Source organism: Mastacembelus armatus, chromosome 14 (genome assembly GCF_900324485.2).
Source record: "Mastacembelus armatus chromosome 14, fMasArm1.2, whole genome shotgun sequence".
Taxonomy (NCBI): domain Eukaryota; kingdom Metazoa; phylum Chordata; class Actinopteri; order Synbranchiformes; family Mastacembelidae; genus Mastacembelus; species Mastacembelus armatus.
The window spans coordinates 23,380,285-23,517,730 of NC_046646.1; the positions used below are offsets into that span (position 1 = coordinate 23,380,285).

At 43.2% G+C, this 137,446-nt stretch overlaps 1 protein-coding gene across 4 annotated transcripts; it reads left to right on the forward strand.

Moving 5' to 3' along the window:
• Positions 1 to 14,757: 14,757 nt before the first annotated feature.
• Positions 14,758 to 116,441, forward strand: sgcd (sarcoglycan, delta (dystrophin-associated glycoprotein)). 4 transcript variants are annotated; one of them, XM_026329017.2, is made up of 9 exons: positions 14,758 to 15,274; positions 25,702 to 25,767; positions 38,337 to 38,522; positions 65,898 to 65,999; positions 73,263 to 73,350; positions 75,336 to 75,455; positions 103,099 to 103,171; positions 111,240 to 111,363; positions 115,824 to 116,441. In XM_026329017.2, exons 3-9 carry the CDS (start codon positions 38,337 to 38,339, stop codon positions 116,007 to 116,009), a joined length of 879 nt encoding a protein of 292 aa, XP_026184802.1. In that variant the 5' UTR covers positions 14,758 to 15,274; positions 25,702 to 25,767; the 3' UTR covers positions 116,010 to 116,441. The 4 variants fall into 4 exon arrangements, with proteins under 4 accessions (XP_026184802.1, XP_026184801.1, XP_026184805.1 ...); XM_026329016.2 differs by lacking the exon at positions 25,702 to 25,767 and having other exon boundaries at positions 14,760 to 15,274; XM_026329020.1 differs by lacking the exons at positions 14,758 to 15,274; positions 25,702 to 25,767 and adding an exon at positions 16,177 to 16,196.
• The last annotated feature ends 21,005 nt before the right edge of the window (positions 116,442 to 137,446 follow it).

A 137,446-nucleotide genomic window follows, 5' to 3' on the forward strand; every position in this document is an offset into this window, starting at 1 on the left:
CTGCAGGGAGAAAGCCCATGGTGTTCGACGAGTTGTTGCCTGTTTATTTTCCAACTGGACCGGTCAAGTTGACATGCATTGAGCTTTGGGCAGCAAATCAATGTCAAAGCCCAATTAGTGTCATTGATCATGTTTTTAAGAATCAACATTGGAAATGATCTTTGTCGTGCACCTTTCATCCCATATTTCTCTGTCAGTCTGAAACAAACACCGTCAAATCCTTAATGTCTGAATCACCTTCATGATAAATATCAGGTGGGAATTCAGGCTATCATGTAACTCAAGTAGGATGGCACAGTGGTGCCACAGTGACGCCTCAGGGGAGGTTCTGGGTTTGAGCCCTGTTGCTCTGCATGTTCTCCCTGTGCCTATGGGTTTTTTCCTTCCACAGTCCAAGCACATGCAGGTTAGTTGACTCTAAATTGCCTGAGACCTCTGAAGAGGACTTTTAGCTAAATAAGGGACATGTGACACTAAAGAACATCAGGGAAAATCTACTGCATGTTGCTATATCTTCAAAACTGACTATGGACTTTTGTCTTTAGGTGTCTGTCCTGCACTATTCTCTGTCTCTCTTCCTCTTGCTGTGGATCGTAAACCCCAAAGTTACAAAATAACAGTGAAACAAGCTTCAACGATGCTTTTACTTTGGCCTTTCCTTCATTCTTCTCTGCAAGAAGCAATTACCACCTTAGAAATACTCTCCTTTCTCTGCAGTTGAGTGGTTGGATGTGACCTGACTTCCTGCTGTGTTTCTCCATTTTGCCTTGTCACACATTCAGGTCAATATGATTTGTGATGGTTTTTGCTGACAGGCAGAGGCTCACTTACCAGATCCCACTTCTCTCTAATCCTGGCCTTCATCCTTCCATCCCCAGTTGTTAATCTCTCATTTTGAAATCTGAATCAGAATTGGATTTATTGCCAAGTATGTTGTTGTACATTTTGACTGTGTCGTCACATAATTGTTATAAAAGCTGCTTCTGTGGGTTTGTGTAAAGTGTAATCTGCGTTGAGTATTTACAGAAATGCTTGTGACTTCACAACTATCATGGGTTAGACTGAGACAAGGCGATCTTAAGAAGATTCATACGCACATTAGGCCTTAAAAGAGATTTCTGACACTTAAATACCCAAATTACAATCAAGTGTATGTTTATGAATAATTAATCACATTAGCTCAGTCACTGATCATTGACCACCCTCTCACACATTGAGAACACAGGTGTTTTTTGTTGGGAACAGAGCTACATCCTTATCAAGTAGATTCTTTATTCTGAATAAGGCTCCTCAAAAATCCCCCAAAGTTGGCACACCAGCAAACAGGCAACTAACAAAGACAGTTTGAGAGGTTTCAGTCTGGTTCCCCTTGTTAGATCCAAACATATTGCAAGATGGAGTGCCGCAAGGCTCTGTTTTGGGTCTGCTACTGTGCTCATAGGGTAAGAGGTCCACACATATAGAGGGAGTTCAAAGTAGAGTTGAGTTGATTCTGACATCTGAAAATTATGTTTTCAAACCTCCCTCCTCAATTTTCTGGGCTGATGTAAGTAGTAGGGCAGACACAGAACATGCCGCCGAGACCATATGTCTTATCTCCCACATAATGTCTTGAGATCCGCACTGAAGGAGCTGATATGTGTCCCCGTGGAGAGGGAGATAAGCCTGCTGACACCACAATCCGACAGCCAACAAGTGGCAGAAAATTTATGGATAGATAGAAGGATAAACCCATGAGCACATTATTCATTTCCATTGTGATGCAGATGATAGTCAACTCTATATAAACTGATTTGGAGGATCCCTTGGATTCTGTCCAGATTTATCAGAAAATTAAACATTGGTCTAAGACAAGAATATATGCACTATGATGTCATTTTTTAGAAACAGTTGGCCTTGTTAAATGTATGTTTGTATTTCTGTAACGTCTTTCCAAAAGAATCGGTTACATACATACAGAAGACTGGAGAGTTTTAAGCAAATAAAAAGTGCTCACATCAGTCCTCTTCTAAAGTCCTTGTTCTGACTTCCACTGAGTCTTAGGGTAGATTTTATGATCCAAGTTCTAGTCTATAAATCGTTTAATGGACTTGTCCCTGACTTTGGTTGATGTCATGTCTAGATATATTAGTGGTATGTTCTTCAGATTCACAGACTTTTCTGCTTACTGTACCAAAAACTCAAAAGACCTTCTGCTTTATCTTCTGGACCTGAATCCTGGAGTATTGTCCCTTTGGACTTAAGGACAGAAAAAAAGCAATGAAGGGTTTCTGTAGCCTGCTAAAACTTTGTAGCTTTGCTTTTTCTTGGAATTTGTTGTTACAGATTCATGGTCTTATTAAATCAATAATTAGCCAATTTTTGAAATCAGTAAAAAAATAGTTTATTAATTCTTTAAATCATCCTCTTTTCTCTTTTCAAACCTTATTTGAACATACAAAAACTATGTTTCTTTAAATTCTGAAATTCTTATGTGATGTGTATAGATGAGGTTTATTTTTTTATTTCTACAACAATAAATTACAGGGTGGAACAGTGGGGTGGTTATTAGCACTGTCGCCTCACAGCAGAAGGTTGTGGGTTTGAACCCCGTTCGACCATGAGGCCTTTCTACATGGAATTACTATGTTCTCCCTGTGGCTGCAGGGGTTTTCTCCTACCTCAGTCCAAACACATGCAGGTTAGGTGTGAATGTGAGTGTTTGTCTGTCTCTGTGGGCCAACCCTGATCTGTCCAGGGTACAAAACAAGTCATATATTGTCTGATAGTAAAGTCGTATCATATCATATTTGGTATGGGGGGAAATCTTAACACTACAGCATACTGTACAATGATATTTCTTAGTGTGATTTAATTTGGATAAGGCAGAACAATACACTCAGTAAATAATACACATGGTGTGTGCTGGTGATATTGTTCACTCTTCCCTGGGGATTTTTATAAAGTACTGTATGGCGTTATTGTTTGGATGAGACTCTGGACTGAATTAGTCGGAACGTTTTGTTTACGTTGTTCTCTTCCGCTAAGTCCCATGTTTGATAGCGTTTACATTGTGCACTGAGTATGAAAGCACTGTATTCACACTCGACACGCAAACGCACAGACCTCGTCGTTCTCTGGCTGTGTTTGGACGCTTTGCTGCACGCACGTATAACCGAGCTCGGCTGGTTGACTGCCAGCGGTGACACGTCGCTCAGTCTGCATCTGCCAACAATCCCAACAACACTGATCAAACAGCAGATATAAGGCTTACACACATCCACGCAGCACTCTGCTTATCAGCAGCCGGCAGCACAGGTCTGTACTCCCCCTGTGTTAAGTTCATTTCAATAGGCGTCTAATTCAGTGACACTTCATTTCAAGTCAGTTCAGTTTGCTTCGGTTTGACTCAGCTAAGTGCAGTTTACTGCATCCTGTGTAAATCTCAGCTCATAAGAAACCAGTCATGAAATGTTTCTTGTGACCGTAAAAACTTTAAATCATCTACAGACATTTTGCTTCTAATTCACTAGTTGCTGGTAGTGACAGGAGGCTGAGAGATGAGACCGAACAGCATCACATCACATGTAGTTTCAAATGATAACCAAACTACTACAGTGACAAAATAGCAAAAGATATTTTTCATCATTAGCATCAAAAACATATTACTTGTCCTCCAAATTTAATAAAAAGCTGTTAACAGGTCGTTGGAATATCCTGCTACAAAAACAGCAGCTCTTTGACGCATGAAACAGTCTTTTCAATGGAAATTGTAAAAATGTTGCATCTATAACCAACATCATTACATTATGTTATCTCTGGCTAACGCTGAAAAAGAAAGCAGTCAGCTATGTCAGCAGACACAGGATGATGTTATTGGTTTTGTGATTGTGGCAGATAAGACACTTGAAACTCTTGGTGTTTCCAGTCTCTTCAATGTAAAGGTGAGAATTAGTGTTTTATCATCGTCTGGGGCTTCACCAGCAATAGATGAACTTCTTATTCAGCTTTCTTTCCAAGCAGCAGCTTCCTCTCTAAGCCGTTCAATAAGCCGTTTGTAGAACAAGGATTTCCATTTGCATTTGGAAGCAAAAAAAGATGATCCTGAGATTGGAGATTAGTCCCCTGGCTTTGCTTTTGAAGGGAAGAGTTAAGAGGAACAGTTTGGGGAGTATTACAAAGCAAATACAACTCAGAGTACTGCGTTTGTACTGCGGGTGTGTGCGTGTGTGTGTGTGTGTGTCACACCCTGTGTGTGCAGATATGTCGTTTAGATGTATGTGCATGTGAGTATGTGGAGATGAAATAAAAGCTAAAACACTGGAAACTCTCACTTGTTGAAATACATCTGTACAGCAGTTTATTGATTATGTTTCCAGCCTGCACAGAAGCAGTTTATGAATCTGCTTCCCAGTCTGGATTGTTTGTAGATCTGTGGCTGCATGCAGGAGGCACACTCATTTATCTTCCCTGACCTAGCCATCCTTGTTGTCCTGGATGTTTACGTCCATTTTTCCAAATCATTTAAACATATTCCCTAATGTTTTGTATATTTCACATACTTCACTGAACCTGATACAGAGAAACTGCAGCAGGAAATTCTTTTTTGATTGTGGAAAATAGAGAACGTGCTTTGTTCAGGACTAAAAAGTACAGGAAACACAAAACGATGACATCCTCTGCCTGAAAGAAAGTAATTTCCAGTAGAGCTCAGGAAAAAACAATAATTTGGTGGATGTGCTGGTGCTGGTTAACCTTCCCCATGTTCCCTTATTTGCCTACATTTTTTTTTACTGTGTAGCAGTAAATGCAGTTCACTGCACAGTGAACAGCAGATTTTGGACACAGCCAGTAACTTGTGCATTTATCTTTAGTTAAACTGTATTTTTCTTGCTGAGACCTGAAATGACTGAGCTGCAAGTCTGTAAATGAAAGACGTTACGGCCTCAGGTCAGAAAGGTTAATGACTGACGGAGTAAGAACAGTTTGCAGAAGCACAGATTATTGTGAGTGATAGTGATAGTGCACCCTAAATGAGTTCTTTAGTCATTAAATAATGTTATGGGTGACTAATTGGCACCTCCCACTCTGCCCTTTGCTTCTTCTTCCCCCCCAAAGTGTGAAGGAGCAGGATGTCAGAGTGACTCTACCGTTATGTTTAGATGCTGTTGAGCACCGACACACAGGCTGTGAATCTGCTTGATTTTATCACGTAGAAGCTGTTTTTCTGCATAAAGGCTCCTCACCTACTGCAGGGAAGGTGCCTTCAGTCGCTCTTAAGTAACACAACTTGGCATCAAACTGTGGGTTTGAAATTTCCTTTGCAGGGCTGATGACGTTCTTTCTCTCTGAGTGCTCATCACGTAGCTGTAGCACATCATGTCAGTCCTCATCTCCCTCCGACCTTTCCCATTACCCCCAGCCGCACTGTGTGCTGTGGAAAAGAGTAAATGTAGCTGAAAGAAATTAGAATGAACGTTCCTGTTTAACAGCCGTTTACTGCTCCCCGGCCCCGTACGGCTGTGTTGTGGAACCACAGGAGAGAGGTGGAAAAACTAGCTGAGGGCAAAATGCTCAGAAAGAGAAGCAGAAACAAGCTGCAGATTTGTTTTATGCTCCTGTTTATTTTTTTATGCTCCTGTTCATATGATTTTATCCTTGTCATTACATCATGGTTTTTTTTTTTAAACAAACATTAGCTTTGCTCTTCTTCCACATCTGCTCCCAGCTTTCTGCTGATGCAGCCTCCGTACATGTCATGACAGTAAAACCACCGATGTGTTTGGAAAGGAGGGAGAAGGTCAGAAAAAGTGGCTTTAATTTCATGTTTCTTCTGTATTTTTCTCCTTCCATGCTCTTTGTGACTTAGACAAAGTGTTAGAGTCACTTCGCTCCATGTGAAGCGTCTTCAGAGTGGCGGTTATATTCAGCGTGGCTCCTTGTGATGCCACGGTTGATTCAGACGGTGATTTTTCTGTTTAGTCTGACAGGAGCTTTTAGATTCAGAGGTTCCTCCGTTGTCCCGGTAAGTGCTCTCGTTCTCAGTTGCCCTTGGAGAAAAACACACTTGATGTGCACTGTGCTCCTCCATAAAACTCTTCTCTCCTTAATTTCAGCTTTGCTAATGGACAGTAACCCTTATTTCCCCCACTCAGCCTGAATAGGACAGAGAAAAGTTAATGTGCTGTGTATTCACAGTTTGTTAGCATGCGTATGCGCTGATTTGCCTGATGTGTGTAACGTTGCCAAGAGGAGCCTCGGTCTGGAGATCTGAATGGGCTGATAATATGTGGTGATTGGCTCTGAGCTGCTGGCTGCTTCCCCGTGATGCTCCAATGACCGGGAGAGAGGAAAATTGCTGCAGCACATGTGGGAAAGTTTAACCACTTCTCCTGTTTGTCTCACTACAAAGAAAAGCCGTCATCTTTCACAGTACGAATATAACCAGTGCACGTGTTCCACTTACGCTTTAGCCTGAGAAACAGCTGCACACAACACACTTAAAATATTTTCTTAGTAAAGCTCCAGTGATTCTCTGAAGCCAGAGAGAGTAACTGCAGCTCCATGTAGCTTCACAGCCTCTGAATGTTTTGGTTTTATAACACATTATTATTACTAATTACTAATTACATTATTATAATGTGAGCACAATTACTTGAGCACAGCCTGAATATGTGTTGTACAAAAGCTTCCTATGTAATCACACATGTAATCAGACGCAGTTGTTTTAAAAGTGACCAGTCCCTCCTGATGAATGTCCAATGAGATGAGGGAATTAGCAACGAGCAGGTAGTGTCCCAGTCTGAAAGAGCGAGTGCTGTGGAAACCAGTTTATTGACATCTTAAGGCTGAGCAGTCAGCTTGTTTCCTAAAGTGCCAAGTAGTTTCATGCCAAAGATGCAGTTTGCTCACAGATCAATACGACATTTTAAGCTCAATGTGTTCAGGGATGTGAGGGTCACACTGAGAGAATCTACAGCGTATAGTTGACATTTTCTTACAGCTTTTGTTGTGCGGCTGAATATTTCACCACAAACAGGCACTTTGTGTCACTGTGCTTTGTCTGTTTGGGAGAGTTTTATTTCATAACCATTATCTCATCCTCTATGCTTCTCTCAGAGGACCCAGAATGCAATCTGTCATCCAGCGGTGACAGTCACACCCCACAAAGACGGCCTCTTCCTTTCTGACTCAATGAACTCACGGCTGCGGTGCCAAGCTACGCTAAACGCCGCGCCGTTTTTCATCCCATTCTCCTCCAGCGGCGTGTTAGCTCATCAGAGCAGGCCTGTCTCCTGCCTGCCAAAGCCATCATCTACATCACCGCGCTCCAATGGAAACACAATCGCTGCTTTCCATGGAAAACCAAACTCCAGGGCATAATAGGAGCAATATGTTCCTCCTCTGTTCAAACAGTGTGGGTGGAACGGCCAGAGAGGATGGTGTGTGAAGAAGATGAAGTTAGTGAATGAGACAGAGATGAGTTTCAGAGCTCCTTCAGAAATCATTAGTTTGACGGATTCCCCAATAACCCCAAACATTACCACGTAGTTTGTGTAACATATTTGCAGCTGAAAACACAGAGAGCTTCGACAAAGTCGACTGAAATCATGCCGAAAGCTTCCTCACAGTTTTCTGTCTTTACCTGTTCGGTTTTATTGCAATTCCACAACCTGGAGTTGAAGCAGCGTTAATTGGCCCTAACAAAGGCCAACAAACGAGCTGCACAAACAAAACTGACATATATGCAACTCCAGGTTTTCATACCAGACATACTGGCAGTTACACGTCCAGGAGATACATCAACATTCACTTGGTCTTCACCAGCTTTTTAGCGTCTATTCCACAGACGTACAGAACATCAGTCAGCAACGACGTTAATTAAATTATCCCCTGAATGGATCAGTTTATTAGCCTAAAACAGAAAGTTCTGTTTCTCGGTGAAGACGAGTTTATATAGTGAGGGGCCTGTAACTTTTAGCTTCAGCTGTTAAACCTCAACAGACGAACAAACGGGGCATTTTAATGAGTTGCTCTCTCCCACATAACAAAGAAGTATTTTCTCACTTAGCCCTTTGTGTCATGTAGTCATGCAGCAGGGGAAATTTCTTTTGCAGTGTGGCTGAACTGACTTTTTAAAGCAATCAGCCTACATGCACCAGCTGAGCGTGACACCCTGATGAAACTGAAAGGTTATATGGAAGGTGCAGAGTGACGGTGGAAAGGCACTTTCTTTACCTTTGCCATTTTCCTTTATTGAACGGGGTGTGCACTGCAGTTACACTGACGAAGTCGAAGCTTTTGCCCAAAGACCATCAGAAACAAGTTTTATCATCTTCCTTTCATTCATTTCTCAGCAGAGGTTGAACACGCAGCACATGTCGCCTAATCTCTGGGTCCTGGTCTGTGGTTCCCTGCTCAACACATGGACTCACACCAGCTCTCAGATAGTCTGTCTGACATTCAGTGACATCCCAGAAGTGTTATTTTGTGATTCAGACTGTAATTCTGCTGCACTTCATGGAGTCCTGGTAACCATGAGGACCCGCTGTCTGTCACGCTGACAGGCTCTGCTCACTAAGGGCCAAACATGCTGCCATTTTTGTTAGCATCCCTGTCACCTGTAGCTCATATCTTAATTATCTGGGAGCAAACGCTGCACTGTACCTCATGCCCACTCTCACATTTAATCAGCATCCTGCACCAGATTCCTTTGTCATGTCCACCCTGACATCAAATTACCGCCTCCCTCCTTCGAAGCTTCATCACTATTGAACAGACGCAGCTTCTTTTACACGCAAACCACATGACGGAGCCTGGTGCTGGTTCGGTCATCATTAACCTGCTGGGCTTTGTCTCCGTATGTGCACCTTGTCTCGATTAAGTCTCCTTTCCTAACTCCCAGATGTCAAATGCAATCTTTTGAGACCCATTTGAGAATAACCATTTTATGGACTGGACTTCTTTGTATTTTGGCTGAGCTCAACTTTACGTTAACCAAAGTGTTTCTAAGTCTTGTGGACGCTGCATCGAGTGCTGCTCTGAGAATGTGCTTCTGTGTAGACAGTGTGCTTTAAGGGGGTCACAGCCACAGAGACCTGACCATTAGGCCCAATACACACTGATGTTGGCACTGTGTCAAAGAAAGGCAGCCTGAAGTGACAGCTCAGTGAAACCCTCATGGTTAAAAGCTTAACCCTGGCTAACATGCTGCCTTCACCGGCCATGCAGGGTCATGCTTGTAGCCTTGGTCTTTGCAGTCGGTCTGGTCGAGACACAGTAAGAAGACGCACTCGTGTGAATGTATCAGCCCATGTTGTGCGGCGAAATGTAAATGTGCTGAGCATCACTTTGCAGCTGATGTGAATTTAATGAGAGACGGTTCCATATTTAGGTGAAACGCACATTTGTTTCAGCTGAGTTTAACCCAAACCCTGTTTTGTTCTGTATGTTCCAAAATTTCCCAACTGCACCTAAAGGAGGTCGTCATGGTTTAACGATGGCGTCCAGCCCGTCCTCGACTCAACCCATTAAAGAGCCATTGTCAGGGTGGTTTACTGTGGGGACGGCCGCTGCCTGAGACGCCCGTGGCATAAACCTTATTACGATCACTCACTGAGCATTTCTGCCTAAATCGCACATCCAGCAGGAAGGACCTTGCTACTCATTAAAAATGCATGTGCAGGCTAAGGCACATCACTGATGCAATCCTGTACAATGCAGCGTAGTAGGGCGGGAGGTTGCACGCAGCAGCGTATTGTGGGCATACACGTGGTCTGTGCTGAAGCGTGATGCAGTGAAAATCCCCCTCAGACGTGTGGATGACTTGAGAAAACAAACACGGAGAAAGTTGAGGGTGAATGACGGGGCAGGAAAACAACCAGCGTGTCGGTGCTTTGCATCGACTCGTAGTGACTGACAGTTACATTGACTGTTACTGATTTCAGATTGCTCTCAGCGATTTCAGTGAGTTCACTTCCTCCGGTGTTGAAAGACATAGCTCATGGCCTTGAGGAAAGCTGGAGAACAGAGCACAGCGCCATGAAACTTTAGATTAGACACAGCATTCAAACATTAATAAACACTGAGAATCTACCGTCCCTGTGGCGGCTGCTGAGAAAACATTTCGTGCCGTTTGCCAATCAAGACTCTTTTCCAGCGAGGTGACTTTCAAAATGAATAATTAACAGAGAATTGAACCGAGGCCTTGAGAAGAACATGAGATTGCTGAAATGACCAGCTCAACTTTTAGAGCTGTGTCGGCAACACTGAGCAAGTTTGGAAATTAGAGAAAGACTCTCTGACAAGTCCTCATTAGTTCATTTGCTCAGGATTTGTCCTTTATTAGTCACTAAGAATCGTTTCTCGTTAAGAGCTGCTTAAACAGTAACTGGAATCACTGGTTTGCATATTTCTGACACTATATGTGGCAAACTTTCCTGGCTCTAACCATCTAGTTTTATCTCAGCCTGTTTGCATCTAAAACTGCTGCAGATGAAGTTACTCACAGTTTACAAAGTACTCCAACCTGGTCTGATGCAGTAAACTTCAACATATGCAGGAATATTCATAACAGGAAAACACTGACAGGGACCGGTTTACTGCACTATGAGTACTTTTACTTTGATACTTTAAGTACGTTTTATGTCTATACTTAAGTAGGATATTAATGCAGGACTTTTACTCATAGTGGAGTATTTTCCACAGTGTGGTACTGTTGCTGTTATTGCAGTAAAGAATCCAAACACTTCCGCTATAAAACCACCAGGGTCATTTGATGAAATAAGAAATTAGTTGTACATCATTTGATCCTTGTTGGCTGACTACAGTCATTTTATGGGACTGTTTTACTGCAGGTCTCTTTTATTTAGAAAAGGAATTTGTTGAGAATCGTCAAATATATGGAGCGAAGACTATGAGCTAATGTTTTTCATCTCAAGTGAAAAATATGGATTTACTTTAGAAATAAACAACCACTTTGTCATCCTGCTTAAATATGATTGAACAGTAAAACTAAAGGCCCCACAAGAGATTTTTAGGATGTTTAGTCAATTTTCACATAAAACCCACAGCTGATTATGATGATCAGATCTTTTTCAGCCTCTCTCCAGTGCATTTGCTTTTTTTTATGATCTCACAATATCTGATGCTTTTGATATTACAATGAGCCACTGGGGGGGAAATGAGGAAAACATGTTCTTTGTGATGAATTTGAGTTCACGGTTTAATCACAACACCTGAACTGCTTAAGCAAAGACGAATCAGCTGGATTTAGAGGACTTTGATTCAAGTGGGAGTTTGAAATAAGTGATCGTATTTATTTATGATGACATCTGTTACACGATTCACATTGAGCTCATGTTTCCATGTTTGGACCAGCTCGAAAACCCAGTCGTCAGGCCAGTCTGGACCCATAATTGGCTGTTTGTATGCACAGAGGGAAGCAGAGTGATCCAGACAGTCCGGCTGATGGGGCGGGTTGGGTTTCTGATTCAAGTAAGATCACAGTAAAACAACAACATTCATTGACGTATCACTGTGGAGATGATGCACAGAGACAGGCTGAAGCTGCCAGATTTAAGGATGATGGAGAGGGCGGGTTGCCACGTCTGACACCCCGACACAATAAGACACAGAGAAGTTGTTGTCTTCTCCGTCTGACACACAGGAATTTACACACTGACAGAAAAAACAGTGAACTGACAGACTGGCCTCTTTGTTATTCGAGCTTCTCCCACAGGCAGAAATTATATAATTGGATGAATTCAGCATCAGAAAGGTGGAGCTTTCGAAGCTGAGGGTTTCTGGCCAAGTGGCCTCAGACTGAGGCAGGATCAGGGCCATCCGGCAGCTGTCACCCTGACTGTGATCGATATATAAGGAGAAAACCAGGAGAAACTGTGTAACTGTGTTTTACTGCATGTTCTGGAGCTGCTGCCTTGGCTGGGACTCTCCCGTAACCGACACTAAATAAGGGGGTGGGTACTGTGTAACTGAACTCTAAGTACACAAAGACTTTTCTATTGTCTTTTATAGACACAGCTCTGAGTACTATTGTTGAGATGTGTTGCCCTGAACCACAGACGTCAACCTGGATCCATCCACTGGTGAACATGAATGTCTGTACCAGGATTTAAGGCAAACCAGCTGGTAGTTGTTGCATCTGGACCAAAGCGATAGATCAACCACACAATGAACAGACCAACACTGATGCGACCCTGGTCCTGCTGCAAAGGAAGCTCTAAGTTTCTGTTTTCTAAGTTTGAAATGAAAGTTTAAGTTTATCAAACAAAAAGGTGCATTAAAGGCTAAATTTGATGTCTGTCTGCTGCACCTGTAGCTCTTTTCACTCCAGAAACTCAACTATACTTTATGGACCTACGTGGTCCATCTATGTTTTAATGGATTTGGTCAGATAAACTTTAAACCTTCTGCTCAAAAATGTCAGCAGCATGCTCTGAAATCAAAACATAGCCTCGGGAGAAAAGCTGTGGAGAACATGAAGTCCATCTTTTTAAAAATAATCTGCTGTGGTATTTGTGTGTTGCGTGTATTTGATCTTTCTTTCAGATGGCATAAACAGAATACAATCGATATGACTAATTACTTGTGAAATAAACAGTGGCTGTTAATGAGACAGAAAAAAAGTTGCTATACTCGTTATTGGAAATTTTCCAGACGCTGCATGTTTTCCAGCAGAAAGCTGGAGGATGAACGCACACTGGTCAAGTTGTTTTATTTTTAAAGGGTTTATTTTACTTGCTCAGATGTTTTAACGTCACCCACAGACACTTAATAAGTGAATTATAAGATAATTCACTGCTGCATAGATGATAATTTACTACAATTCATCGTTTATGTGGTCAAACGGTAAAAGATTTTTTTAATGCCCTTTGACTGGAGAAAACAGTGAAAAAGTCTTATTCTCTTAAGCTCCCAAGGTGAAAAAATCCTACAACACCCAAGATGCATTGTGCACGGTGCATCCCAATGTCACATCCATCCATCCACGAGCTATAATGGACGAGCTTTGGATTTTTTTTCTTTTTTTCTAGCCTCATCGAGGAAGGTTTTAGTCATCGTGGTGTCCAGGTTGGAGCTCCACTGGGACTTCTGCTTTTTCCTTTGAGTTTCCAAAGACCTCCGGTCATAGGTCACACAGAGGAAAAGTGCCTGTTATTCACTGAGACACGCGGGAGTCTGGTTGGGAAACACTGAAGTCTCCATTTCAGTCAAACGATGAGTCATTTTCTGAGGCTCCACATCAGCTCTGCTCAGCTGCTGCAGCCTCATTCTCGTCTTTTACACCCCTGTTTAAAAATCTGTATGTATAGGAGATCTTCTGCCTCATCTGTATTTGCCTACACTACATCTTCATTATGAAAAGGAGCTCTGCTGTGTTCCTTCTCTCTTTACCACAAGCCTATTGGGGCTTTCCTCTTTTATGTATTGATTAATACATCATCAATTGGCGCTCCAGCAGCAGCCCAGGGAACATCCGTGAGGTTTCCCTGGCGTCTGCAGCCTTGGTCCTGGCCGCCCCCTTAAGATTCAGGACTTGCCTCGCCTGTTAAACAATGACTGCTGTTTTTTTTTTTTTTTTTCTCCTTTCCTAGACAGTGCTGCTGGTGAAGGAGTGTCTGCATTTCCATTGTGGCTCATGTGGGAGCGATAGACGAAAACAAAATGGTTCAAATTGTACAGAACTGTTGAACTTAGCAAGTACGTTTGTGAATTTGGGCCACGGACACATCTGAAGCTTCACCTGTTTCATGAGCGTCTAAAAGGATTTTTAACCTCTTTTAATAACTGAACACCTTGCTTTTCCTTATCAAAGGCGTAGCACTGTGAAGCTGCTGGATGTAACATCAAAGCATGAAGTATTCCCCTAACCTCCAAGATCAGCCTCGCCACAAACATCAGGCGAAGAGAATGGGATCAGTGTGGCTGAGAGGAGGTGCAGGAAGAGAGGAGGCAGAGAAGAGAAAAGAAAGTGGAGCTTTGTAGGAGAAGCTTTGTGAGGCTCTGCCCTCCCTCGCTGTCAGGCCATGCAACGTTAAAGTGGAGGAGAGGAATTTGCATTCTCTAAATTGCTGCTTGTTGTTTTCTGTCCTCCGTGCTCAGACCGGCCTGCACGATTCACTGAAGCTTTTCCATCGAAAACATGTTGTTGTGTATGTGGAAAAATTCATGTTGGACATAAGTGACGGGTTGTGGGGGGGCAACATTAGATACAGGCCAGAGCCAACAGTTGTCTTCTCTATTGCATTGATCCCTACAATAATCATACACAAGTGATGCACAGTTGTTTTCTACACAGCAGCCTCTGAACTTTGTCTAATCAAAATCCAAAAACAATCATGACGTCACGTTTTTAACTAAATAACTTCCCTTCCCAGAAGAAAATCTGCACTTTGACTTTTTATTAAAAGACAATAATGAATTAAAGTTAGTAAAAATTTAAAAAGCAGCTACACAAAAAACCTTTTGTCGTTCTTTCTAAATTCAGCATTAACCAACAAAACTAGAAGAACAGAAAACTATTTGAACACCCACAGGATAAAAAAATAATAATACAGGTCAAAATATAATAAAGTACAATGAAAAGCAGTCACATTAATGGATCTAAGGTGTAATTAGAAAGAAAGCTGTTCACTCACAGTCCAGTAGGCAGCTCCTGCTGGAATATATTCTGCCACACACAATACACACATGGAAAAAACATCCAAACACGCCCACACACACTTGCTGATAAAACTCAAGCGGGGCAGGGAAAAGCAGGGGTCGGCATCGCAGCACAGCGCTCTCAGACAAGCCCTGCCTCTTTAAACTTCAAACCAGAAGCCCACATGTGGCTTTGGTTCTAATTCTGGCAGGAAGGCAGGGCTGCAACTCGGAGCAACGAGACTCTCCACAGCAGAGCAGCAGCCGTCAAAAAAAACTAAAAAAAAAAAAAACTTAAAAAAAAAAAAAAGGGTCACGGGAGTCCAGCAGGCGTCCAGGAAACAGCCCACAGCTCAGGGACTGGGCCAAAAGAGGCGGGGTGCAGATTGCTATTGGAAAAGCTGACAAGACAGTAAGGCAGCGGGGAGGGGAGTGAAGAAAGAGGTGGCTGCCTGACTTGGAGTTGGACAGTGGAGGCCTCATGCAGCTTCTTAGCAACAACTCTATCCTATTTCTATCTGCCCGACACAACTCGAGCTCACCGGGAGCCCAGAAGAAGGGAAAAGGGGGAAGTAAAGAGAGGAATAAGGAGTAAAAGAAGAAGAAAGGGAGAGAAAGGAAAGAAAGCATGGTAAGTTTAGTTTCACAGCCATGTTTGGACTGCTCATTAGCTGTGGTGTTGCTGTGGCTGTGGTGGGCGGGGAGGTGGGCTGAGCTTTGACTGCTGCTCCTCTAAAATGGACCAAATCAAAGCTGCAGTTCCTCCTTTTTAGTTTGCAGTTTTTCTGTTTCTTTGCAGGAAATGCTCTTTTTTTTTTTTTTTTTTTCCTCTTTCCAACTTTGTGCTCGGCTGCACAGGAAAAAAAAAAAAAAAACAATAAATACCTTACAAATGCAGAGCCCCGAGACTGGAGCACTTAAATACATTTATTTATTGTGAACTGAAAAGTTGGGAAGAAATGAAGCTTCAGGAACTTCCTTTCCTCTTTCCTTCAAAATTGAAATGGAAAGAAATGTGATGTCCAAGGCTGTTTGTGCTAAATCTCACCTCTTTTCCACCATCTCTGCGTATGGAGAGAGGCAGACGGAGGCCGGGCGGCTGTCTGACCGCCCCACTCCCCCATATCAGTCCTGGCAACACAAGAGGTTTCAATTACTTTGTCCCTCTGGGGAACAAGTTGCTATAAATAAGTAATAAGAAGCTGTGTGAGGACTGACTGCAGCCTGCACATGCCTCCACAGTGACTGTGGGTCGGGGGGGGGGGGACCAGCCACTGGCTCAGTTGTGGTGAAGGGCTGAGAGTGTGTTGGGGAGTTTGTTTACTGTGTCTGTGTAGCTCAGAGGATAAAAGTAACTTATTAAAACTACTGGGACACGTTCAAGCGTCAACTCTGTTGGAGCCGGTCTCAAGTTAAATCTGACTCACTTTGGGGCCAAGTTCAGTTCAGGGCTGCTTGTTTTTAAAGCTAAAGCCAATGATCAACGAATGTCAGTCGTATCAGTGGGCTAGTAATCAGACTCCTGCAGTAGGATCCGTTAATGTGTTTGATCGGTATGCAATCCTAAAACCTGACAAGGTCGTTAGTGCAGGCTTTGGTTGGCGTACGTTCAAGCCACCAGCTCCGGCTCTAATAGCTTTAAAAAACATGAGGTAGAGTTCAGTTACTTTTTAAAACTGCACTAGTGCGAACTTGTTTATATCCAGACAGAACGCCAGCGAGTGCTACCGCTTCCAGAAGACTTTTCAAACTTCAGATTTCTGCCTCAGGATTTGCAAAGGTCTCATTATCCCAATTTTTTGACAAGATTTTCTGCAGACCGTCACGAGCGTGAGGAGGCAGGAGTCTGGTTATGCTTGATAACTCCTACGGAGATTCACCCTTTTCGGCTGAGGGTGGTCACGAACGAGAAAGTTACAAATGGAAACCTTAATTATCAGAGACTTAGCTCTGTGTTCAGACTGAGCTGGACTTTGCTGCCATCCTCTGGGTACTGGTAAACACTGGTTACTCAGCTGTGACTCTGGATTTCTACTAATTAACGTTTGAGTTTAAAAAGTTGCAGCAGTAGTGAAGAGGGTGTTGTCATCTTTGTATGACTGGTGTTCCGAGTTTGTATTTAGCTCTTTTGTTTCGAGGAGGGCCGTGAAAACAAGAGGCATCGGTTTATTTTCGTGCTGCAGTTTAATACACACTGCATCTTTGTACACTGTTTCAGATGTGATATTATTTGCATGATAAATGACAGGAAAGCTGTGACAAATGCTAGTAGCACTAACATCCCTGGAAGCAGACAAAAGCAAACAAATCAGGGAGATTAGCAGCTGGTGCTGCGTCCCAGAGACAGCCAGCCCCATTTTGACTCTTTAAACTTGCTCCTACATTGATGTCATTTGTCTGAAGTAGCCTCTGCCACTATCCCCTCCCACTGCGACTGACATGCAACACAGCCCACCTGCTTCGGGACACACACGGCAGCTGTCGCTCCACACACAGTTATATTAGGAACAGCAGCAGAGCTCCGGATATTCCCCCGACTCTCCGTCTCTGTCTGCCCGTCTGCTTTTTACTGTCTGTCTGCAGCTTCCAAGTGTCTCACACAGACAGACAGTCAAACCTACACTCTCTGAAATGTAATGTCGTTTTTTTCACAAGCAAGCGTTGCAGCACTGTAGTCTGCGCCTAAGGCTCAGTGTTCCAGCTTTCACAGGAAATACTGATTTTTAGATCCAGTTGGTGTTTTCTGCCGCACAGCGATGCTGGTTACCATCGTTTACATTAAACAAGCCTTAGAAAATGTTTGCGTCGCAGAACGTAAAGAGTCAAATGTGGAAACACTGGAGAAGATTGTGCAGCAGCGGAAAGGAAACAGGGACACCGCAGTGTATCTGTGCCACAGATTGTAAAATCCACTTTCTGCCTGGATGCTTGCACTATTGACATCTCCAATTAGCTTGTCATACTTCATCAGCCACAGTAGCAGCATCGTCAGACAGCTGCTCTGTCTACTGTTCCCTCACTTTGGGCCAGACTGAAATATCTCTAATGAGTGGTTCCTACATCCTATAAATCCACTGATGAACCTCTGACCTGCCCTCTCGCACCACTGTGAGGCAACTCTGACTGGCTGCTTTGAGAGGGAAAGATCCATGAAGGAATATTTATGTTTCCCTCGGAATAAGTTACGAATATGTTGGTGACCTCTCAGCTGGTGAGCAGGTGATGATTAATATTGAGGTAAATGCAGCCGAAGGTTTAACAAAAATTAATAGTAATGATTGTTATTATTATTATTTCAGTTCAAATTCAGTCTTTATGGACACAAACCACAGTTTTCCATCCAGTGTCCTCTCCCTAATCATGTAATCGCCCTAATTACTTTGGTTTTGTTTTCCATAATAAGGCTGCACTAGTTAGTTTAGATAGTTAGTTTAGTGTAATGCAGAATCATCTTCTAGTAACAGGTTTCCTCCTGCTATTTACACTTTAATTGCCGATACACACACTGTAAACACAAATTGCGGTCTGAGCCTGCTGCAACCTGCTTGACGCCTACAGCGTGTTTAGTGCAGAACGCACCACAGCCTTAACACATCCCGCCTTTAGTCCTATAATAATGAGCTCTAATTAAATATTTTTAAAAAAGCTTTAAAAGCTGCTTCAGTGTTGTTAAGGTCCTTGGTTTTTACAAAAATATGCAGTTAGCAGCTGTAACGACTCCAGGCGTCTTTCATGTAGGTTTTTTGACATGGGTTGGTGTCTGTAACCCTGGCAGTGTTTCGCCCACCGAGATCGTTCCAGCACCAGTGCTTCATAAGTCAGCAGAGTCTCTCCGAGCGCCACTGACATCTGGCTGCTGTTTGCCTAGAGTGTCTGGAGCTTGATCCCTCTGCACATCTTTGCAGCAGCAGTTTGGCACATTAGAGCCACACTTCAAAAGACGAGCCTCTTTCTCATCTGATCAATAACGGCCACCTAACCAGCGGCTCTGCAGCGAGGAAGCACAGACCGGTCAGAACGCTTTTCTGAAGTTTTCTCCCAAATCATTATTACAAAACTGTTTCTAATATTTTTATGAAAGAAACATTTTTTGTGTGAGTGTGTAAAAGACAAACATATGAAGGGGGAGATAACTAGAGGAGCCATCAGTGCATTTTTAGCATCCACGGCAGGACTAAGCACAACACAACACATATGAGTAAACCTCAGCTCACAGACATGAAGCTGTGGATGTCCCACTGAGATATAAGGTGTGGTGCTGGTGTGTATCTTCGTGGGTCGTGTGGCGCTGGTGTGTATCTTCGTGGGTCGTGTGGCGCTGGTGTGTATCTTCGTGGGTCGTGTGGCGCTGGTGTGTATCTTCGTGGGTCGTGTGGCGCTGGTGTGTATCTTCGTGGGTCGTGTGGCGCTGGTGTGTATCTTCGTGGGTCGTGTGGCGCTGGTGTGTATCTTCGTGGGCCGTGTGGCGCTGGTGTGTATCTTCGTGGGCCGTGTGGCGCTGGTGTGTATCTTCGTGGGCCGTGTGGTGCCGGTGTTCGCTGCTCTTCACATGGTTCCCTGTAACATATGGAAGACATGGCTGCCAGGAGCCCATTGTTTACTTTCACCACCAGCCCAGATGTGCTAACAAAAGCTTTTCTCAGTCGGAAAATGGCCTTTAGCTTTGATTCATTTAATTAGACCAGATCTCACCAGTAAACTCTGGATTTGTGTTCAGAAAGCTACTGGCACATTCAGTATAACCAAGTACTGTCACTTACTAATGAACGCAGATACGATGTTTGTGTAAAGGACGAAAATGAACATATGTGGTATAAGATGTAGATTTTACTGCAGTCACAGGTGAGAACCATATACAGTTTTTTGCCTGCAGACATGTCCCCAGATATATTTACCTCTAAGAGTGTCCCAGTGGCATTTGGATAAAGGACACTGTTAGTGCTCAGAAAAGCTTTTAGGCTGCTCATACACACTATATTTAACAAGAGGTATCATGCTTTCTGCTCTGTACTCATGTTTCAGTTTTCTGCAACTGTCAATCTGACGAAACACTGGAAAATTGTGAGGAATGAGTCATCAGACCTTTTGGTGTTTGTGCTACTAAAAATTGCTGAAAACAGAGCGACACTGGACAGAAACAGGAAAAAAAAAAAACATATGAATAGACACAAAACAGCTGAGTCGTGACTCCTTGAGCGCATTACTGAGCAGGTGGCCGTGGCACGTTACCAGAATCTCCAGTGATGAAGTTAAATATTCATTTTGATTCAGTCATTTTATCTGCTTTAATACCTTCGTGGTTTTATGTGCAGATCCGTTATTGTCACTAAAACCCACATGTATGTCGTGTCCTAATTTTACTGACCCTCCGTATTCGATTGCTGAAAGTTGCTAATTGGTTTGTGTGTGGTACAACAGTTTGTCCTACATGGTTGTGCATCATTGGATAAATTTGTAGTATTTGGTTTTAATAGGTTCTTCATTTGACATAAATAATTCATTAAAACCCTCATATTGGCATCCAATGAAACAACTGTGGCCTTTCAGGGATTTATTGCGCAGATAAAAGTTTCCTTCCATGCGGTGTTTCTGTTATTTTCCTGGCCCTCCTGTTGACAGATGGATGGGTAGAGCCGTGGGGGGGCTTGAGAGGAGAGATGAGAGGCAGATGAGTCTGAGAAGAGGAGGTGAAAAGTGAGGCGGTAGAGGAGAGAAGGATTTGCTGAGTGAGTGATAATTTGGGGATTAGAGTTTGGAGCGGGAATCGAGCTGAGCCCGAACCAGCCTCTTCCCACATCCACTTGGCGCCGGGCTGCAAAGTCATTTCCATGGAAATGACGCCCCCCCCCCCTCGCTGTTTGAGGCCATTTTGCTGTGAGTAAATAGCACCTGAGTGTGATTGGGTGAAGAACAATAGGTACAGAGATGCTAAAATTATATCCATGGTGACGTGTGTGTTTTTGCTCGATTTCCTTTGTGTGGGTATGTTCTTTTTATTCATTGTTCAATGAGCTGTGCCTCTAAAACCGACTGGACACCTGGGGGTCCATCCATTACAGTCTTCTTAGTGTTTATTTCCTATTGACGTGTGATCCAGCCATCAGGCAGGTCCATTAAGAGAGAAAGGTCCTATTCACCCTGATGGCTTTTTGGAGTCCGCGGTCTTTTCACAGTGTTGGAGCTTCCAAAGACCTCGGCCAAACTGAGAGACAAATATAATGAGACTCCAGGTGTCAGTCATTGTTTCTGCTGTGAAATGTGCAGAGAATAACACAGAACGCTGTGAATTGTGGGCAGCGAGCTGGGAGCTAAAAGTCTTTTCTTCAGCTCAAACCTCAGTGTTGAATGTGTGAATGATTCATGCAAAATGTTTCATTTGCTTCATTTTCTGAGAAATATATATATATATTTTTGTATTGGTTGGCTGATTGTGCTCACTGTGAGTTCTGTGATTGCAGCCACGAATTTGAAACGTTAAAATCATGTACTTAACATCTGTATAAACGTCAGCAGCGTCTCCAGTACTGAAAATTGAGGCGTACTGTACGTTTAGTATGTGCAGATTTGAATGGCTGCAATCAGCTTCTCGTGTGCTTCTGTTGTTTGGCTGCTGACATCCAGATCAATGTGTGTCTGATGGAAATAGGTTTGTTCTGCTGGTTTCACTCTGCTAATTGATGGTGTTGCTCGCGGTGCAAACATGCACCCAGGGAACAGCTCCAAGTTTGTGCAGCTTGACTTTACAAATCAATGGGTTTTATTCAGAATTCACCAAGACGGATTTACTGCTGGAAAACTCATAATGCATCACATACAGTTCTGATTATTAGTTTTAGAAAAATCACAGCTTTGTCTTTAAAGTCCCCATTTTAATTTAGATGTTTGGGCTAAATTTAGCTGAAATGTCTTACAGGGTTATAATTACATGTTATTTCCAAGCAATTTAAAAGTCCAAATAGCACGTTGTCATGTGAGTTCATTTCATCTAATTAAATCTTCTCCCTCCCAGAGGTTTTTCAGTCCTTTTGGTTCAAACTGGAACAAACTCAGCAACAACTGGACCGAGAGCCGATCGGTTCAATAACGTTAGCGATCCCTTTACCTTTCATTTGGCCAAGTCACATAGAAATTCTCCAGTAATTTGGTTCATGACTAAAACGGGTAGTTCTCTTCATCCTCGGCTGTATAGTAGTTGAACTTCATGTAAACAGGACGCCCTGTCAACAAACAGCACAGACAGGCAGCTCATTAAGCTCAAACATCAGACGCACAAACACAACACAGATCTCAGGCTGCTAACTGTGACATGCTAACATTTAGTGCAGCCTCAGCCTCACGTCGTCCTGTTATGTGTCTGTTGATGTCAGAGATAGTTAACCTATTATCTTCCTTCCTGTGGACCAAATTTAAATGTTCTGTCCCTTCTGGCTCTTGGTTTCTGTATCTTGCTATATGGTTTATCTTTAGGAGTTAGTGAGGAATCTGCACCGGTTTCTTAGGATCTGGAAGTTTAAATCCTTATTAAACTAAAGTAACAGGATGATAATCACAAATGGAAAAGTCCATGAGCAGAAGCTCTAAATAGATAGTAGGGTACAGGTAATCGGTTTGATGTAGGAAGGATGTTGTAATGGTTTTAAGAAACAAACCTCCCTGATGTCCAGTGAAGATTAAACATCTGATCCTCACACACTTTAAAAATAGCTTGTAGCTCTAGGCTTATCTTGTTGTTTGCTGTGAACTTACCTGTGTCTTCTTACTGGACAGATGTGGTTAGCATGACGTCATCCTGTACAGTCTGATGTCGGAGAACGTCTTGGTGCTCTCATATGTGGAACAACCGTTTGGCATCTCTTATCTGGGCGTTTTTGGAAACCATTAACCAAAGACTTGAATTCTCTGTTTACGTGACTTTGGGGCTCATTGCATCCGCACGTTGACATCATGAGGGATTTCAAGTAGGTTTTTAATCGTCCCTCAGCATCCTTCATAATACTCAGGGTCTGTTTACTGCCTGCTCGTCCTGCCTGTGGAGCTAATGCATTGTAAAGGTCTCCTGAAGCTCAAGGCCTGTTGGTCCCAAATGTGTTTGTTACCCAGTATATTCTCAGCAACAGTCCCACATTCAGCCACCAGGAGGTGTCCCGTCCTCTGCAGCCCAGCAAGGAAATAATGACAGAAACCTGCACCCACTTCACCATCCCCCCACAACAAGAAGGTTCCTGGTCCAACCAGGTTTGCTCTGGGTAGTCCGTCTCTGGAAAGTCCCAGTTAATCAAAAGGCGACCCTAAATTAGCAGCCAAGCTCCGACACGTGACCTCTACATCTACATCTTAGACCACGTCAGTTTGGTTCCATCAACAAAAGGTTAACGTGTCCTGTCTCAGTTTAAAGTCACTGTTTAATGAATCAACATTTCTCCAGCTTTAGTCAAGTGCCTCGTGTCACCTAAACCTAAATGTTGTTAATGCTGGAGATTTCCCAAGTTGATACTGTGAAATATGTTTCCAGTTGTTTGTTTGTTTGTTAAACTTGTTTTCTTGGTGTTTTCATAAAAACCCTCTGCAGGCAGCTTTGTGTATTTAAAAACACACAAATGTAAAGGACTTTGAGATATGTAAATAGTTTATCATGGCCAGGAGAAATGATTTGTGACCAACAGTTTCTTACAGCACAGGTAAATATTGTGTACTGTGAGATATACTTGAAAGGTTATAGTCTCTCTCTTTCTGCCCTTTAATCTGAAACACAGATGTGTTTCTCTCCTCTACCTCTATTTCTATATCTCCTTCTTTGTCTTTGTTCCGTTCGGCCTCCTGGTTTCTCCTCCCATGCTCCCTCGCTCTGTCCTCTCTTCTTCGTTTTCTTTGTTTCTGTCTTCTTCATTCTGTGATGTTCCTCTGAGGCAGTCGGCCTCTCTGTCTTTCTCGTTCTCAGTTTATCTCTCTGTCTCTTCCACTTTTGTCTCTCATTTCTCTCTCTTTTTTTTCTTTCTCTGTAGATGCATCTGCCCTTCGCTTTTTTAAAAACTCCATCACGTCCCTGAGAGAGTACAGCATGACTGATTGGCACTTACCATAAAAATTGTTGTTCTAAACAGTCCCAGACTCCCAAACAACACAGCCGTGTGCATACAAATGAACATTCAATGTGCATCGGAGAAGACGGACAGTTGCAGCTGAGCACCTATAATGATACTGAGGATAAGCTCGGTGTGCAGTAAATACAGAAGATGTTTACCGGAAACCCTGTTTGAAGTGCACAGAAGTCAAAACCTCCATCAGTCAGCTCGTACCCGGTGGGGGAGAAAATTACTGCAGAGAAGTTCAGTCCAAAATGAAACGACACAATACAGGGGCAAGGAGAGTTAGGCCCCATGGGTATTGTGCTATTTTGAGCTGGAAACAAACGTGGCGTTACATGTCCGTGTGTTCGATCAGTGACCTTGCTGTTGCTAAATGTGCTGGTGGCCTGCTGGCGTGGCTGCCTGACACAGCATTCCTGTCCCCGTTACGTAGAGCAGGGACATAAAACATGTCATTTCTAACTGCCTGCCACGAGTATAAGCCTCCATTAGCGGGACAACATGATTTTCTCAGTGCCTTGAAACTCATTATAATATATCACAGTTTCACAAACAAAACAAAGTGATGTCCTGGCACCTGGTTAGAGTCAGAAAGATGAAGACAAAGCAGTGGTTTAGGGGAAATGCGGTGCTTTGTTAAGGTTAGATGATGTTCGTTCTCATGTGGAAAAGCAGCCCAGGTCAGTTAAGGATGTGACTGAGGGTCTTGGTTTAGATGGTGGCTGAAGCAAAACACTGGAACAGGAAGCAGAACATATTTCTGTTCTCTGAGGGTTAAGGTCAGCGAAGTCCTCCCTCATCTCCCCCAGAGTGGATTTTTTTTTTAAAGCAAATTTCAGCTCCAGAGCTTCAGAGGAAGCAGACAAATCCTCACACCAGCTCACCAACCCTGTCAGGAGCATCAGAACCTTCAACCTGGTTTCATCCTGCAGTTGAAATAAACGGAGACGTCCAACAACACCCAGGGAGGCAACATCTCCAAACAGCAACGACTCAGGATCTCACTTTCATCTACACAGCTTAAGATCCTGAAGGACACCTCGCACCCCTCCCCTCTGTCCTTGAGACCCCCCTTTAAAGGGTCCTGCTTTTATTTAATGTCATGAGATTTATCCATTGACTTCCTGGCTAGTTCATTTATTATATGTTCTCTCTTCCACTGTTCCTACTTTTGTTTTTCATCTTTATAGATTCAGTCCTTTACCGCCCCCTAATGCAAAGCGTGTGTTCCCTGTATTGTCTGTGCAGCACTGGGTCAGGGAGTTCTCTGTCACCTTGAAGCACTTTGGGTAAAAGTGGTCTTGAAAAATAAATGAAATGAGCTTTCATGCAGCACTCAGGGAAAGTTCATGTTGGTCAATACTTATAGAAAGTCTCACCTCTGTCTCTTTCTTGTGTTTATGGATTGAGGGTTGTCAGCCTGTAATTATAAACGTCTTTGTTTCCATGGTTAGTGATTGCATTTGATCGGGAGTGGAAGAAGCTGCGTGTGGCGTTTCCTCTGTGTTCTCCGCTGACAGTATTTAGTCATTTACTGTTTACGGCTCAAAGGTGGAGGACACTATAACGCGTCACATGGTTAGACTGAAAGCAGATTTGAACAGTAATTGGATGCCATCTTGTTTTCCTGTGGCTAGCCCTGATGCATGATGGTAGTTGGCTCCTGGATAGTGATGAGCAGTTGTCACTTCAGGTGCTTTCAGATAATAAGCAGGTAACAGGCAGAGCAGGGGGAGGCTGACACTGTCAGGACCAGACGGGGCTGTTTCCTGCCTCGGGTCACAGTGTTTTAATATCCAGGTGCTAATTCTCTACAGCTCAGTTCCTTAAACTCGCCACCTCAAACATATGAATTTCAAAAATGATTTTCCAGTCTGGCCCAATAATTTGTTTATACACTTAGTTATCTAAACCTGCTTTATTAATCGTGTCATATCGCCATCCCATTTCCTCTGCTTTATGTTGCAAGCAGCTCCTCGGTGTGATGAGATGAGAAGAGGCAGCCTCCCTGTGCCAGCAGACACGTTGCAGTCTGAAGGTTTGTCTAGTTCGGTCGTGTAGTTCTGTGAAAAGAGACCAAAACATCTCCATAGGTGTCGTATGCTAACAGATCGATCAGAGCTTCTTGTTGGGAGGTGCCAATCTTTGTTAAACACAAATTCAGAATCAATTCTTCAATCAAACTGATTTTTGATTCATTTAATAGAAAGACTCTTACTCCAGTGGCCTGTGTATTAAATTATTTATGTCATGGTTTGAGCCCACTGAGCTGCAAATGAACCGTAACAGACAGTTTGTATAACTGGGTCTGATGAGAATAGAAGTAAAAAGCAGCCGTGTTGTTCTTAATGTTCAGCAGTGGAGAACAGCTTTAGACCCAACAGATCCAGTGTTCTCCAACCCTCTGCACAGCCACAGGCCTGCAGAACCCACTTTCTTTCTTGGTCCCACCAGAGCTGAGAGTGAGGTTCTGTGAAGTGCTGCAGTGCGTGTTCTTGAGCTGCTTTCATTTGTTAATGTCAGTTAGTCTGTTGGTCACACAGTCCTTCACACTTTCTTAAAGCTCATTATCAAATCTTTAAAATGCACCAAAAAGATTTCCTTTCCTGAAGATGAACTACGATTACCAACATTAACTCTGAGCTGTCTGTGCTGTCTGTGCTGTCTGTGCTGTCTGTGCTGTCTGTGCTGTCTGTGCTGTCTGTGCTTTTCTGTGCTTTTCTGTGCTTTTCTGTGCTGCCTGTGCTGCCTGTGCTGTCTGTGCTGTCTGTGCTGTCTGTGCTGCCTGTGCTGCCTGTGCTGCCTGTGCTGTCTGTGCTTTTCTGTGCTTTTCTGTGCTTTTCTGTGCTGCCTGTGCTGCCTGTGCTGTCTGTGCTGTCTGTGCTGCCTGTGCTGCCTGTGCTGCCTGTGCTGCCTGTGCTGTCTGTGCTGTCTGTGCTGTCTGTGCTGCCTGTGCTGCCTGTGCTGCCTGTGCTGTCTGTGCTTTTCTGTGCTTTTCTGTGCTGCCTGTGCTGCCTGTGCTGCCTGTGCTGTCTGTGCTGCCTGTGCTGTCTGTGCTTTTCTGTGCTGTCTGTGCTGTCTGTGCTGCCTGTGCTGTCTGTGCTTTTCTGTGCTTTTCTGTGCTGTCTGTGCTGCCTGTGCTGCCTGTGCTGCCTGTGCTGCCTGTGCTGCCTGTGCTGCCTGTGCTGCCTGTGCTGCCTGTGCTGTCTGTGCTGCCTGTGCTGTCTGTGCTTTTCTGTGCTGTCTGTGCTGTCTGTGCTGCCTGTGCTTTTCTGTCCGGTCCCATGTGTGAATCCATTTAGAATCACAGAAAATATCAGTCATACATTTTCATACAAGTGGAAACAGCGACACGAGAAGCATGTTCCAGTTTTTACCTCATATAAGGTCATGACCACATTAACCTGACCTGCATCACTGTGCAACAGCAGCTCAGTCACAGCTGGAGGGACACAGGTAATTATCTTTTCAATACATGCAGATGTCTGCTTTTGAGTAATGATCCCTAGACCTGCATCATCACCCACATGTCCCCGAATGCTTCTTATGAGATAGTTTGAATATGTCCGTTTGCAAATGTGTTCCTCACTGTGGGGTTATGGATCTACAGAGCCCTGATTTAGCCAGAGATTGTTTGTGGGGAGTAGAGAGCCCCGCAGAGCTCAGATGTAGTGTAGAAGCCCACAGCAAACACCACAGTCACGCTTCCAGGGATCTGTTTCCAGAAAGCAGTCTTTGGCTGTGAGATTAAAATTTATTTACTGAGGTTTGGGAAAGAGAAGTTGTGTGCCATCTGGTAGAGCCACAGAAAATCCACAAGCTTCCTCTGAAAAATTCCCCACAGACTGTCCAGTAGGCAGAGAGTTGCTGCTGATGGGTAGCCAACAAAACCAGGAGAAGGTGCCTGATATTTTCTGGATCTCAGTCAATCCCTGTGTAATACCAGGGAAACACTAAGAAAGGAGTCTTTGTCTTTGTGCCAGTGGTACTTTAATCTGACGGCGCAGAAAAGAACTTTCATCCTGCGAATGCGTCACTGTTGTGTGCAGCAGGGTTGAAAATAAACAGCCTGTATCTGCAGAATAAGGTGGATGAATCAAAGATCCAGCGAGAGCTGAAGTTGCACCTCAAACACATTCCTTTCAAAATAAAATGTCACAATCCTGAACTTCTGTTGAAATTTAAATACAAGCACAGACATTAAGGAGAGCAGCTAAATTGACAAATATCAATAAGTTATTTATTAAAGATCTTGTCTAGGTCTCGTTACATCAATATTTACCTGATATTATTGCCTGTGTGTTCATACTGTTGAACTGTAGATTTACTGGATTTGAAGTGTAAGAGTCGGATGAGGAGTCGGATCGTACAGATTGTGCCTCTGTGAGTTCAGCTAAAGTTCTTAACTTAAACGTTTTCTTTTACTTATTGATTGTTTCTCCTCTAAATTAGATTTTCTAACAACTGTCAGCAAACCATTAGTTATCGGCTGTCCGCTGACCACCAAGAGTCGCGCAGCCTCATTATCATATTTATTAGGCCGGGCAGTAACACCAACCTCTCCTCTACCTTTTATTATTGCAAACAGGAGCGAGTCCTGCGTGTTTGGTTGTAGAACTGGGGCATCCATTCTAATTTCCACAGGCTGGAAGGTGAATGAAATTACAGCTTTCTTTGACAGTTTCTCCGGAGAGTGTGCAGCATTAGAAAGACTCTGGACTCTGTATCTGTCCACTGTCACACACACTCTCCTGTGGTCTTCTGAAGGGTCTGCAACAAAATGCAGCACTTCATAAAAAGTAGAAAAGTCTATACTGAACGTTTCTGACACTGTTTCTGACCTTGAAGGAGAATTTAAACTCAAAATACTACACCGGCATCCAGCTACTGCAGTTTTTCTGTTAAGAGCTTTTCTAGTTCTTTTTTTTTTTATCTTGCATTTCGATCATGGTGCATTAAATCTTCTTGCTGAGTGATGTTCTCTGAAGTGACATTTAGACTGTGACAGTAAAAATCACTTCTGAAGCCAGTGCTCATGTTTTTCGGTGACTCAAACTAAAATGTTCATGTTACATGATCTTTTGTGAGAAGCTTTAATTTCCAAGAAGACGCCGGCGACGTTTGTGAAAGGATCTGCATAATCTTTGCTGAGATTGAATTTTATTCTAGTGTAGGTGCTGTCTCATTGTTTGCGTCACGTTAACACAAATCTGCAGTGAAAAGTTCTTAGAGAAATGCTTGGCAAATAAAGTTATTGTTATTATTCAAGACCATTACTTCCCCTGAGGCTGCTTCCACCACCGAGCGTATGAGTGTTTATGGTTCATGACACAGCTATGATTAAGATGTTAGCCTCTCACAGGGAGAGTGGGGTGGGGGCAGAAAGAGTGAGAGCGCAGGGGAAAGAGACAGGCAATCTAGCATCAGTATCTCTTCCCTGGAATAAAGGCGAGCTGAACAACATTGACCTGTCACTGTGCTGGGTCTGATCTAAGACGACTCCACATCTCTCTCACTCAGACCCACAGTCTTTTTCTGCCTCCTTCCCATCTTAAATCCCCGTCTCGTTGCTACAAGCATATTTTCATTTTTGACCTTTATTGTCCAGTTCAGGGGCAGCGCGGTGGGTTAGTGGTCAGCACTGTTGCCTCACAGCAAGAAGGTTCCTGGTTTGAAACCCATCAGGGGCCTTTCTGTGTGGAGTCTGCATGTTCTCCCTGTGCTTGTGTGGGTTTTCTCCAGGTACTCTGGTTTCCTCCCACAGTCCAAAAACATGTATGTCAGGTTGATTGGTGACTCTAAATTGCCCATAGGAGTGAGTGTGAGTGTGTGAGGTTGTTTGTCTCTATGTGGCCCTGTGATGGACTGGGGACCTGTCCAGGGTGGACCCCTGCCTTTCACCCAAAGAGAGCTGGGATAGGCTCCAGCAGGTCCCTGTGACCCTGGTTAGGACTAAGGGGGTATAGTTGATGGATGGATAGATTGTCCGATTCATAATTCAATCAGTTTTACTGTACGTAGTTTAATGAGACAAAGGATTAGCTCGTCTGCATCAATTGATTGATTGAAGTGTCCTTTATCCTATGGTGCAGACACATGGGAGCTTCTTAAACACAGGACACTGAAGTTAGACGTCTTACAATCCAGTCCTACTCTGCTCTGTGAGCTCAGAAGAGGCAACAGTGGTTGAGGGTTTTGTTTGTTTTTTTATTTCTGGTGCTCAGCATTAAAAAAGAAAAACAATACAGAAAGATGTGGTGGCAGAAGTGGCCAGATACAGCAAATGATCCATGAGATCAACTTTTCTTATAAAACCTGCAAAACCAAAACCATGAACTAGAGTGAGGCATTATGAATCCTTCAGGGTCATTCAAGTGCTGTTAAAGTAGTCTTCACTATTGTTCAGTATCAATAAATCAAGGTGAGTTTCTCACCTTGAGTTTATTTTCTAATGTTGTCTTGTCTAATATCAGTCTTATTAGTCCTTTATCTTTGTCTTGCCATAGATGCCTGTTGTACTCAGATGACAGATGTGTCTCATATGGCACATAGTGATTTATCCATCTTGTTGTCCTTTAGTACCTGATGTTGGGATTTAATAGAAAAACACAAACTAAACAGAAAATTCCTTGTTAGAATCAGACTTTAAAATAAAGTATAACTTCACATTTCTCTCACTGGTTTAATTTGATAACATGAAAACATAAAGATGAGTCAGAACGTTCACTCTTGGTCTGTTTCCATTAGAACATGAGTTTCCTTCTACAAGGACATCTAGATCTTCTTTTAAAGCCGCCATCAGACATCTGCTTTAACTTGGACATCCAGGGAGAAATGATATGATTTTAGGGTCTTTTGTTATTTTTCTTTCCCATCTTCACTTCCTGCATTACAGTCTCTGTGACTTAAATTCGTCTGAAAACCTCAGATCCCTCCCAACTACCTCTCCTTCAAGTCTTTCCCACCCTTTGGAGGGTTTTGCCTTATGTCTGGTGGAAGTCCAACAAATCTTAATCACCACAGGGTGCTGATCCAGACTCTTGAGCTTGGTGGTGTCACTCCCACTCCTGGCTGGTACTTGTGTCTCTCCCTCTGAAAGTGATGTCCTTGGGTGTATTATGTTCAGCTTTGCTGTGATGACATCCTCTCTGGGCCTGTCTGCTTTAAATCCAGCCTGATTAAACCTTTTAGAGAGATAATGAAGCCATGCTAACACAGAGCCTGTTAGCTCTGGTGACATTACAGATCAAGTTAAATATTCTTGTGAAGTATCGCCTCAGGGTTCACAGCTTAGCACTGAAGCAGTTAGACCTGTGATGAGATGTTCTGTGTGGCCTGAATGAAGCCTGTCACAGGACACTTTGCTGTGATGTTCTGACAGTTTAGTGTTTTTTTATAAGACTCTAAATCCCTGAAATGCTCCAAAAAGGGATTTATAAAGCAGGACTGGCCTGCGACTCCTTAATGTGCACGATCCTTATCACATGTTTGTGTTTACTGAGAACCGCACAGCTGACGTGCTAACATATATGGACATAAAAGAAAATATAATTGTTGAGGTATGTCACCATCGTTGTCACCGGCTGCTAACGTGACTAGGAGGTAAAATTTCTGACTGTTGCACAGCAGAAATAAAAATCCCTGCACTGGTGTGAATAGAAAGAGCTGATCCCATTTGCAAAAGGTGACTCAAAGTTTTCTTTTCCTTCTAAACTGCGTTTTTGTAACAGCTTTTCATTAAACACGTTGATTATTTCACTTTGTCTTTTAATTACTGCGTTTAGGGAAATTTGGTTCCACAAGGGCAGTTCTAATTATTCTGAGGTGCATTTTTGGGTCTGCATCCTGGACTACAGTGCCTCCTTGCTCTGCGTACAGGAACAAAGATGTATATTTCTCAATTGTATTGCCACATAAATCGAGGTTTAATAACCCCTGGGCAGGGAAATTGCACAGACAGTGGTACAGTGAGCAACTAAAACTGTCAGTGTGGGCTTGTGATGGTAGAGTCAGGACTCCTGGACTTTAAGTATCCATTAAGGATGTGTGTAGTAAAATACTAAAATTTGAACCACTTGGAATAAGAAATAAAACAAACTAATCAGGTATGTGTGTTTACATATTTCCCAATATATTAACTAAGAGACTAAGAGAAATAAAAGCAGAATTGCCCTTTAAACTAAAAAATAGAGCAGCTCATTATTCTTGACCCCCCAGTTTGGGATTGGCTGCTTCTTGAACCTCCAGGCTCCTCCCATGTCAGCAAATATAAAAAAGAGTGTTATAAATAAATAAGAAACAGCAACAAGTGTGTGTCACGTTATCCTGACGATGAGCCTGAAGCTGCTTCGGTACGTCTGTGTTGACAAGTAAACCGAAGCCACTTGCACAACAAAAGAAGAGCAACGATCTTTTCCACATTCGTAGCAGATGAGGAAGAAGAAGAAAGAGCCCAAAGTTACTGGGCTGTTTAAGTATTCATTATACCCTCCAGTCAAGCTTGGCCCCACGTCTGTGCTGCAGAGTTAACCAGTAAAAGTGGTTCCTTTCTTTCATTTTTGTGTTAAATCGCTGAAACGCAGCTTTATCAAATCCTGAGGTGGTTGGACCACTCATTACACTGTTTACTGTTATTCTTTTACGTTCCCAGTATCTGTAAGTATAAACTGCACTTGTCTCATCAGTAATGGGCCAGTAAGTAGCCGCAGCCAGAGGAGCACTGGGCTGCGAATGTGGCTTCAGTGTTAATAAGGAGCAATAAAGAGAGCCGCTGGTGCACTTCAAAATAAGGGTCTGAAAACCCTTTATTAGTAAGTATGATAAATACACAAGCATTTATCTCAGTGACACTCGTGCAGACGCAGTAACGGATCATTCTGATCCTATTTCAGTAGCAACAAAAGATGTAATTTATCACTGCCAAAACAATACGTGGCCATTTTCTAATCTGCCACCACTAGAGTCAGTCTTTGCTGAGGTCCAGGTACAAAAACAACTTAGGGTAAAGTTAGCGGATGTTCATGGTCATGGTTAGAAAAACTACATTTTAACTGTTTCTTAGGAAAAGAAAAAACACTTTGCTGACCAAAACCAGGAAAAACTGCAGAACAGCATCGAGATGAGCGATTGAGCTGTGCAGAAGAATAAACTGGATGATGGACAGAAAATATATGAAAAAGGTGAAGATGCTGACAGGAACGAACATAGCAACAAAACGTAAGGTGGTCGTCGCATATCAGAAAGCCCTCTGACAGGTGTTTCCAGATGTGCTGCCGAGCCTTTTCTGCACACGCACAAGGAAAACTGGGAGAAGATACTTCAAGAAGACACTTCAATCTGAAAGACGTCCAACAGCATCATCAGCTCAGGACGGGCAGAAACCAGCGTTAGGCCAGTTAGAAGTTTTCTTCATGGAAACATTGCAGCCAAAATCCACTGTGTGATGTGAAACCCAGGCCAAGCACATCACCTGAGCGGTGCAGAACTGCTGGAGGCCGAATGTGTAATGTTTGGCAGTAACAGAAGGCACTTTGTTTGCTGAATGGTTGGAGAGCACTACGAGAATAAATGTCTCTGGGCACCAGTGAAGAACAGGAACAGGTTCTCTGCATGTGCGGAGCTACGTTTGGTTTGAATCGGTGGTCTCAGTGCTGAGAAGGCATCTGATCAGTCGCACAGTCGTTCTGCAGTAACGTCACTGAGCACACAAAGAACATCAACACGAGCTACAAGGAGGCCTGAGGCAGGTGGTCTGGTCCCTACGCAGTCCTGATCTCATGGAGTCAGTCTGGGTCCCATGAGGAGACAGAAGACAGCCCACATCCACAGAACAGCAAAGCAGGAACAAGATACCTGCCAAGTCCCTGGAAAACTTGCGTGCAGGTGTACCGAGCAGGAGATCCTCCTTGTGCAGCATGTTGTCTTAATATAAAGTATTGTGCAAATGTTTGGGTACTGCTTAATAACCACAGGAAGCTATTGGTTAATGCAGGGAACTAAAAATGTTTGGTAACGTTCTCAGTCAGTTAAAATCCGACACTGAGTGAACGTAGTTGGAACAACTTTCTTCCACCCAGCCTTTAGTATTCTGTTATTTTCTTAGTCTTATTTATTATGATCTTGACCTGAATTTCCCTCTGGGGGATTATACAGTTGATCTCATCTTTAAGGCTGAAGGTACTATTGTGTTTTATTGTTCTAAACGTCTGTGTATTGATCTTTTTATCACCTTGTGTGCTGTATTCATAAGAGTAATAGGAGTTAAACATATAAATGTATGTGCATATTTTCGGAGCCGTGTCCTCCATACATCTTGGCTGATGTTAAGATAAACAACACGCGGTTGGTTCCTGAAGGGTCTTTCATCACGGTTTCGTCAGATTTCATCTGCTCTCTGCCTGGACTGCACCAGTGCTGCTGTCTGTGGTTGTTGAGCTTTACAAAGGAAAAAAATAAATAAAATGAGGAATGAGGCTGTGCTGCTTCAACCGTACAATAAAAAACAGACTAGCTCCAGGGGCTTTCCACACAAATGAACAGGACCTTTAATATCAGTGGAGAGGTGCTGCAGAGCAATTCAGGACAGTAGCTGCTAGAACTCCAGGGTCCTGGTTAAGGTCTGAGGCAGGTGCACAGTACACACATGCCTGTTGTCATATGCCCCCCCGACATACTTGTTTTTCTAGAGTCATACTGAACTCTGAACAGTTTTAGGCCCTTCAGTTGTCTCTTTCCTGGACTCTGCGTCAATACAAAGTCCCCCTCTTTATTTTTGCATTTGTGTGTAGCTACTGCAGATCATGTTCTAGCACTTTAAACCAACAGTCAGGGAAATGTTTAGGAACTTTTTCCGTCAGCACATCACATCTCTGTGCCTGCCTGCGTACCCACACATTACAACAGCCACTAACTGCCTCTGGCTGTTGGCCATTTTGTGTATTCATACTTTTAGAGGTGCAAAAGCCTCAGTAATGGCGTATCCATTGGCAGCAGCCGTCGGGTCCTGGTACCACTCCACATGTTGTCTATAAAAGTCGTAATGGGGAGCTGCCTGGCTATTTGGCAGCAGGAATAACCAATAACATTTTGTAAAACCTCATTTCTCTCTCTAATCAGAGACAGACTTTGTTTTTGGACCGCTGGGCTTTCTTCAGGCTCTCTGAATGAATAGTTGGCTGAACAAAAGGCACCATTTGACAGCAGCATTGGGGAGAAAAAGACTCAAAGGCCAATGATTTGATTTGCCTCCAATTTGCCACTTATTTTCCTCCTCCCCGGCTCTTCAACTCCACTTTTTTAACACACACACCTCCACTTTTATGAGAGTGGCCATTATTTAGCTTGTAACCAAGCAGCATTTTCTTTTCTCAGTCAGCCTGTAGCCTAAGAGCTTATTGGAAAGCCATCAGTACTCTTTATGCATGGATGGTGAGTCTGTAGAAAGCACAGAGGAGAGAGGAGTTATATTTCATTACTGTAGTACTTTGATTTGATTTGTGATACACTTTGTGATGGGCACAGAGCCACAGTATAATACAGTATATGTGCAGAAAGAAAGCAAATCAAGCAATGAGCACAGTCACAAAACTTTGAAAACTATCAATTTGTGCTCGTGTTTGGATTTCTGATTTCCCTGGGTCTTCATCAAGGTGCAGATGCAGAGACTGAGACTGTGTTTTCTATACAAATCGTTTCCATGCAGCTTCACCTTGCAGCTGAGTAATGCTTTATTTTCTGGTCATTTTCTGGAAAATGTTCTGGTAATTTTGGTAATAGGTTTTTCCAAGAAAGCCTTGTTCAGTTTGGTACTATAAGCAACATGATGAAACTGTAGCTGTAGTGCTTAACTATCTTATAGAAAATTATGAGAACAATTTCCAGGGAATTAGCTGCAGAACAATGGACCCAGAAATTCAGGCGTTAATGTACTCACTGTAGTTCATTTGAATGGCATTCTGATTTCTGTCTGTGTTTTTAGAAACTGTGTAACTGGGGCTGTTAGAAATGTACAGTAATTAGATTGTTCCAGTAAACAGACAAAAACCTTCAGAAATAATTTGGCTGTTCGCTGCCTTTCCAAGGCTGTTTTGCTGAAGTGCTGCTAAAAATATCCAAAATGACTCAGTTCTTCTGTGTTTACTGGGCCTGGGCTTTGATGGAATTAGAGTTTGTGTGTATATAACCTCACTTCACTTTTCTTTCTATGTTTTAGCGACTTAATAAATATTGTTCTCCAGAAGTGCCTGGAAACTTTAATGTGCATGACTGCTTCATTTTTCTCGCTGCTACTGGCTTACTGAATTTTACTGACATGATCTGGTTCATTTTGAAGTTTTGGTTTCATATCAGATTCAGGGTCAGTTATCTGAGCCTGTCACACTCAAACTGGAAAAAAACAACAAATGTAGAGAGAGGAAATGGAAAAGCTGTCTGTCAGACTTTCCATAATCAAACATCTTGGTGTAAACACATGTCAGAGTAGCCCCGTCACTTGAACTGGGTCCTGTTCAGCTGTGGATTGGACTGGACAGAGGTTTGTCTGCTGTCACTCAGTCATATTTAGAAGGTCAGTGCGGTGGCAGGTGCTTGCAGAGGGAAACAGAAAAGAAAGTGCGATGCAGGATCAGGTGTGTTATTAATCCACACTCCCGAGCTGCAGCTCTCTGTGAGGATTTTGCCAAAGAGCTGATCAAACAGGCTGGGTTACTTTTGGCTCATCCAGCTGCGTGTCGTCGTGTTCGTGTTCGTGTTTGAAGGGTCTGAACTGAGCACTCACTGCTGACACTCGTGAGGGATGAGTGATTATGAAACATGTTGAACTTTGTCCAGAATTTGTTTCCTTCACTTGGGTCCAGTTTGAGATGATCACCCCAGCAGTTTGCGTTAAAATCGGGGGTAAATGTTCATGATCCTCAGACGATAATTAACGACGCATTCAACAATCTTCTGACCTTTCCTCTGGCATCTTCATCAGGCTGACCTTTCACGTGAATATCAAACATACCATATAATCTTTTGATCGCTGTGGTCATGTCTGAGCACGGGGTCCTGGTCCAAAGCAGTTTAACGTCTTAGCATTAAAACCCTCGAAGACTTTTCCAAGTTCAGCACAAGGTTTGATGGATTTAGGTGATTTTAAGTTGACCATCCACAAAGGGAAGGTTGATGTTAAAGCAGTGCTGGACCAACACGACAATCCCTGACAAGATGATGTGGAATGAGATGAAGATTCCAGTTTTTGTCTTTATCCCCTTGATATTTCCTCTGGTCGCAGCATCACGCCCACATTTTTACTTTTACTTTTGAAGTGTAGTCATCTGTACTTGAGTCCATTTGTTCTGCTACACTTATACTGTAAGTTAATCAAAGTATGTCAGAGCCAGAACAATAGAAACAGAAAAAAGCCACAACATGCAGGGCATAATAAACATTGCAGCCCCTTGAGGACTTAGAGCACTTATTCCAGTCTCTTTATCAACCCAGACATCACAAATATATGGCTTTTCATGTCTCTGCATCTCCCATCAAACCGAAATGAAAATGTAAGTATACACAATGAGAGGCCCCCGCTTTTGCTGACTGGTGCTTTGGAGTCTCCTCTGTAGCTTTCAGCACTTTCTCACCCTGGTCCTGTCTTGTGCTGTTTGTTTCAGTTAGCGGGTAATGTTTGTGGTTGTCAAATGCGATTGGCTTTGGTGGTCTAAGGCACGCACTCCAAAGCACAGAGGATAGTAAATTGTATTTTTCTACAGAGTTATTAGGCCATTATTATGGTGCTTGAAGTGAACAATGCCTCTTCATCTTCACAGGCAGACAATTAGAATCATCATTAATCGGCACTATCTGCACATCAATGGGGCAGAGGGGGTATAATGGAGTTACAGAACACTTACGGGCCAATCAATCAGTGGGATTGCTAACTAAACTGTCTTTCATCATGCCAGCTCTGAGTGGCCGGTCAGTAGCTCAACAGACAGCGTGCATGTTGTTTGTGCTAATGCTCAGATGTGTCCCAGCTCCTGACTTATTGTCTGTGGAGAGGCTCTGCTGTTGCATCACAAATCTCTGAGCGGCTATGACTGGTCTGTTTGCAAAGACACGCTGGAAAGAGTTGGTGTTGATGCTGCTCTGAGATGCAGCCTGTGAAGTCTGGGAATCAAGACAATTAAGACCCGTTGCTCCGACCGTCAGTAGTCGGTGACAGATCCATTCCCCAGCATCAGTGGCATTTCTGCAGCTGGTTGCTGTTTCTCGTCAATATCACACCTCCTTAATGCCGATTTTCCTTCATTTCTGTCCAGTCGCCTAATTCTCAGTTCAGATCTGTTCTTGTTAACTTGTAATGGAAAAGCAAATGTCACAGCTTGTAATGACAATAAAGTAGATCTGTGTCTGCTGGATGCACAACTCTGGCAACGTGTTTTGCCTGTGTATGATGTGTTTACAACTGCGTCTGTTGCCAAACGGTGACGAACATTCAATGCAAATAAAATAGATGAAACTTGGTGACACCTCTGATGATGTATACAGAGCTAATGTGGTAACAGGGGGAGGAGAAGATGCTGCTGAGTTATATCATTTGTTCCTTCTTCTTCTGTCTCCTCTCAGATGACCCAAGAACAGTGCACTCATAGGAACAATGTCCAGAGTTCAGAGAAGCCACAAGTGTACAAAGTGGGAATATACGGCTGGAGGAAACGCTGCCTTTACTTCTTCGTCCTGCTGCTGATGATCCTGATCCTGATCAACTTGGCGCTAACTATCTGGATCCTCAAGGTCATGAACTTCACCATAGTAAGTAACCTTCTGCTCCTGGTGTCTCCATGAGTACTTGTCAGTGAAGGGGAGATGATTGCAGTAATGAAGTATTTACACGCTCAGACTAGTATCAACCCATCAGGTTCAGGTCCTTGCAGACTGGTGTCTGACTAACTTTGCAGGAGGTTTGAGTGATGAGTAAATTCCTGTTTTGGTCATTTCTTGTTGTTGTAGTTGGTGTAGCATGTTTGTCATGGTTGTGCTGGACCTTTTGCAAGTGGACACATGCAGGGAGCAGTGATAAGGAAAGCACTGAGTCACGTATTGAAGCATGATGTATAAATGTTAGCTAATTACAGATCTTCCCAGCTCCCTTGCTGCTCGTCTCAGTCGTGAAAAACAACACAAACCACTCTGTTCTCTGTCTGGGATGGTTTTAGTCAGAGTGAACTAAATCTGAGGAGAAACTTAGGAGATAACCTGAACCTGTCACGCTGTGTCTCCTTGGAGCTGTTCTGTGTCACGACATCAAACCAAAACTGAGGCTCACAGAATAGTTAGCTGACACTGGCACTGTTTCTCTTTGCCAGACCATCTGCAGGCTGTGCCATGTCTCATGCTCTCTGCAAAACCCTTCACATGATCTACAGTCCAACAGAGGATTGGATGGAAGATGTGCACGTACTGCAAACCAAAAAGTTTATTCAGTCAATTAATGAGCAAAACAGGAATTTACTAAAAGAAGATGGACTGTTGTGTTGAAGTTGTGCGTATTTATGAAGATGTCCATGATCGAATCAGTGCTGCTGTCTTCATGAAACCCTATGAACTGACCCCAAACAGTGGATCTTCTCCCCCCGACTTTGATTTCTTACTCTTTCTCTGTCTTAACCTGCTTCACACTGTCTGCCTCTCTCTGCTTACAGATCCACTGTGCCTATGATGAGTCAAATACAGATGCAACAGAGTGCGACACCCACAAATATATATAGCACATACAGACATGCACATGGCTGTTGCTGTGAATAATTCATGAGGTCGTCTTCACAGTGGGGCTTTAATATGAGATCTACATAAATCAGAGAGCAGTTTCTCACATTCTGAGCCATATGTTCTGACAGAGCACGGCACCCAGAGTGTTATAATGTTTTTAACGCGTCTGCCTGCAGATTATGGAATAGTAAAAATATTCGAAATACAGCAGACATGTCTGAAAGGGAAGAAATCAAAGTTAAGAAATGCTGCAGCATATTGCCGGACCTCAGAGTACGTCAAAATAAATGTCACTTTGTAAAAGGGACTGGATGACATGAAGGGTAAATCCAGAAACCAGCCAGTTTTTTGATTGACTAGAACCAGTAGAAATCCATGACTGCATATGAGACGAGCAGACATGTATTGTGATGCTATTTTCATAGCAGCTAAACTAAAGGAGCAGCAGGAGCAGGGAGGTTAGAAGGATGTGGAGATGAAGTATTTATGCCCACTGTAATTATGAGATGAGTGTGAATAATGAGAACGGACAAGTGGTGGACATCAGGGAAGTGTGTGTGTGTGTTTCTGTGTGTGTGTGGAACCAAACATAAGTGCTGTGGTTCTGCAGTCTTAATCTCAGTGTGTATCTCATCTACAGTGTGTGTGGATGCACTTGAAGGATGAAAATGAGTTGCACGTTGGCACTGATCCATCCATGGTGTCTTCTGGCTCTCCGACCTCTGACCTTTCTGGGCTAAAATGAGAGTTTCGACTGGAGAAAGAGTATCACCATCATGCTTTTCTTAGATAGATGGTTCTCAAGCACAATTATCTGATCTCAATCAGACAGTTGGAGCCCTCTCTGCAGGCCTCGGTCAGGACACACTCTTATTTACATCAGCATGTCTGAAAGACTTTGCAGCTAAAATATTTTTGACCAGCACAAACAGTCAGTAGCCAGGCAAAGGAAACGCAGTGTTCCAGTGTGGGAAATACTGGCCATAAAATTCCTTGCGTTGCCCAGCATGCACCTAATATTTTCTTGTTTGACAGCTAACAAGGTTTTTGCAGCCTAAACTCGTCCAAAAGCCTAAACCCAATGTCACGCTCTGGTTGTGAACCCCCACAGTTTGCCAGTATGTAGCCACGAGCACAAACAGAGTCCTTTCTGCGGAAAGAACCGCTGCAGTCTGTCTTCACGCAGCTGCAGGTTGCTAGGCCAGAAACAGCCGCGTTCACACATATTACCACATAGCGGTTTCTCCGTCTGGAGCTGTGCTCTCCTCTTGTATTTTCAGCCATTATGTAAATATGTGTCAAGTCCAACTTGAGAGTTCTCTGCTCAGCAAATGGCTCTTCGAAAGCCTGCATTAGTGCAGGTCAACAGCATCTAAGTTGATATAATTGTGAGTGCTGTGCAGCACACACAAACAAGCACCTGTACAAATACTATAGCCAAATACACAAGGCAGGTGTTTTTAAAGGCTGTTTCACAATGAGCAGTCCATGCACTGCAAAGGAGCCACATTCACAATTCAAGCTCAAGGCTCCCAGCTGTTGGTCTTGCAGGTCTTCACCAGAATCTCCAGCGTGTGATCATGTTGTGTTCTTCTGTTGCTCTTCTTCAGGTTTTCCTTATCTGATTCAAAGGTCTGGGGATGGGTGTGTTGGCTGCTGCAAAGCCCCTTGAGGCAAAGTTGTGATGTTGGGTCATATTAATAAAATTGGACTTGTCTGTTCAAAGTATTATTCTAGTTTTGAACTAAGAGCTGGAGCATTGGAGCTTTGTTAGTGTGAGATGGAGACAACATTTTATTATAAAGATTAAAATACACTGACTGTGCCTGAGCCGTGGGGTCGATGCAGGTCCGAGACAGAAAAAGACATTTTGAGGAATTGACAGGATGGACTATTTCACTCTTTTCTGACTTGATGCACATTAAGGGAATAATTGAGAAGATATTCAGCGGATTAAGTAAAAATGAGGGGCTCATTGCGCAGCACCTTATCGTGACTGTGCACTCGAATCTAATTCAGCTCGTATGAGTATGAGTCTCTCCCTGCCCACTTTGAAACTGCACTTGACCTTTTTGTTTTATATATTTCTATATTTTACGTCTGATGGGATTATAGATAAACTTTAAAGAGCAAGTTTCTGTCGTAATATTCATAGTTAGGATTCTCTTGGTCCGTGCTACCATATGTAATGGAAAGGTGATTATCTGTTCAGGCTAATTCAAACTGTACGTATCTATTTATTTCTTTAGTGTGTTGATGCTGTTTGATGCAACAGTGCAGGTTAAGTCTAATTTTCCTTTAGGATTAAAATGAATAATCTTTTTTCTGTGAAATGATTAATTACAGTGCATTCATGCTCTGACAGTCCTTGACTCTAGTAGCCAGCATACTTTCCCTCACACATGCAATATCCTGTGTGTCAGGGTGAAGGTAATGCTAAACATGTATAGAGGTAAATTAATGGCGTTTTAAGCTGAGAAGTGATTAAAAGTTATAAAATTCCCATAAATTGAAAACAAAGAGTTAAAATGCCCTCAGTTAGGATTGTGCCTAATTAGAAGAAGCCACACTTATTCCACCCTCTTCACATTTTTAATTAACTTGTCAAACACAACCGCGTCAGTGCAGCTGCTAGTTCCCTGTGGGCCCCTGGTCTTCGTTGGCTGGTTCTTTTCAGCGTCGTCTGAGCTCAGCCCTGAAGCTGCAGTTTCTAATATGACAGAAATTGACTGTTGTCCAGCACCAGCCTTGTCTGAGGGGCCATCAGAAAGCTTCCAGTGGTGAGAAGGTGGAAAGTCTGTGGGATGTAATGAAATATTTGTCTATGGGAGCTACAGCTACAGTCAGTCTCCAGTTCTTCAGCTGACTTTGCTCTGCGTGTCTGTGGCAGTGCGGGCGCCGTAGGTCTGCTGTGTGCGTGCAGGTGTGAATGAATGTGTGTGTGTGTGTGTGTGTGTGTGTGTGTGTGTGTGTGTGTGTGAAGCTTCAGCCTCCAGAGATTTACGGCTCATGCAGCTGCATGTCCAGCTTCCCATCATGTTAAATAGACTTGTTGTGGCAGCAGAGTCGGCCAGCAGCTCTCAGATTGAGACAGATTAAAGTAGCTGCCCCTTATGTACTGGAGGTCCAGAGTCAGTGTGGTAATGAGGGGGAGTGGGAGTGATATATTAGCTGCCCTGCTGCCTGGGTCCTTCCACTCCAGTGAACTAGGCCTGCAGGGAGGGAGGAAGGGATGTAATAGAGAGATTTTAGTGCTGTTAACGGCTGAGTGTCAGCCCTCCTGTTCATTAGCCGAACCTCATCTGTCCTCTGTCCAAACCTCAAGCAGAAAATACAATAAGTCAAAAAATCACACCTCCTCCCCCAGGAATCACATGTTCCCTGGTCGGTCCAGTTGATTGATGGTTCCACCTTCCAGCCGGACGAGTATTTAGAAAATGGACGGCTAAGTTCAGAAAACTGGACCGGAGCTAATGTGAAAACACAAACAGGGAACGAAAGCATTAAATGTGGGCATCAAACGACGATATTCAGTCATGTATATCAATCACAAAGAGTCCGAATGCTTCCAGGCATGTCAAACACACAGTCAGAGCCTTTTTAGACTAAACTGGAATGAGAAAATAAGACCAAGCATTAAGTAAGTTCTCAGAGGAGTTTAGAGAAAACTTTAAAAAAGTTTTCCAGTACTGTCACACATTTATTGTACTATATTTCCAGTATATGCAAAACAGAAGTGGGCTGATTTCTGCTGACAGATGCTGCAGGAGGAAACTTTGTTACTGCAGAGACTTTACCAGGACACACATGCAGGACTGGTCTGCCTGGTCCCTCCTGCCAGGGAGAGATTAATGAAGGGAGGGGAGTGATAAAAAACACAAAATGCTTTCCATTTTCTCTACTTGCTATCCCCACTGGAGCTGTACTTAGAGTGGAGTGAGGTGAACTGTTGTGACACACGATACGGATCACTGCTCAAGGGAGACGCAGCTAAAGCCCAGAGGAGCAGATCTGCAGCTCAACCAAGAGCGTCCACCTCCCCCAGCCACAGGAGGGGCCTATCCAGGACCGGCCCCGGGCCCAGAGGGGGGGCTTGACCTTTCCCTCTCCACCCAAAGCACCAGCACTCACCCAGCATCTCACTTTTGGATGTTGTTTATTCATGTTTGCAGGTTTGTTGAATACAGATTTCAGCAGGAAATCTGGCAAGGTCACAAGGAAGTGGAACCTGCTGAGATTTTTTTTATACAGAGAAGAAAAACCGAATATGTGAGGTTGTGTTTTTGACCTGGGAAGTCATGATGTTCCAATGATTTAATGGTTGATTAACTTCTACAGTAATAGTTTTGGTTTCTTTGTCCAGGTTGTGAAAGATGTAACTCGAGGAAACGTCTGCTCCTATTTATCTGGGGTCTCAGAATCCCTGTTGGAAATGGCACTGAAAAGAACAGGACTGAAAATAGTGACGGTCTGTTTTTTATGGAGCTTTCAGCAAAGAGAAGAGTCCATGGTGAGAACATGATATTGTTGTTTTATGACACCCTCAGCCAGGATGGTGGCTATTGTGTTGACGTATTGTACTTTTCCGGTTGTTTTGGTCTGGACTTTGTACCTGCTCATGCAGCAATGATGTCAAAAGTCCCCTGTGGTCTGTGGAGCTCATAGTAATAGGAAACATAAAGGCTGTCTAGTCTTCCACTGCAGTCTGCTCAATAAAAAAGTTACTCACCCAGTCACCCAGTGCTGGTACAGTATGAAGAAGTCCCAGAACAGAGCCCTGACACCTGTAATTTGGATTAGGATTTTTGTGCATTGCCTGAGGAGCTGTACAAGCAGAGTTTGATTTATTGCTACTGAAACTGTCAGCTGGGACAGACCAGAATTATCACTGCTGCAAGCTGCATCATAAGGCTGCGAGGACCTAGACATGCTCTACTTTGCTCATCTCCATAAACATAAATATTTTTTAAAGCTCCCACTGTGATTATCTCTGTTTCATCATCTCCTGCAACCCCTCACAGGTCGAACAGATCAGAGATGCCTCCTACAGTCTAAAACGTTTTGTTTTCTATCTTTGAGCTGATTAATGAATCAGACATTGGCAGATGACACAGGAGAAGACAAGAGTCACTTGGTTGTGGATTGAGATGAAACCCACAGACTTAAACCTTCAATAGCACCAAGTCTTGGAGGGCAAAGCCTCTATGAAATAGGACCAGTCCTTTATGAGACACTGCGATATAAGGTGGATCACTATTTGAGCAGTGAGGACAGGAGATGACCCCGGTGCTGCTGAGAGGGTTACCTCCTCCTGTAATATGAGCGAGAGCAGCACCATCCATATTTATGGCTCCAAGAAAAGCACATGCAGCTCTGTCAGTCTCTGTTTCTGTCACAGGGCAACACACACACACACACAAAGCACTGAGCTAAATGTGGCCTGTCATATAAAGAGCTGTGCTGCTTGTTGTTGTGCTGCTTTATGGGATGGAGTGATTTGGGCCGGAGCAGAGCTGTGGCAGCTGGAGAGCCTTCAGTCTGCCTTAAATCGGTGTCATTTTCTATTAACCTCTGGGTGAGACGACATCCTGGAAGCAAATTATTAGCATTGTTCCTTTTTTGTTTCTACAATGCAGCTTCTAATATATTCACTGCACAGCCAGTGTATAGTAGCTGAGGTAGTTCACTCTGCAGAGAGCAGTAAATTCAGACACTAAAGCATCATTTTGTTATCCGGTCGTGTATATTTGAGAGCAGTATTTATACATTTCATGTCTCTCACCTTCTTTTCAGACCTTGGATTGTTTTTTTTAGAAGAAGTTTGTTTTCGTACTACTGACATTTGGTGGGAAGTCGGGCCACTGGGCAGTGTAGCGTAAAGGATGTTTTAGTATCACACACATTTTTGTCAATAAAAAAAGTTTTTTTTTTTTTTAAAAACAAAAAAAAACCAACTCATTTGCAGGATTGTGAAACCTCAAGTTCTTTCCAGATTGTTTAGCAATGGGCCGACCAATATATTGGCAACAGGGGGCCACTAGTACAGCATTAGGAGGAACATCCCTCACTGGCTCCCCACCAACAGACGCAGACAGCTGTGCTCATTGGAGCTGAAGAGGAAATTTCCAGAATCAAATCCTGGACTGGACTTTCACCTCTGTGACTATTATGGTTTAGAAATCAAACACTAAGGAAACAGACCTGGACTGTGTGAAAGTCTTTACTTTAGGTGGAGATTTGCCTGAGATGAAATAACTTCAGACTTTCGATTTAAAAAAAAAAAAGAGATGTTTTCATTAAATAGGCAGCTGAAGTCGTCGGCCATCGAGTGTCTTATTTCTCACACTGTGACCTGAGACTTTGATGGGATGGGCCTTTTTCTTATTTTGTTGTTATGTGGGGGAAAATGACAAGCTACAGTATGAGACCAATTTCCCTTTGGAGATAGCAGCTCAGTCATAATGCATCTGAAGACTCGGAGTAGTTAACGTCCCGGGCTCGGCTGTGGATTGTTGGCGATAGTGACAGGAGAAAGAGCAGTAATTTTCCCTCTGATTGCAGCCCGCCTTCCTCCGAGCAGCACTGATAAGCTTTTTCACGGATTTCACTCATGGGGAAAAAAGGAGGGGTGGGTAAAGAGACGTCAAACAAAGAGCAGATGAAGGGGGAGGAGGAGGTGAAGCAGCCAGTGATCGTGATGATGTTGCTGTAGATGGCAGCTTTTGACTGAAGTTAAAAGAACAAACACCGTATCATATCTCATGTGTGTCGCTTCATAATGGAGCCATAATAACACTGTGACGTTCATGAGCTACATGTGCGTCCTCAGGCACAAACCTTCTGACTGAAGCTAGTGTGTGATGCATCACCACAGAATCCCAGTTCCCTTATTTTATCGCCCCTCAGTCGACGTTAAAGTCTGTCACAGATCGAAACGCCAGTTTATTGAACATCAGTTTGTGATTGGAAGCTGCAGATTAAGGAAAAGGACGCGTCATGTCCCCAAAAAATACGTTTCCCGGCTCCTCTGTCCTTGCTTCTTTTGCTTGTATCTCATGTGGGAGGCACTAAGAGGCGAGGACTAGACACAAGCGAGGGAAACGTGACTGCAAATTGTGGAGTCCAGTGTTGAGGACTTGAGTCATGCAAACAGACGCAGAGGGACAGAGACTTCTTCTGGGCTCAGAACCGACCCAGTGACAGACATCCAAAAATAAATCTTTCTGACTTCCTGCCAATCATGTTGATCAAGCTGAAGAAAAATGAATGTGCACAGGTCTGTTCACAGAGGCTGAATGTGTGTTTTATCTCAGTCTCTTTGGATTTAGGAGTTAGCACTTTAGCCTCTCGGAGCCTGTGATTGTACGAGTAAATGCTTTAATAAGATAAGATCATGCATCCACTTTCTTTTCAGTGACAGAAAATGTGTTGGTAAAAAAATAATAATAATAATAATAATAATAAGGTGAACTTTTGGCAGTGAAAACAAATTTAAGTGTCCCAGATTAAAAATCAGAGTACCATCCAGGGTCAAGCCCCTGACAGTCTTCTTTCTTCATTCAGGTCCAGCTCCTTCCCCCATGAATTGGTCCCCGGTGGCATCCAAACAGCCCGTTCTCACCACTAGCTGGCAGAATGCAGAATCGGCCACTGCCGGCATTAAATTCCATGCTGTTGATGAGATCGGTGTTACTGGCTCTCATCGGGGACAATTAAACCTCAGTACCTCTACAGCTTTTACCGAAAGGTCAGCAGAGAGAGATAGAAGAAAGAGCCAAGAGGGAGATGAAGAGAGAAGAAAAAGTTTAGACCCGAAGCAGTTGGCAGGCTGTTTTCACAGTCCACATGCAATTCATTTTAGCAGAATGAAAGGAATAATGAGTGTGGAACAATAGGCATGCGGTGCATTTCGGGACTGTGAAATGAAGTTACAGCTGAAGACACTAATTACATTTGAGCAGACTGACTGCTAACTTCATGAATCCAGCGCTCAGGGGATGACTAATAAAGCTCAACTTCAAGATTTTATAGCTCCCGATGGGGAAATTAGCTTTCTGCAAGATGTCCAGCAAAATGCGTAATTACAAAACATGACGCGATGAAGACACAGGGGTGTGCGGCATGGAAGTCACAAAAAATGGTTTGGCCCTGAAATTCAATGCCCACACACTCACCCACAAAAAAAAAAAAAAATCTGTCGGAAATCGGTGTCCCCTAAAAATAATCACCATCATCAAATCATCCAATCACAGACCCCCTGCTTTAGGCAATACATTAGACAAATAGAGAAGCAGTGTGGGGTCACTATTATTAGCAGACTCTAATTGTTATGTGCACGTTTATCAAAAGTACATTTTAAAAAACAGGGGGGATGTTGTGGCACCCTACACAGCAAACATTCAGCCTGTGGGAGCATGAATGTGAAGTTTTACAATCTGGGAAATATTCCTAGAAAACATTTGTCCCTGACTGTGTCGTTCTGTACAGGTTGTTTCTGAACAGGAGGTTTTTGAGCAGCTGCCACAGACACTGGATAAATACCTCACACATCAGCTGCACCTTTATCTCCGCTCACAGCTTGAGAAGCAAATCAACCTGTTTTGTCCAAGACAATGCATGGTCCCTGAATGTGACGTGGTGCTGACCCAATTCAAGCACTGGATTAATCTCAAGAAAGCCACAGTTTTCCCATTTATTTATTTATTTATTTTGGCCTTATCAGTTCAAATCAAAAGATAATCAATACACTGTTTAATAATGTAAATACTGATTCATTGCTGCGCTCAGGTTTGGTGCAGCCCGACCGTTCAGGGATCCATGTTGACGGTCTTCTGAATTTCTCTTCCGGTTGTTTGCTCCCCAGCAGAAGCTTTTCTCTGCTTTCTGAGCGAGACATGACATGATGAGTCCACGTTATTTAGTCGGAGTGCGTGTCTATCAAAGTGGGTTGTTCAGAACTTAAAATGGCTTCAAGACCAGTTCAGGCAGATACTGTCTGCACATTTTAGTGTTTGCTAATGAGGCATTGGAGAGCTAATGTGAAAAAACATTTCTATATGTACTGTAATGACAAAGGATTTTTTTTTTTTTTTTTTTGAGAAAATAGGAAAATATTTTATCAGAAGTTGGTAAAAATGGAAAATGATGAGGCTGCAGCACTGCAGTCTGGGCGAGATTATAGAAAATGCACTTTTACTCCCAACCTCTGAATCACTGGCCTCGTTTGCAGGCCTGGTGTTGTGCTTACTGATTGCTGCTTCCCTGATTAGAAAAAGGAGCTTTAGCACTTTGTAGGCACGATAATGGAGGCACCATCTTCTTGTGCCACAGTCATTAAAATGTGAACAAAGTGTGGATCAGAATGACGGAGCCAGAGAGGTCTTTGTGGTTCAGTTTATTAAAATAACTCCTGAAGAGACCGTTTCTTCAATTGACATTAACCGAGAAACTGCTGCTTCTATGTGGACGGAAAATGACATTGAAGAATGAATCGCTTGCAGCATATCAGTTAAGCCGCCCTTTGCAAAAATAAAAAGTCCTGAAATATGAACGCTGCAGATGAATGATGATGTTATAATAATAACTTGACTCTGTGTAATTGTTTCTAAGGAGAAATAAGGTCTAGACACAAAGTTAGACCAAGGGAAAGGGGATCCATATTCTGACGCATCAAAGTCATCGACCCAAACTCCAGGGACCCGGCTCCTGTTCTCGGACTCGGTCTTCGCTCTGTTATTACACTTCAAAAGGTTTCTCAGTTTCACTGGGAAACACACTTCCTGTTTGGTGTTATGCTTCCCAGGTAATGGTCTGGGTTGCATCAGCCTCCCTCTTTGAAGGCTGTGTTTCAAGAAGCAAGCTTTACACAGCACATTTTTTTAGCTGGTGATGAGGAAAGGCTCAGTTGTCTTTGCTCGGCAGCACTTCAGGAGTATTTGATGATACAACACCCTTGAGCTTCCTGGTGCAGGTCATTTGTCTGACCTCTGGGAGCCCGACTGATGGTGTTCCTGGACAAAAGAAAGCTTTTTCTAATTGATTAATGCTCTGGGTTTTCCTTGAAGAAGAAGTAGAGAAGAAAAAAGGCTTAAATTAGAGGTAGGGGGCAAAAGGACAGAAGGTAAAGAGCAAAAGCAAAGGGGAGAGAAAAATATTTAAAAAATGGGAATAGAGAGAGATTCAGGAAAGCGGGAGGTTTTACAGCAGGAGCCAGTAAGAGTCTAAAGAACAGGCTGGGTTTATTTGACGTGGTCTTGGATTCACAAAGAACTGGGAGGCTCAGTAGCTTTTTTCTTAATAGTCTTTAGTTTTAGACAATTTAACAAAGCAAAGTCATAAAGACAAGAACCAGAGAAACCTACAGGAAATCTGCAATCGGAATATAATCTCAGTCAGTGTTGAACCTGCATGATTTATTACTGACAGTGCGGCCTGTTAGTCTTTATAAGCTCACACTTTTAGCTCTAAGACATTAATTATGGGTCATGACGTGTTTCCAGCAGCTGCTGTCAACAAACGAGCCCTAATTCAGGTTAGAAAAGAAAAACCTGGTGCCTGTTTGTAGATGTAGATGAAGTAAATTTGAGGTCGTGTTCTGTTGTCCAGTCGGCAGTGAGGAAGAGGAGTCTTCGCTCTGCCTGTTTGATGTTGGCTTCTTGTTTCATGCAGATAAATACCCTCTGTCTTTTGACCCGCTGTGAAGATCGATATCGGCATAGACGGATCGGGCTGCTATTGTGTCCAGGCTAGCAGGGAGCGCAGTGTGGTTTTTGTGCTTCACACATCAGGCGGTCTCCTCAGAAGGATCTCACGTATCTGAGTCAGACAAAATGTGCAAGTTCTCAGGTTCTGGGAAGAATATACTGTAGATGGAATCAACTCCATCTTTTACTGCCTCGTCAGAAACAGACTAGCATGCGGTGAGAATATCTTCTCTGTCTTCGTTGGTCCTCTGCAGTTCATCTTCGCTGTACCCTTTGTTTACGGTGTGGTTGTGGATGGGAGATGGTGTGGTTGTGCAGCTGTGGGCAGGTTTTGATGCTGTGTCTTTTACTCCCTGCCTGTCAACCCTCACGAATAATGCAAGCCCCTGTTAGGCATTCGCATCGATCCCATCACAGAAACCCACATACATACCAAGCCTGTCACAGAGGCGGCTGGGTTTGCAGGGATAGAACCACTAGCAGGGTCTCTACGGTCTGAAGGAGGAGTGTTTTGAATGGGCTGGTGCCTGGAGAATGTGGATTGAGAGGATGAGATGGTGGACGCGTTCCTTGGAATGATGGTCACTGGTTAATACGTCTGAAGCAGGCAGCAAAAACAGTCACTAAGACTGAGGTGGTGGCAAAGGACCAGGGTAGTCTGTGGAGCTGAGGCACTGCTCAGAAAGAATCCAGGGCCAAGTGCAGATGCAAACAAGACTGGATGGAAACCGTTAAGGGTAGGGAGTACTATGAAAACCAGGAAGTGAAACAAAGCGTCCAACGAGGCAAAGGCCAAACTCAGTAACCAGGACACAAATCAGATCACAAATCCCTGGATTTCTATCAGGAAAGTCATAAAACATAAAAGTCTGGGGAGGAAGGTAAATCCAGAAAGCCTGTTCCAGCACCAGTGCAGAGCTCCCCCATACACAGAACCGGTCCAGTGCCCCTCTGGCTGGTGTGCCCTGGGGTATGAACTGGGAACTAGACGGATCTAAACAAAACCATTACTTAGAGTAATCCCAGTCATCTCTAGTCTTAACGTCAGCACTGGCCGAATTATTTTTGTTTAAAAATGTATGGATCAGGGCTGGAATGATAATCAGTTAATTATTAGATTCATTTATCAAAAAAAACGTGAAATATCGTCTGTTCCCTGGTTCACGAATGTGTGTTAGTGTTTTCCTTATAAACTCAGTAACTTTGGGTTTTGGCATTTTTTTAGACTGTGAACGTCATCAAGAAGCATCACTGCCACACATTTTATCAAAAGCAGAACTGTGTCATCGTGTTTACGACATCTGAGTGTAGTCTTCATCACCCTGTGTCAGCAACATGTTGTCGCCATCAAAACCAGACCACCCTCACATTGTGGACTTTGTCTGGGAGAAAGAGGGCATCTCTCTCTCTCTTTATGCATGACCTCTCTCCATCCCATAAACCCCAGAAGGCAGAGATCAAAAAGCAGAGGTGGCAGATAAAGCTGACAACTTCCAGCCCCATTTTTTCAGACATTGGAGTGTGATAACATTGGGAGAATGCACATACAGTTCACTGAAGAACCCGGCGGACTGAACTGAAGGGGAAGTAGCTGCCAAGAATATTTTTCATGCATAGCCTACACTTTTCAGACATATGAAAAAATATATTGCAGAAAAAATCATGACGGCCAAGAGAAAATAGCAATCCAAAGCTAAGTATAAGAAATACGGCCCATCTGTATATTCCATTCAAAACTAAATTTATTACTGCACTGCCACATGGCGAAGCAATCCGTAGGGATGACAGATATAAATATATGAATACCTAAACAGGTGAACAGATTGGATATTTCTCCACTCTCTTCTCTATTGGCTCCCTCACATGTGAGTTATAGCTGGAGAAAATGGCCGTTCTCCACACGGGGCTGAATAAAGGTGGTGACAGGATTCGATAAAGCATCACCAAATCTCTCTTATCTATTTTTTTTTTTTTTTACTATTGCTATTAACCTTCATTCACCCAGAGGAGAGCGGGAGACTAGTGAGCTCCAGTCTCCTGGCTGAGGTCTGTTACTCCTACTGCCCTTAAAGGAAGCTGAACAGAAACACAAGCAGCTCCTCACATTCACAAGCTTCATAGTCTCTGACTCACTTTTCTCACCCAGTGCTGATCTGACCTCCCACACCTGGAGGACTTGTCTGATACTGAATAATTACCAACACTCCTTTGTCTTTTTAATTAGGAAAAACCACCAGCAGCTCTGGTGGACCGGGATGACTCACTAAATCCATCCAGCCTTCCAAAACCAGTTTTTGGATGAACACACCATAATTTGTCAATTCATTCAGATGCATCAGCTTATTTCCCAAAAGGGTGTGACGTCTCTGCTGCTAACAAACCCCCACTTTTATTTCTGCTCTGTCATTTGTATTTGAAATTCAGCAACATTAAAGTCCACAGGCCAAAGTTCGACTTTATTTGTCCCAGAGTGAGTAATTATTTCATCAGCAGAGGGGCGGACACCGACCGCAGGCCGTACAGGTTTCTCTCAGGTCAAAACTAAAATCAGATGGATCATGTTAGGTCACAAACACTTCACCACTGTCTGCATTGTCCAAAGAGACGCGTGTGGCATTTAAACCAAAGCCAATGTAATCTCTGGACTTTACTTTTAAAAACAACAGAGTGAGGTTCAATGATGAATGTTTTGTTGTGCTGTAGTTGTTTTTTATGTTCGACCTTTTAAAGGTCTGGAATAAGCCTGGCTTTACAAACTTACCCAACTCTGGTCATTAAAACCAGCCGAGCCCAAAGAGAAAACAGATCCACTAAAAATAAGTTATTGAAAATCATATTGGACTGTTCAGGAAAAATGTACTCGCATCTATTTCATTACCTCAGTCCACAGATTTAGTTTGTAAGGCTTTGTATCTTAGAATATACACCCTGAATATTATGATTTTAATCTAACACATATCGTATTTACAGTACATATAACAACATACAGACAAGGTGACACCTGTTGGGTCCGATTACTGCAAGTTATTTCACACTTTAAAAATAAAATCCCAAGTCAAGTCGACTGCAGTGTATCATGGGATAATCCATGTGCACAGATTTCCAGATCAGTAATTTAGTTTTTCTACAACATGACGTTAAAAAGACCCGTTTGGTTAGTTTGTGGAGAGTCAAAGTCTGTTTAACACATTTACACCATTAATCTTAAATTATCAGTGTCCCAAGACTATAAGATTTGATACATGTTCATAATTCTCCTTGTTTGGTGGGAGCTAGCCTCAGCAACCACCCTCCTGAGTTCAGACAACATGTAAATATGTGTTTATGTGCTGTAGCTTTCCTACAACTGCTGTTACACACCTGCACCGTGCAGGAAAACCTTCAGTCTGTCTGTTTACTCTGAGTCACCCAACAGTGTGACACATTTCTGTGCACTTTCTTATTTTGTGCTCGTGTCTCCAGGAGGTTTTCCTCTTCAGAGACAGGTGTTCTTAGTCACGTTCGTTTGACTGGGTCTGAATAAAACAGGTTTTCCGTCTGTGACTGGAAGACGAAGACGATGATATCAGGTCAGGTCAGATTAGAAATCAGGTGTGATCCATAGGGCAGTGACGAACAATATATCTGCTTATTGACTTGGGAGTTTACAGCTGTGTAGTAAAAGAAAGTTCTTTAATAACCTCAATGAAAGTCTTACTGTAGACAGCCTATATATTTGGATTTCTGTGAATATAACCTGGTTTATAACCAAACAGGTAATTTGAGATTGTTGCTGCTCATCAGGGGAAGTTGGATGTGGAGTCTTTGACATTTTCGCCCTTATTGAACAGCAAACAGAGACGAGGCAGCTGGAATCGATCCCTGGATGTTGCGGCTATGCAGCGTGTGCTTTAACCGTCTGGCTGCAGGATGTTCTGGAGCCCGTTAAGTGAGACTTTTCATGCCTCTGGTACAAGTCGGTATAAATGTGAAAGGAAGATGCCAGTCAGCTCCTCGTTTGTCTGCATGTCCCCGTCCGTCCCACCGTCTCTCTGAATGTACGGGGACCTTCCGGCCGTTGGCATCCCTTTGATCCTGCTTGTGCCTTGAAGACGAGGCCATTCGATCTGAGCAACCCTGAGATTTAATGAAATTTGTGTGTTGTAAATTTCTACATGGTGCAGAAGAGAGCAGGGATTTTTATTGAAGACCTCTTCGACGGCATCTGGAGCTTCGGGCACAGCACAAAGACCTCGTTCAAACTGTGTCATTCAGAGAAAGAAAAGGGAAAAGGTGTGGGCAGGAGACGTAGATCACAGGGAGGGTTGTGTTGATGCTACAGTGGTACTACAGCAGTACTTTTGCAGGGAGGTGCCAGGGAGATCAGGCGAAGGGGATGATCAGTGTGATGCATTGAGATGATCAAACACTGATTAATGAGAAGCTACAGAAAATAAATAAAAGTGTTGGTCGACTAACTAGTTTTGTCCCAGAGCCTTATAAAGCAGATGGGGTTTGCTCAGTATTAGATTTGTTTTTATATGAACTGCATTTCCCAGCATGCTTTAGTGTTCCTACAGTATCAGTCGCATGTTTACAGTATGTGTTAGCAAACGTTTAAAACGCTTTAAATGCAGCATCTTTACTTTTCCTGAAGTATTTTTCTGATGTGATTTTCCTTTTGCTCAGACAAAGGACTGGATGACTTGGTGTCTTCACACACACGCACACACACACACACACACAGACACACTAAAGCAAAGGCTGCTGTGACAGCGACCGAAGTTTGTTTCTGTCTCCTATGAAACTCCATCACAAAGCTGCTCCAAGAACCATAAAAACAATAACCACTTCCAATTAGCCCACAGTAATTACTTAATAATCAGGAGATGATTGCACCACTTACAATACTGTCACAGTTTACCCGTGTGTGTGTGTGTGTGTGTGTGTGGGACTTACTGTCCCCATTATATTTGAAGGTGAAAAGTGTTAGACAGTGAGGACACTTGGTTATTTGCTTTGAGGACATAAATTTATTCACAAATTAGATCCTAAAATATAAAATACAGAATGACTTTAATGAACAAACACACTATTCGCAGAAATCTCATCTCAATCAATAGTTTTTTAATTTTTCTTAATGGTCCCCAAAACTCTTTTCTCCAAACTAGACAGTGCAAGGTCCTCATGGAGTTCAGCATGTTGTCCAAAATAATTCAATTCATTTTTGGCGTTTTCAATAAAAATATTTCTGAACTTTAAAACGGGGCAGAAAAGGGCAGGTAGCTGAACATCAGTGAAGAAGAAAACTTCTTCATTGCAGGACGTTCTTGAAATGAATTTCAGATTTGTAGTAGGAACATGTCATCTTTTATTCCTTTTAACAAAATAAGTGTATTAGGGTTCAGTCCAACTCCAAATTCAGTTTATAGAAAATTGATTTTCTTTAGTGGTGAAAAACTGTTCAGACCACCAGTGTTTCAAACCTGAGAAGTACAGCAGGTGCCGCCTCGTGTGTCTCTTTGTAAATCCAGTGGCGTCTTATGTCCAGTCCACTCTCATCCAGCACAGCCTGCAGGCCCGAGTGTTCACATGTCACTCACTGCCGGTGTGAGGACACTGAGCCATCGGCCCCCGGGGACCGTCCCAGATGAAAATGAAGTTAATAGGAAATCTGTCGACCTGTGACACTGACGCGTGGCAGCCACGGGCACGGGGAGATGGAGTCTCTGAAAAGACTCGCGACACCGTAACATGCTCCTGTTATTGCTCTTAATCGTTTAACGGGAACAAATGAAATGTCCTGACCTCCAGTTAAGTCTTCGCGTATAAAGAGGCACAGAGAAGCTTCGGAGTCGTCGCCAGGGTAAGAGAGATGTGTGTGTTTTACAGAAGACTATATAAATAACTGTCTGGTTAATGTGGAAACAAGGTTGGTGGACTCTGTTTGGTGGATTTGACAGCTAGCCGTCCAGTTTCCACCACGATATTTCACTAAAAGACAAGAATTGTCTTTAAATAGTTGCTGCCAAAAAGTAAAGTATTTTGTCCGTGTTTGTAAAAGCCTCACAGGTGATCAGACTGAAGTGGCTGCAGCCTTTTCAGAATTACACCTTGGAGAGCTTTTTTGGAACGGCCAGGGTTTGGAAAGCAGCAGATTAAAGTGGATGAGGGAGAGAGGGAGAGAGAGAGAAATGACTTTTTCAAATTTATCCACATTAATGTGGACATGAACTCTCCCTCTCACTACTTGTCCTCTCTCCCTTCCTCAACCTCTAATTCAAACTCATTATTAACCCCCTTCCTCCCTGCTGCATCACTCCACTAGCATCTTTAACCTCATCATCTGTCTTGTTTTCTCTTTACTATCTTGTTTGCTGTGTTTATCTATCTACTTTACCCAGTCTTATGTCTCCTTGTCTTTACCGGAGCCCCCTCCTGCCCTCCTCCTTTCCATCTTTCATTCTCGGGTCCTGTCTCCAAACCAAACCGGCCTTCCCTATCTGCGTTCCCCATCCATTGATGGATGATGTGGTGCTGCGTCGAGGGCCTCAATCAGAGAAGCGGGGGTTCGCAGTGGAGAGCAATTTCAAAGCCAATTCCACTGATAGCCATCTCAGGGTGTTGCTACATGACGTTGCAGCTATCACCTGTGGAACGAGAGAAAGAGAGCGGCCTCTCAGGGCTGCAGCTCCAGGTGCTGCTTCGCTCAGACTGTAACTTTCTTCTGTTGCTGTTATCAAACAGATCAATTGAAAAATGTATTAGTTGGGAGTTCAGCCATGTTGGCGGCTGGCAGCCACCCGGGCCCAGCGAAGAGCCCTGTGTGGAGTGGGGCTGGATTGCAGGAGATGCATTGTTGCTGCTCGATGGGGCTTCATTTGGCTCTCCAAGAGCTTTTTGGCACAGTGGCTCGCAGGTGGCCAGAGCCCTCTTTCATGCGTTCATTTGCATTTGAAATGCTAACATGGGTTTCGCTGTGAACAAGAGAATAAACAGGGCAAGGCAAGTTCATTTATATGGCAGGATTCATACACAGAGTAATTCAAAGAGCTTTACAGGAATAAAAGACAAGTTCAAAGTACAGAGACAAGAATCAAAATAAGAAACAGCAAATAGCAGGAGATGAACTTGGAATAAAATTAAAGGAGACAGTGCAGATAAATCACTTTGGATAAAACACTGTCAGTTGTCATATGTTATATGTCACGTTAAAAGGAAAGTTTTTAGCTTGGACTTAAACATTGTCAGAGATGAGGCTTGTCTAACATCATCAGGAGACTATTCCAGGTTTTAGCTGCATAGAACTGAAACGCTGCTTCTCCCTGTTTAGTCCTGACTCTGGGCACGAGCAGAAGGCCTGTCCCTGATGGTCTCAGAGTCCGAGATGGTTCATATGGCACCAACATGTCAGAGATGTAATGTGGTGCTGAGCCATGAAGAGACTTATGCACAAGCAGGGCTGTTTTAAAGTCTATTCTCTGAGGGACAGGAAGCCAGTGCAGAGACCTGAGAACAGGAGTAATGTGGTTGTACTTCCTGGTTCTAGTCAGGACCTGAGCAGCAGCGTTCTGACTGTACTGTAGCTGCCTCACAGCTCGTTTTGAGAGCCCCGTGAACAGGCCGATACAGTAATCTAACCTGCTGGAGATAACTGCATGGATGAGTCTCTCTAAGTCTGGTTTAGACCTGATCCCTTTGATTCTGTCAGTGTTTTTGAGATGGTAAAATGCTGACGATGTTATCGATTTAATGTGGCTGTTAAAATTCATGTCTGAGTCCGTGAGTCCTCCTAGATTTCTAACCTGATATTTAGATTTTAGAGAAAGAGACTCGAGGTGACTGCTGACACTTTCTCTCCGTTTCTGTTTCTTCATCCCAAAGATGATTATTTCAGTCTTGTCACTGTTTATTTGGAGGGAGTTGTTTTGCATCCACACAGTGATCTGTTCAATGCAGTGATGAGGGAACGGTTCTCCTTGGTTGTCATGTGTTTACCTGTGGCAAACATGCAGCTTGCGTTTACTTCTGAGCCACTTGTCATTATTTGCTGACATGTGCTGGAAGGGGTTGAGATGTTTGAGCTGCCTGGAGGGTGAGCTTTACAGAGGCTGTAATTTAAATCTGCTAATCCACCACATTATATTCTTTACAATTCCTGTTTTCTGATTGTAATGTTGTCATGGTATCTGACTCCCTGCCATGGAAGTGCAAATTGATTCTCTCGGCACTGACGGTGGCACAAAGCAGCCTGTGAAGACGGGTTTGGGCATCTTGTGGTGGGGAGTTAAAAGTTCCCAGCAACCTATGGTTCAGATGTGGGGAATTTTACGATTTTTACTCTTTACCCAGAGTGAAACAAATTTGTGAAAGCCTCTGTTTTATGTCTTGCTGTGTTTCCAGTTCAGGGGCTAGATTGCCTATAGTCTCTTTTCAAAGGCTCCTTCAAATACAGCCAAGAAATGTCACCCTGAGTTGGTAGGATTGTGTCTTTGCAGCTTTCAGTGTCGTACAGTTCTGGGCCGGTCCCTGAAGCTATTATTTCTTATACACTTTGAGCATCTTTCAGGTTATTTTGATCACACAGTATTTAATGAGACCTTAAATTTCATGCAGTCTTCAAATCCCTGGTTTCTTTTCAATGAAATTTTGCATTTCCAGTGACAGCATGTTAAAAAACTGATACCTTTAGAGGAAGGATTGTGGTCATGCTTAATAAAACGATAAACATTCATGTCAGGTTTATGAGGGAATGTAAATGTTTTCCCCTACATGAACATCAGACATGCTACAGTACACACCCAGGCACCACTCCGACCTCCACAACCTTTATTTCTCACCTCACCGCGCAAAGGGAACACCGCTCGGCCCCTGCACCGCACAGGACCACAGTCTGTGTCACTGCCAGCCCATTAATCTTTGTGTCCTCGGGTCGCATCAATCGGGTGCATCCGCTGGTGGGAGTCATAGTCGGGACCGATCGAGTCCGTCACGTCGTCACACGGAGCGTTTAATGGAGCGTTCGGTTTATCCATTTGCATCACATGACTGATTAACTTTTATTATCCCCAAAAGAAACATTTATTTGCTGTGTAAGAATAAAAAATAATGGGACATTAACATCGTCTGAGCAGGAGGTTTCCAGTCACTAGTAAACCCATGTGCTAATGTAAATAATGTAATCAGAGTCTAGACGTGATGCATCATCACTGCATGTTACAGATAAATGGACGACGTTATGTTCCATTAACCTGCTTTACTGGCCTTTTGGGGACAAACTTGAACACACCTGTAGGTTTTGGTCTCTGTGAATCCAGATCGTGTCTTCTGGGAAGGAGAGGACGGTTCAGACGAGGCTCCGGTTCCTCTAAAGGATTCAGATCCAGTTTCTGATTTGGGAAATAATTCCTGTCTGTCCTGTGTTCAACCCTAAACCTGAGACCAAAGCCTGTGATGTTTAGAGATACCTAAATATAATCACATCACGGATGAATAAACAGTCGCAGTAGCTCGGGGTCAGGAGCTCTGCACAGTGTTATTATTTATTTTTTATTTTTCAATAAAAGTCTCTGATGGAAAATATTTGTTGGCAATTTTTCATGGAGAAAATTAGAGTAAAGCTCAATAAGTAATATTTTAATACAAGAGCATTTTTGTCAGCAAATACAAAAACCGATAGACGAGGTATATTAAGTCTCATTCAACAAAGCTCAGCTTAAATACTGTCGGCTAATGAACCAGGCTTCTTGTTTTATTGCTCTCTTGTGCGACAGGATCACTTGTTGCTCTACGGTGCAAAGAGACGTGGATTAAACATGCAGCACAAAAATGAGATTAAAAATTGGACTAAAACAAAACTGGAATTTAATTTAACTGAGTTAACCACGAAACATTTCTGCCAGAAGATCCAAGGCTAAATAAGAGTCAAAGTTAACACAGCTCCACAAGCTGTTTTTATGAAAACAGACGGTCCACCCACGTCAACGCTGTTGAAACAGCCGTTGGCCATGATAATGTGGTCACAAGCTTGTTCTCTCATTCTTGGAGAAAACTGCCCAAACACCTGATCCCAGAAAACCTTGTTCTGCGTGGGAGCATCCAAACATAGCTTTCACCTTCGAGCATGCATAAGTGTGATTGGTGAGTGGTAATATTCCCCCCAGAGCGTCAGGACTCCCGTGTCTGCTTTAGCCTCGGGTGGCGGCTTGATGCATATCGATGCAGACGCTCAATAACGGGCCGAGAGCTGTGCGTTATTGACAGCAGTGACTCCAGCTCTCTGAGGATGTCAGAGACGGGGGGAGACAACAGGCAGAGGGAGATGGTATAGATACAGAAACAATGCTGGCTATAGATAAGAGGACAGATTACGTCAGTCTGTGTTTTCGCCGCTCCTCCTCTTCCTCCTCCTCGTCCTCCTCCTCTCCCCCCCCCCCGTCTCTGCTGTGGAGCACAGAGCCAAATAAATCTGGAGAATAAAGGAGGGAACTGAAGGCACAAATGTTATTTACAAGACAGACATTTTCTTTTCCCCCCACAAACACTCAGGTACACAGAGCAGCCAATCACACACACTCACACAGACTGTGGACGCAATCAGGCCCGAGTACACACAAAAATAACACAAACAAACATAATAAATTCTCAATAACTATCAAGCTAACGGAGTGGGGACAGTGGAGGCGACGCTGGGTTGAGTGTCAATCAATTTAGTCCTTGTTGCAGCAAATACTGTGCAGAGAGAAGGAAGGAGAGGGGGAGGCTTGGAGAGGAAGGAAAGGATTAGGGGGAGAGAGGGAGACGGGGAACTTTGGGTATATGTGCAATGAATTATGTCCAAATCTATCACTGCTTCAGAGAAGCAAGGCAAGAGAAGGATTCAAAGAGCCAGGCCCAGCTAACACCTCCTAGAGGCTGCAGGGGGCACCTGCTCATGTCTGCCTCATATGGGGGGAACATTATGTGATGGGACGAGTTTCTGGGGGGAACAGAAACCTGGTGGAACCAAAACCAAACTGGTCTGTGGCTGATATGTTTTTGTTGGAGACTTTCAAAGATTTAAGGATCGTTGAACATCTTGATGGTCAAAAGGCTCCAAACAACCAGCTGTTCAAACAACAAACAAACCTTTTGGGGGCAGCATGGATTAGCGGTTAGCACTGTTGCCTCACAGCAAGAAGGTTCCTGGTTTGAAACCCATCAGGGGCCTTTCTGTGTGGAGTCTGCATGTTCTCCCTGTGCTTGTGTGGGTTTTCTCCAGGTACTCTGGTTTCCTCCCACAGTCCAAAAACATGTATGTCAGGTTGATTGGTGACTCTAAATTGCCCATAGGAGTGAGTGTGAGTGTGTGAGGTTGTTTGTCTCTATGTGGCCCTGTGATGGACTGGGGACCTGTCCAGGGTGGACCCCTGCCTTTCACCCAAAGAGAGCTGGGATAGGCTCCAGCAGGTCCCTGGGGGGTATAGATGATGGATGGATGTTATCTTCCTCTGTTCAATCTGTTCAAATGTCTTAAAATTGTAAAAAAAAAACTTCATCTACGTCTTTTATTATATTTGTGGCAGATTAAAAGCTTCAACCACTTTGCACGTCAAAGAAATCTGATTATTATATTCCAATCAAATGCTTTGGCCACATCAAACCTGAAATCTGAATGATTTCACTTAGACTGAGAAATACTCTCCATGTGTTCAGCTACTGTGCGTTTCCCCTAAAGGTACAACTAAAACTAAACCCTATGGTGCAGTATATCCACAGTATATATTTTGGTGGTAGTGAAAAGGTCAGGGCAGCAATGAAATATTTAGGCAGTATTCTCTGAGGGCCAGAAGGCCTGTGCTCGTTGCAAATATGGCAGTAATACCTGTTGATATACAGCCGCTCATTTGACTAAAGGTCAAACATCAATGGGTCCTGCCTCTTCTGGTTCATATATGCATGTTGGATTTGTCTGAGAGACTGAGTAGTGTAATTGACTTGGGTTTGGGATTATTGTGAATGCTGCCACCTGAATCTGCTGCTCATTCTCCTCTGACAGCAAGTTGTTTGAATTTCATGCCACTCGAATTGAAACACCGTGTTGAAGTGAACTGACAGAGAAAGGAGTTGAAGGACTGATACGTGAGGAGAGACATCTAAAGGTAAACAGGCGGCACAGGGGGAAAGAGAATAAATCGAGGTAGGAATGGAAAACGGAGGGGGAGGAAGAGATTGGACAGGAAGAGTCTGAAACTGACAGACGGGATGATCAGCGAGATGATGTTAAGGAGATGAAAGGGTGAAAAGAGGAAAAAGAAAGAGTAGAGAGGTAACACCTGAGCGTCCAGAGGCCTCCGTCCTGGTAAGAGCTGTTCTGAATTATTCATGGCTGTTCGTTCGTCTCGCTTCGCTGTGCAACGGTCACAGCAGAGAATGGAAAAGAGAAGTTTTGACTGGAACAGCTGCACCCAGCGATCTGAGCCCAACTGCCCTGGTTTCAGTAAGACCATCATGATTTGACTGACGGATGGATGAAGTTAATAATGTGCGTTTGCCTCTTATCCCACTGCAGGTCAGGAAAAACAAAACTGTAACTTTGGTTCGTGTCTCTTACAGTCATTTTCAATTAGGTCTGTCATTTCTGTGTGTTCACAAGATGCTTCTCCATTAAATCAGGGGTCATGCAAATGAGGAGACAAGTTAGAGGTTGGTTTTGAGTCCTGTTGGCTTTTTGTGACTGTCAGCGAGTTTCTAATTATTTCGTATGTTATGAATCAATGAAACAATCCCATCTCTGATGTGCATCAACTTGTGTGTCGTCTGTCGGCTGCTCAGTTCCAGGCCCAGTCCAGGAGCAGACCGCATAGTGAGTCTTAGTGAACAAGACTCTGCAAACACAAACAGTGACCACCACGATGCAGATTGTCTGTCCATGCTGTCAACAAAACAAGGCTGTGCCCACGTTCACTCCCTCGTCCACTTCCCTCTGTGTCAAACACATTTCTGAGGATTTCACCTCCTCAAGAGTCATGAGCGTCGTTTTGCATCGTGCCTGACCTGTGGTGTGTGTGTCGCACGTGGGATCGTACTGGAGGGTTTTTAGCTGAAAGCTGTGCACGTCTCTTTTTTTGGAGGCATTATGTAGAAAATAACTTCCCACAGTCAGAATTCAGACATTTGAACAAAACAATTTTCTGTTTCCTAAATTGCATTCACATTTTCCTCACTTGTGTTTCATGTCTTAGTCATTCTTTGACTCACCCAGCTATTGTACAGTTTTTACCATTTTCCACTGGACCTCTAACGTTTTTGCTGTTAGGAGAGTGCACAAGTGAAAAACCCGCATAGAAATGAAGTGTGTGAAACGAAGAGACGCCAACCTCCATTACTTTTCAGCTGTTATGCATCCTCAGCATTTGTCGAGACTGAGATATGAAGTAACCAGTGGGAGGAATCATTAGGTGGATGCTTTATGTTTCAGTGCAAAGGGACCACATGTACCTGTGGGCACCTCTAATGGAAATCAATCAGTCTACAGGGATTTGTATTTATGAATACTCTGCGGTGAAACCCCAGGTAGGGAAAGTATATTTGTCCGCTAGTTAAACAGATTCTGATTTATAGAATTCATTTCCTGGATTCAGAATAAATACATTCATTTCACTCCAGTGGAGACTAAGCAGGGTCTCACCTGTCCACCCCATCCTCCTCCTGACCTGTACCGTGTTCAGTTCAGTTCTGTTCTGAAACCGAGTCCCTCCTGTGGGCTGCTCCTTTCTTACGGTTGGTTTTTCGTCATCGGAGCGTCAGGTACCGACTTTAAATAACGTCTGCCAGCTTCTCACTGACTGCCTGCTGATTTCCACCTGGGGATCATTCACAATCACAACACGTCCAAGACTCAACCCCAGTTGCTGCAGCAGTGCCAGAATTTTAATGTTTTACACAGTGGGGGGAAGGATTACATGGAGGAGGCTTGAAAACCATCCTCAGTTACTTTGGGATTTCAAGGGGTCTTGATCTCCATTTGCTCATCAGAACCTGAGGGATCAAAAGACGACGGGAAAACAAAAAAAGTCTTTGCGGGAGAAGATCACATGGGCGGAGAGTCGGCTTTTCTCTCTCTCTCTGTCTTACTCTTCTATCACACTGACATCTCTCATCTTTAAAACCATCCAGATGCTGATTTATTTATATATAATAAACAGATGGAAGGTCAAGGGTCAGCCTTGCTAGACGTGTTTGAATCAAAGCAGCCCCTGAGCCAGTCCCCCGTCACCAAATCTCTAGTCATTGCAGGTTGATAAATATCCTTTGGCCTGTTGCTGTATACAGACTGAGACAGGGAAGCAGCAATACTTTTGTCTGTATCCTCTTGTTTTCATAACAGGAGAGAGGAAGCAGGGTCATAAGAAACAATGTCCACAAAAGAAAAAATCATTTTTATATCTTCGCTGCATCTTGGGAGGTGAAGAGAGTGACATTCAGTGACCAGCTTGGCTTGTGACAAATGTACTTTATAGCCTCTGGGTTTTTCTGCTGTGCATATGTGTGTTAGCAGTTCCGTGAAAGGATGTTCTAGGCCCAGTGGTCCCCAAAATAACTCTGTTCATTTGCTAAGTACAGCATGGGTAAGCACTTGGTGTTTTGCCGTGTTTAAATTAGAGAAACTGAAATTATCCTTTGGGTCCGTGCATGACAAATAAGACTCAAATCAAAGTGTTGAAGTGTTTTTTTTTCTTGCTCACATCATAACGAAGTCGTTTTCAACCATAAAGACTGAGAAAGAAAATGAGGTCAGCCAAGTGGATGAACTTGAAGATACGAGCACAAATCTTTCCTGTGAATTCAAGAACGTAGACACAACATTCACTAAATCCCTTCTCTTCTGTGGAAATGTTGCAGACTGATTAGTGCTCTCAGTTTGCTGAGACTGACTCAGTGTATAGTGCATATCCATTCCTCTTCTTCTTCAGTGTGTAGTTCAGTGAAATTATATCATCTGCAGAGTGTGTGTGTGCAGTGTTTGTGTGTGTGTTTTCAGCTGTGTTTTCAGCTGTGTGTGTGATTATAAAGTTTCATGTTCCTCACTCAGCCATCATAGATTGATAACAGGTGTTTGGGATGAAGCTGCAGGTGTCAGAAGTGAAATGTCAGGTGTTGGACACAGCCAGAGATTCGTGCTCGTCGCTCTACGCCATCTTGGCAGGAAATACATGAAAATGACACTGAAGAATCGCTGCTCGCCTCAGGAACTACACCGACTCATCCTGATAATCAAAATAGGACGAAACAAAAACACATAACTTCTCCTAAACTCGACCTCATTTAGCTCTGTGGTCGTTATTTTCACCTCTACCTGACTGTGACTGCTTTACTTTGGCTTTGATAGATTTTGCCACATTTGGATGCTCATTGCTCGATTCCTACCAACTGTTTTATCATCACACAAACCGAAAACTCGTCACATGGTAGCAGGTGGTTGTGTATGATCATAGAAAACCTCCCTCTCATACTGTTGTGTCCCTGTCCACCTGTGTTACCCATAGCAGAAGGCCTGAAAGGCATGAAACCTTCGTTTTAGGATTTTTTTCCAAATGTTTAGCGAACATGTCTCTGTCGTAGCTGCATGTTTTGGCAGGTAAGAATGATGCAGATCCATGTTGTTGTAGGGTTTGTATCATTATGGGGGTGGAGATTATGATCTGCTGATAAACCCCTGAATACGAACTAATGACTGTGTCTCTGTCCCTCACAGGACGGCATGGGCAACCTCAGAATAACAGAGAAGGGGCTGAAACTGGAGGGCGACTCTGAGTTCCTCCAACCCCTCTATGCCAAAGAAATCCAGTCCAAACCAGTAAGTCACTCACAAAAAAACCTCAGTTTTCAACCACTTACCTTGTTGCTTCCATACGAGACAGACTCACTTTACAGTCTGACTGCAAATGGGGGGAATCATTAATGTCTATGTGTCATGTAGCATTTCCAAACATTACTGCAAAACTCGTAGGTGTAAATTGTTTGTTTAAAAAAACTATATTTTTCCTCATGTACTGATGAGCAGTGCAACACTGTGTGAACAGCACATCATAATATGAGGTGAGAGGGCGCCATGGTGTGAAGAGATAGGTGTCTAATGACTGAGTGTGAGTCCTGAAACCCACATCCTGCACACTGGGGGGGAAACATGAGACGGTTCAGGTTGGACTCTGGAGGCATTAAACTGTATCTACTTGCACTGATTCCTTTTAGTGGAAAAGTGTTGTTTTAGCAAAGCTTAAGTTCTCCCCAAAGAAACTTCAAGTTTTCACATGAGTAGCTGAAAATTGTCCATCCAATCCCTAATTTCCGTCTCTAGTTTGGTTCCAAAAACAACCTCTGCTGTGCTTAAATCTGAAACGACTGTCGGTGTGTGTGTACAGTGAAAACTGAGCTTTACACACAAGCTGTTATATCAGTGACCAAGCAGAGGGTGGCAGTAGCTGCTCTTTTGTTTTCTTGAGCTTAATGTGGAGGATAAAGAAGAAGAAACACACCCTCACTAACTTTACTTTTCCCAGGTGCTTGTTCCGTGATGAAGCCATAAGTCATGATGTTACAGATAATATGCAACAAAACTACTACACCGGCGTGCAGTATCACTCAAATGTTCAAAGCTACCGTCACAATATTTTTTAATCTAAATGGTTTTTGATCTTACATTTGATTAAAACGAACATCAAATAAAAGCTGAGCTCCAGAGTGCGGCCTCAGTGAAACAAAACACCTGTCATCACTGCAGTAAAAGCAAACGCACATGTGAATTCCAATTAAGGTTTCCAGCTGACTGCACAGTGCCGACAGGGGGTGAGTGCAGGGGATACAGCATTTATAGATGGCAGAATGAGAACAACTTTGTGTATCCAAATAGTAAATGAAAGGATGATTCCCAGATGCTTGGCAGGAGAGGAATTCTCCACCATGACAATGATCCAAACAAGCTGCAGACACATACAGCAACAAAACCCCTGCAGCTAAAAGCAGCTGCAAAGATTCATCGGTGAAAAATGATGAAACATTTCTCTACTGATTTGTGCAAGACTGGAATCACCCATGGCCTGGAGGTTTCCACCTGTCCTCAAAAATACAGACGGACACACAAACTTTAGAAAAACTAAACGTGGAGTCTCAGAAATGAAGGATTTTTACTGACTTGTGCTGCAGCTTTAGTTACTGAGTTTAATTATTAGAAACACTGAATGAATCTGCTTCGTTTTGGGGGCTGTTGAATCTGCAGATACTTACTGTTGTATTCTGTCATGTCATGTCACATCAGGACCAATCAAGGCGAAGAGGTGCTGTGATGTGACTTGTCAAGGTGCGTCACGCGGTGCCGCTTCACGCTGCGACAAGAGACGATTCAACACATCTTGTCATGTCATTATGTGTCATGTTACATCACAGGAAGACAAACAGATACAGCGTCACCTGTTTCGGACCAGATTGGCCTCAGTGGGAAAGCACACAGCAGCCTCGGCCGTGTTACCAGTGAGCTCTCTCCAGCGTTCTGCACGCAGCAACAGATTCCATGCAGGAGATTCTTAGGGTTCACGAATCCAACTGCAAAGTCTGTCTGAGGTCCACAGGCATGTCCTGTTTACAAATGAACACTCTGAAATACTTCCTGGTGTTCGTACAAAAAAAAAAAAACGTCAGAGCCGTGGAGAGATGGGCACCACGGAGTGACAGACACTCTACATCTGTGTCTTCAGATATAATGGCTGTGTGCAGGCAGCGGACGGATTCCCTGATAAAGCAACAAGAGAGCAGCTTGCTTTATCTCTGCCGTGTACAACCTTATGCAAGCTGAGATGGGGCTGAGAGATGGAGATAAGAGCACGAAGAGATAGCGTGTGAAAGAAAGCAGAGTGAGATGGAGATGGAGATGAGGAGTGAGAGAGAAGCAGCAGAGTCTGGAGGACTGAATTAGAACGCGAGAGATGGGAAGCCAGTGACTATATTTTGACAGGCGGTGACGCGCAGGAGGCGGCCAAGTTCAACACCAACTCAAACAAGCACAACATGTTCGCGGCATGATATTATGGCGTGGTAAAATATTCACATTGGGATGAAGTCCCTGCTTCACCGAACAGCTGCTGACGACTGCAGAGCTCTGGTGCACGTGTTTGTCACTGCATTCAGGCAGGTTTGGTTTGTGGAAGGACATTTATGATCCTCTATCATCAACATATCCAAAACTATAAAGGCAGACACTGCAGGGATAGTTAGCACGGCCTGTCGTGATCGTCTTTCTTCATGAAGTGAAGACACTTAGTGCTTCCAGACGAGTATTGGAAGTGCAGTCCAGGAGAGGACAGGCAGAAGAGATGATAAATAAGACCAAGGAGATCTCTGCTGCAGTGAAGTTATTAGTCAGCTGTTAGTCTGGTCTGCTGTCCATTTCTCTTCCTGCTCTTTTCCATCTTCAACGTTTCTTCAGCGTCGCTTCCAGATGCTGCAGGCAGATGTTTTCATCAAAAAGTCTCAACCTACAGTTCTTATGTCCGTGGGGATGAAATTATAAAGCAACAGCCAAAACAAAGTTTACAGCGCTGCACATATGTTGATGTGCATTATTCATTTGAACCTAAAAATGAGCTTCTATTTAACTTCATTAAATAAGTACTGCTCCCTCACGACCTGTGATTTTACTCCACGCTCCACTGCTCGATAACAAAGTCAGCCTGGGTGCTAAGCTCTACGTTTATTTTGATAAGAGCAGGCGGATTTTCTGAAGGAGCCAATGCACTGCATCTGAAAATGGGTCCTTTGGCTCGACATACTGAGCTTTAATTCAGCCTCTGAGATTTTTGCCGACGCTGGGGCAGCTGACTTCAAGATAACCAGCTCCGATCCATATGTCTTTCTCGTAGTCTGTTTCTCTGAATCCTTCCTCGCCCCTGCTCCTCTCTGTGGGATCGGTATCCTGCTGAGACTAATATGGGCAGCTGCATTAGTAATGAACAGAGGAGTGGATCAGAAACACCACAAAACAGAAAACTACAGTCCACACACGGCCCTGGACCAGCCTCTCTAAAGACGAGGGGTGGGAATGATTAGCTGGCTGATGTGAAACATACTCACTCTGCTCTGTGGTTTGAGACCCAGGACTGCTGCTGTGGAGAAAGACAACAGATCAATGTTACCTGAGGGTAGTAGCAGAACATTACCTGCTCCCTGTCTATCCAGGTGTCTCTCATCAAGCAGGAAGAAGACGAAGAAGAAGAAGAGAACCTCTGGTTGGTGTCATTTCAGACCATGCTTCCTTTTCACTGCTGTGCAGCCTTGAAACATCTCCTTCCCTCTGCATTATTAATTACCACCTAGTTACCTCAGTCCCAGGCCTGGGATCCAAATTGTATTTCCAGGTTTATTAAAAAAGATCGTCGGACAAATTTGAATAAAGTCCGACAAACTACATATCAAATGAAAGCATTAAGTCTCACGATTCAAACGGTATAAAGCAATTTAGGATTGAATTATCTCAGCGACTACAATTTCTTAATGTTTAAGAACAGTACAAATATTGGAAAAACCCTAGTTCTTACCTTTTCTGTCGTGTTACTTCATACACTTCGCTCAGCACAACACCAGGTGGAACGAGCTGCACCGCGATGAGTGTGTTGTCAGCACCAAATGTGGACAGTCATGAGTGAAATCTGGTGAAATCTTAGATCATCAGTCCAGAAAGGTGGTTCCAGACCCCAATGGTAGACCAGTCCAAACACGGCCTGCAACCCAGATCTAAAAAAACTGATATTTATAAATACTAATACTTTTGTGTGATTTACTCCAGACACAAAAGACTCCTGTACATTTAATGTTGTCATTGCTTTATTTTATAAATAATGAGTTACATTCATTTCTTAGTTGTGTTGACACTGTGCTCATTACCTGCAGTTACACCTGTTGTTGATTTCAGGTCCCACAGTGGAGCAGAGTGGAAGCTGCTGCTCTGTTTAGATGGTTTCTAGCTGGATGGGTTTATAGTGACATAGCAACGTTAACTACCTTATATACTTCTAAGTTGAAGTACTTTATATACTGCTGGGTAGTTCACGTTAACTACCTTATATACTTCTAAGTTGAAGTACTTTATATACCGCTGGGTAGCTGACGTTAACTACCTTATATGCTTCTAATTTGAAGTACTTTATATACCGCTGGGTAGTTGACGTTAACTACCTTATATACTTCTAAGTTGAAGTACTTTATATACCGCTGGGTAGCTGACGTTAACTACCTTATATACTTCTAAGTTGAAGTACTTTATATACCGCTGGGTAGCTGACGTTAACTACCTTATATGCTTCTAATTTGAAGTACTTTATATACCGCTGGGTAGTTGACGTTAACTACCTTATATACTTCTAAGTTGAAGTACTTTATATACCGCTGGGTAGCTGACGTTAACTACCTTATATACTTCTAAGTTGAAGTACTTTATATACCGCTGGGTAGTTGACGTTAACTACCTTATATACTTCTAAGTTGAAGTACTTTATATACCGCTGGGTAGTTGACGTTAACTACCTTATATACTTCTAAGTTGAAGTACTTTATATACCGCTGGGTAGTTGACGTTAACTACCTTATATACTTCTAAGTTGAAGTACTTTATATACTCCTGGGTAGTTGACGTTAACTACCTTATATACTTCTAAGTTGAAGTACTTTATATACCGCTGGGTAGTTGACGTTAACTACCTTATATACTTCTAATTTGAAGTACTTTATATACCGCTGGGTAGCTGACGTTAACTACCTTATATACTTCTAATTTGAAGTACTTTATATACCGCTGGGTAGCTGACGTTAACTACCTTATATACTTCTAATTTGAAGTACTTTATATACCGCTGGGTAGCTGACGTTAACTACCTTATATACTTCTAATTTGAAGTACTTTATATACCGCTGGGTAGCTGACGTTAACTACCTTATATACTTCTAATTTGAAGTACTTTATATACCGCTGGGTAGCTGACGTTAACTACCTTATATACTTCTAATTTGAAGTACTTTATATACCGCTGGGTAGCTGACGTTAACTACCTTATATACTTCTAATTTGAAGTACTTTATATACCGCTGGGTAGCTGACGTTAACATGTAGTGAAGTCCAAGGATGAAGTAGCACAACATGGAAATACTCAGGTAACGTACAAATGTGTTGACGTTAGTGTAACACACACTCATCCACCTGAGTACCCTGACTCAGATGGATTGTCAGCATAGCGTTGCCTTCTGTGTATCTGCTCCTTCCAAACTTCTTGTTAGTTTCACAGTCACCATTGTTATTGTAATAACTTTCTGCTTGCATATCATATATTTGGCGTATTTACTGTGGGAACTTCAATAAGTTTGGCAAGAGCCATAATGTTATCAGTAATACACACACAAGGCATCCCCCCCCACCCCTCTCAGCTGCGAGCACAGCACAATGGTCAGGCCGTTATCTCTAATTAAGAAGTTGACTGAGGCATGAAGATTAGTTGAGCACAGAAAGAGCAGAGTGTCCGACGTGATCAGCGTTACAGATTGGTGCAGGGCTCGCTGGGAAGTGGAAGTTATCAAATGGAGCAGGAGGCTGAAGTCTCTGCGCTCGGACAGTTGTGGTGTGTGTCTTTTGTACATTGGTAAGCATGTTTCTTTGTGTGTGTGTGTGTGTGTGTGTGTGTGTGTGTGTGTGTGTGTGTGCGTGTGCATGTGCATGCTCTGCTTCTCCTTTGCTGGCTCAGCTTTCATAAGCCCAAACCCTGAGTCAGCAGAAGAGCTGTTGACAGGAAAAAATAAAACTGGATAAAATAAAACGGAAAGGTTGTCGCATGACTTTCACCTGCGAAGCCATGAAAACAAATACTGGTTTGTTGTGTAATAATTAGAGTAATCTACTAGCTGAGATAGAATATTCATAAATATGCTGTTATTAGTGTGTAATCACTGGAAAATACCAACCCATTTTTGAATGAACCCTTTAAATTTACATAGGGAGCAGGTCTCCTTTCATGGAGGCAGCCATGTTTCTACAGTAGCCCCGAACAGACAAGCCAAACACTGACTCTAGACAAGGAGCTGATTGGAACATGACCCTTCATGGCCACTGTATCCTCCCTCATGGCTGAAAACATGGGGGGTGCTCAGAAGGCTGCATTCTGCAGTCTCACCACTAGATGCTGCTATATGTTTCTCATTTTACACATTGCAGCTTTAAATCTAATGATTTTCTGAACCTTAAACTGAAGTCCTGTGACCAGGGGCAGTTCTAGGATTTTTTTCTTAGGGGGGCCTGATAGGGACATAGACTATAAAAAGGTGGCATATTGATTTAACATGTGAAACGTTTTAAAAGCCAAAATGAGACGGTCTAGTCTACGGAGGACTTCCTGATTGTGTCACCAACTGTTCCCTCCATACCGTGATGTATCTCACTGTGATGTTACTTTGCCCAACAGTGTAAACTTTAGCTAACGTTAGTTTAGTAGCGTTTTTAATGTTTGTAATTGTATTTTCACAGTGACCCCCTCGCTGCTCGTATCCGCTGTGTTCTTTTATGTTACCTTTCACAAAGAATCTTGGGATATGTTGGGCTGCGAAGGACACAACAGATGCAGCCTTTGTTTCTCGAGGAAAGAAAGCTGCATCTGATGTGTCCTTCTAAAGGGGACAGCCTTGTGATGCAATAGGCCTTGAAGTGCAGCCCCTGAAGTGGGACACAGCTAAAATTAACATTAATTATAGATAATTTTGAACAACATCAAAACACTTTAAAATGACAATAAATGAAAAAGAAATATCACAAATTAACTGAGCACACATTGAAGCTCTGGGTGAGGGGGCCAGGCAGGGGGGCCGATCTGATTTCCTGGGGTAGCCAGTTCCCAGCCATCCTGGTGGTCACGCCCTTGCCTGCACATGCATTAGATCATCCAACTGTTCTTATTTCACCTTCTCTATGTGCTGTATTTACAGTGGCCTCCATCCTTAGACAGATTCATCATTACTTCTTCCTCCAAAACACTGATGGTTTATTAGCTGCTGCGCCATCATCATAAATAAGTAAACATGTCTGTGTTTACAGGGCCGTCCGCTGTTCCTGCAGTCGTCCAGAAACGTGTCGGTCAACATCGTCAACAGCAACAACCAGCTGCTCACACAGCTCGTCACAGGTGAGACGGAGCAGGAGAAACTGTTTTCATGTGGTTTATTGATGTTTGCTCTTCATATAATGTTTCCTCATTGACATCAGAGATATTCAAACAAAGAGGAGAGAAATGAGCAGATTGGTACAACCCATCCTCACTTCCTGCCCATGGGCTCTTATTTTGTATTGCTTCCTGTTCCCTGGTGTGTCCCTTGTTGTTGTCTGTTTGACCACCGTCATCAGCATCTCATTGGTTTCACGTGTGTTTTGTTATCTCCTGTGTTCTGCGTTTAAGCCCGTGTCGTGCTCTGGTCTCGCCATGTTTCCCAGTTTCACGTCGTGTTTTCTGCCCTGAATTATTTTTTGTTTTTCCCTATGAGTCCCCTGCTCATGGTTTATGGGCTTTATGGACTGAGTCTCCCCCCTCATGACTCTCAGCCATGTGTCAGGTTTGTGCCCGTCTTATTGTGTTGTTGTCCCTGATTCTCTCTCCCCTGTCCTCACTCCTTGCTCCTGGATAAACCCTGTATTTTTATCCTGCCTCTCATTCCTGACTGCATTTGGGCCCACACCTTTATATCGGCTACCTAGCGTTGGCAGCAGGTGTGTCATTTCCCATCATTTTATTTCTTTTGAAACCCTGTCATTTACTGTGGAACTATTGGGGAGTGGAGACTCTCAGATTTGGAACCACAGCTCTGACTGTCAGAATCATCACCTCATTTCCAAGATTAAACATTTCCACATCATAAATTCCTCCTCTGTTCCCCTTCGCTGTGCCAGCGGTGGCCTCTGTCACATTTACTGGATCTCTGCAATCGGACTTTGTGCCTCCCCCATTCCCCGCCTGTCACACTCTAATAGAGACGGCAGGCTTCGGTGAATAGAAATCACTTTGTGTAAACACGCACAGGAAGTGTCTCGAGTTTTAAAGTCCGCTGACATTTGGCTCGAGGGTCCGAGACAGGGGAGGATGACGTCTGCTCGGGTGTTTCTCGAGGATGAATAAGCGGCATCGGGGAGAACTTCACATCCCAGATGGAGAGTGACAGAATCAATTGCACGCATGTCAGTCAGCCACCGCCCGACGCTGAGTGTTTTCTGCTGCCGCTTGAGACAAAGCAGTTTGAGTTGGCAGGACTTGTCTGCGTGTTCCCTCTGTGTTGTCACACCAGCCACAGTTTGGGTTCAGACGATTTTCTCAGGTTTTCTACAGACTTCTTTTTTACAATTACGTCCAGGTGGAAACACTAATCAGGTCATATTTGTGTGATATAGGTCAGGTCAGTGTTTTGGATGCAGGTTCCAGAAGTGAAACCACAGCAGCTACTGTAAACTGAAAAGTGTCTGCCTTTAGCACTAACGTAACGTTGATGGAGTTTAATCAGCCCCCCCCCCCACGGGCTTGATAGATGCAAAGTGTGTGTCCTGCTCTTTTCTGAAGGTGGTTAGTTGGTCTCCAATTGTCAGCAGAAACAAAGTGTTTCCAATAGAGTCACTGAGAAACTTCTCAAAGACTCCTCCTGTTTATCTGTTTTCCGTGTTAAATAGTCACATCTCTGCCCAAATATGTGAAAATATGACCAATCCCAGCTTCTGTTTGTTACTTATTGGTTGCCAAGTTGTGACACATGGACAAATGTGCCGTTCCAATAAACGCGAACTGTGCCAGCAGCCGTAGCCTGGAAAAATGCTTTTATTTTAATAATAGGTCAAATTATTATGTGTAATGTGAGAGGCATCAGCTCTGTTCGTCTTTGGTTTAGAGTCTTTGAGCTTATTGTTTTTGTTTTTAATCCCTGAACTTTGAGCAGCAACAGTGAGTTTGATTTCCAACAAAAAGGTGGAGTGTCCTATAACTTTAATCAGCAAGGCCTGCAGGACACCTTGAATGTCTTCCACACGGATGCGTGTTAAATGTTCAGCTTCTCCAGTAATTCGGTAAGAAATCAGCTCCGGCTCCAGTCGCTCCGCTTTGATGTCTTCTCTCCTTCTGTGTGTTTGATTCAGGATCCAGTGGATTTAAAGCGCGAGGAAAGATGTTTGAAGTCAAATCCACCTCTGGGAAACTGCTGTTCTCCGCCGACGAGCAGGAGGTGGTGGTGGGTGCCGAGAGGCTCAGAGTGATGGGTGAGTGACCGGCGGACATGTTTGGAAACAGAAAAAGTGCTTCTATACCTGGGATCTGCTTGCAATGGACATCTAATACAGGACATTTTGTTTGTAGGACCATGTTTGTCTCACCAAAGGTAAACGGATATTTGCAGTTGTCATGGCCTTTAGTTCCTGTGTACTTAAGTAACGTTTTCCCCTTATCGGGCTCGTTAGTTTACTTTTAATAATATTTGTTCATTTTACCAACTGCGATTTGTTACTATTCCAAGAACAAAAACGATGATCCACACACACCACACTTGTGTACCTGGGCTGATGTGAGGTTTCACACTGTGCACGTACATACAATAAATATGTAAATAAAGGTGAATAATGTAAAGCTTATATTAGCATCACAAGCAGCTGGTGGAGGGGAGAGCAGGGCTCAGATCTGTCGGGGTACCGCTCATGTACGAGAGGAGTTTTTTTAAAGCCTTTTTCCTTCTGAGGGAGAGAAAATTCAAACTGGGTGAGGAGAAGAACAGCGGAGAGCTTGTATTTGTCAACAGGACTCATGGGGGAGAAAGTGAAATGTAGTCCTTAGACAAACGAGTTGTGCGCTTATGACAGGAGATGAGAAGTGACAGAGCTGCTCTGACTGCAGCAGCCGGCTGGCCTCCGACTGACGCCACTGCAACAGTTGATTTCCTGTGAGAGCAGGGAGGCGTAGCTGAGCGTGCTGAGGACAGAATGAGTCCACTACCAAAACAGGAATACAAGCATAAACAAAGCATCCTGTGCATAGAGATTTGAAGCAGAGTATGATGGGAAATGTAGTCTGCCCACAGGATGTTGCCTTTGCCTTTTTTTGTGGACTGAGTATAACAGAAACTAAAACCACCCGGTGGTTAATTCTGAGCTGTTGTTGAAATAAACACAGCTCCTGTGATTTATGCTGCTTTTGAATGGAGGTGGTGACAAGTGAACTCTGTGTTCAGACAAAGCATGAGTTTTAATTTTCACCTTGGTATTTACATATTTACAGTAGGTGTTTATCTGTGCATGCAATATATACACCTTGGTTGTTGCTGCACCTTAAAGCAGCACGCAGCTGCAGATATTCAGCTTTTGTTTGCATCACTACAAATATACCAACGCTCAGAGAATCGGTTCAGCTGTTACACAAAGTCGTGTGGCACATTAGTACAGTCAAGTGGAAAATAAGATGACAGTGTAAGAATTTGAATCAGCTTGGATTAGAGCAGGACCAATATTTCCACCACGTATGATGATGTACCTGATGTGCCTGAAACTACTATAAGTACTATAATTTGTACTGCAGTTGAACCTTTTATTTCCTTCTGCTTTCTTAAGTAGCGTTTTTTTTATGCATCCTGTAAAACCTGTATTTGCAGGAATTAAGTCCGTATAAATGTAGTGGCATAATCACTGACTGGAGTGTTTCACCCACGTTATGAAATAAAGCAGGACTGTGAGATGCTGTTCAGACTTGCCTAATATGACTGTGCTGCACAAGGACACATTTTACCATCATACTGTGCACAGTACGTACCTTGGCCCTAAAATAACTTACAGTAAGAAAACAGATGGACGTTAAACACCTTCTGTCTCTGATCCTTTAATTCGTTTATTTCTTTTCCTCCTTTTTTGCTTGAAATTTTCTTTTTCTTTCTCCGTTTTCCTCTTAAGCATCATTCATCATTAAATTTCCATCTGCTATCATTCACTCATCCATCCGCCCACCCATTCATCAACCTATCCATTTCGTCGCACTAATAGACAAACAGATATTTGAAGTGTCTCCCTCTGAACATTTCCACTTAAAACTCCCATGGGTGCTCTCTGACTCTCTCTCTCTCTCTCTGACACACCTTTCAAAGCCCTTTCTGTGTGAGCAATTACTCTTCATCCTCATCTACATTCATTTACATCCTTTCCAACCTCACAGAGTCGGAGTTCATTACTGTCACCCACCTCAGCAAAGTGCTCCTCTTAACAGAGGGAGACACAGATGGAGGGTGGTGATGGAGGTTGGAGGGGGGGGTAAAAGACGGGGAGCAGCAGTGTGTGTTGTTAACGGAAAGCAGTACTTTTTGTCACAGTGTGTACTTCAAAGTCGGGTCAGGCCACCATCCTCCTCGGTCACACGTTGGAACAGGAGCCTTGTCGGGCCAGCTGCTGTTCGCTGGCCTCCAGTTTAAGTGGCACTGCATTGAGGAGGAGGAACGGGGACCTCCCTGAGGATGTCACCTCAGACCTATATCAACCTTTTCTCCAGCAGCGTGCTGGAAATCCAGTTAGGCTGCGGAGCCGTATTTCCCAGCTGAACGGTGCCCCCCAGGCCCTGTAGCCTACATGATAAACTGCACAGTGATATCGTACGTCTCAAAATCCTGGCGTCTCAGCATCTGCACTTTCTTCATGCCTTTCCTGAGACAGAACTCACTGTTGATAGTGTAGGAATCACCGGTTGAGTTAACCTGTTTGAGTTAACTGTGATCCATCTCCACCTCTGCTTCTGCAGGCGTTTTTCTGATTTTAATAGGCTGCTATATTTCTTCCTGCCTGCTGTTTAGCCTGGTGTCTCTGATTGCTGCTCAACTTTGATGCTGTTTGATGTGACACTTCTACAGCAAAGTGACTTATATGTTAGTTTACTGAATAGTCACTAGTGTTAGACGCCACTCTTGACACAATTGAAGGTAATACTGTGATGTTACAGCAAAGAACTCTAACTCCTGCTGTAACACAAGTGAAAATACTGCAGACTTCAGGGTCTGCAGCTGAAACAAAGTTGTTTAGTTGAAGATGGAGGATGAAGAGTTTAATGAATTCCTCTGCTTGTTGTTATGCCTAGTCTACCTTCTTAATAAAGCGACTAATATTCAGATGCTGCTTATAGTCCAGAAAATACGGTATTTTCCAATCCCCAAAATCCAGATCTTGTTGGTTCGGGGCGACCAGGCTTCAGTTTCTCTGTGGATTCACGTCTCTGGTTATTTTATTGTTATGTTGTTGCACGTGCCTTTGTCTTTGAGCCTCACCTCTGAATAACAGTCTCAGTACCAGTGAGTGAAGTTCAGCACTGATTCTGAAAGAATAAATATTTATTTTGTATATGTATTTAACAGCATAAGCTGAATTCATCAGTGTCTTAACTGATGTGGCTTCAAGCACGGAGCAAAACTGTCACTGTACATCAGCCTTTGATGCAAAATGTTGTGTTGTGTTTTGCAGAAAGGTGTTTTCTATAAATTACTAAATAAAATTTCCATTTTTTTGAAGCTCAGGCTTTCAGGTCTTACAGAAAATGGCCACAGATGAAAACACCCGCCTTAAACGTCACCAAACACAAAAAGATTCATGTAATTTATTGTTTCATTTGTATTTGCAGATATGAAGTGGTCATTTGTTAAAGACCTTATGATGACCCGTGTTTCTCTTTTACAACCAAGCTGTGACTGTGTGAATGATCACTGCTGTCTCTCTGAGGCAGTGGGTGGAAATAATGTGATGTTGCAGCACCATGCAACCTCTTAGATGACACGGGGAAAGTGTTTTTGATAGTAGAGATTGCATTTCACCTTCTGTCGCATACCAGCATCTTTCCATAACATTAAACAAGTCATTTAAACAGACATTAACCACGGAGGGGCCGGAACAGAAAGAAGGGCCGGGCACCTCTGCTCTGACAGTAACGCAAAAGATTTAAGTCTTCGGTGTGAAACAGCTGCGCACGTATTTACAGTAGGTGTTTATCTGTGCATGTGAAACAGCAGCTGTTAAAGTGCAGATCAGAGCTGCTCTTCTCTCGACCCCGTTGACATATGAAGGCACTGTAGAGGCTAATAAAGCTGCCACATGTCATTACCAAGCCCATCGTTCCTTCCCCCCCAATAAAATACATAATTATACCCTGCATATAACTTTAATTGGCCCAACCGAGGTCATTGGAAATCCATGATACTGCTATCATTGGCTTCATTATGGCTTCTGCAGCTATTTACAGTCCAGTCAGACACAGTGACTGGCTCCCTGCAGACAGACAGTAAATGAGAACACAAACAGGGGGGCCATAATGAGAGGCTGGGTCAAATCATAGTTAAACTACTTTTTGTGGTTTGTTTCAGGCGACTTTGGCTGCACATTTGTTTGTCACATGGGAGAATGTGCCAAGAGCCGTAACACACAGACAACTGAGTGTCTGTCACATTCACTTTGGTCCTGAGTTTAAACCGTTCGCAGATGTTTTATTACTGTAGTTAAAAACAGCTGATCCTTGCCTCAGTTAATTGAAATACCTCCTGCGCCCACATGGGAAATAAATCTAACTTCTGATTATTTGACATGTTTTTGTATGAATGAAACTAATCCAGTGATCTCTTTACGTTATGGTCTAATTACACAACACATCCTTCCTAGTTTGGTGTATTAGCTCAGTCACTGCATGGTGTTTGGCCTGACACCATTTTTAGTCCAACACATTCCGTATTAACTAATAATAGTCAGTAATGAGATGAATATATAAGCTCAAGGGTTAAATAAGTCTAGAAATAAAAACGATGCCTTGTTTTTTGCTTATTGAGGCTCTACAACAATAATAGTCCCAGTGTTTTCCATAGTGTTTTTAATAAGTAGTAGTACTGGGTTGTGTGTGCAGAACAATAGTCAGGGGTTATACAAATATCAGAGTAATGATGCACAAATACTTTAACACTTTCTGATCGCATCTGTCCACGATCCCGAGGCAGTTGAGTTAAGAAAAGGTGATTTTTCTTGAGGAATAGTCCCCAAAAATGATCGGTTTCTGCTGCTGCCAGGTCCCCTGGATGGGAGTTAAATAAATAGCTGAAGGGCAGCAGCCTGCTTCTGTAGCAAAGGTTTATAAGTCACTGGGTCAGCTGATATTCCCTCAACATATTTCCCTGTGAGCTGCAGCTACTCAGACCAATAACCACTGCTCGCTCATGCGGTGTGTTCATGCTGTTTTCCCTCGGAGCTCAGGAGAAAGTGCAGCACCGCTCACTGTACTGATAAATGCAGTACACAGCTTACAGCAAAGAGTGGAAAAGGCCAGAGGTATTTAAAGTTTCACAGGCAGACCTCCCTGGGGGACAAATGCAGGAGTGACCTTGGCGCTCAGGATCAGAGTCGTGTTAACATCTCGGCTTTGGAGCCGGAGGAAGCCAGCTGGTGATGCAAGGACTTAGATACGTCCGAAAACTCAACGTTTCCTCTTTTCTTTGACTTCTTACTCACAGGAAAGTAACAGAGGATTCACCTCTATAGTGTCTTTTACTAAGGCCTGTGAAACATCGGATGATACAGCTCGTTACTTACAGAATTAGCATAAATGCTTCGGTTGTCTGATAATACAAGCAGCAAAATGAAAACATTAAGTGTGTTAAAGTAAATAATCGATCAAGAACAAGGTAGTGCAAAAAACACAGAGCTCTACAGCCACTGTGGCAAAAATACTGGCAGTATATATACCAATATATCTGCTTATAGAGGAGTATATAACTCAGACTCAATCTCAGATCAGACGTTGTGTCACGTCTTCGCTGACATTTCATTGATTAATCTTAATGTTTCTTAGCATTAGCACAGAGCGTCGCGTCCCCACAACAAAAACAATAGTTTCCAGATGTGCACGTGCAGATGTGGATGGTTTGCACGGATGTTGTGTGAGCGTTACACGTGACAGGCTGAAAGTGAGTGTAATTACAAACTTTTAGCTCCACAAACTAATCTTCTGCAGCACATTTAGCTCCCGTCATAATTTCAGCAGATTATTTCCACCTCTTATTGTTTTGTGTTTATCAAATCTGCTCTCGTCTCTGAATTTAATTTAGTTTTCTTCCTGCACTCCGTCATACTAGTATGCACCAAGGGTCCTGCACAATAACATTACCTGCTGATGCTTTCTTTTTCTTTCTTTCTTTCTTTCTTTCTTTCTTTCTTTCTCGTTCGAATTCTAATTAAAACCCTTTCATTCCCATCAATTATGTCGCACTGACTCTCTTGGGCTCGCTCAAAGTGAATTTGGCCCCTGACGATAGTGGAGACAGACTGCAGGGGGAGGAAGTGAGCAGGGAGAGGGTGAGAAGAGGTGAGGGGAGAGGGAGGTAATTTGAAGAGAGGCTTCCTCGCTTCGTACGAGATGTGCTATCAGCGGCCGGTCTGCTTTGATGCACTAAGTAATTACCACTCCACATTACGCAGCTCGGTCGCTTTCATTCTCTGCAGAGGCAAATCAGGGATGGCTGTGTAGTCACAGAAAAACATTGTGAAAGGAGAAGATTCTTCTCTCTCGTCTACTTTCAGATACGAATCTCTTTACTGTACCGGAGCCACGACATGGAGATCAGAGTCAGACAGCTCTTCGTAGGAAATTATCAGTGGTTCATGTCCCCTGAACATATTCAGCCACAGGATGTTACACCTGTGCTGAGCAAAATAAAACATAAACATCTTAAAGAAAAGATCAGGTGAGTTGTTTTAAAAACCAGCGGCCCTGTGGTTTTAAAGGTACAGTCCACTCTAAATGTCACCAAGCCAAGAATTAATTGTTGTAATTAAAGCAATTTTTCTTTCTCAGTGTGAGGATTCTTTACCCCATCGGCACGTAACGCTGAGAGAGTCTTCTGGGAGAAGTTTGGACCAGTTGGACGTAGCATTGTCTGCTAATGTTAGCATTACTTGTCTGCTTCTCCCGGGAACTTCACTGTGAGCACACACTCATGTGGCACCGTGGAAATATTTCATGATGCAGCTGTGCAGCTTTTCCTCCAGTGTGAATGTTGTGGATGACTTGAAGTAGGTGTGTGACTGGGAAACCAGTGTTTAATGTGTATGTGCACAGTCTCTTTTAACTGAACGACATCCAGGATATCTGGCCGACTTAGGATGGACGAAAGAAAACCCACTCATACTTTTTTAACAGCCTGTTTGTATAATGTAACACTCCAAACTGGGAGACAGAAAGAGAAAATGAAAGATTAAATAAGGAGAGAGAGAAAGAGAGATGTGTGTTACTCTAAAGGATAAAAAATGCATTTTTCATTGGTGAGAGTTTAAAAACCCTGGTTGAACTCGGTGGATTCAGGTCATTTTTTTTTTATCGTTTTATCAACTGTGAGTTCTCATATGACCTTATTTATGTCATTTCTTAATTAAAAGGTCATTTCCAGGCTTTTCTCCTCTTGCTGCCCTTCACCTTACAGTATGATTGAGCAGAAACTGCAGGTTTGCACAGCTGCAGTTGATTTCTGGAGCCCTCGGGCTGCTTTCTAGGAAGCCCCATTAACTGCTGCTAATACAGTCAGTTTGTGAAGAAGTTAACGTTATCAGGGCCACACAATGGCAACCTGTTTATATATTTTCATATTTCTTAACCCTTTATCTGTCGGGCTCCCAGCATCCTCTTCATTCTGACTCAACATCCTCATCTTAAACTGCAGGCTAATAAATAAGCACTGGGGTCATCAGTGTGAACTATGTGGTTCAAATAATGTGGAGCTCATCTTATTAATGCTGACTCTGAACCATGAGTTTGTGCGATCACTGTGGTCATTGATCTGAAAGAAAGACACTATTAACCCTTTTCCCCTTCATCATCGTTGAAGTGGCAAACTTCAGGAAAGTTTTCCGACACTTCACCTGACAAACAGAGCTCTGCTTTTCTCTGTTGCTCTGTGGTTAAGCCAAAGATTATTTGAAGTGCACCTTTGACCTCATCAGGCTCTGATTAATTCTCTTATCACTGAAACAGCCTTGACCTTCAGCCACTGGGAGCCAAGCTCTTCCACTGTTTCCACCAGACTCTTGATCTCAGCGTCACGACTGGAAAGGGCTCAGAGATCAGCCGCCCTCTGCACGCTCGCCTCAAGTGGTCTGACCTGCTGTGTCTCAGCTGTTTTGTAATGAGGGAAACGCGTTTGTGTTTTGATGTTTTCCTCCCAGCTGCGCAGAGAGCTGCTATTATTCTGTGTCTGTCTTCACCCTGTGGACCCTCAGTAGCCTGAAGCTAACCTTGCATCAGCCTTTTGGCTCCAGGGTCGCTCCAGATCTCATAAAGCCTCTGTTGAAATATTTGCCCTTGGGAGAGTGCCTTCTCTCTGAAATGCCTGTGAGGATTTTTAATACACTCCTTTTCTATGTGATGGACGATATTTCATTAGAGACAGGAAATGTGGGACAAAACACGCTGCAGAGATCACAGGACGATTGTGAACCCAGGAAGATCAACCAAATCAAACCAATTAAGCCCCTGAAAAGCCCCTGGATTGTGCCTCCCAGGACCAGTGCTCCCAGGCTGTGGGCGGCTCATACGTTCTGTTCCAGCACCACTACGCCACCTGAGTGACATTAGAACATTTTCAGTCGACAAGAAAGCAAACTCCAATTCTGCCTAAACACAAGCAGCTATACAAGTGTGACAACATGAGAACATAACCTTAAAACAAACCTGAAACTGGAAAGACGACGATGCAGGGGCTGAGAAACATCAAGCATCGAGTTAACAGAGCAGGTAAAGTAGCTGACAGCCTCAGGAAGGTCTACCTACCAAATTACTTATTCAGCTTTTCACATTGTCACCTTAAAAGCTTCCAGACTTCAGATTTCAGCTTTCTGTGAGCTGAGGATTTGCTATGAAAAAAGCTTTTATCTATATTACTAGTATACATCAGTAATTGTGTCACGGTATAGAAAGGCTTTGTAAAAGCTTCAGCCTTGGCTGTGGAAGGCAAACTTCTACATTTCTACCCACATATCTGATTTGACCGGTGCCTCAGACTGTTATATCGAAACACCAGAGTAAAAGAGTGCAGCGTCCTTAATTTCTGTAGACACAGTTCATGCGAGGATCTCAAACCAAGTATTACAAACCTCAAACCAGAATACACTTTCAAACTACATGGCTTTTATTTACCATAGATTGCAGATTATGGCCACTAGTATGTGCTGAAAGTAAAGGTGACCCACAGTCCTGTAGGCCTGCTGCATAGTGCAGCAATTGATTAATAAAACATTGACAGTGACGACATGAAGACGTTCTTCCACGTCTGGTTAGTGCACATCAAACAGAAACCCAGTCATTACGAGGGCTTGTGATTTGTAAGCCGTCACTGTGCAGTTAAAAAAAAAGGGATAGCGGTTCTAGGAGGCGCTGTAAATCATTTCTCTAATATTTGATTTTTAGTGCTTAGAAAGGTTCTTATGACTCCATAACAAGTTCTGAGTGGCGGCTCTGCGGCTGCAACTTTCAAACTTGTCACTGCAGAAATATTTTTAGAACTTGACGCTCTAAAACTTGATGAAAACCTCTCCTGTGTCAAGACTAATCTAGGCTTTTTATGATTTTCCATTGCATTAAAGTCCTTTTTTTAGCCCGAACTGACAGAAAGGATTATGACGCTATTATATGATGTCTACAGCAGCATTACATTATTAGATTTATATCATAGAAGGACTGTACAGGGACAAGGTGTTTTAGCTGCTTGGAGGCCAGCTTGAGTTTTAGTGCAACACAAATTAAACATATTAGTCCTTGGTAAACCTTGACCAACGGTTCAGCACTGGAGAAAATATCCATCTTGTTATGACAGTACCCAGGTGATCCTCATCTTTATGTTTCATCAAACCTCTCTCAGCCTCAGTCATATATCCTCTCCGACAGCTCCAGACTCCGACTTTTATTTCCAGCTTTCCCTCATTCAGAATGGACACCGTTAAGCCGTAATAAGACCATAAAAGACACTCCAGAGTTACTGCGTGGGGGCACGTCACAGCAGAGAATTTATTCAAGGCGAGACAGAGGCAGTCTGTATTTCATGGTTTTATCTGGAGTGAATGGGAAATGTGCTAGTGTGCGAGTAGTCATTGGATTCCTGTCAGCTGACAGCGTTAAGGAGATGATGAAGAATCCATTAAACCCCAGTGACTGCAGCTACTACTGACCTGAATGTGTGAGTGTTTGTTTGTGTGCGATGTAAGTGCTCATCTCTGCTGCACTGGGTTTTGAGCAGACCAGTAAAACCAGTGGCGAACTGAGCGGACTCTTGTGAAATGTGGTCGTAATCCGTGTTTGGTTTCTTTGGCGCACACCTCCTGGTTTGTGAAGATCTGCTGTGTTAGAGCTTCTTCTTGATCCAGTTAATCTAAGCTCAAAGATCTGCTAACAAGCTTTTAGCATTTTCTGACTGCTCATCTTTAAAAGGAGGTGATTTGTACCTAACGATAAAACCCGTCCTAAAAATATCCTGGATCCCACCCACTGGATGATTTTATGTCCATTTTTGGACATAAACAAAAAATAATATCAAAGATGTTTGATACTTAAAACTGGGAAGTGTCACCAACACAGCATAACCCAAGACAGAAGGAAAACCAGAAACAAAGACCAGAACATGCAAAACTCCTCACAGAAAGGCACCTGCCGGGTTTCAAACCAGGTACCTTCGTGCTGTGAGGCAACAGTGCTGTCCACCGAACCACCGTGCTGCCTGAGAAACATTCAGAGCGTATATTTCTATTGAATGCACAGCCAATGATGAGAAATCCACCCAGGACGTGAAATCAATTAACTTCTAGATTCTCATTTTTTCATAGCACTGATACAAACATGAATTTCTAGGAATAAAGGTGAAATGTTTCAAGACTCCTGGGCTTTTACGCTGACGAGCATCAAGGATATCGCTAACATGATCCTAATTTGCATTGGGATAAAGTTTGGATCCCACAGCTCCACTCACTTACCCAGAAAGCACCTGTGGAAAACGCACCTAAACACAACATACATAAATAAATGCACAGCCATGTCTCTACCCACACACCCGACACCCGTGGCCGTACAATCGGACACAACACACCCAGCCAGTATCATTCAGATCTGATCCAGTCCATGATCCTGGTGTGGACTGAGACTGAGGCCCTGTGTTGGGTTTTACTTGATTTAGTCAGTTGACCACCACAAGACGAAAAGCAGCTGCTCACACACGTATAGTTGCAATTTGTGTGTGTGTTTGTGTACCTCACACCTGGCCGCTTGGAGGGTTTTTCGGGATGTTTCCCCCAGCCTTGTTTCATGGCTGACATAAATCCAGGCACCAGCAGTCACAAAGCCAGATTAGATTGTAAGCCTGGCAGAGGTAAGGTGCTCTCTCCTCGCCTCTGCTCCAGGCATCTGCAGCTGGCGCTGGCCCTGACAAACGAGACGCGTTCGAGAGCCCTGGCTAAGCCGTTTGCAAAGATCACGGCAGGCATTGTTTGTCTTTCCAAAGGCAGCTGTATGTCCGTGACAGGCAGCGTGCGTCCTGTGTGCAGTAGAGGAGCGTAATGTGCTCTCTGTCTTTATCCCCCCAACACGTAATAGGCCATCTGTGTGAGAGAGAGGAGGAGAGTGCGGTTAGTGCTAATGCGTTCATAACATCTCGCATGGAAGCGTAACCGACAGCCATGATGCAATTCTTTCATCAGTGGTGAGGGCTGAATTTACTCTAAGGTGACTTTCACAGCCACCTAAGATCTGCTCATGTCAACGTGAAGGGGGAGGTGGGGGGATGACGAGGGGAGGCACGATCACATGAGGTCTGTTTTCCGTCTTATAAGATGATTCTGTTATTCTGACTTTTATAGACAGAGGCCAAATTAAAGGAGAAAGCTGAGTAAACAAGGATAGAAGCCTCAGGAGGCGCCACTGAGGAGACAAACCTGACTAACGTGTGCTCGGGCTGAATGTAAAGTACGTCTCAGCAGCAGCACAGAGACACAAGTGGATGTGAATCATCCTCACGACTCAAACTGAAATGAAGATGTGTCTTGCAAGATGAAAAGTTTTCAACCTGAGTGAAAACATTTGTTGATATCCTGAAGTTTTTGTGACTGTTCAGGAGGAAAATAACAGCAGTGCGGTCGGCCCGAGCTGTCACAGGCGTGTTGTGTGCATTAAGCATCGGCAGCTCGGAGTTTCACCTAAATGTCATTTCTGAATTAACATGTTCTGCTGTCACAGCTCACTGCAGATGATAGCGGCATCGCCGGTGGATTTAAAGAGGGAACGCCGCTCTGTAAAGTGGGTTTCCAGGTGTTTGGTTGAGTCAGACTTGTGTGGACAGAGGGAGTCTGAGAAATGCCAGCTGAGACTTAAGACTGAGATTAAAGCCAGACCCATCATCTTTCCTTTAGGCTGCAATACACTGTTTGTGACCAGGTTGCATTGTGGGTAATGTAGGCGCCTTTCAGAAGAATGCATGAAATAGATAACATATTTGGTTTTTGAAGGACAAATCATATTAAACGACAACACACAGGGTCCAGACCCTGAGGTTGATTCGGGTCCTTGAGTTTTCTTTCCTTCAGATCCACATGTGGCTCAGCTTTGATTTGATGCACACACAGGAGAGCAGGCACCTCCACACTGTGCTCTGTCTAAGTACTCACTGCTTGTCTGCCATATGGGCTCACTCATTACGTCTCTAATACACACTATTAGCATGTTACCATGAGGCTGGATGCAGGCCAGAACTTTTTTATTTGTGTAGTTCTTGTTTGTGGACAAGTTGGATGTTAGAGTCCGTCATGTTCTGGTGATTCATTGTTTAATCCGTTTGCAGAGATTTGATGTGCAACCAAAACCCAGGAATGAAGAAGACAGTTTGTCGTAGAGGAGTAGGTCATGTGACACTGACTGGACCTTATGTACCCATACACAGTATTTAGAGAAGTGTCAGAAACATGAAACACTGATGTTTTAGTCTTTTTTTGACCAATGTGCTGTCTAAAAAACCTCCATAGGAATGAATGAGGAATAATTAATGCAGAACTGAACCACATCACGTTCCAGGTTCACACATGGAGGCTGCGAATCAGGGTGTCAAGTGCCATTAACTCTCATTTGAAATGGGAAACGTAAAAAGCGTGTTTAGCTCACAGCTTGGTTTTGTGAAGCTCCGGCACTTTGATTAGCACTGATTCTCTGCCTGAGGCTGCAAAACAGAATTCAATTAAGGTTTTCGATCTTTAAGCCTTTGTTCTTTAGAAGAAGAGTTTTTTTTTTAGCAAACCCTAAACCTATAGCTGTTTGTGAGAAATGTTAAAAATACAGTGATAAACATGGTTTTCTCAAAATTCCAGCAAAAACTGAGTAAAGCTTCATTCAAATGTTAACTGATTAAACACTGTACCATCTTACAATACAATAATATTTTATTTTGTAAGTTGAAATGTTGAGTATTTGGTCTAAACTCCAACTAAAGTGATTGATTTCCATCCTTAGATTGTATTAATCACGTCCTAAATTTCAAATTAGCCTTTTGTCTTCTCTGTGATGTTGTTTCATTTGCTGTTGATCAGATCCAGCAGCACTGATAGATGCTCTGGTCGCAGAGGATGACGTTATCCCAGCTTCTCCCCAGTTTCATCGCGCTAACACGAACTGTGTCACTGAGTGATGGAGGAAAGCTCTGACCTTTGCTGTCAGACATTTACCAGCACTCAAATAAACATGGTCTTAATGAAGGAATCCCATGACTCACCACTGTGCAGTGTGCTGACGGTAGGACAGTATTAACGTGCTGAACAGAACAGGCAGCATGTTTATGATCTTTATGGTAAGGGGGAACGTCACTGTTTGGCTTCAGGAAAGCTCTAACATGGGTTTGTCTTCTGAGGAAGTTAAACTTTAATTACATGTTTTGTACTGTAACTTGGAGGATCCATCCATTTTCTATTCTGCTTATTCTGGAACATCCAGGGTCACAGGGGGCTGGAGCCAACAGGGGGGCAGATCACCAACATATCACAGGACTTCACTGTCTGCTTTTCTATAAATTCTATAGAAGCACGTTGGTTTGTTTCTTCTTAGTGGGAATGTTGTCCAGATGGTGCCTGCAGACGAAAGGTCAAAGCATCTGTGGACTGTAAACACCCAGAGTCATTTTTAATGGGGTCGAGTATTCACACTAACAACTCACACCCCAAAGCCAAAAAAAGCTGGGACAGTAAACTCAGATACATTTGTATGAGACTGGACTGAGCTGTTACATCACTACACCATGTTGATGTTCAGTCCTTAAGTGTTAGATATTACAGGACAGGTTGTACCTCCATATATCAGAAAAATATTCATAGTCCTTTTCATACGGCGAAGTAACAAAGCATTTCTCTTCCTGCTATTAGAGATTTGAATGGTCTGTTAGCGCTGCAGGCTCCTCGCTCGTTTTGCTCTGTTCTGCCCAGATCCTCCTCCAGCTCTCTTTGACCTGCCGTAATGAGACGGAGGAGAGCTAAAGATATTTCATGATAATGTGCGATCGCTCTGTCCCGGGAAGTGCAAACAGGAGGTATAGATCTGGGGTGGAGGCACAGATAAAAGAGCAGCAGCAGTAAACTCAGACTGAAGTGAAGTTAGTCCTGCTGCATGAGAGAAAGACAGAAAATAAACCTGAGGTTATTTACTTTCAGTGACTCTCGTGGCTGCCTCAGATACAAATTTATGTCATTTTGTTAAGTGAAAGGGGATGCACCGCAGGCAGACGGATGGCACCAATTTCCCTGCATTGGACCACCCTGAGTGTGATCAGCAGCAGCTTGCAGAAGGTTCCTTATTTCAGAGCACTAATAGCAGTCACTGCATGAGACGAAGAGCTGGGAGCCCCAGAAAGACCGTGTTTGACAGGAACCTGAATTACTACAATTGTCCTTTTCCTACTGCTGTGACACGAAGCGTCTGCTGGAAAAAGATATTAATGAAAATAAGTTTGTTTCTAAGAAGTATCTTAGTGATGTGGGTTACTTTGTGCGTATTGTTGATCTGAAACAGCAGGAGCGTCATGTGATGTCAGTCACATGACTTTAGAAATGAGATTTTATGATCAAGAGCTGCGACAAAAATGTTTTTATTGTGAATGAATCTGCTGTTCAGTCTGTAAATGACAGGAAACTGTACAAAGACACGTCTTCACCACCCAACGGTTGTGATTGTATAATTTTGTTCGTGTCATAAAAGTGATCCAGAAACTGTATTCTTCTACAAATAGACAGATTTGGATGGGGATGCCTTCTTGCTGTTCTCTGTTGCAGAACAGTTTGTGCATTAGATTGATGAACCGATTTATAACCGAGTTATAAATTCGTTCAACATAATTTACCATTTAGCCGACATTCTGGTTAATTATAGACTTGCATGCAGTTTGACATTTGCAGTTTGCTTGCAGTCTTTCATCTTGTTAGACAATTAACTTTGGCTGGTGTTTGAATTGCTTTCACACATTGTAAATGTGCAGACACGATCTTAATTTAAATGGCGTGCTCTGTTCCCTGAAGAGAACGCCAGTTTGAGCGTAGGAGCGAAGGACACAGAGACACAAAATCTGTTGCAAGGAAAGGCCAGTTTGTTGTTTAGACGGGTTTTGCTTGAATTACCCATCATACCTACTGGTGTTTGAATGTGTGAAGGTGCAGAAATGTCTTGACAAGTCTCACTGTCGTTTTCTCTGCTCTGGTTTGAGCTTTATTTGGACTGAAAGAACCAGCAGGACACGCTGTAGAACCAAACTCAACCGCTGCGAATGTGGAAATTGGTTGCTGTGTTTGTACGATACCTGAGGTGTTTAGTGCAGTCAGAGGAACACGGCTTTAGAGTTTATTCTGAGTTTTACAGTGACTGTTACAGTAACAGGAGAGAAATCGCTTTCGGTTTTGAGGAGGGAGTCCGGAGACTGTATAAGGCTTTTAAGGCAGTGGATCATTGTGGTCTGAAGGACCCGGTGCAGCCTCCTACAGAAACAGAAGCTTGGTCGGATTATAGACCGAAGAGATCAGCTCCTTCACAGAGGTTAAACTGCTCCTGCAGCTACATCACCTGGCTGTTCTCTCTACGGACCTTCTCTGGGTCAAACAACCATGAAACTGGAAACTGCAGTTTCATATAATTATATAGCAGGAATATCATCGATTGTTTTTTCTGGGCAATGATTTGTAGCAGCCACTATATGGACACATTATTGCACAATTAATTGCAAGAAACATTGATTTGATGATGTTTTTGCTGTGTATGTGCACATACACTTTTAATGTGGTTGTGTTTTCTCAGAGCCCATTATTTCTTCTAGTTCACCTTATTTTTAATTGCACTTTCTGGTTTCTTCTAAGCTCCATTAGTTCACTGCTGAAATTATGACCCGTTCCTTTCATATTAACATTTTGTTTAAAAAATGTGTTTTCTTGCAGTATTATTACAATTTACCATGATGTAGAAATATGGAAAAGTAGATAAAGTACAGTTTACATCAGGAGGATCAGTGAATATTTTATACGTATTTTTATTTCTTTCATTTTTAAAAAAGAGCGTCCCCTGCTTCGGGCTGCAGACTCAGTTGTTCTGTGTTCAAACGTTCACTTTTCACTCTTAGTTTCCACACACCCATGAATTATGCACGGTGGCCTGTGGGGGACAGTATTTAAATCAGTCACTGGAAAATGTAAACCCGATGATATGCCAACATTATCCCTGGCACATGCACTAGAGTGTGAGAAAACAATAATCCTGGACTCCTTTACAACAGTTTTTACTCTCATCACAGTATCAGGATGTGGTATTTGTAACTTTACCTGATTGTATGAACATGCACATGCAGCCCCCCAGCCTCTGTAATGTCTTTATAATATCTTATTTTTCCCCATAATACCCATAATTCCCTGCCAGCGATGACTTTGGAGTGGATAAACAAAATAACTTCTCAGTGTGGCCTGAAATTCAAGCGTACACACTGTTAATCTTCCTGCTCATCTGTACCCCTCACCTGCGGACATGAAATGCCATTAAGTGAATCTTCATGAGGTCTTCAAACTCAGCTGGTCTTTCCTGCTGCACGCCTCATAAGCTCGGACTGGCGACGGAAAACTGAAGGAGCAAATGCAGAGCGAGGGATCAGGCGGAAGAAAAGAAGGAAATTATGAAAATGGAATGAATAAAGAAGGGGACAGAAAACAGGACGTCGCGAAAGATAGACTAGAAGAAGTAAGAGAAGATGGAGGATGGTGGGAGAGAGGAGTGAAAGAAATCAATAGAAAAAAGGAGCGTAGGGAAAAAAGGCAGGTGGGTGAGAAATGAAGGGGTAGAGGAATAAGGATGAAAGGCCTGAGAGGAAAATCTCCAAAGAAATTGAGAAGGAAAAGAAAGAGAAGGAAAAATAAATGTGTAATAACAGGATGGATGGAGTTGAAGGAACTACCAGAGGAACAAAAAGGCCAGAAAGAGGGAACCAGGGAAGGATGAGATAAAAGACATGAAAGAAGGCAGAGTGAACAAAACAAGGAGGTAACGAGGAGGCGGAAAGTAAGATTATCACTGAGGTCACATTTCCGAAACCTACTGATGAAATTATTTCAGAGAAGGAGGTGTAATATTTCTGTTGGAGGAAGTCGAAATAAAACCCCAGGATGAGTTTTATCGATCCCCCGTGTGGACTGTTTGTACATGTTTATGAGGCAAATAGAGAGGAAGGTGTTGAGAGGAAGGACGGCGAGCGGAGTGGTTAAGAGCGAGCGTGGAGGCGGCGTGTGGCGTGTAAATGCAGGTGGGCCTTATTGATCCAAGTCTGCAGGCTCCTCATCGACTGAGCAGCAGATGAAGACTGATTACAGCGCAGTTAAGAAGCGCATGAAAGGAAACGCTGGTAATAGTCAGTGGGTCCCCCCTCCCTCTCTGAGACCATTAATGGCCTTGAAAATAGCTTCATGAATACGTCGTCTGTCTGATATGCGACCTGTGAAGCTGAGTGGAATGCAGAGGTGTGGAAAGTCACAGGTGAGGAAGATCAATACCCTTACATTTGGCTGCATGTGTGCATCTCCACGAGCCAGATATGAAACTTTTTCTTGAGTGTGTCTGGAGGGTGATGATGCCCCTGCAGGTCTCAGCAGTCAAAGTGCTTGTTGGGTCTAACAGCAGCCCAGACCTTCTTTCTGCTGGAGAGGAAGCAGCTGACAATTTTTGTAACTTTCCAGAACAGGCAATCATGCAATCACACCACCTTCATGCAGTGATTGTCCAGGTGTGTGGATGTGTGGAAGTGTAGAGTTAGAGCTTGTCGACAGGATTTTCATCCCAGCTTTGAGGAGCTTTAGAAGAGAGGGATATATCAGATGGGTTTTTTAAAAATCCCAGGAAAAAAGCAGCAGTACAGTATTAGTTTGTGGTGGTGCATTTCTGAATTATACACTGAAAACTTTTCTGTGACTCACATGGATATCATGAGCAGATTAAACTGGAAAGACTCACGCTCACTTATTACTAATTATTGTTATGGTTTGATGGTGTGGACCCAAAGTGCAGAGATCAGACTAAAGAATAGAGACTAGAGACTAGAGAGTAAAAACTAAAGACCAGAGACTGAAGACTAAAGCCTGAAGACTGGATACTGAAGACTGAAGACTAGAGACTAGAGCCTGAAGACTAGAGCCTAGAAACTAGAGACTAGAGACAAAAGACTAAAGACTAGAGACTAAAGCCTGAAGACTGGATACTGGAGACTGGAGACTGAAGACTGAAGACTAGAGACTAGAGCCTGAAGACTAGAGACTAGAGACTAAAGTCTGAAGACTGGATACTGGAGACTGAAGACTAGAACCTGAAGACTAAAGACTGAAGACTGAAGACTAGAGACTAGAGCCTGAAGACTAGAGCCTAGAAACTAGAGACTAGAGACTAGAGACTAAAGATTAGAGACTAGAGACTAAAGCCTGAAGACTGGATACTGGAGACTGGAGACTGGATACTGGATACTGGAGACTGGATATTGGAGACTAAATAAGGCTTTCGGATGAGAGGTGCAAGTCCAGCTGCTTGTCACTTAGCCCCCTGGTTTATGGGATGTCTAGCAATGGGCTGGGAATCATTAAAGAATCATTACACAGCAGCTTTAAATGCAGTTTTAGACTATCAGACACAAACATGAACTAAAAACACAAAGGTGATTAGTGTGGATGGATTAATTTATTGAAATCTCTTTCATTCTGTCGTGTAAAGAATTGAAAGTATTCGCTAGTTGGCCTAGAAGGAGGGAAATCAATCTAAAGTTTGTTTACTTTGGAAAACAGTCATCAGTGATGTATCAGTCACAGTTAATGGGCTGTAACATTAAAGCATAATACTTCATTATAACATGAGGTGGAAGTTACACTCCTGAGACTTGAACGCACCGCTCATTGCACTGTTTCAATGTCAATTTTATTGCCTCCCTTCATTTTTTTTTTTTTAGCTTAGGGCACAAGTGGTGTTTTTAGCAGGCCACCGCAGAAACATATCGTCATATATCAACTGATGTTAGTTAGTTTTGTCCAGATAAGACACTTTCACTTCAAACTATTCACCCACTTCAGTTTCATCACAGTTCAGGGGATGAACTCAAACAGGGCGGATCGGCGTAGATCTAACTGCAGACTATACATGGACTTGGAGCAGCCAGAGCGTTTGAGACCCATAAAAATATTGAACAACAAATCCATGTTGTTAGGGAGATGTCCCTGTCGTCCAAATTATAATTTACAAACCATATAAACCTCGACTTGAAGGGAGCGCTGTGTGTAGTGAACATTTATGAAGATTACACCACCAGGTCCAAAGTGTGTTGGTGCCCCACACATGAAAACAATATGTGACCTGGCTGCAGGGACTTGGTCCCATTTGGCCACAGGAGTGTTATCGCGGTCGAACACTGATGCTGGGTGAAAAGACCTGACTCTCAGTTCATCCCAGAGGTGTTGGATGGGGTTAAGGCCAGGACTCTTTGCTGGCCTGTCTAGTCTCACATTACACACCAAACTGAAAAACTGTTGTTTATGGACCCAAGAGCATTGTCATGTTGAGGCAGCAAAGGGACAAACACAACCTGTTTTCACAAACAATACTAAAATCACATATGTTTGGTCATACTCTGGACGCCTACAGTGTCTCATAGAAATTACACTCTTTATTATTTTCCGTGCTAAACAACCTAAACCTGCTTGTGTGGCAGATGAGAAAGGACACGTCAGTCGGCTGCAGCTGTGTTCGTTCTCATCAAATGTTTTTGCTGCCAGCAGTCAGACACCAGTGTGTTATTTTCAGGTTGCACGAAGGGCAAAATGACTGAACTGAAATGAGCTTGAAATACCCACAGAGATGTGCGCACCCTGCCATGCTAATCAACTGGGCCCGGCGCTCTTCAAGTCCTCGGCCCCAGCAGGCCTATTTGCAAAGGAATATCAAACATCCTGCTCACTATCATTCTTTCCAATTAGAGGCTCAGGACTTCATTACTGCCGCCCCCCAGGCTGCAGGCGTCCAACACTTACAGACAGACAGACAGGCAGGCAGGCGGACACGAAGGTTCAGGCTGTTATCTATCTTCTCCAATCCAAGCTGAAGATTGAAGGATGTTACCCACTGTGTGCACAGCAGCATCATCTGTCTCATGTTACTTTGTGGATTGCTTGTCTCTTTGTTTCTTTGTCCTGTGAGAGTGGAGACGGTTTTTATTGAACCGAGTGTGATCACATGATCACATTTTCAGTGGGAGTGCATGTACTTTACCGCGTCTGTGCTGGTGTCCTTCCATATTAATGCCATGTTTCTATGACTCCCACATAGTGAATAATCAAAACATCAGGTATCAGGAGGAGTTTTGCTGAGCGTGTAGTTCCCTCAGTTCCCGTCAGTCTCTCTGTCTCGTGCTCATGATGACGGGGAGCGGCTGAGTGCAGACATTTTCCTCACAGAGTCACTTTAATCATCTTTGTCCCTGGTAGCTGACTGATTACTGCTGCTCAGCTCATATGTCTGAACTAGTGCGACGACGATGGTGATGGTGATGATGATGATGATGATGATGATGATGATGACTGTGTGTGAAGGAGAGTGAGACAAGAATGGATAAGTGACATTCTTTGGCTCTTGGTAAGCCACCCAGTCCTTCCTCCTCCTTGCTGCAGTAAACTGGTCCCTGTCAGTCTTTTACTGTCACACCTGATGCTGCTGGATGAATTTTCTTGCTGCATTGAACTTTATATGTTGAACTTTACTGCTGGAGAGACGGTCGGACTGGGTTGATGCTGTTGGTTGTACTGCACCTGATGTGTAGCAGTTTCAGCTGCAATACCACTGGGATTACTTACATTTGCTCTATAACAGGTGGGATTTACACCTGCACCTGTCGCTGGTTTTATTAGTTTCAGCTGTGACGTGGTTAATGATTTTAGGCTTCACCGGTCAAAAAGGTTTTTCATAAGAATAAATAATAAAGGTATTTACCTGCTAGTCCTTCTTTTCTTAAAAACTCTTACTAAAAAACAAGAAGGATGAGGCCAATTAAAAGTCCAAATGTCCAGACCGAAGACACAGTGAGGTCTGAGCACGAGCAGCTTAATGTCAGTGAGTCCTGCACAGATGTGGGGTCAGATAATCTGTCATCACAGCATCACATGGCAGCCTGTGGAGAACAAGGACCAGACGAGCTTAAAGACAAAAGCCGTCTCTGATCTTCACAGTTTCATCAGGGCCCAGGTTTTAGCCCTCATCTCCATCTAGTCTCGACAAACCTCCCTCTCCGACTGCTCTGTAATCTTCCAGCCCAGCAGCAGTGGCTCTAAAATGTGCATATGCTGTTGCTTTTGTGTTACCCTCCACAGGATGACAGCCCGTCAGTCGGTGCAGGCTGGGACGGATGTTGCATCTGACATTGTGTGGATGGCTGCTGTGTCGGCGATGCCACACCGGCATTGTTAAAGTGTCTCTCACTTTCTTAGAGATCCCTGTCGGTCTCACCTGTCACTCTGCCACCAGCGTCTACATGCTCTGTCAGCATATTTAGGCAGGAAAAGAAAGAAAGAGCAGAAGTTGGGGAGTGATATGACCCAGGCTAAATGATTTATATTCACCTGCGGTGTAGCAGGAATTGTCAGTGGCTTGTCACGTCTTTCCTAGCAGGCTGTAATCCGCCAGCTGCATACTGTACGTGACAAATCAAACTGGAGTTGAGCAAGAGAAATCCGTCTGTCACCAGGCTGCCATAGTTGGCTTCTCTTCCTCCTCTTTTTCTTTTTTCTGGTCATTTCCTTTCTGTTCTCTGTCAGTTTCAGCATATCCCTGTTTTCTCCCATGTTGACGTCCCTTCACAGTCTTTACTTTCTTGAATCTGTCGGATGCACGCGTTACTTGACAGGCTAAACTTGCTGCTGTGGTGGAGAATTGCCCCTTTTAATAAAAGCTGCTGATTTCCTTATAGCGTTCAGAGGAGAAAGGGCAAGGTGTCTCAGCAGGGAGTGCTGGCTATTTATTAGAAAGGGCTGGCTGGCTACACCTCCAGTCTGACTGAAATACTAAAAGAGGGAATATTATATACTCTGCAGCAGAGAAAATGAGAGCAAGCAAATGATGGAATGAGAGAGGGAGCTAATAGAGTGCAGGGAGAGCAAAGTATTAAGCAGCTGAATATTAAACCTCTGGTGCTGCAGGGTTTTGGGAGGCAGGTCTCCTCGGGATGTTATATACTGACCTCCAGGAGTTTGCAGTTTTGTTGGGATTAGTATGCCTCATCATCACAAGTGCACAGTTTTGCTTTTGCTGTGGAAAAAGTGTAGAGTCCCTGCAAGAGAACTCCATGTTCCAGCTGTAATATAGATTCATGAGTTGGTTTTAGCTGCACTAGGAGCCCTAACACCAGCTTGACTGGCAGCTGAACTGATCTCGGACACACAACTGGATTTCCATAAAGCTTCGCACGGGCGCAGTCAGATATGTCATCGCACGCAGGTCAAACCTTACATTAAAAACATTAAATGTCGGTGCATGCGTCCTCAGTTTTAATCTCAGCAAGTGGAAATATATGCAAACTCAAGACTAACATAGTGTCATTATGCTAATATAGTAAATGTGACATTCTTTTTAAATACAAATAGGGTAACAAGCTAAATGTTACCATGCTATAAGCACATTAGCAAATGAATAAGCTACAGGTCATATACAGTATTAAACATTGTTAGTTTGCTTCACAATGTGCTAAACGCTAAACATCAAGTAATAAAATCCAATATTCATGCTGAATTAACATCCAGGTGCCGTTTGATTTGGGTTTGATTTCCCCATTATCAGAAAAATCCTGACATGTATTGACTCACTGGTGGTAACTAATAATAGCTAATAAACAATTTCTCCAACTGGAATTTATGGACGTTCATACAAGGAGGAATCAGGAAAAATCCATTACAGAAGGTACAATGCTCCAATAAGTTATTTTAATAACTATGAATATTAAACTTTAATATCCTACTCCCTTTTCTTAATTTCAACAACAGGAAATCATGTGCTAGGGGTTCTCTAAGTTCTCTAAGTCATCCCAGGAAGTGTCGGCAGTCGGCAGCTGTAGTTAAGGCAGACTGAAGAAAAGGGGGCACGCCATGACACCACGGTTACAACACTTCACTAAATCACTACACGAAACACCGAACATCACAAAGTTGGTTTTATCTCACGGTGTGAGAGCAGACTTTCCTCTGACAGGGTGACACCAGGTTTCATGCAGGTAGAGATCCAGACCAGATCAGAGGGATTTTACACATTGAGTTGACAGTTCCAGCTGGTAGTTACTGTGTTTTAGCTCAGCAATGGGAAATTACCTCATTTGAAACCATCTATTTTGTGATTCTACTTAATGTCTCGCTCAGACAGACACGTGTTTTCATTGAGATATATGCAGGATGCACGTGTGGAGCCTTAAGAACGAAAACACGTTAAGACAAATGCAGAGCTCTGGTTTTCGTTTATTGTTGCTCATGTGGTCACTGAAGTTTTCTCCTGCAGGGAGTTTCTTCTCTGCCTCGTCTGTCTCTGTATTTCATCACCTCTGAGATACTTCAGGCCGACTACATGTACCGTGTACAAGGATGCACATGGACACACAGCTGCCCACACACACACACACACACACACACACACACACACACACACACGTTAATCTTTAATGCCATCATTTATATTCACGTGACCCCTTCTGGTCAGTATTGTGCATCCCAAGCTGAGCCGGTAACAATAAGAATGACTGTAATAATAAATGTAAACACATAAACGGGCAATAAAGAATGGGTTTAATTGAATTTTAAAAATTATAAAATCCGGACTATACATTTCACAGGACAGAGAAGGTGGAGGTTAAACTAACTAAACTCAGCTAATTGAATCATTTCTCTAATAGATTTCATATCAGTTCAGCACAGTGTTGTGTTTTGTACTTAATTACAATAACAGAACATTCTTCATGTGCCAGGACTTTGGACTGTGGTGGCTGAGATACAAGGCTGCCAACACTACAGACCCAATGAATTATTTATCACTGAAATGTGCTATAATATGCTAAACAGCCCATAATGGGAGCGCACGTGAACGCACACTAACTTTACAACCACATCTCCTTCTTAGCTTTAAAACAGATCGTGGCTTTGGTTAAAATGTTTTCACTGTTTTCATCAGGGTTGCAATAATAAATATGTGGTTAAAGGTGTTGAACAGTAATTTAATCTTTCTCCAACATGCACAAAAAAACACAGTTTGAAAATACTGTGCAACATATACCTGAACTCTGTTTTTGGTGAACTGGTATTGCAGATGGTTGGTTCAGGTACGGGATCAGGGCAGGTTTTAATGGAGACCAGGCTCACCCACTGCACATACACACTGTGTGTTTTTTAAGTGTGTGTACTTTTACAGCTGTGTAGGAGGATGGATAATTAAAAGACACTGCTGATGGTCGTAGTAACCTGCTGTACAATATGGACGTAAACCTTTAGAATCATAAACTGTCCAGCCGACTCTTGTTTCTGTCCTGAATTTACCATAAAATTAAAACTTTCTAAACACATTTTAAATGCAAAGCAGAACCAGCTGCTTCCCCCTTTTAAAGCTAAAGTGTACAAATACATATATATATGTATTTGTACTGTATTACTACAAAAACAATTCCTACACACTGCAGACTGTGAAATCATCTCTCTGTTTGAACTATATGGGTGATAAAATGGTGGTTTGAATAAAATAAAATGACAGTTGTTTTATCCTTTAAAGTAGTGAGTTAAGGCAGAGTGACAGCCAGGACGCAAAGTAAAAAGCTTTTTGTTCTTTTTATTCTGGCTGAGGGCTGGGATTTCTAACGTGGGGCTGGTGTTTTATCTTCACTCACTTTACTGCAGGAAAGAGGCAGTGACATGCACCGAGGCTTCCACTTCACTTTACATCCTCCTCTTTGTACGCTCGCTCTCACTGAGCAGCACGCATTTAAATGTCACCAGAGCTTTCATGAGCTGCTGGATATGGAGAGTTCTCTTCCTTTTGTAACCCATCAGTTTTGTTACGCTGCTCAGGAAATTTAGGTGGAATTGAATCTTTCAAATTCAGATTTAGAAAAGTTATAGCACTTCTTTCCTAACTCTGTGTTATTACTGATGCAAATTTTTAAAGCTCACGGTGCTGAGTCTGAGCTTGTCACCACATCCAAACAAAACTTCAGATTCTAATCTGCAGGGTTTGGTTCATGTGATGGAAAAAAAGCAGAATAAACGTGTCCCCACCTGTAGCTGTCGTTAAGGGTGAGCCGGAGCACCACGCTGCGTAAAGATTTTATTTTTTGACAGGTTGAGCTGTGTTATGGAGGCAGGAAGCACAACCATTAAACCAGGTTTAACTGAAAAACACTCAAAACAGGCCCGAGTTGTGCTGGTGCAGCTGCTTCTGTCCAGGTGGCTTCAACATAAATGAAAGGAAGCTGCTTTTTGCAGGTGTAGGCTGCACGGAGGAACAGAAGAGATGTTCTTCTGAGAACCACAGGTAAAATAAACTCTGCAGAAGCTGTGAGTTCTGAGCCTCCAGTTACTGCACGACTCTAATTCTGTCCCATATTTCACTCAGCAGATGCTGTTTTCTGTGTTTTAAATTTCAATCCAAACGTGATTTTACAGTCCTGTAATGGAGCTGCTGAAGGTTTGATGTGTTGGGTGAGAGTGTGGGACATCCCCGTACACACACACACACACACACACACACACATCACTCTGAAGTGAGTGTAAACACCAACAACTATTCTATTTGTTTGCTAGTAAAATTTAAACGTGAGAAGTGTAGACTCCCAGCAGGGCCTCAGACTGTGTCAATGCATTTAGTCACGGCTATTGATCTGCGCCCGGTGCTTTGTGTATTTGATGTACCCGAGTGCTTCGGTTTACTCGAGCTGGGCTGCTCCATCGGCACTACAGTCAATCAGAGCCTCGGGATACGGCGCCGGCCAAGTATTTCTGTGTACGCCTGTACTTCATCACAATCAGGTGACGGAATATAAGTCACACTGTACTTCAGGTGACAGAGAAGTTTCTTATTACTGTTGCTGCTTGGTTACATTTAATATATCAAGCCAGACTAAATGTGTATAGAGCTGCTGAACCTGTGAGGTTGTAATGCTCATCACACACTATGGGATAAAATCAGTTTTTATCTTTGTCTTTATTCTGCAGCATTTACCACTGACGCTTGTTTTTAGCTCTTCAGCTGATTAAGGATATTAGCATCTAAAGGTGCTAACGTGCTAATCCTGAAATGCGTCTTAATGATTTTGATGCAAAGAAGTTGGTAATTAGCATCTGAGCTTTAGCATAACACACCAGATGTGTGAGGCGTCATGTACTTCTGCAATTGACAAAACACCTCAGCTGTTTGAAGTTGTAAATCACCTGAAGTGCCCACACACCAGCTGCATCTCAGCAGCAGATCATATATCGATGCATCATGTGGCAGCGTGTCACAATGCAGAGCGCCGCCTGACAGATTTGTTGCTCTATTACTGTGTCTGTCTCTATTATTCTGGATTCCTGTACTTTATAGCTTTGCAACTTCACTGTTTTCTGTTTCTGTTTTTGTTCTTTGGTATTCTGATGCTGCTGTTCTTCTCTACTCTGGGTCCAAGCAGTGCGGTTGCATGTGTGTCCAAGCTGCACTCACTTCCTTCCCCTTATCCGAAGTAAAAGGTCCAAGGCTGAACATAAATAAAAGAAAAATATTCTGGGTGATTTAAAAGAACTTTAGCTCATTAGCATATTAGCAGCGAAGTGTTTGTCTGACTTTTGATCCTGATTGGTTGAAATGTTGAGTGAGTGGAAAAACATGGCACTGGCCCACAGGTTGGTCCAGACAAACTGGACCCATCACACTCACCGTTGTCCTGTTGCTTCTTATTTTCAACCCTTATTGAGCGTCGCTTCACCGCCTGCAGGAGGTGGTGAATCAAAACACCAGACAGCAAACGATTGGCTGGCACAATAATCAGAGCACATTATTGAGTGCTCCCACTCTCTGTAGCTGCCATAGCTTTAAAATCCTTTTTGTTCCTTCATGTTAAAATCACATTTCTGCTTTGAGAACATCCTGATAATCTTCCGTCAGGGTCCTCTTCCCTCTCAGATGTGTGCAAGTCCATGTTATAAGTGAGGCGAGGAGAGCTGAGGGCCAGCGTGCATGCTGGGTAGAGCCGTATAGATCGGCAGAGTCCCAGAGATTATGTCCATTGATCAGACGGGAGGGGTTTGTGGTTTCAGTTGATGGCGGCCTCCTCTCTGATGTTGTGTTCTGTGATTTCAGGGGCCGAAGGAGCCGTGTTCAGCAAATCGGTGGAGACGCCGCACGTCAGGGCCGAGCCGTTCAAAGAGCTCCGGTGAGTCGCTGTCTGTTTTCATCGCAGCACGCAACAAATACATGAGCAGATGTCTGAGACAGGAGGTCACGCTAAAGTTGTGCTGCAGAAATACAGCAGCACGAAATTCATACCAACAAACTAATCATGCAGAATCTTTCTATTTCCAGTTTGTACTGCTCAGTTTTTATATCTGTGTAGAGCATAAATGATTATTTCATCAAGGGATAATTACCATCAATTTAATTTTCAAGTCAACCTGCCAAAACTTTCTGGTTCCAGATTCTCAAATGTGCAAAATCTGCTGGTGTTTTAGTCTTTGACGACAATAAACTGAGGATTTTAGAAGGTGGATTCAATCAGCCAAACTTTCAGCATTTTCTAATATATGTTTAGTTGATTAATGAAGGAAACAATCAACAGATTAATCAGAATGAAACTGTTCCTCAGTTGCAAGTTGTGGCGTGATTTTTTTTTTTTTTTTACACAAAACAACATAAGAAATGTGATTTGTAAGAAAAACCAAAATACAAATGGAAGAATAGAATATGTTTTTTTTTAAGGCTCCTGTTGCAGAATATGGAAAGAGGAAATGGAAACTTATACAAATATCAGCTCAACCCGCTGAAATGACATTTTACCTCTGGGAAACGCAGGTATCAGATCTTTTAATTTAGATCAGCCTTCTTCATTCACACTTTATTGGCAGCAGTTAAAAATATTGCGGGAAAATTAAAAGATGCAGGTGAAGTCCCTTTACAGGAGCTGCCTGATCACAGTGGCCCAGATCGTTTCACAACACGTCCAGTCCAGTGTGAAGATTCAAGCAGCCAATTATCTACTCGATTTTCAGGGTTATTGCTATTATTATTGATGATGATGTTGTTTATATTGAATATTAGTAATCAGGTCTGATACTTTATGTATTTATTGGCCATTGTCCTTAAAAAGGAAATGATCATCACAGCTTTTAGTCACTAGATCATTTTTACAATAAGGTTTTATGCATTTTTTTAAATTGTGTTGGATTTGATCTGTTTTATCTTGACGCCACAACATTTTACTCACATGGGACCATTAAAGATTTCGCCAAATTTAAATTGAATGGGTATAAAAGCCCTTTACCATAGGACATTAGCCCCCCTGTCCAGTACTGTCTGCAGGAACCATTACCAGTGAGGTGCCGGGTGATCTCACAGATCAATGGATGCCTCATCCTGCCTCATCTCCCTCTGGCTCAGCCAGTCCCCACACAGCCTCCACATCTACACTCAGATCCTCATCAGAGTCAACAAACATCAGAGCATCAGATTCTGTCGAGGGGAAATGAGCGGGAGACTCATACGATGAGAGGGAGGACCGAAGAGAAGAGATTTGGCTGCAAAGGCTCCAAAAGAAACAAGGGAAACAGGAAGTGATGAGGAGGCGGGAAAAGAAGCAGCGTTGGCAAAAACACTTTGATGGCCTGCAGTAATTTTAAGTCGTTCTTGGACTATTTTGCCTTTGTTTTCCAGGTGGAGGGTGAAGGTCTTAGTCTGATACTGTCTTCTGTACCTGGACTTCTAAGTTCAGAACTACTGGGGTCTGAACTTGCTGTACTGACTTTACTGCACTTGATGTTTTGGGGAGACTGTTCCTTTATTAATTCATTACATCTTTTAAAAACACAACACAGTTTTTAAAAAACATTTTTGAGATACATCTGTCACAAAAAAGGGGGCGTGCAGAGCGAAACGATCATTTCTTATTTTCTGTTGTCTATTGAGTAAAGTTCTTACTGGGCAGCCATGAGCTTTACCCCCATTAGATCAGCAGACGCCCAACAAACATAACGAGACCAAGCCTTGAGAAAAATCCATAAAACCACAGTTTGATTTGTTTGCTCTTCAGTTCGACACCGTCTCGTTTGTGTTCGTACAAAGAGGCAGTGGGTGCTAGTGCGTCAGGGTGGACAGGTGTCACAGGTTTGTGACTTTGTATCCTCAGTCATGTACATGTCCCGTCCTTATGTGTGTGTGTGTGTGTGTGAGAGAACAGGCAGTGCTGTCTCCTCGGTGTAAACATGTTGTTTATCATCTTACTCCTGTTTGTGCTGTCGGATGTGATGACAGTCAGTCAGAGCAGAAGAGCGAGAGAGAGAGAGAGGGAGAGAGAGAGGGAGGGATGGTGACTGTTGGGGGTGTGGGGGTGTTTATGACAGGACAAAAAAATGAGAGACAGAAGAAGAAAAACAGGACAGGAGAAGTAGAGTGTGACAGCGAGCGAGTGGGCGGGTGGAGGAACAAGGCTGAGAGGAGAGTGATCTGAAACAGAAAGACTGAATTCATATTTGTCTGATTCACTGTGATCTGAACTTTGAAACAATGCAGAGGAGAGTATGACGGGAATTAAAGGTTGGATAGGGAGGGACTTTGATGACAAACACCTAATAACAGTATTTCAGCGCCGTGTGTTTTGTGATGACTGGCTCATCAATCACTGCTGCTTTCCTTCCAAAAGCATCATTTCAAACAATAAAAAAAGGCGAACAAAAGTCTCACAGATCATCTCTGAGCGACGCTCCGCAGCCCCTCATCATGTGATTGTCCGTACAATTTGACAGTCGGAGTTTACGGCGCTGTTCTTTCTCCTTTCTCTTCCCTCGTGTTTATGCATCTTTGGTGACAACCAGCCAATTGAGAATGAAATATGGCCCGAACTATCCAATTATGTCAGGAAAAGGGAGCGAGCTCGTTGGAGCATGGCTAAAATCTAATCTGACTCTAATCTCTCCCAACCCCTTGGCAGGTAGCAATCGAGGAATCAAATCCTATTTTGGGATATCGTATTAACCCCCCACCCTCCACACACACACACACACACACCCCTCAGCTGTCAGTGCTCTGTCGAAACCAAAACCGTCAAACCCACAACTGTGGTAATGTCTTGTCATCAGGACGTGTCCTTGATTCAGACCAACGTCTTTGTGAACACAAAGTCACAGCATGAGTGAATTAGACAGATAAAGGGGTTTATACGCAGCAAAACCACGGGAAGTGGATCTGAGACGAGAAGGACAAAAAAAGCAGCAGTGAGAAGAATTGGGAGGTTTATTTTTTTTCTCAGTTGAAATGTGATGGGAAGTGTCTCGTGTCCTGCAGCAGCTCAGAAGTTCTCATAGAGGATCTGATAGGTCTGATAGAGGCACATTAAACTCTGAGAGACTCAATGTCCTCAGGCTGGTCCCACCAGACTCTCTGCGTGTGTGGACGGTTCCTCAGCTCCCTGCAGTCTTCGCTCTGCACTTGGACATTACGGTGCTGAGATTGAAACTGCACTGCCTGACGGATATGCACAGCAGGAGGCTAAGTTCAATATCATCCAACACAAAGTGCAAAACGTGGACATGCTATTACAGTTTTCATCTCGTATTTGTTTTGTTTTTGCAGTTTTCCACCTGTTGTTGTTGCTGTAGGACACTTTGGCCTTGATGGCCAGCTGAATTGACTGTTACCATGCTGTTGACTGGGTCTTATCCTCATACATCAGTCCTAAACACAGATCCTATTATTGTTGTTATTGTTCATTATGGTAATGTGTCAATACAACAAAGATCTATGGGGTGAAAACACTCGACCAAACCTTCCAGTCGGAGAGTAGGGACCCAGTGAGCCATAGCTATGGTCTGATTAAGAAGTGATGACAGCTAATGAACAGTCCAGTCAGGTGTGGCAGCTCTACTTTAGGTGAGAAAGCTCATTTCTAGTGTCAGAACTGGTTCAGACCTGTGGATCCAAACCAGATCTTCTCCTAAAGGCCTTATTTTCATGTTACTGTGCGTCTGTGCCTCCATAATTTTGAATCTTTGGTGGTGAAATGTAGAGTTAGGACAGGATTTATTTTTGAGCTCAAGCCCCTGTCTGATGATGTTCAGGGGTTAATGATCAGAGAAGAAGCCATGACACTCAGACCAACCTGACCACTGTGCGATTGCGCCTCAAGCTTTTTCCTTTCTCCTCATTATCCTTTTCTGTCCCTCTTCTCGTCTCTCCCTCCCTTCTCCATCTCTGCTCTTGTTTCAACTGTCGCCCTCTCCAATCTCCTCTCCTCTCACACTTTGCCCTCATTTGCACTTTTCTCATCTTTTCCCCGACTCATCTCCTCCTCATCTTACCTCAGTTTCCTGTCTCCTCCTTCTCACGGCATCATCTGATCCTCTCTGTCCCTCATCACTTTGTCTTCTCCTGCTCTGTAACTCATTTCTTCCTGTTTTCTATTCATCTCTGACCCTAAATTTCACTCTAGGGGCCATAATTGGCCAGTTCAGTTCAAAACAAAACAGCAAATCTGCAGCAACCAGAAGAATCCAGGTCCTGAAATCATGATAAAATGAACAAAATGAAAATTAAGGAAATATTCTCGCTCGTCTTTGTTTCACCCTCTTCTTTTACCCTTTTCCTTCCCGTTCTGTCCTCTCAAATGTCACAGCTGCTCGTTTCTTTTCCTTCTCCCTCCCCATCCTCCACACCTCCACCTTACACTGGTCTCAGTAATTGAGAGGCTGGTCTGTTCCCCAGCAGACTGTTCAGGTCATCCGCCGGGCCGTTCGCCGCGCTCTGCGAAGCAATCAGCTGCGCCCGTATCAGCTGAGATTGCCATTTAACCTCTGATTTGCTGTGTAGCACGACGGCGGCCGGTCTCGACTCTCCATAGCTTATATATTTATTACACCAAACTGTTCTGCCCACTGTGGTGGTGGCAGATCATTTAAAGAAGCCGCCACCGCCAAGGACAAAGGAGTCACACCTAAAGCAAAGAGAAAGTACAAAAGCCGCCCACAGGTTTCAGACTGTGCACGTTTTCACTTTCTGTCATGTCAGAAACCTCCAGTCATTTCCATCGTTATCTGAAGGTGCTCGATATGAGGAGGAAGTGAGAAAACTTATTAACCTTTGATCCCAGCTGTAGATATGAAGCGCTGCCAAAAAAAATACAGAGAGAGAAAGGATAAAATGGCGTACAAAAGAAGAATAGAAAACAACAAAGACAAGAACAAGATGAAATTTATTGATTGCTGTGGGGAAATGAGGTTGTGGCAGCCATAAAAGTCAAATGTGATATCAGGGAAATAAAGATAAAACTAAAAAACAAGAGAAAAATAGACTGCAGGCTGTAATAGAAATACAGGTAGATGGAAGGTGGAAGTAAATGAATATACAACAATAGCATATAATATACAACACGGTACATGTTGTTTATGCTGATGGTTTCTTTGTCAGATCTAGATTCCTGTGACAAATGAAAAAAACTCTTCATATAAGAATGAGGACTGAAAATAAGGGAAATGGAAGAACATGAACTCACAGGAGCAGTGAGGAGGAAATGAATAAGGAAGAAACCATGGAAGAGAAATATTTTATTGAACGACTGCCTAACTGGGAAAACAGGGAGGATGAGAGCAGAGGGAGGCGTTTGGAAGGACTGATGGAGTCATTTTCCCTTCAACAGACACTGAAAACCTCAGACCTGAAAACCTCACATCTGAAAACCTCAGACCTGAAAACCTCAGACCTGAAAACCTCACATCTGAAAACCTCAGACCTGAAAACCTCAGACCTGAAAACCTCAGACCTGAAAACCTCACATCTGAAAACCTCACACCTGAAAACCTCAGACCTGAAAACCTCACATCTGAAAACCTCAGACCTGAAAACCTCACATCTGAAAACCTCAGACCTGAAAACCTCAGACCTGAAAACCTCAGACCTGAAAACCTCAGACCTGAAAACCTCACATCTGAAAACCTCAGACCTGAAAACCTCAGACCTGAAAACCTCACATCTGAAAACCTCAGACCTGAAAACCTCAGACCTGAAAACCTCAGACCTGAAAACCTCACATCTGAAAACCTCAGACCTGAAAACCTCAGACCTGAAAACCTCAGACCTTAGCTACCCCGCACCTTTTTCTGCAGACGTCCGAACAACACAGACCCAAATTAAACGCAAAACGTAACATACGGGTTTGATTGAGGCCTCATGTGCTTCACAGAAGCTTGCTATGTCAATCTTTATTGAATAAACAGGGAAATCAACCGTAAAACGAACCAGATTAAAACTTTTCATGAGGAGGACGATGGTTTTATGGATTTACTCAGGGACAATACGTCTTTTGGACTAAAAACATGGATGCACTATGTTCCCTGGATTCTAACGAAAGAAAGGATAATGCAACACTTGATGTTTCAGTACACGTATGAACTAACATTACAGGAAAGGTAAGGACTGGCGTTTTCCCAACATCTGTACTCTTGTTCAACATTAAGAAACTGTAGTCCCTGTGATAATTCAGTCCTAAATTGCTTTGTACCATTTGAATCATGAGACTTTCTGCTTTCATATGATATATAGTTTGTCGGACTTTATTCATATTTGATGCCCTTTAGTAATACATCTGGAAATACAATTTTGGTCCCAGGGCTGGGACCGGGGTAACTAGGAACCTCAGACCTGAAAACCTCAGACTTTAAAACCTCAGAGTGCATCTGAATTTGAAGAACCTTCCTCGTCTTCATTTTGACCCAAGTAGATTTTGTTTTTTGTTTTGTTTTGTTTTGATGAGGTTGGTCTTGATCTTGCACAATCACCAGTCCTGACATTTTATCCACAACCCTTTGTTTTCCACTTTTTGTCTTGAGTCTGGTGGTTCACCTTCTTTATCCTGCTGGTCCACTTCCTCCTGCCTGATCACCTTTACCTGGCAAAACTGCAGCAGGTTGTGATGGATGGGGGTGCAGCACATAGTCTCACATCTCTCTGTCAAGTCACAGCAGCAGATCTGACATAATGACCGTTTCCCATGTGGTGGAGTCTGAGTGTAAAGGCCTGGTCACGTCACATAGTGGCAGTGGAAAAACTGATTAGATTAAAATTAATCAAATTTAATTGAGCACTTTTTTTAAAATAGCTTTACCAGAAAGACCGAACGCTGCTGAAAATGAAACAACCAATGGCATTAAGCATTACATGATCTGTATTTAATTAACCACCGTATTACACATGCAGTAATTAATATGTGGCATGACTTATTGCTGTGGGCAAAGAGCAAGAAGTGTAATGCATCAAAGACGAAAGTTTTAATTTGGAGACCCGCTGCTCTGTGCTGGTTGGTGGCTGCTGTGCGTTATGGGATCATCGGCTTCAGCCTGACGTTAAGCAGGAACATAGAGGATCACACCAAGTGCTGTTGTTTTAGTGCTGAACCCAAGGTTTAGTTAGTTCGCCGCCGCAACGACCACGACCTTCGTCCTCTGGGGATTTCAAGTCTCCACCTGGGTGATGTTTTCACTAAAAAACCTGCCAGGAGCAAATTCCAAAAATGACACCAGGGAACTGTAGGAGATTACATCTGTTGCTCTTGTTCTGATATTCTTGCCTCATTCTTCCTTCATTACTTTCAGTGATGAAACTTGTAAAACTGTGACTCTTTCACCTCCTTTTCCATTTTTTCTGCTGCTGTGACATTTAGACTATTTCAGCGATCTGCAGAGGTTTGGAGATGGGTTTTGTTCCTGTTCTTAACTCGTGTTATCCCCTTTTTTACGCCGATCATTTTCTTAAGTAAAACACAAACATGAACTGAAGGAATCAATGACCAGTGTTTGTTAAAGTCTGAGCCCATATTAAAAAATAACAAGGCTGGCTGATTAGCAGCAAATATAAACTGTTGGTTCTTAAATATTTAGTCAAAGTGTGTATAAGCTGTGACAACATGTCGTTATTCACTTTGGATGGTGCAAAACACAACGTCTTCCTTTTAACTCAGTTTTGGTCTCCACCACTTTACACACAACTTCTACTGAATATGATTCTGTCCATATATAAACATATTAATTGAAGTGCTGACAGTTTTTTAAAACAGATCAGTGTAACAACCTAATAAACAGGCTGTTGGACAGAGATCAAATCTGAAATTTAACTTCTCACTGAGGATGAAGAAGAAAACAAACTGTGGGCGTACTCAGAGCTTAAACGTCTTATTTTGTGTTTGTGTCTTGCTCAGTGGAGGCAGTGATCACTAACAGAGCTGCTCTGTCTGCATATGTTCCCAGGCTGGAGTCTCCCACTCGCTCCCTGCTGATGGAGGCTCCCAAAGGCATCCAGATCCTGGCGGAGGCTGGAGACATACAGGCCATCTGCAGGAACGAGCTGCGACTGGAGTCCAAAGACGGAGAGGTGCGTCAGCCAAGAGCACACAACACAAGCCTGACCCAGCCAGTCAGACTGAACAGACACAGATGATGAAGCAAATGGTGGGCAAGTTTATCTGGGAGAGAGAACAGAAGCAAAAATGAAAAACATCCATCATAGTTTCTCCCCCTGCGTTAAAGATACTGCTCAGTTTTCTCATGTGTGCTGGCAACCTGAACCATCAATCACTCTCTTAGAATAGTTCATTTTAACAAATTTATTTATTTTGAAGCAAAGTTCCTCCAAAATAAAACACTCATCACTTTTTCACATCAGGAAATTTGACTTGTTGGAAGGAAATCTGTGTTTTCCTACTGAGATATATCAGAATCTCTTTTTTTGAAACTAACATTTCCATGATTCAATCTTCTGTGTAAACAAGAGGCAATTAACACCGACAGCTTTGGAGCTGTTTCCAAATCAAACCCTTCATTAAGTTATTTCACAGTGATAACACACTGAGATAAAAATATCCTGTTTTACTAAAACAATGAACTTCTGAAATGGGTTTCTTTGTTCCATGAAGTCCTGTAACTTCAAACATGCACAAAATAAAACCTCCCACTCAGTGTACTGGCAAGATGAGATATGAACTTTTCACAGACTGGCCAGTCAGTCAATTCAGTGTTTCTCCTGTCCAAACAACAGTCAGCCATGGACCAGCTCTCTGCTGTTGGCCGTCCACCAGAGTCTGTTCCAGCCTGAGCAGAGCAGCAGAAACACAGAAAGCAGAACTTGATTGTTTTTATTTCTTCTTCCAATCCTCCATTCATTGCTGATTCCTCGCTGAGCCGTTCACATGCTCACCTTAACAACTTTTGTCCCTCCATCTTCTTTAACTTTGCTTATTTACCATCTCTTTTGCATATTTGCTCGCTGCTCGTCCTCGTGCTGCTTCTTCTCTTCTTTCATCTGCTCCTAAATTCCTCCAACCGTCCCTCGATTCGTTACACACATCAGTCCTCACATTCATCACGGTCGGCTGCGCTGATAAAAGGATTTCCCTCCTTAGGTTGCACCAGTCGTGTCATGTCAGATCTGTTAAAATCAGGGGAGGAGGATTAGGAAGAAGAAAGTGTTTAAAAGTTTCCCACAAAAAACAGTTTCCTACATTAAGAGAGCCTGCTGATATGAGAGAGAGGCAGTTTTTTAAGAAGGTGCCCTTGGATTCAGTTTGCACCAATTAGAAGTAGCCACAGGAGTGGTCTGCAGCCATGCCTGCACCGCCGCTTCTCCACAGTTGTCATGGGTGCGTGGTTGGAAATGAGGCAGCAAATAGACTTAGACTTGCCCTAATGCTCTCCCTTACCCTGACAACTGGAGGCAACAACATGCTTTTTCCAGAACCTGAGCAATGGTGTTTTTCCTCCTTCTGAAACCTAGTGTGGACTTACACACATCTGCAGGACCGTGTGTATGTTCAGCTGCTGACACAGGTAGAAAAGCTCAGGTGTGTTTCAGCCGTTTTAACTGCACAGGCTCTGAGCAAATCCCAGATGACCAACACTCAGTACTGTGCCTGAATGCATCCTCTCTGTACATGGCTGTAGACCCACATTGCTGCTGTTGTTGTTTCATTACACAACCTGTCCGGAGGTTGTTTTGGCTGTAGTGAGACGGGGGGTGGGGGGGGGGGTCACCAGGCAGGAGAAAAGTCCTGCTTAAGGCCCGGGTCAGACCATGATGTGTGTTTGTATTTCAGTTCAGTGTTCGGCTGCGTAAAAAGTTTGTTAGTGTTTGTTGTTTGCAAAAGAAACGGAAGGAAACTGAACTTTTTATCGCTTTCAGGTTATATTACGAGCAGCTGTCATCTCACTGGTTCCACACTGAAAGCTTCGTTTATTTATGTATTAGTCACTGGCATAATCAGGAGCACATTTGCATTTACCCCCACAGGCATTTTCTGAGCTTTCTTTTCTTTTCTGCAGCAACTAACATGAAACTTTGCAACGACTGGGGACATAAAATAAAAAGAAGAAAAACAGTTTGAATGAATTTGGACAATCACTCTAGTTTGCTGTGAAAATGTTTTTAAAAAATGACCCTGTAATGACCCCACTGTAATGGCCTGCCAAGTCCGTATGTAGCCTCCGCTTTACACACATACACACACACACACACACTTGCACACAGGTTTTCTGTTTTGCGGCGTCCAGCCCTCGTGGTGAAAGATTTGTTCAGCAGCAGCTGTCGGAGGAAGTCAGCTGAGACGCAGCTTTAAAAGTGTTCCAGGTCATTTGGTGGTGATGCCTCCCCGAGGTGCCTGGTAATGACTCCTTTACCTTTTTTATGGCTGGAGGGGCCCCCTCCCCTCGGCCAGTGGAACACCAGTCCTGTACGAGCCCCCCGAGCCTGGGGAGAAAGGGGGGCAGACGTACGGGGTTCAGGCAGTGGTGGTTTGTGCCTGTGCAGACGGAGAAAGACTTTTCCAGTCAGTGTGGGGCTGAGGGGAGGGACATGGACGTGTCTGTGCTGGGATTTTACTTTCAGACTGACCTGGAATCAGCAGCTTTTGTGTCTCTGATTTAGTTTTTGTTCTTTGTTTTGTTTGTCAGCTGGGCAGAGTTTTAATTAGTCTGTTTTTTGTCAGCACGTTGTGTGAAACACAAAAGTTTGGTTATGGGTCAACAGACCACAGTAATTCTCTCACACTTTTATTTGAAGTGAAGCACAGTGCTGAACAGTTACAGTCTGATTGTAGATGCATCTCATGTGTCATCTCTGCAGCCGTGAAAATATTTGCATATTCTCGTTTAGAGGAGGCCGGAAGAATGGCAGGTAGTTAATCATTTGTTCTGGTCTAACAGTGAATTAATGGAAGGCTTTTCATTTAACACCGGGAACCAGGTTGAGACGAGTAGGTTGAACCATAGATGACTGACAGATCTTCACTCTGACATGGACCTTTTTATACCTGATTGGACCAATGCGCAAATCCTCCAAAAGAAAAGATGGCGGCCAATCTGGAAACTTTATATTTCTTCATCAGAGAATCTGTTTCTGAATCAGCTTTGGATAAAACAGACACACAGCTGTACTGCGCTTTATTTTTCATCCTCATGTTTCCAGTTTTTTTTAAGGAGTTTTGATGAAGTTAACGAAGCCTCGTTTGCTAACTAGCCTGTGTGGTAGTGTCTGAAAGCTAATCCTGCACTTTATGTTCTGGCTATTGGAGGCTCGAAGGGACTGACTTGACCTGTACCTTCTCCGTCTCCTGTGCAGTGACACACTCAGCATGTCCTGCAACAGGTGTGGATGGAAGTATCTCCAATACACAACCACCAGAGAAATCAGACAGGCCAACATTTTGCCATTGAGAGTGGGTTTTAATATCACACAGCATTCTCTGTGAGCTGCAGTGTGCAGGACTGAGGCGTTAAGTGCCACAGACACTATTTGTGCAAGTCCAATTTTGTGAGGCAGAAGTCCTGGGAAGAAAAATATAAGTTAAGCTAAGAAGAGCAGGTGAAGAGATTTGCTCTGAGAGCAATTACAAGGCGAGAAGAGAGGCATGATTCAGCCGGAGTCAGCTGAGGTAAAGATGAAAGGGGAAAGAAGGGTTTTTAACCACATATAAAAAAAAAGTGGCTCTTCTGCTCTGAATGAAAAGTGGGAATCGTGAATATACAGAAGTCAGATATTCTGCTCGGTACGTGAGCACTTAGAGGCAGGATGTTCAGATGCAGACGTTTATTGAAGGCAAAGATGAGCGAAGATGTAGCTGGGTCTCTGCCAGGTGTTACACATCCTGACCATTGACAGCAGAGTCCTGTCCAGCTGGTCTCGGTCCAAACACGGTAATTCACAGTCCACATGCAAGAAACCCCACTTAGCGTAGAAGTTTCATTGAAACAGCCTGTGGGGCTGGAGTTTATCAATCTATTCATGCTCACCCCATCGCAGGTCATGCACTGGTTTATGTTTTCCCATGACATGTTTCATGCATGTGCATAGAAAATCTCTTTGAAACAGGCACCTGTTGTGGTTCATGTGCAGCCAAGGCTTGTTGCCCCGCACATAGAGGTCCATCCAGAGTCCCCCCCCCCCCCGTTTATATCACTGGAATATAGCAGCTCAACAATGATCTCAAATTGTTAACCAACTGATCATTAGCTGACTGCTCATTAAATTTTCTGCATATTAAATTCAAATAGAAACACAAACACTTCAGAGCTGTTGGATAATGAAACTGTAGCTTTGCTAAATACATCAAACACATGCAAACAGACGAAAGTGATGAAATCCCACATAACGATGTGTTGATTGATTGAACAGAAGCAATTTTTGCTCGATGTGCATAAATTTAACTGTTGTTTCTTCGTGCTTATGCTTCAAGCAGCCCCCACAGTCCCCACAGTCCCTGCAGTTCCACATTTCCTTCCCTTCTCAGGTCCCAACAGTCTTTCTTTCTCACTATCACTGGCTTTTTGTTCCCCCCACCTCAGATCTCTCTGGACGCTCGGAGGATTCGCCTGATGCGGCTGCCGGAGGGGAAGGCCTCGACCAGCTCCTCGTCCTCCGGGACCAGGCAGACTGTCTACGAGGTTTGCGTTTGCCCCAACGGAAGGCTTTTCCTGTCCCAGGCTGGCACTGGATCCACCTGCCAGATCAGCAACAATGTCTGCCTCTAGGACTGACCCCCACAAGCAGAAATAACCACACAGATTTCCTGAAACAAAGACGGGGAAAAACAGACAGATGTACACACATCACCTGCCTCTAGGACTGATTTACAGACACATACAAAGACTGCCAGAGCGGATGGAAATGTCAACAATCATTGACACTGTACTACAGACACACTGATTATACACCCTACAGTCACAAACACTCAGACTGATATTTAGGCTCAACCGATATGTTTTAAAACTCCAGTACCGAAAATTTTGAACTGAAGCTGTCGACTGCTGATATTTTGTGCCAAAATTTCAGTGCTAAATATATTTTTTCCCTTAATTTTGTATGAGTGCAACAGCCTTTCAGAGCCGAGTTTAGAGCCTCATGTGACACTAAAACTCTCCAGCGAGTGTCGAACACATCCAGAGGACATACAGTACATTAGGCTTTTAAACCGAAAAACAACCGCGACAGTTGACTTTTTCATACAATTTTCTCCAAAAACAAACATCCACCTTGATTGTATTGGGAATATATGACATTTCGTACATACACAGTGTTAATAAAAGGCCAGTGTTCGTCGTATATCATAATTAATAGCGAACACGTATCCAGACGAGCATAAACACACTATAGATATTTTAACACATGAACATGGTGGAAACACACACATGCCTCCTGGTAGAAACCCAGATCAAATCTGCAGAGATTTAAAAGAAGAGACACTGTCTGTTCCCTTCTCCCCAAGAGCATTTCAGTACCAGAATCACTAGGGTGATCACCCACTGCTCCTCACCCTGTTCTCCTCACCCTGTTCTCCTCATCTTCTTTTCCTTCTCCACAGCTGAGATGAAGGATTTTTACTTTTCCTGTTGCTTTTGAGGCGTTTGAAGCCAAACGTGTGAACTAAATAACTGAGCAAGGTCAAACTAAATATAATATAATATATGTGGATTTGCATTAGGAGACTTTAGTGTACGTGCCGCTATGACAATGCTTTAGATGTTATATTTTACCTTTTGTGGGTTTTCTTGGTCAGGTTTTATGAAAATCAGTTGATGCTAAAGTGGAACAGTGGGATCATTTCCAAGTAAACTTTTAAATGATTAAACCAAAACTGGTTTCACTTCGGGATTTGAGCCAAAACTAAGAATTCAAAGTAGAAATCAAATGTTTCTGTTGTTATAGGTCAATATTATCACACTGATTTGTCAGTATCTTCAATGACTGGCAGCTTTGATTGATGCTCTGACACCACGGTTCCACCTTCTATACAGAAAAGCAGAACAAATATCATAAATGTAAGTTCTCCGTCCTCTGGTGGTCACCCTACTTGTTTCTTGTACTGGGACGTTTTTTAAAAAAGGACAAAAAAAAAAACAAACTAATGTGAGCCACTCTATCAAAAGAGGGGAACTGTGCCTGTGCCTTATGTCGATGCACTTGTGGCAAGAAGAAGCACATCACACAGACTTTCTTTGGCATCAGCGAGTAACATGACCTCTGATTTCAGTTCAGTTTTCATCCGAACTCACAACCCCCTCCTTCTGAATGAATGCAAAGACCTTCAGCCACATCTGCCTGTAGCTCCCTCTACTGTCGCTGCCTGACTCTGCAGAAAGGATGTGTCGTTTCCATTTTTACCGCTTCAGTGGGTATTTTTCTCCTCGTGAACAAATATTCTGTGATAACTCTAATATTTAAATGCCAAATGTCCTGTGGAGTAACAGGCGGATCATGGGTCTAGCTGCCACTGCTTAGTGGAAGCCACTTGGCCACAAACATCTGCTTTAGTTATCTACGCTCGTAAAACTAAAGGATGATGGAGACTTTATGGTTCTAAGATTAGATCAGTGCTTAAACATGCATGAACATGTTTTCATTCGAGCCTCTAAAGGGTCTAATGACCCAAACTAACTCCCACCATAAGCCCCTCCTTCCTGCTCTTTGCCCCTCCCATCGCGTCCTGTTTCCTGAAGCTACGACGTGAACTACAGGTGCCTGGTTGGGTCAAAGTGTCCAGTCCAAAGCTAGCGTTAGCTGGCTAAGTAGTAAATGTGTCAGTCCAGTAGACGCTCTGGTTCCTGCTAATGTGACCCAAAGCACTAACGTTACCCAAAGCTCCAGTTCCTCCCAAATCCACATCAGATCCATTCAATCCAATCAGGACCATGCTAGGTGGCTAATGCTACCAAATCAACAGGTTAGCTTTAGATGCTAACACATCCAGAAGGAAGAAGGCCCCATGTGGATCCAGTGTGAGTCCTTTGGCTGCTTTGAACTCTCTCCATGTGAAAAAGCCAAAGCCATGTTAACCCTGGTTGTTGGTCTTTCTTTGTCCCACTCTCTCTGTGCTAAAGAACGCCGCCTCTTGGCTCTGGCAGCCACTGGTTCCCACTTTGAGCTGCAGTGACTCCTCCATGGCTGCTGTTGGAAACCACTACTGGCTTCTTCTGACCTTGGCCAGGTGGCAGAGGGGGCTTGTTGACGGAGCAGACTTTGCCAACACAGGGTAGAGAAGCTGGAATAACAACAGAAGGGCTGTAGGTAGCAGAGAGTCCTTAGTATAGCTGAAAGACACCAGGGCCTGGATCTGGGTACCTGCAGGGACCAGGCTGGATGCAAAACGTTAGTACATGCACCTTTAAGGTTTCTGAAATATTGTCTGTCCAAAATATCTGAAAAGTGACTTTTTAAAACTTTAGTCAAAACCACCAACTGGCCCAGCCCCTCACCTTTTTTAGCAGCCTGTACCTTCACTGAGATAAACATTGCCGCTGATAATCCAGGCAGCAGCAATAAAATATACTTTTTAACAGACATGGTCAAACAGGGTGAGTCCAGCAGTGCCTGCCATGGTATGTAAGCATCAGTCAACTTTTGTATGAGAATAAGCCAAAATCTCAAGTGTTTCCTGAGACATAAAGATCTGAAACCAGATGTTTGTGACCAAGTGGTTTGTGATGCTCAGCAGATTTTTATTCATATCGTGTTTGTTTGAAACGACACGTCCTTTTGAAGGGTCGGGTGTTCCAGCCTTCTTACTGTCAACAGCTTCTGTCGCTGAATATTAAAGGACTTTCAGAAAGATTTCACAACAAATTGAATCTATTTGATGTATTTGTTTTTTGAATAGATGTTACACGAGAGAAATACATCTTTTTATACTTGTATATGTAAATAATGTACACACAGCGGCGTCGGCGCCCATCGGACGGTACGTGCTGACGAAAGAGAAACACTGCTCTTTTGCAGAAATGGAAAATCTTTTTATAATGTCCATCACTATGTGTTTTTATACTAAAAGGGCAAAAACATATGGTAAAGGAAATTCACTGGGTTAGCATGTACAGCGATGTATACAGTGTTTGCCTGTGAAGAACAAGCTGGTTTTGTTTCTATGCCTCCTCCTTCCTGTGCTTGTCTCCCCTGCTGAGCTCAGACATTTCACACAAACACAAACATGGTTTCTTTTTGCTTTGTTATGGTTGTTGTTGCTGCTGCTGCTGTTGTTGTTGTTCTTGTTGTTGTTGTTGTTGTTGTTGTTGTTGTTGTTGTTGTTGATTTGTTGGGCCTGAGGTCTTTGCATTCTCTCCGAGTGTGCTGTGCGTCAATCTGTGCTACTATGAGTGAGCTTCTGTTTTGCTCTTCTGCTCCACAGAACGTGTTGAATGATTCTCAGAGAAGCAAACACAGAAACCAAAAGGAAAAAGGAAACAAAAGCCAAGAAGGAACCGATACACAGGGCTGAGGAGAACCAGCAGCAAAAAATCCACTGTGATCATTGGGAAATATAACAAACCATCAATTGTCTGATCGATTATCAGATGACTAAATATTTGGAGCTACTTTGCCATATAGAGTCATGCAAATTTACTAATTTCTTTAAATCCGTAACTGTGAAGTGAAATAACCAAAAGATGCTGTGATGACGACACAGTGGATTGTGTTGCTAATCAATCAGAAATATTGACCAGGCCAGATTGTGTAAGCGGATCTTTCCGGCCCTGTGTGTTCACGCTGAGCTCTCTGAGGTTTCCATCCATCCTCAATATTTACACCTTCTTCGTTCTTCAGTCTGAAACTGCCGTTCATGGAGTAGTTTTCAAAGATGCCAAAATAAAAGGCGTTGTTCAACTTGACTGCAGTGGTCACTGGAGTGAGAAAGCTTTTCACTGCAGGGTCGTGGAGTCCTCACCTCTCTCCTAACGAACCTCTTTTCTCCGCTACGGTAAACGAAGCAATTAACAGCAACAGCGCTCATGTCATGTCTGCATAATGAATGGACAAAGAAGGCGCTGCAGTTATGGCTGTAGGATTAATGCATTGTGTAACTGCTGCCACCAGCCATAATATAAATGGAAAGTTAGTGGTTTTTTAAAGATACCAACTCTGTGCCAGCTCCGTTTTATAGGTTTTTAATCAGCTCAACTGGACGGAGCAGTAACTTTAGTTTCCATCTACTGTAAATTTCCGGTGATTGCTCTGCGTTGTCTTGATTTCTGTGGTGAAGTGGGAGCCATCAAAGTACCTGCAGACTCTGTCACGCTAAAGTCGTCCTGCAGATTGAGCTCATATCTTAGAATCCGGAGGGGAACGATAAGCAGAACATGCTGATGGATCAACAGGGTGATGGTCACATGTGGGTTTGAATCACACACATTTCTTCTCCTGTCTCTGTCTCCTCACGTGATAAGGCATCAGACTGTGACGCAGTAACAGTCAGTAATGTGTCGTTTAGTTTTCAGTTCCAGGCAAAAATGCGACTGATGTGAATTTGACAGCGTCTGATTTAAAAAAAGAAACAGGAAGTCGAGCGACCCCTCAGGCCCAACGTCACTGAACTAAAATCCTTTTTATCTGTCTCACAAACATCAGTGTTGAACGTTGCAGCAGATTCAAGAAGAAACCAGAACCATAGCAGTTATTCCCCATCAACATATGACACAGCAGACCAGTGTTTTATGAATTTGGGAGGTTTACAGTTCTGTGAATTCATTAACTTTTTTATTTACAATACAAAACAACCACTTGTGTGACATGTTAGAGTCTAATTCCACTATTTTTAGGCTCTATAAGTTTGAATTTGACTAAGAAATAATCCACTAATAAGAATAAATCCGTATCATTTCCATTTTACCCTTTGATTCTGCTCCTGGCTACTGGTCCAATACGACAAAGTTTGATTTGGAAATTAAACTTGATGTTCTGCAGCTAAGTGGATGCACAGAGACAGAAAATGGAGGACAGACATTCCCATCATCCTTTAAAGGACGAAAAACACAGACACCATCCTAGTAATTGTCAGATAAAGCGACAGTTTTTGTGTAACGGTGATATTTCTGGGTCCGACTGGTTGTTTGGTGTCTCTTTTATCGTTATCAGTTTGTAAGTGCAGCTGTTTCCCCCTGACAGCTTCATTTCAGAGATAAAACCTGTTAGAGAAGACTGGATGAATATATGTTGCAAATGATTCCACCTTCTAGTCACAGCGTCACCTGATCTTACCAGTGATGATCCATGGACGAGCTGGAACAGCACAGCTGGATTTACTCTGAACACCAGCCCGCCGTCTTTATCTCATGCTGTTATTCCACTTTTCACTGACATCTTCATCATTTTTATGCCGCTGCCATTCAGACGGCACATGAGTAATCATATGTGTGAAATTTCAGAGCGTTTGGATGCTTTTCTTTGTCCCTGAGCATAAAAGCGCAGACAAGCAGATAAAAAGGAAAAGAGACAGAGATTCTTTGGTGAAAAGAAAACTGCCCTGGAGCTTTTTGTCAGGCGTTAATGAGGCTTTTTATTCCAGAACAAATAGTCCGAGCTGTCTGTGTTTTTTAAGAATCACAGATGCAGATGGTCATAAAGTCCAGGCTTTTTTTTTTTTTGCCTTCTGGTGTGAAGCAGAAATCCTATTCTTGTCAAAGTCAAAGGTGCGGCAGCCACCAAGACACCAGGAGCTGAAATAGCTGCTCCAGTTACGCTCCACTTGACGAAACTGACCATAAGTCAAACGTTTGATCCCTTAAAACAGACGGATGAGGCTGTTTCAGCTGCAGCTCAGTCTGCAAACTCACTCTGCACAAACTTTCATTTTAATTTGAGCCTTTTCACCCAACCCACAATCCGAGCCTGCCAGTTCAGGCCGGGTCGTGCCTCCTCTCTTGTTTGCTGTTATCAGCTGAGTGAACCACACACACACACACACACTGCACCCCCCCCCCCAGACTGTGTGAGGGCAAGTGTTTGATCTGTCTGAGCAGCTGGAGGCCTGAGAAATGCGACGGGTCGGCTCATTAGCCCGTCTTCACCGAGCAGAACCTTGATTCATGTCAGTGTGTCATTAAAACTTTGTCCTCTGTCCGTTTTTTAAAACAGCTGATGTTGTCATTAGTCAGTTTGCAGGACTGGACTCCACCAATCACCGACCATTAACTGAGGATGTTTCAAGGTTGAACAAATAAGATTTCACATGATTTTGTGGAAAAGAGCTTCTTCTGCTGCTCCTTCAGACAAAGAGCCATGTGACTTTTCTCTTGGGCTATTGGGAAAAGAAGCTGATTTTGTGTTACCCTGAGCTCGGCTGCACGCTCAGAACTCTGGTGAGGTCGTAAAATGACAGAACCGAATCTCAGTTTTTCTTCTGGTGGATGGAAAAGTTGTTCAGTCATTTAATTTTGATTTAATTTACTTTTACTTGCTGAAACTTATCATGGGACCTTGTCTGCCATGGGTTTGTAATATTTTGATTTCTGTTTCCTCTGCAGTGAGTTTTAAACCTATAGACTTCTATCATGTGTAAAACTAATGCTACCCACTCTGTGCAGTGTTTCTTTGAGTCTTACTCTGGTCTCATTTCAGTGGAGCACAAATCCACACACGTAGAAACCAACGAGCTGCTTTGAGGGATGGACACGTTTCTGGACTGTTTCACCTGATGAACAACCAGTTGAACCAGTTAGTGTTACAGATTTTTCAAGGTGGGACAAGTTGCTTGAGTTTCTTTTTATTTAACTTTTTCATTCTTGTTGCGACTGACAGGATGTTGCCGTTTTATTCTGTATGTGTGATTATGTACCAGACAGGATCCAGCCAAAACAGTGAACCGTCTTAAATTGATTACACTTTCTGTTTACAGTTTGTATTTATGAACTGCATCAATAAATAGATGGGAATAAGATCATTTCCACCAGATACAGTGACCAGCTCCACTTTGTCTGTCACTGAAAACCCTCAAACTGGGTGGTGGTGAGTTTACTTTTAGTGTCTCCAGACAAAAGTGGAGTTTCACCATTTCCCAGGCTGCTGCTGCTGCTGAACAACCTGGTTCTGTGTTTGGAAAACAGAGATTGGACCAGTTTCAGTTTTACAAACTCAAAATCTGGCACTAGTCTGATCCTGCAGAGCCATATGTGATTTTGCCACTACACACTGAAAATCAACATTGAAGCCAATAGTTGCAAAAGCAGCAAAATCTGCAAAACTTCACCCAAACCCTCAAATCCTTCCAGTTCCAGTACTGTTGCAGACGGTCGGCCCTGACAACAACAACAAAAACAATCCCTCGTTCCCTGCAGACCATGAAACGGTTCCAGGTTTGACTTTTATAGAGCAGTGAAATAACACAAAACTGTTTCAAGGTGTGTGACGCCATCTCAGGGTTCAGTCTTTGTACAGATGTTTTCACCGTACAGCTGTGATGTAAAGTCTCTTTGAAAGGGACGTGAAAGTGTGTAAGGGCTGCACCTGGACCTGCACACCTAGGGGAAACTCATGCAGGTGACTTGACTTGTGGGTAACTAGACTCTTCAGGGCTGTGTGGGCGTCTGCAGCCTGTGCTGCCTCACCACCGTCACCACTTGCTGCTGGTTTCTTCTGTGACAGGATGGACAGAACAAACTCGCAGGAGCAAAAAAATCAGCAAAGAGCGTGATGAGCGTGTGAGGCGTGAACTGTAGGAGCTAGCAGGTTAACAAGCAGCACTAATGGGCATGCAGATTGTAATTCTTCAACGTTTTGTCATTGAAAGGGAAGTTGTTTTCCTCTGTGTGTGTTATTTCATCGCATAGTTACATAGAGTGCAGTAAAAATGTTTAATACTTCCTGAGCCATGAAATATTTAATGGCCTGTAATTAGCCAAAATCACTCTCCCACTATATTTATGGCATCGATCACATTCACTTTCCTCTTTGTCAATTAATTTTACCTTTTTTTTTTTTTAAAGCTATTTCCACCACTGTTTTCTATCATTTCAGTTGGTACCGGTGCCAGCTCTTTCTTTCTCCTGCTTCAGACTGTGCACTCGCCGGGTCTCACCACAAACTGGGAGGAACGACATGAATCACTGTGATTAGTCACATTCATGCGTGACTACACAACTGAAGTGTAGAAGGCAAACATCTGTTAAAAATGGCATCATTGTAATGAATGCTTCATTCACAGTTATGAAGTGTGAAGGGCGTCCCGTCATTATTTCAGAAAGGTCGAGGTCTACTGATCCTGGAGCAGTTTCGTCTGATGATGACAAATAATAATAATAGTTACTGTAAGAGTCTGCAGCTTCACTCAGCTTTTTAGCCTCTTTTAGCTTGTTTTGGATTTTACCGTACCCTTGCTAATGTGCACATCTGGATCTCACCCCAACATGTGCAAATAACACGTTACTGTGCAGTATGTTTGCTAAACTCTGCTTATGACTGCAGCTGGATGTGATGACATACACTAGTACAGGAGATGGTTAGAGCTGGGTAATGGATCAGGGCAGGTGTGATGGAGACAATGACCTTCGAATCTTTCAGGCACCTCCATCTTTCAAAGTCTGGTATTTGTACGTCTTAAAAGTGGAGCATGAACGTGTGTTAGGTTGCTCTTTAAACTGTTCATCACAATCACTTTCAGGGATTATTGTAGCGCCTCCTCACAAACTGGGCTTTGCTCAAACCAACTTTTGCATCCACTCCCTCCACTTTGAGTCCTGCTGTGTGAAAACACATGAACCTTCCACTCCCGTTACGCCTTTAATAGTTAGGAGCTTCTACCTGAGCACACGCAGGGCTTTACTCTGCAAACTCTGATATGTGTGTTGACATGATGAAGAACCTTTAATGACCACAGGCTCTGAGCAGCAGGCGGTGTTCAGCTCAAGCTGTGGACTAATTATCTGCAGATGTTCAGCGAGTGAAGCTGTTGTCCAGCAGTGAGCCGCCTTCTTCTGAAGAGTCCTAGCTCCACCTCCATTACAAGAGAGAAACCTGCAGCTGTAGAGAGACACTGCAGCTGAAAACACAACAGCTGGATTAGGCTGCACATGCAGTTAAAACTGTGACCACTGGTCATTTTCTGCCCTTTAAACAGCCAGACTGGTAATGGATCAATAGGACTGTGAAGGGCTAATTAGCTAGTGGGTTTGGGATTTGGTTTTATAAACCTAATGGAAGTTGTGTTTCATCATACCAGATTCAGACTCAGGCAGTCCTCCAACACCATGAGATATTTGTCGACCTTTGGGGATATTTACTCAGGCTTTGCCCTTCACTTTTTGGTGCTAAACAATGAAATTGTGTGTGTTGTTGTTTACTAAGGAGTCACACTGGGGTTTGCACTGATCTAAGTTGTGCATTTGGTTTCATGCATTATGTATTTTAAGGTGTTCCTGTTCAGAAATACAAAATATAAAGCAGAGAATGGAAATGAGTTGAACCCCCTCAGCAGCTGAAGGCTGATGCTCACCGTCAGGAGAAGGCAGGTTTTAAAATGTGTCGCCCTGCTGTCGGTGGGGCATCTCTTCTTCTTCTGCTTTCAGAAAGTGTAGTTTCATGTTTGCTGTCATTTGATTGTCGGTCGGTACTTTCAGCTCGTTTTCATTGCTTTTTGTTTCTCCAAAGAAAAATAAACTAAAAATCGACTTGAAATGGCAGAAATTGATGCTTAATTCAGCGAGAATTTACTTTTCCTTTAACCTCTCTGCTGCCTCCTCTTTGAGAACCCAAATATTCCAATAATAACGAGTCCTGCAGGACCCGTAAATACAGTATGGAGCCAAACATATAGAGCACAACAAACATTTTAATCGGTAAATAGTTTTTAAAAATGCTCTGTCGCCATGAAATGAATTATCCTTTTGAATTTGACCATGACCATTCTTCAGAAGAAACTTTTTAATTACAGCCCGATATTGAGCGAGCCCTGCTGCTCTGCTGGGCTGTAAAGAGAGAAGAAGACAAGATATAAAGGGAGAGAAAACGAGTGGGTGAGAGTGAAAATGTGAGACCGCCGGGAGTCATGAGACTGATGATATCCGCCGAGGCTTCCTGCCTTGTTGGGACGTAAACAGAGAGAGACAAAGGAGACTTTTAATATCATCTGACATTAACATGCGTCTCGTATCAACACTGTGTACAGATATCATTTAGAGGGCATACGTTAATGTCTGGCATTAGAATATATCTGTAGCAAACACAATGAATTATTTCTTTCATCCCCTCCTAAAATGACTCTGTCAGACACATCTCTTTAGAAGTGTTAGCCATCTGCACCCAGCGTAAACACACAAAACCTATAGTTCACTGTGTGCGAATCAAAACTTTATTTACAATGAGGGGGCACATTAGGATTAGCCTCCAAGCGACTCTGGCGTTACCTCGTGATGCTTTAAACAGGAGCGAGTGCTCGCTAAGATGACGGAGCCGGTTTGTTTGTTTGGTGGATGGTGGGTTACCAAGATGAGGTCGGTTTATTTGGCAGCTCAGGAGACATGCTGGATGGCTTAGCACACAGAGCAGAGGGGGAAACGTCAGTAAAATGCTTTTGGGAAAAGGTCAGTCATAAGATCTGATCTTGATTGTTCCGTAACATGAGGGCCAGGACAGCAAAGACTTGGTCACTACAGGACCTGAACTTTGAGCACAGACTCTAAGCCCCTGTTCTGATGACCTGGAGAGATCTAGGGCCAGTAATTTACTGATGAATGGTGATGTCAAGTTGTGCAAGTAATTGGATGGATTTCCTCTTCTTCTTCCTTTCCTCTTCCACAACCAGAGACATGTTCTGGATCAGAAGCAGCTATAAACCGTCTGTGGTGTGAAAATGGTTTTCACAACCTTTGGTTTTTCTGCTTCGGTTACATCTGCAGTATAGATCTTCCACTGTCCCTGTTTGAATGATCAATACAGACTACTGTACCTCACCCTGCTGGTGTGGAGAGGTATTTCCTCTCACCAGTTGCAGACCGTACGAGCTGGTTGGCTGGAGTCTGTGTGGTGCGTTCAAGTGAGGGGGAATAAGACTGGGACCAGAATAGACTCTTGTGGAACTTCAAGTTTGAAAAACATGATATTTTATAACTAATGGATACAAAAAAAATTAGGATTTGATAAATAGAAATGAAATCATAGCAGTTATCCTCACCAATGGTACTGAATTGTAGAAAAAAACTAAAATCCAGCTTTCACCACCATCTGACTCACAGGGTGTCATTTGTGACTCTAAAGCCCAAAAGAAACCGCGAGCAAAGTGCACAAACACGTCAAGAGAAAGTTGACCCCTTTGCAAAAGCTGCTTAGAGAGATATTTTTCTAAGACTTTAGAAATGAAAGGTCCTTTTGAAATTCGTGTGTAGTTCAGAAGGTTCAGGAGAAATAATAAATCATGTCATGTCACTGTTTGCTTAATTATTTTTTTAGGACACTCAGGACACTGATCTTTTGGTGCAGTTGTATTAAAGGTTTCTGGATGTCAGTCAGACCCATCACCACTGTGCTTAAGCTTTGCCAACAATAGTAACATCAGCTCTCAGATGTGGGAGGAGACAAACTCCATAACGTTAATATACTTTTAAAAGCGTCCATTCACGGTGCCATCGTGCCGTCGTGCAGTGAAGCATCAGGAAAGTGAAACGATAATCAGTGGTTTCCTACAAGGTCGGAGCAAATTTTCAGTGAACACTCAGCTCATGAACAATATAAATGCACCTCTTCACTTTTATTTGATGCAAATGCATCAGGCTGCTGAAGATGATCTTTAGAAAAAACACTATTCAGTGTTGAGTGTTTTTTTTTTTCCAGGCTTTAGCTTCATATTTATGCTTTTGTTGTTGTTGTTGCCCAGTTGTCAGTACAGCTATCTGAAAATGTTTAATGCAGACAAATCTGCAGGTATAAGTCAAAGTCTTGTTTTGCTAATGGACCTTTAGAGAACAGGAGACGTCAAGTCAGTTTAATGAAGTTGGTTTTGAAAAGGCAAGATTCTTACTCTTTCTCTCCTTTTCTATTCATCTGACTGAGGTCTGCACCTCGACTTACTGAAAGAACACGTAACTTAAGTTGGCTCAATATTCAGTGCACAGTAACAGTCAGATGTCTCTTCACTGTCTTATCACTGAAGGAGAAAAACCGTCCGATTTATTTTTGTTTATTACATTAATTTATTTCAGTTTAAATCATCACACACTGACAAGTTATAGCATTTTGCTCCATCAGCATGAATAATATGTTGATCAGATATCAGTTATCCATCACAGCATCACCCTGCTGCTGCTGCAAAGACGGGAAAACAAATCTTAACGCACATTACTGTATAATTGCACATTTGAGTGTTCACTCCATCTAAGATTTACTGACATTATTGACTCATAAAGCAGGATCGTCATGCACAGAAAGTAGTCCAATCAAAGTGAAACAATGGGGACTGACATATGATAAACTCAGTTATGTTGTTATGATGCCGAATATTTTTAAGGCTGGATTTTAATTTGAACTTAAAACAGAAAGTTGGAGCATATTTTATAATGTCGGGTTGTAGTTTCTAAAAGTTTGTTTTTGTGTTCTGAAGCACCAGCGGCAGGTGACGTGCACAACATGAGAAAGTCGGTCCTCACTCCCGTCTGCACAAGAGGTGTAGCTTGTTAGCTGCTCCGCTGGGTGTGCACTGGGCCCTGAGCACTTCCAAACTGCTGATGACCTACACTGGGTACTGCACCTGAACGCCTCCTGTGTGGGGACACAGCACCGGAGCAGCTGCTGTTCGTACTCACGCAGCGAGCGTGCACAGACCACATAGTGTCCTGGAGAACCTTTTTAAGGACCTGCCACTGAGTCCGTCTTTATATGAGGCGTGAATGTTGGATTCTTCAGAGAACCAGCAGCTCTCAAACATACAGGAGGAATATGTGGCCTGGGAAGGCTGCAGGGCTTGTAGGTTAGAGGCCCCGTAGTCACAGGGTCATTTTCCTTTATGCGTTTTGAATCATCTGCTCCTTTGCTTCCTGTTTCAGTTGTAAATAAATTCACATTTTTTGCTTTTCACACCTGGAGGAGTCTTTGTGCTTCACTTTGTTCCTGACAGTGTGTGTGTGTGTGTGTGTGAGTTTGTGTATCTGAGACTGTGCTTGTGTGCAAATGCCCGAGTGTGTTTTCAGCACCTCAGACTGACAGCTGAACTATCCACCCGGCATTAATTGAGTTCACACACACACATTATGTCGCTGAGGGGAGAAAGAAAATAACAGAAAAGAAAAGAAAACACCCTTCACGCCATAATCTGTTTCATGCGTCGCCTCCTGACACTGAATATTGAGGCAGAATATTAGCTGGAGATTATGTTGAATTTAGAAAAGTTGTTTTGCCCACATCGAGAGCTTGGACTGACAGACGAGGACGAGCTGTCTGAGTGTTTATCAGGCCTGAAGCTCTGGATGGAGGGGGGAGGAGAAGAGACGACTGTGCTCGAATCAGATGCAAAGGCCACAGACGAATGAATCACTGAATGAATGAATGAATGAATGAATGAATGAATGAATGAATGAATGAGGTCCAGAGATGGATAATTAATGAGTGAGTGAGTGAGTGAGTGAGAACATGTTGGAGGAGAGAAGAAGGAGGGAGGAGCCAGAGGGAACATGCATGTAGGGGCTGAGAGGGAAGGATGAATGAATGAGGCGGCATGGTGGGTTTGGTGGTCAGCACTGTTGCCTCACAGCAAGAAGGTTCCTAGTTTGAAACCCATCAGGGGCCTTTCTGTGTGGAGTTTGCATGTTCTCCCTGTTGAGCTGAGAAAGACGTCACACCTGATTTGACCGGTAACCAAGTTGTAAAGCTAATCTCTAGCCAGGTTAGCTATTGTCATTGTGAGCACTACCAGGTTCTAACAACCAATCAGATGGTATCCTGCACATCCTAACTCTGCTGCAACACGTCCTCACATACAGACAGACAGAACAGTGTTTCTGACTCTTAACAAGACGCAGATCAGTCAAAGTGCTGATAAACAGTAAATTACTGCAGCTTTCATCTAGGTCAGGTTGGTCTAACCGCCTTCTGAGTTGGGAATCTGACTTCAGGGGAAATTCCAGCTGTGGTGACACATCTGACATCCTCTGTCTGCAACACCTGGCACCAAACTGTGCAGTTACTGGAGGACGGATCTGGGGGCTGAACCGTTTGTTTGGTCCAGGAGGACACACAACAACAACACACAGTTTCACTGTTGCTGCAGTGTCCCTGGGTTTGCTGTGAAAAACCGATCAGACGTCGTCTCTCAGAGTGATCCCACTTCAGACTTCCTACCAGCTGCATCTATTCCTCTTACACCTTCCCTGCTGTTCACTCAGATTACAAATGGACACATAGCATCGTTTACTCCCAGCAGCCAGTGCTCCATACTGCGCCAGATTACATTCAAAAGCAATTTACAAAGTGCTTGTAGCTTCTATTCCTTTCTCTCATTTAATGTTTGTGCTTTTCTGCAGCAGCTTCGTTATCAATAATTTTGTTTTTTGTTGATATTTTCAGATCAGGGCAAGTGAAAAAGAAGATAACAATCCTTTTGTGCACATGAAGATCTCCGTCACTAAATCTATTTAATTTGGAAATTTGCCCCTGCGGTGTTTCAGAGGCCGAGGATCAGTGAGTGACTCCACATGTCGGAGTCAAACATTTAATAACACGTAAAGGGAATTCTGGTCAGTGGCTTCATTCTGGATTTTAAAAAAGCATCACGTGAGCAGACACGTGCAGGGTGAGAGCTGCTGCAGCTGCAGAGCTGCCCAGAGAGCAGTTAGACCATGTGTAATCAACACTGAGGCTGGCTTAACAGCTCAATTAGCAGCCGTAATTAAAACAATCGCTCAAAGACAGATAGCATGGATCTGTCTTTCGCTCTCACACACACACACACACACACACACTGGTACAGAACAGTAGAAATAATGTACTGCACATGCACATGCCCTCACTGAGAAAATGAAGCTGTTTCATGTCGTGTGTGATGACAGAAACCAGGGGAGAAGCTACTTGTGCACGTGATTATTAATCAGCAACAAACCTGACTACACCAGCTCACAGAGCGCTACTTCCTGTCGCCTCCTCTGACGCTTCCAAAAGCTGGTTAGTGCCGTTCACACCAGAGTATTGTGCCAAGACTGAAGTCAAATCTAACGTTATCACCTCAAACGTTACCTCAGGATGAAACTCACATATGTTTCGGTTAAAGTTGATGGTTTGGCTTCCACCTGGACGTGCTCAGGGTCGACTTCCTGCTGTTTGCCTGGTGTCACCTGACTCTGCACAGTAGTAACTTCACGTTACCAGGGTTAAACCTTGTGACGCTCAGACATGTTCTGGATCAGAACCAGCTTTAAACCGTCTGTGGTGTGAAGAATGTTTGTATATCTGCAGTATAGGTCTTCCTCTTTCTAAATGACCAATACAGACTACCGCCCCCTGCTGGTGTGGAGAGGTATCTCTCACCAGGTTCAGAACCTACGAGCTCGTTGGCCGTGGGGTGGAGTCTGCGTGGTGCGTTCAAGGGACACTTTGTGGTCCAGACCCAGGTGACGTTCAGAGACAGAACAGTCAGTTCTGGTTGTTTTAAACTGCCCAGACAGCGCAGCAGTAAAAACCTGTAGCGTTCTCCAGGGTTTGGTTGTGATGTTTAATTTTTCCCTCTGTCTGATTTTCTTTTCATTCACATCACAACAGTAAGTAACACATCATTTAGCAGATGCCATTTGCTTCACGTTCCCGTGATCCTCTGTGGTTCAGAGGTGGGTGGATAAGTCACCAGAACCTGTGATGTGATTTCATCACAGCGTAATAATCCTTCACAGCTCGTCCCGTCCCACACTGCTGTCACCGGTGCGTGACTGCAATAAATCTAATCAACAAGCGTGTTCATCGCTGAGGGAAAGCGAGCGCTTAGAAAAACATCTTTATTTCACTTGTCACTTTTTACTGTATCTTGTTGCTTTATGGCTTTTCCCACCATATTTATGTTTTATTGTCCATCTCAGTGGAGTTTTTATCATCTGGATTTGTCTTTGTTGCTGCTGCTTTTTTGTTTCTTTCTTTAGTTTCCTTTTCTTTCTTGTTTTTGTTTTGTTTTGTTTTTTTTGTTTTTTTGGCGTGCTGTCTTTCATTCTGTTTCATGACTGCACCTGAAGATGTTTTTCTTACTCCCCGTCTCAGACGAGCCGACTATCGGTTGTGTTTCACGTTGATGGTTATTTTGACTGACAGACGTGTTGGGAGAATGTGCGAACACTGTATGTGCTTGACTCCAGGCTACAGAAACACTTTTAAGCTTGGACAACAGTCAGTATATTGTCTGATATGTTGGTTTTGTGGAAAAAGTATCAGTGAACTATTTGCAGATCAGCTGTGAGAGATAAAAACAGTTCGGACTGTAAACAATGAAAATGAATTAAAGTTGAAGCATCAGACTGGAAATTGTCAAAGGAACCAGTTTGCTGACCAGTCACTAACCAGTTTGTTTTATTTAACTGGTGTTATATTTCCCATATTTGTGCATGAGAGTGTGTGTGTGTGTGTGTGTGTGTGTTGAAATGAGCCCCATCTCGCTGCTGTTGTAGGTTTGAGGTTTGCACATTACCAGCGAATGTGCTTAAAGTGACAATCATTTCCGAAGCTTCTGAAGAAGTGGATTTAAATGTGCAGGCTATTTTCAGCAGGAGCAGGGGCCGTGAGAGCTGTGAGCGGTGGACGAGGGACGATGGGAGGAAGAGAGTAGAGGTGAAGAGAGAAGTGGTGAAACGTGTTGTAATAAGCTGCTGCTGAGTCACATTGTGCTGCCGGATTAATAATCAGCTCTGGATGCCCTAATTGAGAAATCTCATTGTCTTAAATAAGCGAGGAACAGCCAGCGGCCAAGGACACCAGAGGAAGAGCAATTTCCTATTTCCTGCAGCCTGTTTTCATCAGTTATTAAGCTGCATCGATCTGTTCCTGTGGCCCACTGTATCACAAGGTGTGTAGTTTGAAACTCAGAGCCGTGACCTTGGGTCCTTGTTTTGTGTGCGACGCACTTTTAAAAGAATACCCAGTGTCCAGCTCACAGTTATAGTTATTTGTCGTCACGTCTGTCTCTGCTGTTCCAGGAACAGTAGAAATATGATCCCAGATGCTTTAACTCAGCCGGAGCCGCTTCACAGGATCGTTGCTTTGTTTGGATTCACACGGCACAGACGGACAGAGGAGCGGGGCGTGTGAACGAGCCCTAAATCACAAGCAGTTTGTTTAGTGACTTTTTTAGTAACTTGATGTTTAATGTTGGTCAGATGTAAACATCCATCTCACTACAGCCGCACAGCTCAGTGCTTTCTGTTCGTCTCCTGCTAATACTCAGTTTGATCAAAACCTATATATGAACCTATATATACACTGTTGTATATACGATGCGTCACTTTGTGTCTTCTGTCTCTTTTCTTTCCTTTGTTTTGTTTCTTTCTATTTTATTTTACTTCTTATATTTATGCTTCTTCTCTACTTTCTATTTAATTGCCAGTTCTGCTCAACAGCCTTTTGTTGTTTTTAAAACAATGACACAACAAAAATCTGATCTCATCTTAAAAGAACCAGTGTCACATTGGATTATTCTTTTTTATTTTTATCATTTATTACAGAGCCAGTCTGTGTAAAACGCCGTGATTTATTTCTTTGAACAAGACGCAGCTTTCTTTGCAGAATACATCTCTATCAGTGTCTCCACAGAGGAGTCAGATCTTTTCTGTGAAACAGGCTTTTATTTTGGCGTCCAGTGATTTACATTAAAAAGCCTTTTATTGTGAAACATCTGCAGGAAGCTGAGCAGTGTATTTCCAGTAAGTTTTGATTTGGTGACTTTAGTTTGAAGGTGTCAACATCAGAACCATCAGGTATAACACGAAAACACTGACAGGGACCAGTTTACTGCACTGAGTACTTTTACTTGGATACTTTAAGTACATTTTGCTGATAATACTTACACACTTTTACTTAAGTAGGGTTTGAATGCAGGACTTCTCCTTGTAGTGTAGTATTTTCACAGTGTGGTAGTATTACTGTTACTGCAGTAAAGCCTCTGAATACTCCTTCCATCACTGGTACCGTGTCAAGAATAGTTTTAATTATGTTCCTTTCTCTTTTTATTTGAATACCATAATGTTTCTGAAGACAGGAGGATCCAGCCTGACACCCAGAGGTGCAGAGTGTGACAGCATTTGTCAGTACTTGTTGGATTTGGTCCAGGTCGGCTTATGGTTTTGAGGTGTTTCACATCTTAGTCTGAGTCTTAAACAGCGTCAGTGGAGGGAAATGAGCTGCAGCTGTTTGCAGTTCAGTGTTTTCACTCTGCATCTCTGAGTCTTTGGTTCAAATTCAGCAGCTATTTATTCAACCTATTCGACCTAATAACGCTTAACTGGAGCTTTAGGGGCACACGGTGAACCACCGGGTCTACTTTTCCTTATTATTCATTGATTCGGTTCTGTTCTGGCCGACGTGCGCGCTCCATCCATCACTGCTGTAAAACCACCCACCGTTTGTTACGAGCAGCTGGTGAAATATCCAACTCTCTGTAGGCTGCTCGAACTTTCCGTGCATGTCAGCCTGTGGTTTGTTTTTCTATTTGTCAGGTTGCAATCAGTGTGCACTGTTTATCAAACAAGCGAGCGACAACGCTGCGGGTGTCCAACCAAGCATGTCAGCCGTAAAACGTCTCTGTTCACACGTGCAGCAGGTGACGCATGGGAGCTACTCAATTATTAAGCTTTACGCACAAGCTCTGCCTCACACACCAACACACACACGAGTGATGCACATGTGCACTAATGTCTGCTTGTCAAACAAACACACACCATGACTGTATTTCAGTTCTGTACCAAGGGCATCGAATATTGATGCTTTGTCAATCACCTCCTGGCACCTGTTTACGACGCACGGGGTTTGCTTTCTGATCGATGAGATTGATCCTTTGCTAAAACCTGAGCGTGCAGTTTTGATGTGGTGGCGCGTGGCCTACCGATGCCAGCGGGTTACGCTGTTCGCTGCAGGGACTTGAACGACTTTACTGAGTTAACTTAGAAAAGGGTTTGGTGCTGTAGCGCTCATGGAGCAGGTGGGCCATGAACCGAAGCGTCGTTGTGCCTGTTTGGCACATGTGCGGTCTACATGCTGCCGGTGCACACGGATCCTTCGGGTCTGGGCGGATGACGAAATCCGCACCATGTCGACATTTGCAGACATGCAGATGATGAAACCGTGAACAGACTTTAACACACACTGGGCCTGTCCGACACAAATGTGGCACGTCTCTTGGCATTCGTCAGTGGTTCATGCTACATTTCCTGCCCCTGCTTCAAACATGGCACTGGTCAAGATCCTGCCAAGTGTGTTGGACACGCAAGGACTTTAACTCCAGTACAGTGACCCTCAAAGTGGTAAAAAGCCAAAGAGAGGGCTGGACCAAGGCTGCCACCTGCAGCGCCACCTCACAAATGCTAAAGAATCATTCGCTCTTGGTGTTTCGTTCATCACAATGTATGTTCTTGAGTTTAGTCCCTGGGAACTAAGAAGGACGGTAAATGGGCTGTAGAAACCACCAGCTCCTGCTCCCATCAGGCTTAGAGGGAGGTTTGATGTTTTCTCTCTGTGTGCAGATACATGATCCTGGTGCTGCAGAAAACAGTGTTTGTGTCAGTGTGTGCACAGTTTAATGTATGTACAGTCTAATGCATATCGGGCATCTCGGCCCTGTTGTAATGGGGGTGACAGAAGACAGCAGCGGGTGTCCAAAACAGGAAGGCTGATTAAGCTTGCATTAAAACTGCTGATGGCCTCTGTGTACTAAGCCAGTTCATTTCTGTGAGATGGAGTAATATCTGAGGAGGTCATCAGCAAACAGAGCAACAACAACAACAACATTGCTCATTGCTATTCATTGAAACTGGTTTGCAAATAGAAAAAGGAAAGTGGTGCATGTGGAGCTCAGCCTGCAGCAACGCTGCCGAGCAGGAGCCGTTCATTAGCCGCTGAGCTCGCACGGCGCCGTGAGTGCGTACGTTAAACTCTGGCATCCGTCTCTTTCTTCCACACGTCCTGGTGAACCCCCACCTCGTGTTTGTTATGAGGGTTAATGACTGTTTCATGTGAAGGACAGCTTTTCTTCCAGTGTTCTGCTGCTTCATCCCTCACAGACACAGCCAGGACTCTGTCACATCATCTGGACTGGAATCACTTTTTCCACTGGAATCACTGCAGAGGATTTAAACACAGAGGTTAACAAAGTAAACAACCGGAGAGTCCATCATGGAAGATGTTGTATTATATTAGCTGTTTATATAACCTGCATTGTCAGACCACCAAAAATATTTTCCCCTAAAACGAGCAGCAGAACGCGTCCATCTGTGGACAAAGCTGAATGACTGAGCCTTGATGCTGAAAGTAATATTAACAGTATTATTGGGGTAAAATGCATAAATTACAAGAATGATGGGGGAAACTGACTTGTCTCACTGCTCTGTTTACGTGTGATATCTGATCCAGCTCTGTCCACAGCTGACCTCAACCACGAGTCAGGAAATCAGGAAGATCACCACCCGTGCTGCAGGAGACGTAGACGGACGCTGATAAAATGAGAACAATATCCAGCATTTCTTCATAAAGAGCCTCCTGAAGTGGATGTTCAGAGAATATGGATTATATAAAAACATTTACTGTTTGTTCTTCTGCTCCAAAATACCACATAAAACTCCACTTCTCTATCTTCCAGGCCGTAAGTCCACAAAACAAATCTCTGCACTGACATTGTTAAATCCTTGGAAAGTAATAAGCGTGCTGCATTTTTAGTTAGAGGAGACAACCCTCAGTGCATCAGCATTTTAATGATCATGCCAGTGTACACTGAAACTCTTGACTGAGATCGAGGCTGAAACGCTCATAATGATGCATGTTTGTCTATGCAGCTGAGCATGTCCTGCCAGAACCGCTCAATAATTCAGCCGCTGACCCAGAATTGTGTTCTTCATCCTGGAAAAACCTCTGAAACAGCATTTATCGCATCAAGAGACACAGTCTATTTTGGTCAACGCAGAAGAATAACAGTCATTCTATAAAAACAACATTGAGATTTAAGCTTTTACAGACAAAGAACACAAATTCACCCGAAATCTACATT

Excerpts from the sequence above, each read along its gene's own strand:
- sgcd (XM_026329016.2), top strand. Across the intron at positions 38,523-65,897 it reads AGGTCATGAACTTCACCATA|GACGGCATGGGCAACCTCAG; the intron begins GTAAGTAACCTT and ends TGTCCCTCACAG. Across the intron at positions 66,000-73,262 it reads AAGAAATCCAGTCCAAACCA|GGCCGTCCGCTGTTCCTGCA; the intron begins GTAAGTCACTCA and ends CTGTGTTTACAG.